The sequence below is a fragment of the Felis catus genome, chromosome D1 (genome assembly GCF_018350175.1).
Source record: "Felis catus isolate Fca126 chromosome D1, F.catus_Fca126_mat1.0, whole genome shotgun sequence".
Lineage (NCBI taxonomy): Eukaryota > Metazoa > Chordata > Mammalia > Carnivora > Felidae > Felis > Felis catus.
This window is the reverse complement of record NC_058377.1, coordinates 61,402,685-61,519,830: the sequence shown is the minus strand read 5'-3', so window position 1 is coordinate 61,519,830 and position 117,146 is coordinate 61,402,685. Positions and strand designations below refer to the sequence as shown.

Here is a 117,146-nt window from a genome sequence, read left to right as displayed (position 1 = left end):
ACAACTAATTTCCAGGATTTCAGTTGTTAATAATACAGACAAAACATAATGCAGTCTTATTAGAAATGTAAAACTTGCATGGAACTTTGACCCAGAACTCACCAAAGTACATTGAATTAGATCATCTTTTCCAAAGCTCTTCCTTCACATCCTTTTGAAAGGACATGCACTCTTACATAGACACAGAAACTATAGACAGATATAGATATCTATATATATTTCACACTAGGATTTCAGCTGTTCCTCTCTGTTCTTTAATAGGGAGCTTTAATATGAATGTACTGGTCAGAGATTTTCTGGTTCACACTGACAGTTACAGACCTAGAGACAACAGAAAATAATAGTACTTTGAGTAGCTGGGACACGGAATAGGGAGAGATTCATCAAACTCTGATTGAAATGCCATTTATAAGCAAATTAAACAGGTATAATTCTTTTGTCCACAGGCCCAGAAGGAAATAACAAACAGATCAGCAGTCAATTCCCTTATGCAGACGATCTGAGGGATCTAATGCAGTTGGCTTGCCTTCTACATAACTTCTTATTGTGCTACACTACTCGTGGATGTCCTTCCTGAACGCAGTAATGTGTATCTATGGATCTATCTTTCCCCTTCAATAATGTAAATGAGATGGATGATATGATCTTAAGGTTTTCTGCCAAAATCAGAGATACTTGCTATGATGACAGGATAAAAACAGGAGTAGAAGAGAAGAGTGCCACTGACTGAAAACCTTCTTTCATTTTCATCTGGAGGCCGGAGGACATTATGTCCGTTTCCAACATCACAGTCTTCATGCCTTCTGTGTTGACACTGATAGGGATCCCAGGCTTAGAGACAGTGCAGTGCTGGATTGGGATTCCATTCTGTGTCATGTATCTCATTGCTATCATTGGAAATTTCTTGCTTCTGATCATCATCAGGTCAGAGCGCAGCCTCCATGAGCCCATGTACATTTTTCTAGGCATGCTGGGAGTCACAGATATTGTACTTGGCACGAGCATTGTGCCCAAGATGCTTGGAATCTTCTGGTTTCATGTGGCAGACATTTATTTTGATTCCTGTTTGCTTCAAATGGGGCTCATCCACACATTTCAAGGCATAGAGTCAGGCATCCTGTTGGCCATGGCTCTGGACCGTTATGTGGCCATCTGTTATCCACTAAGACATGCTGCCATCTTCACCCACCACCTAGTCACCCAAATAGCAGCTGTGGTAACACTCAGGGCTGCCCTTCTTGTAGCCCCATCTTTAGTACTGATAAAGTTCCGGTTTCAGTTTTACCATACAACCATCATCTCCCACTGCTACTGTGAGCATATGGCCATTGTGAAACTGGCTGCATCAGATGTGCGGGTCAACAAAATCTATGGCTTGTTTGTGGCATTCACTGTTGCAGGGTTCGACCTCACATTCATCACTTTGTCTTATGCACAGATCTTTTTCACAGTTTTTCGTTTGCCCCAGAAGGAGGCTCGGTTGAAAGCATTCAATACGTGCATCGCTCACATCTGTGTCTTCCTCCAGTTCTACCTCCTTGCCTTCTTCTCCTTCTTCACACATAGGTTTGGTGCTCATGTTCCCCCTTATATCCACATCCTCTTTTCTAGCCTCTACTTGCTGGTCCCCCCATTTCTCAATCCACTTGTCTATGGTGCCAAGACCAAGCAGATCCGCATTCATGTGGTAAAGATGTTCTCTTCATAAAATGCACTGTGATTAACATCTTCAGCCTTCCCCATTATGCAATAGTAACAATCTCTCAAAATTAAATATAATAGTTAAAAGGCCACATTATCTGCAATGCTTCAGTTTCACATATTTATTTTGTTAAATTTGTCGGCATTTTATGGGTTTCACCTCATCATACCCCATGACAAATATCAGTCAGTGTGCTTTTGGATGCTACTGGGTAATGAGAACAAGGAACATAAGAACAAATTAGTGAACATACATTGTTTTCATCATTTCATTCATTCATTCATTCATTCATTCATTCATAAAGCTTACTTATTCCTTTTGAGAGAAAGAGAGAGAGTGGAAGAGGGTCACAGAGACAGAGGGAGAGACAGAGTCCCAAGTAGGCTCTTTGCTGTCAGTGAAGAGCCCAATGTGGGGCTCAAACTCACAAACCATTGGATTGTTACATGAGCAGAAACCAAGAGTAGGGCGCTCAACTGACTGAGCCCCTCAGGCACCCTTCTGTTTTATTTTTTAGTCCCTGGTTGAGCCTCCTCCTCTAAGAATTATTTTCCAGAGATTCACATATATGCATCAATCACTGAATTTAAATGCATCCAAAACCATTTGTCTATAGTGTCCAGGTACTCAGTGAAAACAAGTTGTTGATCTGTCTTGAAACTTCTTAGTCAACTAAAAAATGTTTTTTGAGAAACTGTGTTGAAACCATGCTGTGTCAAAACAAACAAACAAACATGTAAATAATAAAAACCAAACACTTATGGATGCAATGAGATAATAATACAAAAATTTCAGTCCATCTCCAGAGTCATTCAGGAATTTACAGGTAAAAAAATCATGAGAAGTGAAGTGTTCCATTTTACACATCAAGACATTTCTTTCTTTCTTATTTAATTAAATGTTATTTATTTATTTTTAGAGAGAGAAAGCGAGATGGAGAGAGAGGGAGAGAGAGTATCTTAAGTTGGTGCCACACTGACAGTACTGAGGTAGGGTTCGATTCCAAGAACCCATGCGATCACAACCTGAGCTGACAAGGGTCAGACTCAACCAACTGAGCCACTGAGGAACCCCCACATCAGTACAGCTCTGTTGCTTATTTATTGATTCAGCAATTTAAAATCAAACTACAGGGGCTCTTTTGTGGCTCAATCGGTTAATCTTCTGACCCTTCATTTCAACTCAGGTCATGATCTCACAGTTCATGACTTTGAACCCTGCATCAGGTTCTGTGCTGACAGCACAGAGCCTGCTTGGATTCTCTCTCCCTTTCTCTCACTCTCAAAATAAACACATAGACAACTAAAAAACAAATCTTAGAGTAAAATAAAATCACAAAATTGTAATTATTACACTAGGCAATATTGACAGACTGGGAATTTGACACATTGCTTAACATATCCTTATATTTCTGGAAGAGAAACAGAGAGAAAGAAAGAGAAGGGCAAGTGAGAGAGAAGTTGTGGTGGTTTTCAGGGACACTGTCCATTAGCAGAGAGAATGAAATACCTAAGTCCAACAGAAAGTAGTAAGCAGGAGAGTGAAAATTGTGCTTCTCAGTATTTAGTTAGGAAATCTGATTCTTAAGGAATCATGAATGATTGACCAAGTAGGGACACACCACGTCAGGTAGATGAAAATGAGACTTATAGTACAAACGATGGGCATGTAAATGCACAGGGTTTGTTTGTTTTAATGTAAGATACAATTTGCAGAGACAAAGGCAATGTGAATATCAAGAATGGCCCCACAGGGAAAAATAGGTGAAAGGCGAGCAGGAGATACAGCTTCCAGTTATGGAATGAACAAGTTAGGCAGATAAAAGGTCCAGCATCGGGAGTATAGTCGGGGGTACAGTAATAGGCTCGTATGGTGACAGATGGTAGATACACTTGTGAGCATAGCATTAGGTATAGACGTGCTAAATCACCAGGTTGTACACCCGTGACTAATGTCACATTTTGTGTCAGTTATACTTGAAAGGAACAAAAAAGGAATAGCCATAGACACTCTGCAAAGATGTTGAACTTTATTATGAAAGCTATGTGTTATTATAAATTTTTCTCCGTAAAAAGGGCACATGGTTTTTTTGTGTGCTTGTGACAGCATACTTCTCAGTGAATATAAGACAACACACTTTTTAATCAGTAAAGGCTACTAAATTAGTGAAGAGATGGAGATTTTACCTAAGATTAAAGACTTGAACACTTAAGGATAGCAGACTATTCCTGAAAATTTCAGCTCATGGATCATTTAATGAATGGTCACGGAAAATATGCACAGGTGTGCAAATGCCCATAATTTGATTTATGACATTAAAATCAATGCATCTATAAAATATTCTAGATTGCATGTCACATAAATGAGGAAAACTCTGGCTTGTTTCATGGAATCAGCCTCATCACATATCGATGACTGCTGAGGATGGTTACTTATAAATCTAAAGGCCATCTTGGGGAATGTTTTGAAAATATTTTCAATATCAATATCTATTGCCTATGATTAGAACAGGTTGCCAGTAGGGATTGTTGTTCTTAGGTAACATAATTTATTTAGGAACAAAGCTGAAATAACATCGGAAGTAATTTCCTCGTGCTTTAGCCAGGGTTCAACAACCTTTATGGAAAGGGACAAATACATAGCTCAGGCTTTGTGGACAAAGAGACAGTTGAAGATTATTAAGTAGGTATTTAGGTAGCAAGATAGAAAATATATTTCCACAAAAATTTTGATGACATTCAAAATCTAATATTAGCAATAGTCATAATTACTTAGTTTTTCTTTTGCTAAGTTCTACTAAGTAGAAGAGTGGAATTCATTTTTTCTGGGGGATAATATTCTGCTGAACCTTACATTTCCCTATCACCACACTGCCTGAAAGAATTCTGTAAAAACTGTTCTTAGCTACTGAACTATACAAAAACAGGCAGCAGGCAGCTTGTGGTGGTCCACTAGAATTCCAAACTTATCTGGAGAAGTTCGAAATATATCTAACAATGACTAGTCCTGACAGTTATCCTAAAAATACAGGAATATGAAAATGACAGGAAGATAGAATGTGAAACTGGAACCTAGTTGCACCATCCTCAAGTGTCACTATTCAATACAAAATCAGGCCTAGAGTCCAGATTAGCCATTATTATGGCCTCCAAATTTTCAAGACCAGCTCCAACCTGACACCTAAAAATGGAAGAGAAAAAACAAATGGGTTATTGCAAGGACATAAGGTAACCAGGACTCTCTATCCTCCCACACACTTGGCCAGGACAATTATAGGATACATTCTTTGTTTAAATATGTATTTATTTTTGAGAAAGAGAGTGAGAGAGAGCGAGCAGGGGAGGGTCCAAGAGAAAGGGAGAGAGAGAATCCCAAGCAGGTTCCATGCTGACAGATCAGAGCTCAACATGGGGCTCAGTCTCACGAACTGTGAGATTGTGATCTGAGCCAAAATCAAGAATCAAATGCTTAACCAACTGAGCCACTGGCCAAAATACATTCCTGAACATAAAGCTGACTGAAAAAGAAAAATATATATACATTTAAAGAGTAATTTTAATGATTTCTAGAAACTTCAAAATGATGCTACAGAGAGATTGCATCATTTACAACGACTAATAGCACTTTCATGTCTGAATTTTCGAAAACACTGGTTATGACTGAGATTTTTAAGCTTTGACAGGCTGATTGATGGAAGATGCTTGTCTTCATAATTAACATTTATAAGACTGCATCAGTCCTTTGCTTCTTTTTTCCACTTGTATATCCTTACTTTGAAGTACTTTCTTGTTTCGTTTAATCATTTTCTGATTTGGGTCCAGTATTTTCTTTGTGTGATTAAAATATGATAAATAAATATCGAATGAATATTTTCAAGGGTTGTATTCCTCAAGACTTCATGAGAGAGCTTCCAAAAGGCCATGGATTTTTCCTAGGAGGAGTGATTGCAGATGAAGAAAGAGGTCTTAATGATGGTGAGTTTCGACCCACGGGGTGCAGGAGTTGACTTTCCTCACTCCTGATGTTGGCTTTCAGGTGAGGGAGCAATAATGCATTGACCCTTGTGGCAAAAACCCAAGTTTGGCTACCTGTCTGGAAAAGCCAATACTCAAGAGAGGAGTGTTGATTGGAAAGGTTTATGAGCTTTATTCAGGAAGCTGGATCCCTGGGGAGAAGGTAGACTCTTGTCCCAAAGCCAAATACAAGGTTTCTGCCTGACCCAGATGCTTTTAGGGGAGGGGGGGTTAGGGTACTGAATCAATAAAGGGAGTGCCATGGTCTGTAACATTTCTTGATTATGTGCAGACTCGATGGTGCCAACTACAGAAGTTATCTCAGTGCTCAGAGGTTGTGCAAGGGGGATCTGGTTCCCGAGTGCCTGGAGGTTGTACAGGGGGGTCTGGTCTCTGCTTTGTGACATGCAAGAGTGCTCTGTTTTTTCAAGGAAGAATGCATGATATATACAAGTACAAAGAAAGATTAATCAATTACACAGGCTAAGAGCATTTGCTAATGTTTAAAGGCTACTAGACTTGACAGAGGGGCTGAGATGCCTGCACCTTCTGGGGTTTTGCACGTCCTTATCTAAATGTCCAACTTGGAAAGAATAACTTGCAACAATTGGCTTCTTTCCCCCCTTCCTCTTCTTAGTATAAAAGTGCCCATGGGTTGCCATGAAATTCACCCTTTTATAAAGTATACAAGTCACTGTTTTTTAGTATATTTAAAAAGTTGTGAGACTGTCTGTACTCTCTAATTCCAGAACATTTTCATAACCCCAATAAGGTTACCCCATTCTATTAACAGGCATTTGCCACTCATCTTTTCCCCGGTTTATGGAAACCGTACATCTACTTTCTTTCTCTATGAATTTGACTAGTCTGGACATTTCAAGGAAGTAGATCATACAATCCATGGCTTTTTATGTCTGGCTTCTTGCACTTAGCATGAGTTTTTTTTTTTTAATTTTAATTATTTGTTTTTGAGACAGAGAGAGAGAGAGAGAGAGAGCATGAGCAGGGGAGGGGCAGAGAGAGAGGAAGACAGAGAATCCCAAGCAGGCTCTCACTGTTAGAGTGGAGCCTGATGTACAGCTGGAACTCATGAACTGTGAGATCATGATCTGAGTGAATCAGGAGTTGGACACTTAACCAACTAAGCCACAAAGGCACACCTAGCATAAAGTTTTTTGAGGTTCATCTATGACATAACATGAACAGAACTTTTATTTTATTTTACTATTTCAGCTATGTCATAACATGAACAGAATTTTTATTTTACTATTTAATCTATGTCAGAACATGAACAGAAGTTTTATTTTATTTACGATTTTATTTTATTTTATTTTATTTTATTGTTGACACAATATCACAGTTTCAGGTGTACAGCATAGTGATTTGACATCATGCTATGTTCATCACAAATATAAAAACCATCTGTTCCATATACCACTATTACAATATAATTACCTAGAACTTCATTCTTTTTATGTCTGAATGAAATGTCACCGTGTGGATATACTGAAGTCTACTTTTGAAACTGGCAGTCAATACTTTGGCCACATAAACTTTTCCATGATCCTTCTCCTCTCTGTGTCGTAAGCACCCCCATTTTAATTCAGACAGTTTCACAAATAGTACAGGCATGGCCAGGCCCTTCTGTTTTGTATTTCTCATAATTCATTTAAATTTATACTTTCACAACTGATGAATTTTATCACACATTGCAGTGAATGGTATTCAACTCCATTTGTAACACTGTTGTATTTAAAAATTACACTTTTGTTTTTTGGGTTTCTCTAGAACACATGCAGAATAAAGAGCCATTGCTCAAAAATTGCATTCTATATTCCCTATTATATTTCTCAGAGGTAATTTTCTCTGTTAAATAAAATTCTTAGGGACTCTAAGGGACTACATCTGTCACCAAATAAGGAGCCACATGGTTTCTCAAACATCTTGTCACCCTTTAGCTCTAAAGGGTTTTAATTAAACAGTATCCAAGAGTAATTTTGTCTCTATCATTCAATAGCATTACGGTCTGTGAAGTTCAAATACATTTTGCATTTCCCAAAAGTATCTTGTGAGTCATTCCATATGTTCATAATATTATTCTCTATACAAAGAGTAGTGTACAAATTTCAGAACCTACCGATCTCACCTCAGCCTATTTCATATTCTCTCCAAAAGTATTTTATTTTAATTGAGCTCATGTGTTGTTATCCTGCTGGGTGATTGATACTCTGATGTACTTTGCTCCTTTTTTTTCTGGTGTGACTGTCCTGGGGATGGCTGATTACAGCTGGGCAACGTGATATCACTGGGGGCAGAACTGGAAGAGACGAACACTACATGCTCTCCTAAGCCACCGTGAGCTCACCTGGCACACAACACAGCCAATCCTACACCACTGATTTTTTTTCTACGATGAATGTAATTTTATGGCAGTTTAATGACAAGAGGGGAGTCAGAGTCTTTCCAATGCAACAAGAACCGTTCTACTGAATAGGCCCAGACCCAATATCACAGGACCAACACAGTGTGACTCCAAGTAAGGCCATCAGGTCTCTCAGGCAGATGCGTGTAATGCCGTCTTGTTAGACTTTTTCTTGTATCACACAAAGAACGGGAGTCTTTTCCTTTCTTCTTCATGATACCAAAGATTAAAATCTCTTTTGAGGTTCAAACCCTTTTTTCAGCTAAGTAAATATCAGGCGTGAATGATCTTTCACAGCTGGAAAGCTGATACAGATATTGTGACTGGCACTAAAATTTTTGAAAATGCACGTTATCATGTAAAAATGCACATGTATCATATGACTGGGACATATGAACATGACTGGGACAATTTCTATATTACATAGATATATTGCATTTCTTCCCCTGTCAGCATGTCTATACTGATCAGCCTGAATACCTTCAGATGTTTTTATTCCCCTTCTCTGGCTCACTATTTGGTAAATAAGTGTCATTGATTGTTTGTGTTGTCTTGGGGCACTGTTTTGTGTTATAGGTTTTAAAAGGAAGTCATTTTGGCTCCCAGTCCCCAAGGACACCACAATTTGTGAGTTTTTATTACATGCAGATCTGCTTTTAGACAAGTTCTTCCAGGTTTTGAACCATATTGCCCCTCCTTTTCACATTTGTCCCAGGTTAATTTAAAGCTCACCAGCCATTGGTGAAAAAGAATTCCCCAGGTGGCTCTTACAGTACAAAAGAGCCATCCTCATGATCTGAAACACCAAAAGATTTTCACTCTGTGGCTTCTACATATGATATCACAGATGATTCCTGGTAAGTCTTGGGGCTTATGTGTGGGCTTAAGTGTGGGAAAATGGAGCATTGGTTTCAAAGAGAACACGTAATACTATGATCCACTAAGATGCTGCGGTGATTAAAAAACAATAGACCCTTACAGTAGTTGACTGTTTAAACATGAAGAAGATTTTGTCTCATGCTTCTATTTAGAATATTTTTGTGTCAGTTATATTATCACACAGTGGATGACAAATTTTAAAGTGAGCCCGACAGATAGGAGGACAGTAGAGAAGGATCTGTATAAAAATCTAATTGGTTAAAAGGTAAGAAAATTATACATATTGGTCTGGAAAAGATTCAGTAGAAATTATGCCCTTAAGGAATTCAGGGGAAACCTCATCTGGTTAAATGTTCATCAAACATCTGAAGTTATTCATGGGAAAGAGAGTCACGTATATGAAAGAAATCACTGCATTTAGACAGAATAATATATTGTATGTTTCTTCCTGAAAATTTTAAATGAATCACATCACTTAATCCTCACAGTCACTCTGCAGAGTGTTTCATCCATTCACTTTCTCTCAGCAAGAAAGAATTGAGACAATTATAAGTTTTACAACTGCCTGAAGAACATGCAAAGCTAAACAGCGTCCTAAGGATTTAAACTGTGTGGCTGACTTTAGATCCATGCCGTAACCACCGTGTTCCACGGCTGATGTATATCTTTAGAAGGCGGGTTGAGGACTTTTATGAGAAATGAAGAGGGAAGCAGTCTGGGAATCACTAGAAAGAAGCCAAATCTGACATTTGCAGCTGTCTTGCGATGGACAAGCTATCTCCGAAACAAAGAGAGTCTATCCCTGGGGGCTTGAGGCAGAGAACAAAGGGTGGATGTCAGTGACTTTGCAGGGGGAAAGCTTTCCTGAGATTGTAGGGTGTGTGGTTTAGACCTAAATCCTTTGATTCTTTTAGGTTCCGCGAGTCAGCCCGAGTCAGAATTGGAGTTGTCAGTAACATTAATGGTTGACGATTCATGCTGTAAATGAGACCCGTGATTGTTTTCCTGGCCCATGAATTTCAAGGACTTATGATATGTCTCCTCCATCTTCTAAACTTGCACATATGTGTGCACACACGGCTGTTTCCAGCTTGTCCTTGTCACCCCGTGCTTTTACTCTCAACCCAAGACCATCTTAGCCTGTCCTCCCACCGTTCGCCTCCATCAAGTCAGCGAGCAGCACAGATATTGTTCCCTTGTGACTCCTCCGATGTGGCCAGGCCACTTCATCATGTCCCATCCGGACTATCACACGTGTCCTTCTAACTTCGTCTCCCTACGCCAGCTCTCATCCTTTTAAGACATTCATCCACCTGCCGGCAGAGCAGAGTTTTAAAGGCAAAAGATCTGTTATTCTACCTAAGGCTTAAATTATTTCGTTTAAACCTGTAACTTTACATTGGTTATTCTTCCCCTTTCCTTAGCCTTAACAACCATCATCTCTGCTTATTAAAAAATCCATATGTGAAAATCACTTACTGAATTGCAATCCCACTGTACGTTTCATGCTACTTTCATTTTGTCCAAAGTATTTCCTCTTGAAATGCCCTTCCATCTCTTTCAAAAATTATTTTTTAATGTTTATTTAGTTTTGAGAGACAGAGAGAGTGCATGAGCAGGGGAGGAACAGAGAGAGAGATAGAGAGTCACAAATTCGAAGCAGGCGCCAGGCTCTGAGCTGTCAGCACACAGCCAAACACCGGGCTCGAACTCACAAACTGTGAGATCATGACCTGAGTGGAAGTCGGATGCTTAACCGACAGAGCCACCCAGGGGCCCCGAATGCCTTTCCATCTCTTTTATCTGGCTAATACCAGTGGAGGAATGATTCTTCTTGATATTCAGATTTATTCTGCCCATTTTGATTAAGCCTACAAAACATTGTTATTTAATTAAAGACTATTTTTCTCCAAAGTAAAACTCTAGAACAATGGCTAGCAACCACATGTGATGTGTCCATCTTCCCACATGCAGGTTATTTGGCAATGCAGAGGACAGTGTTGATTTTCATGATAAGAGAGAACAACTGGCACCTACTGGGTTGGGGTCGCAGTTGCTGCTAAGCATCCTACAATATAGAGAATTGCCCAGGTATCTAGTTTTGTGAAAAGAGAAAATTTGAAAGGAGTAGTTAAAGTGAAACAAAAAGATGGATAAAATGTTATTGCACATCTATGCCACATCTTCGGTATCCGTTCATAGGTTGATGGGGACTAAAGTTGTTTCCATATATTGGCTATTGTGAATAATGCTGCGATAAACATGGGATCAGGTATTTCTCTTTGATATTTTGTTTTCCTCTCCTTTGAATATATATCCACAGGTGGAATTGCTGGATTATATGTAGACCTTTTTAAAATTTTTGATGTACTTCCATATTGCTTTCCATAGTGGCTGACAAATTTACATTCCTACCAACTATTTACAATGTCTCCCTTTTCTCCACATCCTCTGCAACATTTGTTACCTCCTGTCTTATTCATGACAGCCATTCTAACTGGAGTGAGGTGATATCTCAGTGGTTTCTAGTTGCGTTTCTCTAATGATTAGTTTACTTAACAGTGAGAGAAGCAAATCTTGCCATTTGTGACTAGAGTGATGGACTTTGAGTGCATTGTGCCATGTGAGATCTTCTAGAGAGAGACCCATACTGTATGATATCACTTATAAGTGGAATCTTGAAAAAACTCAACTCATAAAAACAGATACAATTGTGAGTACAAGGGGCTGTGAATTAGCAAAATGGAGGAGATATTTCTTAGTAGATAAATACCTTCTGAAGATCTCATGCACAAGGTAGTGATCATAAACAAAAATATTGTATTCAAAACATCAAACTTGTTAAGAGATTGGTCCTTAATATTCCCAAAAAGAAAATATAATCATGTGACATAAGAGAGCGTTAGCTACCACTACAAGATATTACAATATGTGAGTGTATGAAGTCAACATGTTGTGTACCTTAAGCTTAGAAAACATTAAATATCAACTATATTTGAATAGTAAAGGAGAATGCATACTCTGGTATTAACTTTACCTAACTAAATATACTTTGCTAAAACAAACATAATTTCCTCTCATTTTTAATTCATGTCGTCTCGACAGGGTATAGAAGATGAAACAGCAAAAACACTACTTGATTCTGCTGACCAAATCATCATGCTCCTCCTCAATGGCTCAGTCTTTATGCCCTCTGTACTAACACTCATTGGGATTCCTGGACTACAGTCAGTCCAGTGCTGGATTGGGATTCCATTCTGTGTCATGTATGTCATCGCTGTGACTGGGAATTCCCTAATCTTGGGTATCATCAGATATGAACGCAGCCTCCATAAGCCCATGTACATATTTTTGGCCATGCTGGGGGCCACAGACATTGCACTTAGCACCTGTATTCTTCCCAAAATGTTAGGCATCTTCTGGTTTCATTTGCCAGAGATTTCCTTTGCAGCCTGCCTGCTACAAATGTGGCTTATCCATTCGTTCCAGGCAATCGAATCAGGCATCCTACTGGCAATGGCCCTAGATCGCTATGTGGCCATCTGTGACCCCTTGAGACACACCACCATCTTCTCCCAGCAACTCTTGACTCACATTGGAGTTGGGGTGACACTCCGGGCTGCCATTCTTATAGGACCATCCATTATGCTCATCAAATGTCGTCTGAAACTCTACCGAACTACGGTCATCTCTCACTCTTACTGTGAGCACATGGCTGTTGTGAAGCTAGCTATTGAAGATGTCCAGATCAACAAGATATATGGTCTATTTGTTGCCTTCAGTATCTTAGGTTTTGACATAATCTTCATCACCTTGTCTTATGTTCAAATCTTTCTCACTGTGTTTCAATTGCCCCAGAAGGAGGCACGATTCAAGGCCTTTAATACCTGCATTGCCCACATCTGTGTCTTCCTCCAGTTCTACCTCCTTGCTTTCTTCTCTTTCTTCACACATCGGTTTGGTTCTCACATACCACCATATGTTCATATCCTCCTATCAAACCTTTACCTGTTAGTCCCACCTTTTCTCAACCCCATTGTCTATGGTGTGAAGACCAAACAAATTCGTGACCATGTCCTGAAAATGTTTTTCTCCAAAAAACGTCTGGATCATTAGTTGCTCTTTCTACAGATATTTTAGTTTGATTCAAAGTAGCAATATCAGTATAGTAAACATTTATATCTTCTAGAAATATCTATGTTCAAAAAGTATTTAAATGCTCCAAAATATGAGGTGTTCGGCAACCATATTATACTTAATAAAAATGATTTGCAATTCATGTTAGAACCAACTTATCTTATGATGAGATTTCAAATTTTTTCTCTTATTCCTGTGGGGTTTTTTTCCCTGTTGTTTACTCCTAGAGCTTCCCTTCTGGCAACACTTAGACCTACATAAAAACAAATTGCAGAAAATAGCACAATTCCAGGTAACTTCCAAGACCGTGTCTCATATCAATATTCTAAAACTGGTAACCCAACCCATAACTATAGTTTTAGATATATATCATTTTGTAATATTTTTTTGCATCCATATCTTGACAAATTTGGAATCACCCCCTATGTTTGTCTACACTCTCTGCAATACTGGTAAATAAAGAAATAATGTAAAAGAGTGATAATAATATGAGCAACTCCAAGACTATATGGACATAGAATACAAACAGTGATGAATTTGTATAGGAAAAAAATACACTAAAACGATTTATAGAAAAGCACATTCACCACTGTGTTTTTGTTTGTTTTTAAAAACAGTTTATTGAAGTATGATCCACATATAATAAACTTTCACATACATAAAGTATAAAACTTGGTAAATTTTGGCATACACACATATATGAATCCATCACTACAATTAAGAAAATGAACTTAACCATCATTCCCAAAATTTTCCTTATGCTCCCCTGTGACCAATCCCTCCTGACACTCCTCACACCCCTGGCAGACCCCTAGGAACCATTGCTGTATTTTTTGTCACTATGGAGTAGTTTGTATTCCCAAGAAGTTTAAAAAGTTGACTCATACAGTGCATAACCCTTTTTGGTCTGTCTTCTTTAACTCACTAATACCCTATTTTCAGAAATGAAACTGTGATCAATACCTACATAGAATCAATTCTTCTAGAGGCACACATCTTAACAATTTTACCCAATTAGAGTTTCACCCAAATTGAAAAATCATTCAAAGACTGCATGTAGTAATTGCCTACTGCAAGTATCTTGAGTAGAAGACCTGTATCTTCTTTATATCTGTATCAACAATACATAGGGCAATCAATGCCTGAGACTTCTTAGAACCTCGGTAAATTGAATAATGAACAATTTAAACATTTTCCGGGTGTGGATCAATGGTTCAAAAGGACCCAATCTAGAGGCTTAATATAATATGCAAAATCATTGTACGGAATATCTGCACAGAAGTGAGTTTATTTTGATATTCATAAGATAAACTAATAAGATAAACTTGAATGGATCATTATGTAATGCTGAAACAAAGTATGAGCCAAACACAAAACTGGCATATGAGAAACTGACTCCCAAAATAGTGACTTCATATCTTTACTCTTTGGTGCTCCTGTGTCTACACACTTTCAACCTCTTTCAGGATGCTTCATCAACACGTTATCTGGTTTAATTTTCTTCATTCTACCTTAAAGACGGAACCAATAAGATGATTATTAAAAAGAAATGAGTTGGGGGGGTGCTTGGGTGGCTCAGTTGGTTAAGCATTCAACTCTCAATTTCAGCTCAGGTCATGATCTCAGAATCGTGACATTGAGCCCACGTCAGACTCCATGCCAGCATGGAGCTTGCTTAAGATTCTATCTCTCCCTCTCCCTCTGTGCTTCCCCCTGCTTGTACACTCTCTCTCTCTCTCTCAAAAAAAAAAAAAAAAAAAGCAGGCAAGAAAAGAAAAGAAAACAAAAGAAATGAGTAGAGAGAGAGAACTTCTCAATCTCCAATTACAGACTTATACAAAGTCAAATGAAGAAATAACTCAAAAAACATACAATTACAAAAACTGGATGGTACATTAGCATTCAACAGGCAAAGGTAGAGGATATTCTTGGAAATTCATGTTGAATCAAATAAGTGTGAGTCATTATATTCTTAATGTTTAATAAAATTTATGTAAACATGAAATATATAAAATAAGAAATGGCAAATACCATGACAGAAGGAATAAAACACACTTGTTCACATCAGACAGGCAAAAAGAGATGCTTAATGCCATAATAAACACTTAAGTAACTCATTTTAATCCTGTATTAGAGCATTAGGTATTTCAGGAAATTGCATCCTATTATGGCATTATTGTGGAATTATTGTGGAATAATTGATGAGGACGTTATCCCTCAAAGAGGATAAAATGACAAATATATGAATTTTTGAGAGATTATATACAAAAAGGATAAAGAAAGAGGATAACTATGTGATATTTCTGAAAAAGAAATAAAAACTAATAGAATACGATGATAATATCGTTATGATTAGGACTTTGTGTACAATGCTGAATAAAGCTATTGACAGTGGGCACCCTGGCATGTGTCTCAATCTAATGGAGAAATTTTAGTTTAACGGTCTTCAATACAGTATGAACTATAGGTATTTCATGGATACATTTAAGTTTAATGAGTTCTCTATTATTCCTATTTTGAGGAGGGTTTTATTTTGCATGCATATTCACTATTTTAATGTGCTTTTTCTGCAGCTATTGAAATGATATCATGACTTCTTTATTTTGTTTACATGGGGAGTTATACTGACTGATTTTCCTTTTTGTTGTTTATCTAATATTTAATTGACACATACAATTATAACAACAAACATAACATGTGCATATTTTGATTTAGAGGAAAACAGCTGACTGCTGACCAGCTCCAAATTCATCTGGGGAGGGAAGGAGAGAAAGGCTGAGGGGAGACCAGCTCAGCTCCCTGGAGCATCAGGTGGTGTGTGCCTGGCAGGGCAAGGGTGGTGCCAAGTTCCATAGTTCACACCCGAAGTCACTTAAGAGCTGTGATTCTATTCTTATTTTGCAGATGATGGAAATGAGGCTCAGAAGAGTTAAAGTAAGTGTCCAGAAGCACAAATAGGCCGAATTTGGGTCCTGGCTAAGAAGGGGCAAAGCTGTTTCCTTCCCAAAGTTGGCTCACCACATGCTGCTCAAATGACCTGCCAGGATTATGTCATGTACATTTTGCCTCTGGCATTTCATTTCTAGTTGGAAATGAATTTCATTTCATTTCTAATTGGAATTGGTGCAGGAATGTCTGCACCAGTTAGCACATGGTTCAGACTCCAAGCAAAGGTAATAATGATATGTATCTGATCCTCTCAGGACATGAGAGCCCTATATTTTAGTGGTATCTAAATCTCCTTTTGCTATCCCTAGAGATGGTTTTTCAGAGCACAATGCTATCCCTCCTGCCCTCTTTGTTGAACGAACCCCAGTCCATTTATTGGGAGAACTTCCATGTGAAGCACAGTAGCCTGGTCCAACTGATTTCAGGTATGCTCCCAGTCCTCACATGGATCTGTTTGGTATTTTGGGTGCCTTTTAGTCCTGTTCCCAGACCACACTTGTCCCATGCTGCACGTTTGGGAATATATCACCTTCTGAAGTTAGGATAAAGAAGATGTGACCCCAAAGTGGTGCTGCATGCAGTCACTGAGGAGCTGCTTCACTCCAAAGTTTGAGATTCCCTTTAACTGAGGGTTCCAGATAATTAGATGCAGATGCCAGGGTAACAGGTGACCACATGTACCAGCGCATGGGTTGAGATATATGTCACACTGACATATGACTGATCTATGATGCAAGGAATGAGGGACTTACTCCAAAAGGCTTGAAATGAGAGCAAGAAGGGATTGCTTTCAGTTAGAGATGAACACAAAAATGGCACAGCCCAGGAATCAGACAGATGAACAAGAGAGTTTACTATACAATAAGCTCCTTACAGCTTCCAAACTTCCTCGCTGCAAATTCCAAACACTATCCTCCCTGGGATCACTGAACTGAGTCTGGAAATCCTTTGAATCTCCATGGGATGGCCAAGAGTAAATAAGTGAAATAAATAAGAGGAGGCTATACTTTCTTTTGTTTCCAATTTCCTTTCCTCAAAAACCATGGGTAAAGCTGGCCACTCCGCTCAGGCAAGAAGTGGAGTCCTGTGCTAAGCAGTCCCCATTTTGTGTTCCATTTATCTGCCATCCAGGTGAGCACAAGGAATCCCAATCTCTGGTAGTTTGAAACACAAGTGCACTGTTTGTTTGACCAAAAGAAGATACTTCAACATTGCCCTCTCCTGGCTGCACTAAATAGATCCATCTCCTGGGACTTGACTAAGAAGTTAGTCTTGAGAAATGGCAGCTGTTCTCCTCCTCCTTTACCATGGGGAGTAAAAAATATCTTAGTATTTGCAAGAAGCTTATGAAGTTTGGTCATCAGGGAAAATTATGGTAGAAAACACAAATATTCCACTGCTGGGACCAGCAAAGAGCAACTTCTCTTGCTCCAGTCACTTCCCACTGCTGCTTCTGGATACTGAGTAAGTGGGTAGTTAGGAATGAGTACGAGCTTAACTGGGGATGAAATTACACGTCTTGAAGTATGAGTACAAGTACAGTCAATGAATCTAGACTCCACTTGCAACACTACAAACCATGAAAGTAGAGAGTGCAAATATGTTTTTGATAGAGAATGACTTTGAAGTTTTAGGAACCACAATACAAGAACAGTCATGATAAAAATGAGAATCTGCTCGAGGAAATTGGGAGGTGGAGGAAGTTAGCATCATGCTACCAGACAAGATGGCTAGACCAACAGATGTTTTACTAGAAGGAGAGCGGGTCATGAGTTATTTGAATGTTGTACTGTCTGAAGATATAATGGGGGACAGTGGTCATAGGGAATGAGTTTCTCCCATATGAGGAGGTCTTTCTGAAAGTGAGCGTTGCACAGTAGATAGACGGGCATGAAAAGGCCTCAGCACACATATCGTCAGCTGCCAGGACCCCCCTGGTTTTCAGGGGGTGATGTAGTAGAATAATCTCTAAATCATTCCAAGTTTAAAATTTCTGAGGAGAAATTAGGGTTGTTGGGGACCAGGGAAGAACTCAGATTATGTGTGGAGGCGACAATTTATGCAAGTCATTGTCTAAGTCAGGCAATTAGTTGCCTGATTTAGATTGAGGAAACTAATCGCTGAAGCAACCTTTCTGCTCACACTTTAAAACAATAAAATTCATCCACACATAATCCTGTCAGCCCCACAACTGAGCTATGGGTCGTTGCTGGTATACAGTCACTGGGAAGTGTGAAGTGTTCCCAGCAACAGTCTTTCTTTCTTTTTTTTTTTTTTCAAAAATGAAATTTATTGTCAAATTGGTTTCCATACAACGCCCAGTGCTCATCCCAAAAGGTGCCCTCCTCAATGCCCATCACCCACCCTCCCCTCCCTCCCACCCCCCATCAACCCTCAGTTTGTTCTCAGTTTTTAACAGTCTCTTATGATTTGGCTCTCTCCCACTCTAACCTCTTTTTTTTTCCTTCCCCTCCCCCATGGGTTTCTGTTAAGTTTCTCAGGATCCACATAAGAGTGAAAATATATGGTATCTGTCTTTCTCTGTATGGCTTATTTCACTTAGCATCACACTCTCCAGTTCCATCCACGTTGCTACAAAGGGCCATATTCCAGCAACAGTCTTTCTACTGCAATGAGAATTCTGTTTTGGAGGCTTCTCTTTCTGTCTCTGCTGCCTCTCAAGGCACTGCCACCTGAATGTACCTATGTGTTTGTCAATCATTTCCCTTGGAATCTCTGGGATAATTCTCAAAGAGCCCCACCCCCCTCATATTTGTCTTGTGTCAGCTTCTGTGGAAGGTAAAATATTAGAACTTTCTCTTCCCTTCAATGGTAAGCAGCCCCAATTTATATACAAGGATTGTGTCTGCCAACATTGCCTCCATATGGACACCTGGGCTCCCAAACTTGTTCGCTCAACCTTACCTCACATCACCTCAGCATCTTGCACATTGCTGTCATGGTGAGACAGCCAAGGTTTCTCTTTTACAGCAGGTAATCTTTAACCCTTTTAATTTTATTTATATAGTGAAACTGTTCTTCCTCTCTAATATGTGGAAGGAAGAGTGTGAAGAGCTGTGGGTGCTTATCTAACTACAGGGTTCATATTTAACACTTGTGTCCTGAATCAGAATTGCCACTGAAAGTTATGCAGCTGCCAATGTCTGTCTGGATGGAGTCTGAGTTCCACAGCAATGTCATATTGACAAATTCTTCAGTGACAAGGAAGCTTAAGGTGAGGAGAGGTCATTTTATTAACGGAGTCACAGCCTTAGAAACAGACCTGCAATCAAAGAAGTGCTGGTATGTTCTGCAGAAATACCCAGCTTTGCTAGTCTAAAGTGAATGAAGGAATGAGAGGAGAGAGAAAACAAGAGAAAAGTCAGGCTCAAGGCACACGTATTTTGATGTTTCTCTGTCTCAAGTTATCATTTCAATTTTTTTTTCTAATTTCCGCGACAAGGTTAGAAGGAATCGAAGATGGAGTGGGGGAGGAAGGAGAACACCACTAAGCAGCCTGATCACGTTGACCCCATCATAGGCATGGTGTGCAAATACTCAGTTTTCACATTGTGGATATCACTGCTCATGGGTGGATGATGTTGCTGAGTGAACCTTTCCTTCGAAATTTTCTCATTCATTTAAAAATGATAAATAAGCTGATGTAGTTGTTTCTCCTATTTTTGTCATTCAGTAATTCTGTGACTGGATGCAAACAACATATCAGAGAACACAGCATCATAGTTTGGCAAACTTTTCCCCTTTGCTAAGGAGACCTCTGAATAACCATGCCTATTGCAAATGGCACCATGTTCATACCCTCTGTGCTGACTTTCATTGGGATCCCTGGTCTGGAAACTATTCAGTGTTGGATTGGGATTCCATTCTGTGTTATGTACATCATTGCTTTGGTGGGAAATTCTCTGCTTTTGATCATCATCAAATCTGAACCCAGTCTCCATGAACCTATGTATTTCTTTCTGGCCATGTTGGGAGCCACAGACATTGTACTTAGCACCAGCATTGTCCCCAAGATGCTTGGAATTTTTTGGTTCCACTTGCCAGAGATCTATTTTGATGCTTGCCTCTTTCAGATGTGGCTTATCCACACATTTCAAGGTATTGAATCGGGAGTCCTTTTGGCTATGGCTCTGGACCGCTATGTAGCAATCTGTTATCCACTGAGGCATGCTATCATATTCACTCGACAACTGGTCACACATATTGGAATTGGGGTGACTTTGCGGCCTGCCTTTTTGGTAATCCCATGCCTCTTGCTCATAAAGTGTCGTCTGAAACTTTACCGAACCAAGTTAATATCCCACACTTACTGTGAACACATGGCCCTTGTGAAGCTTGCCACTGAAGACGTTTCCATCAGTAAATTCTATGGTCTCCTTGGAGCTTTTATTGTTGGTGGCCTGGACTTCCTTTTAATCACCCTCTCCTATGTACAAATATGTATCACTGTCTTTCACCTGTCCCAGAAAGGGGCACGTCTTAAGGCCCTTAACACATGTATTCCCCACATATGTATCTTCTTCCAATTCTATCTCCTTGCCTTTTTTTCCTTTTTCACTCACAGATCTGGATCTTCTATTCCATCATATGTACATATCACCTTGTCTAACCTTTACCTACTGGTTCCACCTTTCCTCAATCCCTTTGTATATGGGGTGAAGACCAAACACATTCGAGATAAGGCGGTAAAGATGTTGTGTTCCAAAGACCAGGCATGACGTTTGATGGAAATATTTCCTCCTATGGATTTAATGGCTCACCTAATGGGCCCATATGATCTGAAAGTCCAGTCAATAGTTTGGAGTATCATCATGTTTTATGAATAAATTAATAAGCATATAAATGATTGTGTTAAAAATCCCATAGGATATTGACTTGGAGTTACAAGGAAATTAGAAGAAATTGAGGCAAATAGAAGATCAGATGAGATACTGGAAAACTAAATGCTTGGCTATAGGAAAAGTCAGAATGCATGATTTTCCTTACCACCTGAAGTTGGTCTGTGTGGAATAGACAAATCAAAGATCCTTCTGCAGGTTGTAGTGGAACATACTGATTCTTTTGTACTTAGAGCTCCAAGATCAGATTCTTTTATATAATATACAAGTCCCACTACATTCTTTCTCCAACTATTCTAAAATCTTCTTTAGTGTTTACTTTGTCCAGTAAAAATTTATCCCTTGAATATCTCTTCCTTATATATAACCTGAACTTTGTTTGAAATAAGTATCTATAAATATCTCCTTCTTCACAAAGCCTATCCTCATCAAGTAATTCATGCTATAATCAACTTGGTGCTTCTCATGACATCAAATATGTTTGCTCCAACAAATCTAGGACTAAAGCCATGCTTACACCTTGGCTTATTTTTATTGTTTTTAAGTGTTCATTTAATTTCTCACTTGAATAAAAGCAACGTGAGATATGCTCTGGCATTTGGTGATTTATTTTTTCAGTAACGTGAAGACAAGTTTTAGATTTAGATTACAGACAACGTTATTCTAAACCTCTTTTCAATTATTTTCCCGATTCAATCAACAGTAACCCTTTGGCCTAAAAAACCTGGACAGAAATTCTGGAGGCTAGGATTCTCACGATATTTGTTTTCCAAAGTATGTTTTTCTTTTTATAAAGCAAAGTACATTTTATTCTGCATTAAGATGCTCATATACTAATAGTATTTCATAGAGAAACTGCATTTTGCAAGTCCATCATAAATGAGGGCAGGTAGTCAAATATTTGTCAAGAATATCTTATACAAAAAGCAGATTTCAATTTGGTAGAGAAACAATTGCTGAAGAAGTTGGTTACGTGACTGAGTTCTGGAGTCAAAATGACCTTGTTCGAAACTCTTATTTTGCCAGTTCCTAACTACAGGCGTTGGAGTACAATTTACTTTCACACATTCAGCTGCCTAAAGTATAAATAAGGAAGAATAACATACATTTATTGGGAACTAGAGACATGATTGTCACTGTAATTTAATGGATACGTTTACGTAAGTCCCTTCACATGGGGTTTGGGAACTGGTAGGTACTCAGTAGAGATTATGCTGGTTATCATGCTTATCTTCATTTTCCTTGTGAGAATCTGCATCATTCTTCTTGCGCTTGAGCTGAAATACTGAGCCACTGTTTTCAAACAGTTGTTAATATAACACTAAAATTAATGTAAACATACAAATTAAAACTTTATGTATGACCCAATCTGTCACTTTTTGTTCACCTGTACCTGTTGATCGAAGTGTTACTTGTACCTATATCTATTCCCATATTTATGGATCTATATCTATCCATATATCTGTATTTATATATGTGTGTGTGATCAAGTTTATTAATTTTATGTGATTCTATCCTCAGATTTATTGCTTGTGTTTTCAGTGTTTGATAGAAGAGCATTAAAATGTTCCATTATGAATGTGGATTAGTCTCTTTCCCTTGTTACAGCTGCTGATGTCTTTGATTTGTGTACTTTTAAGCTATGGGTAGGTAGGCACTTCCATTTATTGATGCATGAAGATTTTAAAGAGATCTTCCTTGTTGATTGACCTTTTTATCACCGTGAAACACTTCCTTTCCCTAATAAGGCACTAAAGTCTCATGTTTGTTATTTTCTACTAACCTCTCATATAGCTCAGTAATCCTGTCTTCTGCTCTCTGATTCAGCTTTCCTGAATTATCAGGTTTAACTCCTGTGCTTTAGCATTTTCTAATGTGCATCTGATTCATTCTCTCTCTCTCTTTATTTTAATTTAAATTTCTGGTATATTCTAATTTTCTGGTAAAATTCTTCAACTCTTCATTTTTAAGGATTAATAAATTATTTATCATTGGTTCTTCTATTTCCTTGCACATATTAAGCATTGTTACCTTAAAAATCCTTGACTGCTATTTACAATAAATACAGCTGTGGAGGGGTCCGTTTCTACTGTTTTTCTCCTTGTTCAAGAACTCATGTTCTTGTCTCTTGCCATGTCTACCAGTTTCTCACTGGGTGTTTGACATTATATATAAAAATCATGAAAGCCAGGTAAAGTGATATTTTCTTCCAGGGATAATGCACATCTTGCTCTGTGGTAAGCCCCATATAGGATCTTTACCTTGACCTAATCAAAATTTGGACTGAGTGGAAGCTGGTTGTACCACTGTATTAGCTGGTTTCACTTTTGCACCTAAGGCTTGACCTGTTCAGGCTTTCAACTGTGAGCTAGGGTGCAATCCACACCTTGCACTGTAATCTTTGTGCGCCAAGGAAGACAAGAGTACCGAAAACAACTCTGTCTTGTTCAAGTGTTCCCCGCCCACTCTTTTGGCTTTCCAGGCCCATGCAGTTTCCGAGTTTAGCAAATATCTTGTCTGAAACCTAACACATTGCCAGTCTCAGGTCTCTGTTCCTCCACTGTCACCTGGAGAGAGACCCTTTGGTTTTCTACTTTTTTCTTTTAGGCTCTGCCAGAATTGCAAAAATTTGTTTTCTGACCCTCAAAACTGGCTGTATGCCAGGAGAATCGTCCTTTTTGACCAGACATAGCAGATGGCTCTTGGCAGATGTGGCTTCAGAAAGAGCTCTCTCTGTCCTCGGAAAGGCTCCTCTCTGAAATTCTATTTCTTCAGGATGTCTCTGATGCATTTTAATTTCTTTTTACGTACTTTATTTACTTGTTCATCGAGTGAAATGTTGCCTTTAGATTCTCCTTCTTGCTCCTCTTGAGCTGAATAATAATTTAGATTTTATTTTACACAAAATATGTTTTACTTACCTTATTTTTCCCTTTTTAATACCTTTTTTGGTATGCTTAGAAAACTTTGCCAATCACAAAATTTATGTATGGCTTTTAATATAAACAAAATTGTTTGTGATGCCTACGTGTATGAAAATTTAGTGGACAAGTTAAAATTATGCCATGCCCCATGAAAAATCCCTATAGTTCTCTCCTTGGATAAACATATATGTTTTAAATTGAAACAATACCATTAATTGTATAAAACTCAAACAATTTAAAATGTTTTTTTTCGTCCTTTATCCCTACTCTCTCATTAGAGTTAGTTAGTAAGTATGATATTCAGGCTTTTTTATACTAGAATATATGTAGAATTATTTTAAATAAAAATTAGGTTATATCAAGAATATTTTTCTGCATAGTTTTTCAGCTACTTATGAATAACACAGATAACTTTTAAAATCACAACTTTTGGGCTTTTTCTATTTTTAAAATGCCAATGACGTTGAATGTTATAGAAGTACTACAATTCAATTAATATTTCTCTCTAAATGAATATTTTTGAAGCATATTAATGATGTAATGAACCTTTGCATGCATGTATGTATTTTCATAGCTGTGTAAGCAATTTTGGTGTATATATTAATAAACATAGAATTACAGTATAAATATATATACGGTCTATTTTTATTATTTGCTGCAGTTATGTTCTGTAAAGTCACTGAGTTCTGAACCATTTCTCTTTAGGACAAACACAAGCATCAAGTTGCTTTGAGCTCTGATCACATTTTCAATAACCATTTAATACGTAATCTGTGTGTGTGTTTCAATTTAAAGACACATTTTAATATATATCAAACACATTCAATACACATTTCTTACAAATAATACATTTCATGTGGCATTTCCCTGTAATAAACATTAACCAAGAAGGATTTCACCCTTTCTGACCTTGGATAACGGATCTGTAGATTCCTTTGGATTTCACACTTGCAACAGTGCCATCCACTACATTTTATTTAATTGATCATGATACCATGAATTCACAAACTTAGTCAACTTTCCATTCTCTCCATAGTTTCATCACACACTCTAGACGTTGCCCTAGAAATTGGAGGAGCAACCTCATGCACAGGTTGGTAAAACTCCTCTTCCTTTTTCTGGATGTTCAGTATTTTTGATTCATTAACATTGAGCTCACAGGCAACTATAACTTCTGCCTACAGGGAGCTTACCTGACACACTGTCACCTCCGTAAAATGGATCACAGCCTTGGGTTTAGGAACACTGGATGCACTTCAGTAGGATGCTTGAGGGCCATTTTCACCATCACCACCACCAACAAAAAGGAGTAAAATAGAGCATTAAATAGACCACAAAAATGTATACTCATTTATTCGTACTAGAGATGAAACAAGAAGGCAGAGCTTAAGCCTGTTCAACCTCAGCTGAGGACATGTGTGTTAGGCAACTCAAATTTTTTGCTGCCTGGCATATGTCCACTAATGGTGACAACACTGGGGGCATTGATTCTGGGGTTTCAAATATATTTGAACAAGTAGATGAATTCCCAAATACAGAATCTGTAAATACTAAGTATCACCTGAATATACACACACACACATATATATATATAAATGCAAACATACATATGTTGATATATATCCACATACACAAATATAATGCATTAATAGCTAACTTCTAATTCTGTTATCATTTTAGGTACAACTTAATAAAATACAGTATAAATATGTAAGCACGGAATTTTAACTCTGACCTTATGAAACACTTATTGAAACTTTTTCCTTTTCACTATTATTCACTTGGGGTAATTATAGTCTATCATATTTCTGCTCAGTTTTTAGAGTTAAGACACTGAAATTTTATAGAAGACTATAGGAAAACTTCTTTTCTTAGACATATTCATAGGGAAAAATAAAAGCTCAACTTACGCAAAATGTAAAGTTCACCAAACCCATTTTATTGTCATGTTAAGGGGGATAATATTATTGCCCTTGGACAACTCAAATTATTCTTACTCCAAAATCTGACTTTTAATATGCATAAAAATTAAAAAAATTATTTTTGTTTTTTTTTGTGGGGGGGAGGGACAGAGAGAAGACAGAAAATCCAAAGTGAGCTCTGAGCTGACAGCAGAGACCCTGATATGGGGCTCGAACTCTTGAACCAGGGGCTCATAACCTGAGTCAAAGTTGGATGCTTAACCAACTAGGTCACCTATGTGCCCCCCAAAATTTTGTTTAATGTAAACCTTAATGCATATATACTGGGGATCACTTATATTTTCATCATCAATCAATATTATAATATTGATTATATTTAATATAATAATGTGAAGTTTCCTCTCCATCCTTTTTCTCAAATTCCCCCTAACAAAGAGGAGAAATAAGGTCTGTTATTTCCCACTATAACTAGAACAGATCAATTACCAATGTTTGGCCAGAAGTTTCTTTCAGAAATGAGCTACACATAGAGAAATAGGACTGATAGGAGAGGCAGGCATTCTGAAATAAAGTACCGTTACAGAGAGCCTAACAGAAAGGAGCCATCAGGGTAAAGTAATCTGACATGGACAGAGATGTTTAGATAGACTGAGATATAGAGATGTGTGGGCTTTACGCAGTGACAGTTCTCAAAGGCAAGAGTAACAAACATAAATGTGATATCTTTTAATCTAAAAAGCATATCACTTTTTTAATAAAACACTAAAAGATAAATTAAAGGTAACAAACCAAACGTTAGTTTTCAAAATTGATTTTTTCTCTGTTTGTGAGAATATCGATGATGGAACTTCATACACCTGAAGGTGTATGTGCAACAATATGCTTCCTCCCATCTCTGTAGCCTAACTGTAATTAGTCTCTGCTAATAACTCTGCTGTCCCAGTCATGGCTTGATATAGCTGTGATGAGGTGACAATATTTAAAGAAATTTAAAAAAAAATCTTGAGACTGATACTATGGGATTCTTTTTTTTTTTTTTTTGATTTTTAATTTGGGAGGAGGCCAAGGTTTTTTAAAAAGCAAGAAACAACAAAAAATAACAATATCTGCATTTTGTTATTGACTTGAATTTCCTAATTTTATCCATGAAGAGGGTGAGACATAGAAATGGAATATACAGGAGTACCTGGGTGGCTCAGTTGGATGAGCATCTGACTTCGGCTCAGGTCATGATCTCATGGTTGAGAGTTTGAGCCCCGCGTCAGGCTCTGTGCTGACAGCTTTGAGCCTGGAGCCTGTTTTGGATTCTGTGTCTCCCTCTCTCTCTCTGCCCTTCCCCCACTCAATGCTATCTCTCACTCTATCTCAAAAATAAATACAAACATTATTTAAAAAATGGGATATACATTAAAAAGATTCTCACAACCATAATTCTATCCCCAGTTTAGGTGCAGATGTTTACTTAATATATATGTGCCTTCGCATCCTACCTTAAAGATAAAGAGGTTGATCTGTCTTTAAAATTTCATGTACACTGACACCAAGATTAAAGTCAATTGGCAATTCTCATGAGTATTGTAAACTATATAGAATTGGGGGTACATCATAGGCTATGTAGAGATATGATAGCTGATTCAGTCACTGTTCACCAAATCTTTTACATTAAACTGTGTAATCTATTCTACCAATCCTGCATTCTATTAGGTGAGACAGAACAGGCTTTCTAGGCACTTTTGCTTAAACATATGTAGAAGAGGTGTGAATGACCTTGTAGGGACCTAGGGAAAGCTGCCCCAAAGTATGCCACAATACCATAAAGATTATGCTGAATTAAACTTATTTAAGAAACAGCCAGTGCAAGACTACTGACTCTTTGTCTCCAGAAAGCAGGAAGCACATCTCCCATGTGAAAGGTACCTTCTCTGCACCAAGAGGTAAGGAGACATCCTTATCATCAGAGATAGGGAATTCAGGGCCAAAGTAGCCTATGTAAATAAATCTTGATATTTTTACAGATTTATTACCCCAGCCCAAATTCTAGTCCACATTTAGAATTCTTTACTAATGGAAGCTCCTGAGCATAAGTTTTCTTTGTCCCGTCAATTCCTCACAGATGGATGTTTCTTTGTCTAAAATGTATAAAAACTTCATGTCTTGGTCATTTCCTTTGGTCTTAATTTTACTATGGACCTCTGTGTGCATTAATTAAATTTTGTTTTTTTCTCCTGTTAATCTGTCTCATGCCAATGTAGACAGATTCTAAATTAGACTAATTTAGAAGAACCTTGAAGGGTAGAGTAAAATTTTCCTTCTCAACAAACTCAACAGAGTCAACTTGTGACACATGGGAATAATATGTAAAGGCTACTTGTCCTATACAAGTAAACGTACCGATATACCAGTTCTATGAAAAATAAAATCACATGCTGAACTAGAATTCAAAAAGCATGGATGGTACCGTAAACTTAGTAACTACCCAGGCAAGTGCTCACTGATACACTGGGGAACACAAGTCGGTGTAGTTAACCTATACTTAATTTTAAAATTAGGAAATGAGATCAGTAACACTTTCTCTGCTTATTTCTCCGGCTCTGGAAAACTAAATTAAGAAATGACTATAAATATGCCTTTAATCTGTTAAACATTACATATACATTTATTATTTCTGCTACAAATCATTATCAGTCGTTCCTCTTGCAAGTACGACCTTCCCTTCCTTAGAACACACTAACTTCTAGTACTCAGTTTTGTTTAGCGAACCATCTCTGGATCCTGCTACGTATTTGTTGGGTTTTGACACTGTAGATGATAGGGTTCATCAAGGGTGGGAAAAGGATATAGATATTGCCCATGAGGACATGGACCACAGGAGAGAGGTGCTTTCCAAAGCGGTGCACCATAGTCAACCCAATAATTGGGATATAGAAAACCAGAACAGCACAGATGTGGGAGACACAGGTCTTCAAGGACTTGAGCCGCTCGTCCCGGGATGCAATAGTCAAGACTGAATGCAGGATCGCGATGTAGGAGATGAGAATGAGCACCGAATCCAAAAAGAGTGTGCAGATCACCAGGGCTAACGCATAGAAGCTGTTGAAGCGGATGTCGGAGCAGGCGAGCCGAAGTAAGTCTTGGTGCAGGCAGAAGGAATGGGAGAGGATATGAGGATGGCAGTAATCGAAGAACTTTAGGCGGACAATGGGAGCGGTAATGAACAGGAAACTCCTCCCTAAAATGGCCACACCAATGGTGATGATTCTCATATTGGTGAGGATGGATGTATATCTCAGAGGATTGCAGATGGCAGTAAAGCGATCAAAGGCCATGGCAAGAAGGACTCCAGACTCCATGCATGATAGACCATGAACAAAGAAGGTTTGAGCAATGCAGGCATCGAGACCAATCTCTTGGCTGATCCCCCACAGGATCCCGAGCACCGTGTGCACTGTGGACAGCCCCATGCACAGGTCAGTGAGGGCCAACATGGCCAGGAAGTAGAACATGGGCTCATGTAGGCTGGGCTCCGTCCGGATCACATGCAACACCAGGCAATTCCCTAAGAGTACCATAGCATAGATACAGGAGAAAGGAATGGAGAGCCAAGGATATTCCCGTTCCAGGCCAGGGAAACCCGTAAGGAGAAAGGTGGAGTTACTGATTTTGGAATCAGGTTGAACAGACATGGATCTCTAAAGATGGATACCTCTCGGAAAAAAATATACTAAACAGCTTATTAAGAATCATATGTGTTCTCCACTGCCTTAATATAAAGTTTGCAGTAACAGCTGTAAAAGGAATGATTGCACTTAGCACAAGAACTCATTACACGTAATACCAATGCTTGTATTTTATAAGAAGCTTCATTTGCTCTGAAACAGAGACTATGCCTCCATATGAAACCTTCTTATTCGTTCACTGACCCCATCAGAGGAATTGTGTCCATATCCATAATCTCACTGTCACTTTCTACCTCAGTGCTTCACACATTACAAATAACAGAGAAAATACCCGGCTTGTGAAGGTATTATAATGAAGTTTAAGTATACCAAGTAGAAAAGGAAAACACATTCGAGTGTTTGCCTTTAAAACTTCATGAAATGAATTGCAACTCACTGCCGTAGGGTGTTAAGATTCACCTCTGCTTATTACATAAGACACTCAGTCATTGATAGAAGTCATCTCTCAGTCATGTTGTCCCCTTGTGCTTGTACATTTCATGGACTTAATAAAGAATAACTGTCGCTCACAGCAGAGATGGTCTTGCCAATCTTGAAAATGGATCTGGTTCTTTTCTCTTTGTCACGGTGGCATGGATATTCCAGAAGAAGCAAGATTTATGTAGGTCTAGGAGTCACTGGAGTAAATCCCCAAACCCTGGGAGGTTCTGAGAGTGGATGATGCAACATATAGGGGCTGTGCTTCTTTGGGAGAGTGAGAGAAAACCCATGGGAAGTATCTGTAGAGCAGATGTTCCACTCCACTAAATTTTGAATATTCTTACAAGTGCAAGTTTATAAAAATAATTCCTTCATTCAGGGAGATTTTGAAATGGGTACTGGACAGTTCCAGAAACGTGTAGTAGTTTGCTTCCTCCCTCACTGGTCTTTACATGTTTTTTTGACGGACGGCAGATGCATCCTATATAAGACAGGTTATTCTTATTGACATAAAATTTCATTTTATTTCCCTTCATTTCAGTATAACTTTTCTCTCTTTATTTGAACTCATGCCATCAGTATTCAAAGAGTTTGTGTGCTGGCAAATGAAACGTTGTTTTGTAAGTCATAACAGAATTGTATACGGTTGATAATCTTTTTAAACTGCTTGAATTAGAGTCTCTATTTTCATAACAGTAATGTTACCGAGCATTTTTTTTTGCATTTACTGTGTACTAGGAATCTTAGCATTATTTAACTCTCAGAATTAGAGTACTTCTGTTATTAATTTAATTTCTAGAATTACTTAAGGATTATATCTTTTCATAGGCAGTAGACCACAGAGATAAATAATGTGCTTACAAAGCCAGACTTTCTGGGTTGAAAACCCTTCTCCAACTCCTGTGAGTACTGTGTCCTTGGGCAACATACTTAACCTTATGTCAATTTTCTCATCTAAAATGGGGACAATTGGGATGCCTGGGTGGCTCAGTCAGTTAAGCATCTGACTTTGGCTCAGGTCATGATCTCATGGCTCTTGGGATCAAGCCCTGTGTTAGCCTCTGTGCTGACAGCTCAGAGCCTGGAGCCTATTTATTCTGTGTCTCCTTCTCTCTCTCTGTCCCTATCCACTTGTGCTTTTTCTCTCTCCCTTTCAAAAATAAACATTTAAAAATTAAAAGTAAAATTAAATGGGACAATAAAGGGCATCTGTGTGGCTCATTTGGTTGAGCCACCAACTTTTGATTTCAGCTCAGGTCATGATCTTGAGGTTCATGGAATGGAGCCCTGCATCTGGCTCTGCGCTGACAGTGCTAGACCTGCTTGGGATTCTCTTTCTCCTTCTCTCTCTCTGCTCCTCCACTTGTGCTGATGCTCTCTTGCTCTCTCTCTTTCTCTGTCAAAATAAATAAATAAACATAAAAAACCCATATGCAATGATTCAATAGCAGTTTTAAAAGGAAGTCTATAGCCATAAATGCCAACATTAAGAAACAAGAAATATTTCAAATAAAAACCCTCACTCTTCTGGGGTGCTGGGGGCTCAGTCAGTTAACCATCTGACTTTGGCTCAGGCCATGATCAGAGCTTGTGAGTTCAAGCCCTGTGTCTGGCTCTGTTCTGACAGCTCAGAGCCTGGAGCCCGCTTCCAATTCTGTGTCTCCCTCTCTCTCTCTGCCCCTCCCCAGCTCCCACTCTGTCTCTCTCTGTCTCTTCTTCAAAAATAAATAATAAAAAATTTTTAAAAACCTCACTTTTCATCTCAAGGAATTAGAAACAGAACAAACTAAGCCCAAAGATGGCAAAGAGAAAGAAAGAACCAAGGCCATACTAGAAATAAATGAAATGGAGATTTAAAAATGTAGAAATTGTCAATAAAACTAAGAGCTGTTTTTTTTAAAAAAAAGATAAAATACATAAATGTATAAATTGATAGCTGTTAAATTTCAGTCTTTCAGAAAATGTATAGAGATGGAAGAATTGGCGAAAATCTCTACCTAGGGAAAATGTATGTTTGTTAGTAATTCCTTTGAAGTCCTTACTTCTATTTTGGAAACTCAAGATTTGAACAAATCATTAATGACATAGTGGACTGATAATAAAAATAACTGTCAATCTTCCAGGGTAATAGGACATCAGGTTTACATATCATATTGGCCTTTGTCCCTACTTCCAACTAACATGCATTTACATGTATATCAAAAGGTAAAAGTTCACAACAACTTGAAAATAAGAAAAAAATAGTAAAATGACTGAAAACATGGAAGTTATTTTTATAATGTAAATGAGGCTATACTCTAAAGCAATCTGGTTCAAAACATGCCTCTTGACTTTATAAACATGAACAGAATCACCAATCCAAATAGAATAGGGAATACATTTTTTCCTTTCAACTACTAATCAAAGAGAGAGAGTTTAAAACAACAATGTGTATAAAACAGATTTTTCATAGATTACGTCACAATTTTCTTTAAAGTATGGAAAAAATAAAGAATTTTCACTATAGGATGATAATTTAATTGTATTCCTTTATTAGCCAAAGAAATGAATTCAGACATTAATTTAAATGTTCATGTGAGGGGCGCCTGGGTGGCGCAGTGGGTTAAGCGTCCGACTTCAGCCAGGTCACGATCTCGCGGTCCGTGAGTTTGAGCCCCACGTCAGGCTCTGGGCTGATGGCTGGGAGCCTGGAGCCTGTTTCCGATTCTGTGTCTCCCTCTCTCTCTGCCCCTCCCCCATTCATGCGCTGTGTCTCTCTGTCCCAAAAATAAATAAAAAACGTTGAAAAAAAAATTTAATGTTCATATGAAATGGAAGAAGGCAATGTTCTTATTTACTTCAAACTTATTCTAAATGTGATATTCAATAATTTTTTTCTAACAATTTGTTGAAATTATAAGCATTTAGCAAATAACACACCCTAAAAATAAGCCTTCCATTTATTTATATTCAAAAATACAATAGAAAGCAAACTAGAATGACAAATCCCATTCACAAATGCAGCACCTGTAGATATAAATGTACATAAACACATGTAGAAATCATTAACACTCCGATGGGGCTTGTAACGGCATACACCTGAAATAGAAATATATTCTTTATCTAACTGTATCTATTCTCCTAAAACATTTCCATAGTTTCACTGTGACTAAACAAATGGCAATGTTTTTAACTTAACAAATATTTTAAAGCTTCTTAGGGAAGATTAAAAATCAGAGAGATAAAAGAATTAAGGGGCCCCTGGGTGGCTCAGTAGGATGAGTATCCCATTCGTGATTTTGTCTCAGGTCATGATCTTAAGGTTCCTTGGGATTGAGCCTTGCATGGGGCTCTGCACTGAGCGTGTTTCCTGTTTGGGATTCTCTCTCTTTCTCTGTCTGTCCCTACTCTATTCACATATACACACTCTCTCCCTCAAAAAAAAAAATAAATAAAAACAAAAAAAAACACTTCAAGTAATGCTTGGGAGTAGTTTCTATAATTAATAAAATACATATAAAGCAACAAATTTTATACAATAAGAAATATGAGGGAGGAGCCAAGATGTCAGAACAGCATGGAAGCTTTTTGTGTCTTGCGTCCATAAAATACAGCCAGACCAACACTGAACCATCCTACACACCCAGAAAATTGATTGGAGGATTAACACAACAATCTGCACAACCTGAACCACAGAATTCAGCAGGTACATGGAGTGGAGAGCTGAACTTGAGCAAGAAACCCCGAAAGGTAGGGAACCTCTTTTTTGGGCAGAGAGAGGACAGAGGCTGGGGAGGGGGAAAGAATATGGGAAAATCACCCCTCCCCAAAAGCAGTTGGAGAGAAAGCAGAAAATTGGAAACAGCTGCAGGGACTAACCTAAAAAGGGAGAAAGGAGAAAGGAGAGGGTTTAAACTCTATTAAGACTGTAAACTAGGGAAGCACAAGGCTGCAACTCCACAGCTCAATACCTGGCGGTGCTCTGGTGGGAAGGGCGAATCCCCAGGAACAGAGTGGGAGCTGGGAGGTTCTGGGGCCACACAGGGAAAAGTGGTTCCACTGCTGGAAGGACATTTGGTAGAGACTGTTGAAGTCACCTGGTCTCAGCAAACCCCAGAAAATGGCCACATTCGCTGGTGCTGTAACAAGGTCATTAAGGTAGAAACCTGGTGCCAGATGCGTGTTGTGATTTTCCATAATCCCTGAAGTGCTGCTGCTACACTGTCTCGCGAACATTTTCTGGGGCAGGCTGGCACCTGGCCACAGTCTTGGGGCACCAGCAACAACAGCATCCAGCAGGCATTCCTGGGTGCAGCGGATATTCGGCCATTGCTGGGTGAGACCCTCCCGTAGAGGGGCGGAGTGGGTCAAAGCCGCAGTCCTTAGGAAGTAAGGGGCCGGGGAAAATAGCCGCATCTGAGACAAAACTTGGGAGAGAGGTACTGCTTTGGGCCTGGTCACAGAGAGTGGAAAAGCAGGGAGTGGACAAGAGCTGAAGACAGAGGACTGGTGTGCGATTGCTGATCTGGGAGAACAGACTGTGAGGCTGGGTGGCGCCATTTTTCAACGCTCCTGCATATGCACATGCGCACCAAAGAGCACCACAACAACCCACACCAGCAGGCTTGCAGCGCCACCAAGTGGAGAGCGGGGCCATTACACTGAGCCCTGCCCAACTAGGCCAACATTGCTCTTCAAGAACACAAGACTCACCACCAGCTTAATTTATGGACTATAAAGCGCTACATGGACTGACTTCTAGGGGAAAACGAATCACTTTCAGTCCTACTCAATCTGTTAACAGGTTCATCTATTCAATTTTCTTTCTTTTTCCTTTTTCTCTTTTACAATTCTTTTCTTTTCCTTGAATAGAGAAAGAAAAAATTCATTTTTATTTTCATATTTATTAAAAATATATTTCTTTAATTTTTATTACTATACATTTTACTTTTGTGTAATTTTTTTCAAATTCTACTTTACTTCCATCATTTTATTTTAGTCTACTTCCGTGTACTCACCTTTTCAAATTCTCAAACAATTTACTTATTTTTTCTTTGTTTCTCTTTTTCATTTCTTTTCTTTTTCTTGACTGCAGAGAGAGAAAAAATTCATTTTTACTTTAAATTTCTATTAAGAATGTTTTTCTTTAATTTTTTACTATATTTTTTGCTGCTATGTGAATTTTTTCAAATTCGATTTTACTTCCTTCATTTTATTTTACTCTACTACAGTGTATTCACTTTTTCAAATCTTCAATTTTTTCTTTTCTTTTTTAATCTTTTTTTCTCTTTTCGTTTCTTTTCTTTTTTTTAATACAGAAAATAAAAAAATCATACTTATTTTTAATTTTTATCAAAAATATTTTTATTTATTTTTTTTCAACTACATTCTTTACTTTTGTGTATATTTTTTCAAATTCTATTTTACCCCATCTTCTCATTTTAGTCTATGTCAGTGTATTCATTTTTTCAAATTCTCAAACGATTTTCTTCCCCCCACCCTTTTTTTTTCTCTAATCTGTCATACCACTTTCAACACCCACACCAAAACACACCTAGGATCTAGCATCATCTATTCAATTTTTGTGTGTGTGTGTTTTTAATTTTTAATTTCAGTACTTTTTAATTTTACTTTTTTTATTTCAATTTTTCTACCTCATTAATTCCTTTTCTCCCTTCAAAATGACAAAACGAAGGAATTCACCCCAAAAGAAAGAGCACGAAGAAATGAGAGCCAGGGATTTAACCAACACAGATACAAGCAAGATGTCTGAACCAGAATTTAGAATCATGAAAGAAGAATACTAGCTGGAGTCGAAAATAGATTAGAATCCCTTTCTGCAGAGATAAAAGAAGTAAAAATAGCCAGAATGAAATTAAAAATGCTGTACCTGAGCTGCAATTATGGATGGATGCAGCAGCAGGAAGGATGGATGAAGCAGAACAGAGAATCAGAGATATAGAGGACAAACTTGTAGAGAATAGTGAAGCAGAAAAAAAGAGGGAGATTAAGGCAAAGAGCACGATTTAAGAATTAGAGAAATCAGTGACTCATTCAAAAGGAACAACATCAGAATCATAGGGGTCCCAGAAGAGGAAGAGAGAGAAATAGGGGTAGAAGGGTTATGTGAGAAAATCATAGCAGAAAACTTTCCTAACCTGGGAAAAGACACAGACATCAAAATCCAGGAAGCACAGAGGACCCCCATGAGACTCAACAAAAACCAACCATCAACAAGGCATATCGTAGTCAAATTCACAAAATACTCAGGCAAGGAGAGAATCATAAAAGCAACAAGGGGGGAAAAAAGTCCTTAACCTACAAGGGAAGACAGATCAGGTTTACAGCAGCCCTATCCACAGAAACTTGGCAGGCCAAGAAGGAGTTGCAGGATATATTCAGTGTGCTGAATCACAAAAATATGCAGCCAAGAATTCTTTATCCAGCAAGCTGTGATTCAAAATGGAAGGAGATAAAAAGTTCACAAACAAAAATTAAAGGAGTTCGTGACCAGTAGATGAGCCCTGCAAGAAATTTTAAGGGGGGGACTCTCTGAGGGGAGAAAAGATGAAAAATATATATATATATATATATATATATATATATATATATATATTTATATACCAAAAGCAACAAATATTAGAGACCAGAGAACACCACCAGAAACTCCAACTCTACAAGGATCATAATGGCAATAAATTCATATCTTTCAGTACTCACTCTAAATGTCAGTGGACTCAATGCTCCAATCAAAAGACATAGGGTGGCAGAATAGATAAGAAAACAAGACCCATCTATATGCTGTTTACAAGAGACCCACTTTAGACCTAAAGACACCTTCAGATTTAAAATAAGGGGACAGAGAACCATCTATCATGCTAATGGCCAGCAAAAGAAAGCCAGAGTAGCCATACTTATATCAGACAATCTAGACTTTAAAATAAAGATTGCATCAAGGGATGCAGAAGGGCATTATATCATAATCAAGGGGTCTATAGACCAAGAAGACCTAACAATTGTAAACATTTATGTGCCAAATGTGAGAACACCCAAATGTATAAATCAATTAATCACAAACATAAAGAAACTCATCAGTAGTAATACTTTAATAGTAAGAGACTTCAACATCCCACTCACTGCAATGGACAGATCACCTAATCAAAAAATCAACAAGGAAACAATGGCTTTGAATGACACACTAGACCAGATGGACTTAACAGATATATTCAGAACACTTCATCCTAAAGCAGCAGAATATACATTCTTCTCCAGTGCACATGGAACATTCTCCAGAATAGACCATATCCTGGGACACAAATCAACCCTAAGTAAGTACAAAAAGATTGAGATCATACCATGCATATTTTCAGACTACAGCACTATGAACCTCGAAATCAACCACAAGAAAGCATTTGAAAAGGTAACAAATACTTGGAGACTGAAGAACATCCTACTAAAGAATGAATGGGCTAAGCAAGCAGTTAAAGAGGAAATTAAAAAGTATAAGGAAGTCAATGAAAACGATAGCACCACAACCCAAAACCTCTGGGACGCAGCAAAGGCAGTCATAAGAGGAAAGTATATAGCAATCCAGGCCTTCCTAAAGAAGGAAGAAAGATCTCAAATACACAACGTAACCTTACGCCTTAAGGAGCTAGAAAAAGAACAGCAAATAAAACCCAAAACCAGCAGAAGACAGGAAATAATAGATTGGAGCAGAAATTAATGCTATTGAAACCAAAAAAAACAGTAGAACAAATTAATGAAACCAGAAGCTGGTTGTTTGAAAGAATTAACAAAATTGATAAACCATTAGCCAGTTTGATCAAGAAGAAAAAGGAAAGAACTCAAATAAATAAAATCAGGAATGAAAGAGGAGAGTTCACAACCAACACAACAGAAATAAAAACAATAATAAGAGAACATTATGAGCAATTATATGCCAATAAAATGGGTAATCTGGAAGAAATGGACAAATTCCTAGAAACATATATATTACCAAAACTGAAACAGGAAGAAATAGAAAATTTGAACAGACCCATAACCAGTAAGGAAATCGAATTAGTAATCAAAAATCTGCCAAAAAACAAGAGTCCAGGCCACATGGCTTTCCAGGGGAATTCTACCAAACGTTTAATGAAAAGTTAACACCTATTCTCTTGAAGCTGTTCCAAAACATAGAAATGGAAGGAAAACCTCCAAACTCGTTGTCTGAGGGCAGCATTACCTGGGTTCCAAAACCAGACAGAGACCCCACTAAAAAGGAGAACAATAGACCAATTTCTCTGATGAACATGGATGCAAAAATCCTTAACAAGATATTAGCCAACTGGCTCCAACAATACATTAAAAAAATTATTCACCACGACCAAGTGGGATTTATACCTGGGATTCAGAGCTGGTTCAATATCTGCAAAACAATTAGCGTGATTCATCACATCAATAAAAGAAAGGACAAGAACCATATTATCCTCTCAATAGATGCAGAGAAAGCATCTCTGCAAAATACAGCATACTTTCTTCATAAAAACCCTCAAGAAAGTAGGGATAGAAGGAGCATACCTCCAGATCATAAAAGCCATATATGAACGACCCAACACCAATATCATCCTCAATGGAAAAAACTGAGAGCTTTCTCCCTAAGGTCAGGAACGAGACAGGGATGTCCACGCTCACCACTGTTATTCAACATAGTATTGGAAGTCTTAGCCTCTGCAATCAGACAACACAAAGAAATAAAAGGCATCCAAATTGGCCAGGAGGAGGTCAAACTTTCACTCTTCACAGATGACATGATACTCTATATGGAAAACCCAAAAGATTCCACCAAAAAACTTCCGGAATTGATTCATGAATTCAGCAAAGTTGAAGGATATAAAATCAATGCACAGAAATTGGTTGCATTCCTATATACCCACAACGAAGCGACAGAAAGAGAAATCAAGGAATCAATCCCATTTACAGTTGCACAAAAAAACTTAAAATACCTAGGAATAAATCTAACCAAAGAGGTGAAATATCTATACACTGAAAACTATAGAAAGATTATGAAAGAGATTGAAGAAGACACAAAAAAATGGAAAAAGATTCCATGCTCCTGGATAGGAAGAACAAATATTGTTAAACTGTTGATACTACCCAAAGCAATCTACATATTCAATGCAATCCCTACCAAAGTAACACCAGCATTCTTCACAGAGCTAGAACAAATAATCCTAAAATTTGTATGGAACCAGAAAAGACCCCGAATAGCCAAAGCGATCTTGAAAAAGAAAACCAAAGCAGGAGGCATCACAATCCCGGACTTCAAGCTATACTACCAAGCTGTAATCAACAAGACAGTATGGTACTGGCACAAGAGCAGACACTCAGATCACTGGAACAGAATAGAGAACTCAGAAATGGACCCACAAATGTATGGCCAACTAATCTTTGACAAAGCTGGAAAGAATATCCAGTGGAATAAAGACAGTCTCTCCAGCAAGTGGTGCTGGGAAAACTGGACAGCAACATGCAGAAGAATGAACCTGGACCACTTTCTTACCCCATTCACAAAAATAAACTAAAAATGGATGAAAGACCTAAATGTAAGACAGGAAGCCATCAAAATTCTCAAGGAGAAAGCAGGCAGAAACCTCTTTGATCTTGCCCACAGCAACTTCTTACTCAACACGTCTCCGGAGGCAAGGGAAACAAATGCCAAAATGAACTACTGGGACCTCATCAAAATAAAAAGCTTCCGCACAGCGAAGGAAACAATCAGTAAAACTAAAAGACAACTAACAGAATGGGAGAAGATATTTGCACATGACATATCAGTTAAAGTGTTAGTATCCAAAATCTATAAAGCACTTATGAAACTCAACACCCAAAAACAAATAATCCAGTGAAGAAATGGGCAAAAGACATGAATAGACACTTCTCCAAGGAAGACATCCAGATGGCCAACCAACACATGAAAAAATGCTCAACATCACTCATCATCAAGGAAATACAAATCAAAACCACAATGAGATATCACCTCACACCTGTCAGAATGGCTCACATTAACAACTCAGGCAACAACAGATGTTGGCGAGGATGCAGAGAACAATGATCTCTTTTGCATTGTTGGTGGGAATGCAAGCTGGTGCAGCCTCTCCGGAAAACAGTATGAAGGTTCCTCAAAAAACTAAAAATAGAACCACCCTACCACCCAGAAATTGCACTACTAAGCATTTATCCAAGGGATACAGATGTGCTGTTTCAAAGGGAGACCCCCATGTTTATAGCAGCACTATCAACAATAGCCAAAGTATGGAAAGAACCCCAATGTCCATCGATGGATGAATGGATTAAGAAAATGTGATATGATATATATATATATATATATATATATATATATATATGCATATATATATATATATATATATATATATACACTCACACACACAATAGGGTATTACTCGGCAATCCAAAAGAATGAAATCTTGCCATTTGCAACTTCGTGGATAGAACTGGAGGGTATTATGCTAAGTGAAATTTCAGTCAGACAAAAGACAAAAATCATATGACTTCTCTCATATGAGGACATTAAGAGACAAAACAGATGAACATCAGGGAAGGGAAACAAAAATAATATAAAAACAGGGAGGGGGACAAAACAGAAGAGACTCATAAATATGGAGAACAAACAGGGTTGCTGGAAGGGTTGTGGGAGGGGGGATGGGCTAAATGGGTAAGGGGCATTAAGGAATCTACTCCTGAAATCATTGTTTTGCTATATGCTAACTAATTTGGATGTAAATTTTAAAAAATAAAAAATAAAATTAAATACAAATAAATAAATTAAATTAAATGACTACAACATTTAAAATAATAAGTTAAATACAATTTAATATTTGATACACTACTGGAAAAATAAATTACGGTTATCAGGATCTAGTGTTGCTGAACTTGTTAAGATACAGAAGCTCGTTTATGCTTTTAATATGAGTGTAAGTCAGCAAAAGGTTTTTGGAGATAAATATCACATATTTGAACACCAAAATCTCTTATTTAGGGTAGATGGGGAGCTGTTAAAATAAATGCTATTCTATAACTTGTATACCTTTGTGTTTCAGTAGCTAATATTTATTAATTTTATGACAATAAAATTGTCAAGATATACTCTTTATTTTAATGTATTGAAGAGCCATTCCATGTTATTTCCCAAAATGTTAACAAAAAGTTTTAATTAAATGAACTCTAAAATTCACTATTCTTGTTCTAAATATATTCTATATTTCCATGATGACAAAATGGAACAACAGAAAGAAATCAGAATAAGGCTTTAGTTTGTTACAGAAACAGTTCCACACATCACTAAATCTTGGCTGAATAAATTTAAGGTTAATCATTGTCAATAAGATTTCTCAAGAAACTTAGCTTATATTTAATTTTAGTAAATAATTTATGGACTAATTTTTCGGAGTAAATTTACCTCTGGGCTCTAAGACATCCAACACTTTATATTTTTATTTTTTATTAAAAAGTTTTTTTGAATATTTATTTACTTTTGAGAGAGAAAGAGACAGAGAAAGAGAGAGAAAGAGAGAGAGAGGGATTCCTAGGCAGGCTCCACATTTTCAGCGTAGAACTTGACCTAAGGCTCAAACTCACCAACTGTGAGATCATGACCTGAGTGGAAATCAAGAGTTGGACATTTGACCGACTGAGTCACCCAGGTGCCCCTGGTATAGTCAACATTTTATTTGTGGCAAGTGAACGCTGGTCACAGAATAGCTTTAAAAATTGAGACAAAATTTTCTGTCATGGTAAACACCACAGGGTATTTAGATATGATTAGCTCATATGTCTTTGGATGCAAACGTGAGTCTCCATTTTCATTAAAGTTATGTCCATGTGAGCTAAATGGAAGAAGCTGATTTTGGTCTAAATGTCTGTCAAGAAATATACTAGCTCCTTGTGGCTAGCAACATAACCTAGTAGAGTTATATGGTAACTTATGTAAAACCAAACTCAGATGTAATTATAATCAAGACCAATTTCTTTCATTTAGAGCAATAATTGTCACAGAACATCTTGATTCCTCTCAAACCCTAAGACCACGTATCACTTATTCAAAATGGTTTTGGTTCTATGGGCATAAAATTAGGCTATCACATCTATTTTGCTATAATATTTATTTATTTATTTATTTATTTATTTATTTATTTATTTAATACAGTGCCAAAATGGATTTATTGATAATTAAGTAGAAGGAGGAAAATAAAATTTGGGGGGTGATGAAAGGCAGAGATCAAGAAGACAAAAAAAAATCCATTATAACAGTGGTTCCCAACCTACGGACTCCTGAGGCCTAGAGAGCAATAAACTCACTGCAAATGATGCATAAGTCCAAGCATTTATCAAGCATCTTTTGCAGATTGTTTGAATACAATTTTACATGCATATAAGTGTTTTTCAAGGTATATAAATGCTATGATTGATAATATGCAGCTCATTCATTATTACATTGTTACCACTATATTTTTCATAATGTGTTTTTTCAATATACAATTACTGAAAGCAAAATTATTCCTTATGTGAGTCGATAAAAAAAACTTACCCAAAGCATGTCTTTATATTTAAATAGACTAGAAACTACATCTTTATGCAACTGAAGTACATATGTTTTCTTTTTTTTCTTAAAGTTTTTATTAAAATTCTACTTAGCATATAGTGTAAAATTGGTTTCAGGAGTAAAATTTAGTGACTCATCACTTACAGATAACACCCAGCGCTCATCACAAGTGCCCTCCTTAATACCCATCACCCATCTATCTCATCCCCTGCCTACCTCTCCTCCAAGCAACCCTCAGTTTTTTCTCTATAGTTAAGAGTCACTTATGGTTTGCCTCCCTCTCCTTTTTCTCCTTCCTCTGTGTTCATCTGTTTTGTTTCTTAAATTCTACATATGAGAGAAATCATATGACATTTGCCTTTCTCTGACTGACTTGTTTTGCTTAGCATAATACACTCTACCTCCATCCATGTGGTTGTAGATGTCAAAGATTTCATTTTTATGGCTAATATTCCATTATATATATATATTATATATATATAATATATGTATATATATAATTATAATAATATATTGTAATAATCATATATATATATCTATCTCTATATCTATACCTATATCTATATATATCTCACATCTTCTTTACCCATTCAGCTGATGGACATTTGGGCTATTTCCATAATTTGGCTATTGTTGATAGCGCTGCTATAAACATTGGGGTGCATGTGCCCTTTTGAATCAGTACTTTTGTATCCTTTGGGTAAATACCTGGTAGTGCATTTGCTGGGTCGTAGAGTAGTTCTATTATTAACTTTTTGAGAAACGTCTGTACTGTTTTCCAGAGTGGCTGCACCAGTTTGCATTCCTACCAACAGTGTAAGAGGGTTCACCTTTTTTCCACATCCTGACCAACATCTGTTGTTTCTTTTGTTGTTAATTTTAGCCATTCTGACAGGTGTGAGGTAGTATCTTACCAGTTTTGATTTCTATATCCCTAATGATCAGTGATATTGAGCATCTTTTCATGTGTCTGTTAGCTATCTGTCTGTCTTCTTTGGGAAAATGTCTATCATGTCTTCTGCCCATTTCTTCACTGGATTATTTGTTTTTTGAGTGTTAAGTTTCATAAGTTCTTTATGGATTTTATCAGATGCCATTTGCAAATATCTGCTCCCACTCCAAGGGTTGTCTTTTAGTTTTGTTGATTGTTTTCTTGCAATAAAATTTATTAACATTGCCCAGAGACCTGTTACTTTCATTTCAGAGAACATTCATATTATTCACAGGAGGGATAACCACACCGGGATAGATGGACAAGATGATATGAATGTTGTGGAGAATATGAAAGATAATTACTTTTATGCACTTTCAAGGTTATTTTGAAGTTAATGGCACTGGCTCACAAATAGAAAAGAACAAGAACAAGAAATGGAAAGAAAGAATGAATTGTGGTGAATTTTTAAGGAAAATGATAAAACTAGTGTTCAGAGGGTGAAATCTGCCAGGCTGAAAAAAGCCAGGAGTGAGACACCATTCAGAATCCAAGTGGGGAAAGAAGGAGGGTGAGCAGCCAACACTTAGGTATAGGGTCATTATTCTAGATTTTCAGAGATTAAGCATGAAATGAGTTCAAAAATAGACCTTAGGGGTTAAAGTCCAAGGGAAAAGGTGGGGAAAATGTTAAAATCAGGGTGAACTATTTAAAAAATAGGCAAAATTTGGATGACTTTACATTGAAGTGAAGGATTTTCTTTTTCACCTAAAGGCATTATGGACAATGTTAACACATAAATACCCAATTAGAAGTCATTGGCAGAATTCATCACTAGTTTTAGGTTAGAATATGTAAGAAGAACCTGAAAATCAACAAGAAAAACTCAAAAGGGACGATAAAATTAGTCAATAAGTGAAAACAACTACTTAACATGAGAAAAAAAACACAAATGACATTACGGTGACCCTCCAGCATATGCAAGGATGCTCAGCTGCATTAGGAATAGAAGAAATGCAGTGTCTGAAATCTATGAATATTTGAAGTATCATTTTTTACCATATTAAACCAGAAAATATCAGAGGCTTAAAATCCTGAGCAACGAAAATATAATTTGTGAAAAACTGATAAGAGAACAGAGAATACACCTGAGTCTGTGAGTGTGTATGAGGACCCATGAACATGGTGAGAAGAATTACAAAGTAACCACACATATGGATATCATGTCACAGTAAATGGAACAAGAGAAAAGAATAATAAAATGGGGATCTTGAAATAGCCTGGATCATAATCAATTCAGACCTTATTATTTCCCGAGTCAATAGGAATTGTCAGACTGTCTGTCTACACTAAGGTCATTTTTATTTCTTGGTCTTCTTACAACATTCTATATGGACTAATCATTTGATTAACAGTCCAGGGACACTGGGCATTTTAGGCCTGTCTCTGTAGAGACAAAATAGAAACATATGAGCTTTATCCACACATGAACTCTGGGGAGTCCCAGTGTTCTATGTCTGCCCTAGTGTTAATATGTCTGTGCATAGTGCTGGCCTGTCTTATTTTCCCTCCATCTTGATGTCTCCTGTGTATACAATCAGAGGACTTCTTGGCTTTCCAAAACCTTATGAGATCCTTGAACATCGTAATAACCCATTGCAAGGCAGCCATGGATACCATCTTGCCCGCAGAGGCCTCAGTGCCCCTGAAGTCACCACTGTCATACCTTTTAACCATTCCTAGGTAAGTGGTTTTGTCTGGACATGGCAATGGCAAATCATCATTTGAAGATTTGCAGAGAACAAGAATTCATGTCATTATATGTGGTATTATTTTAGATCAAGCAGGTGGCAGTCAAACGGGAAAAGAAGATATTTAGCTGCCTAAATATCATAATACATGTTTGCAAGAGACAGGAGGAGTAATGTGATCTGGTACTAGAGAATAAGGAGGGAATATTCTCCAATGTTAAAAAAAAGTACTAATTCTTTTTTCTTTTTACGCAAGAGTCTAAGAACTTCCTATTACATACTGGTTTCTGGTTGTGTAACTCATGGTGGTCACATGTTAAAGGATTATATTTACAGAAAGCAGTTGAAGAAAGTGAAGAGCAGAAGTAGTAGATGACCATGGAGCTATTGGCCGTCCCTAGTGGGTCAGAGGCAGGAATTACAGGATAAAAATATGGGAACTACTTAAGACTGCTGAGGAGGTACGAAAACATACTGTTTGCACTCAGAATTTATTAGCAGTTTACTGGGTTTCAGTATCTTTATTTGTATGATGCTCACAGTCTCATGAAAGAGATGAACATGAAAATAAGGAGTCACAAACAAGTCAGGGATAGTCTCATTCATTTTTAAGCGATTGTTAACCAACTTTGCAAAAGCAGTTTTCTTATCTGTAGGGGGCACCACACTAATGTTAAGAAATAAGGAATTTTCAATTTTCTTCCAAGAAATGTGTCAGAAATCAGCTGAAGTAAATGGAGAACAGCAAAACATTAGTGAGTTTTAAAGTTAATGCAATGAACTAAGAGGACACAGTGGTGAGGAAGTTCAAATTTAAGAGGACACAGGTTATCGGTTTAGTGAATCTGTCTAAGAGCAGATTACTGGTTTGGAGGATAGATGAGTGGATCATTAACCAAGGACATGGAGAAGGATTCCTTCTCTCATGTCTTTGATGTCTTTGGATGGGAGTGGTGGAAGTGAATATAATTTAAGAGTGTTTGCAAGTCGAATAGGAATTCTCAGGAAATTTATAATCCTTAACACTTTTCCCTTCTAAGCAGCAAGTATCCAATCTGGTACAAGGACAACACAGTAAGTGTAAGTCAATTAAATTTATTAATAGGTAACATTTGTGAGTGTTGACTATGTTCCAGCCACTTTTCTAAATGCCAGTTTTTAATTATGTTAATATGGTCTTATTTATGTGAATAGTCTTGTTCAATTCTTGTAGAAACCAGTTGAATGAGTGCTTCCTATTGTTATTCTGTCACACTGTTAAAGAAACAAAGGCATAGTTTTTATCAGGTGGAAATCAAATACCTATTAAGTGTCATAGTCAGAGTTTCTACCTGTGGAATGCTATTCTTTGAATAGCATTTCTCATAACATTAGCTAGCACTTGTTAGGTGATTACTATGCGCCAGGTGGCTGACTAAACATTTCCTATAATTAGGTTATATACTCCTCAAAACAACACAATAAAATGAAATATATTTTTACTACCCACATTTTAGAGTTTAGAAAACTGAGATACAGTTTAAGTAATACTAATCCCTACAGCTATAATTTCCCCCAGTAGTGCTCCATATCTCAGGCACAGAAGCAAAAGAGTTGGAAACAAAGTGGAAGAACTGCAAAATGGATGAGAAGGAAAGTGTCCGGGAGGAAGGATTCCTGTCCCCTTCAAGAGTCCTTCTAGCTGGAATAAGTATCAAATTGACATGAGACAGATTAACAGGAGAAAACCAAATATAATAGTGTGCATACAGGGAATCCATACAGACATGGAAATTCCAGAGACAGTCAGGTACAATGAGGTCTAAAAGCTACCCTGAACTAAAGAGAAGGTCTTAGGGGTCTGGGACTTCAGAGGGAAGAATGCAGTTCATAGGACAATAAGAAGAAGAACAGATGTTTGGTAATTAGATATTTGCCCTGCCATACAGATAGCTCAGATAAAATCCTTCTCTGTTAATAACCCATATTCTGGAAGAGGCTCCCAGTTTAGATTGTTGTAGGTACTTAATGGAGGGACAGAAGGCTCTCTTGAGCCTGTAGGGTCTTGATAATCTTCAGCTCAGGGTAGTCTTCATGCCAAAGTGGCCCATCTTGGGGCAGCCTGTTCTTGGTCCCTGAAAAAGCAAATGGAATGAGATATTTGGGTATGCTGATGAATAAAAGTTTGAAGTGATGTGTCACAAAATCTTTTTATCTAGAGAGCAAGAATTAATGCTGTGTGCTAGAGTATGAGAGAGGAATAGATGCAGTTTTTTTGGAATTTAAGTTTTCAGGAGGTCCAGTTGTAGATGATGATAAATGCATGTGGGATGACGTATAGTGTAGTGAGTTTGTCTTTGGAGGAAGGAAACTGGTAATGATGAATGGCCAGTGGGTGAGAAAGGGTCTATGCATATATATTTCAAATTCATCTATTAATATAGCAGCAATGCAAGTAGTAACATAAAACACAAGCCATATGGCAAAGTCAGCGAATATGGGTGAGATCCAGTTAGACATCAGTTCTGATGATGAACTTTGTTTGGAGTAGGAGGTATGAAAGTGCATGAAATGAAATACAGCAGTGCAAGGGTGAGTCTCGTGAACACTCCAGATCACGACAATTTAAGAGAATCACCTACGTAAGAAAAACACCTTTTTATTTTTCCCCACTTCTTTGTCTTTTTTTTTTAAGATAGAAAACGGGATAGAATTTTATGGGATGAAGACTTGAGTTTCATTCTTTTCTTTGGCTTTTGCTGCTGGAAAAGATAAATTGGTTTTGTTATCTTCCAAAATACACGTAAGTCTTTTCCTCAAGCCCTTACCCCCATTTAAGGTGCTGAAAATATAGATTTGGCACATATATGTTGCTCTCAACTATTTTAATACATTTGTTCCTTGAATGGTCGCAAATTTTGAATAACAGTAGTTTCTGGAAAGAATGAAAGCAAAATGCAGATTATATACATATATATATATATATACATATACATATATATACACATATTATGTGTGTGTGTATATATATATATATATACACACATAATACATGTAATACACATAATACACTCTCTATATATGTATATATATATATTCCTTTATGAAGAGAAAAAAAAGTAGGTTGTGAATTTATGTCTGTCACTAAAAACAATTATGAAATGCTATTCTCCATGTCTCAAAATAATTCCTTCTGTACCCATTTAAGATTTAACACATAGGGGTCCTTTGGACGTGATGTTACACTTCCACTCTATGCTGCTTTTTGAAAGGAAGCACAGTATTGATGAAAACTAAAAGAATGTACTATCTTTGATTAGGCTGGAGGAGGACTGTATTTGTTGATGAAGGGATATTTAGAAAATCTAGAACCACCAGTTTTCCCATTTGCCAACATAGAACATAAGGTGCTCCCATGATTCAAAACCACCTTTACGCTATTATAATGTGACATTATCTTGTAGAAAGAATATCTCAGTTAATGTCAAATCACTGACAGTCTAGTTGCTTCCACTGTGTCAGGAAGTGAGCAAAACACTGGGGACACCAAGTCCTTAATATGTGGTCCTTTTATTCCGTGTCTCATGTGATAGTGGAGTACTTAGAACAGGTATGTAAATGAATAGCTACCAAAAGATGTAGCACTTGTGCTCATCAATGTGTGTGAAAGATATAGGAGTATTGCATAGGAGAAGTCATTAACTGTTTGAAGTAGATAGCAAACACTTCAGAAAATCAGAGAATGTTCAGCAGGAATTAAAAAGATAGATAAAAGCTTATCAGGCTAATAAGGGAAAAATTAGTCAAATCCAAGGGTAGGGTCAGTTTAAAGTCATAAAAAAGTAAAAACTGTATAGTATGATCCCAGAACTACTAGAAGTTCTGGAACACATTGAAGCGAAGCAGTGGCAAGATTGGGGGCTTGAAAAAGGTAAACACAAGTGACAAACTGAGTTAACATTTTTTAAAATAAGATGATGCTTTCAAAGATGACATTTGGAGCAAACTAATCATATCTAACTTTTGAAAGATAGCTGATCATGTGAGAAGATGGACTAAGGAAAAACCTGAAATAGGAAGAATAATTAGAAGGCCAGGTCACAGACTACATGGAAGTTAATGAATGTCACAGCTAAAGGAGATGGAGATGATGGCACATGCCGTATTTGATAGGTATCAAATAATTAAATTCGTCAAGATGTAATAGCTGCTTGATTGTACTATTAAGGTTGCAAATGGCAAAGGGTCAAGGATAACTCTGAGATTTTTGGCTTCAACGACTGTGTGGTTGCTGTTACCAGCAAATGAGATACAGACAGATGGTAGGGGAGCTTTCAGGAAAATAGTGAATGTTGTGTGGGACATATTTATATATATGACAGATCATACAGAAAGCATTACATGGCCACTACCACTATCCTCTCTGGAATGGCAGATGAAAGGCAAAGGATTCTGCTAACTAACCCAGATGCAGGTAAAATGCCAGAACCCGGCTGGCAGAAGGAACATTGTATCTGTATGTTTCAGAAACTGATACAAAAACAGAACTAACAGGAAACTAGGAGGGTGTGGGGACTTTCTGACCTCCGTGGCAATCTGCTAAATATAAGGTAATGAACAACCTTGCTGAGTTCATTCAGAATAGGCTGACATGTACTTGGAGTTTGTTCTCTGTGGTTCCCTATGTTACACATTCTAGTGCCCTGAAGGGAGCCTGGCTGTCTATAAATTGAAACAACTTAACATCTTTCTCTTAGCATTGTCTTATAAGTAAATTTACTGATGCCTATAGACCTACTCTGGTTAGTAAGTATGTACGTATCACAAAGCAATTAAGCTTATTTTTTATTTTATGTAATTTTTTCTGGCTAGAAATCATGTCTATATCTCTAGGTGTATTATTTTGATTGCTGCATACTTAGTTCTCTGCCAACCGTCCTTTTGAATTTTTGGTTCTACACTAAGGAGGAAAAATCATGGAACATGGACAAACCTGTAAAGGTATTAAGTACTCTTTTTATTAAACTTACTTTTTATAGTTTAAATGTTCGATACTCACAGTTTCTTGCCCCAGGGTATCTTATCTCTACCTGAAGTTGTGGGCCTCACATCCGATGTGGCAATCCACTAAATCTGGGTGTTTGTATAATGTTTAAATTCTAAATTCTTCTAAGATGTTTACAATAATTAACTAAAATTTGAATTCTCACTTCCTTACAAAGAAACACCTCAGATACTTACTCAGGTCCAGAGTAGCATGCGCTTGCTAGGAGAATGTGCGTATTATAACCAGAAAGTTTTTCCCTCACAGATATTAGGTGGAAATTCAAACATAGAGGCATTGTCAATAGGAATATTTATTAATATTTATTGACCTTTCATATCGGTTGAGTTCAGGAGCAGCCATTGAGGACAATTACAAATTTCAAAAGGTATGTTATGAAGACTGGGAAGTGCATCCAAAATTATGATATTGGGAGGAAATTAGATCGTCAGAAGAAGGTTAAGGGCAGTTATCTGAATGAAAAGACAAGATCAGGAAAGGATCATGAAAAGATGCTTGTGGCGCTGACACCAGGAGGACTGGATTGATGTTGATTTGCTATTCATTGCCATTAGGCAGGTTGCAAACCCAAGGTCAAGGCTAGGAGTCAGAGGGGGCAGAACACCAAATGGACTTACATTATTCCTATTAACTGAAGATGTGTGTTGATAGCAATATTTACATTATCTGAAAGAGTGAAGAAATAAATCCCCCCCAAAAAAATTGGAGGGCACATAACTGATTTACAGCTTTTCTCCCCTAATCACTTAAAATGTTAAATTAATTTCCTTGTAAATCTTTTTAAAACTTAAGTATGGTACTTTATAAGATGTTGAATAAAGTTAACTTTTCTTGGATGGCTCAGTAAAAACAGTTTTTCCTTAATAATATAGAGTTAATATAGAATTAACATATTCATTAAAATATGAATAAATTTGGATGGGCTGATAAATGCAATCATATAAGTTCTTGTTTTTGAATTATATAGAATATTGTGGAATATAGCCATTGCAAAAAACAAAAGCAAAAACCAAAAAACACTGATATCTGGAGAATATGCAGTGAAAACCCTAATGGCAGATTTGTGTTTTCCTACTGTATTCAGCTGATAGTCCTCACTTTCAAGACATGCTTCTAATATCCTGTCCTTCTGATTATCTTCAAGATCTTTTCTGAAATAAGAAAGCATTAACCAGGGGTGAGAATAAGAGTTTATTACTTTTTAATGTTCCCAAGAATTCTGGTTATATTTAAACTGCTTGAATTTCTCATTATGCATTCCTGATTATTTGATTAAGTTGTCTGTGGACTACCATATCATTAAAATTACAATTGCCTTTTACATAACCTGCAAATGACTGCAAATATGGACACATGTGTGTGTGTGCTTATGTATTCCCGCGTGCATTTTCACACATCATTGAAAATTCCCCAAGATCAGTGGTCTTTGCCTTTCTTAAAGCTGTTTATATCACAAACACAGAAAACTACTAGGCACAAAGAAGCAGAAATTTTGTCACTACCTGTATACTTAGTAGATAATAAAAATGAAAGAGTAGAATAGAATAAAATTGGACATAGAAGAGAAAATTTAAAAAGAACTTAACTAGATCTTATTTGCAAATGAAGATAATGGTGAAGTGATTTACCCAACAGCTTACAGAAGTTTCAGGGAAAAGTCAGCCCTTCAGATGCACTATTTTAGTATGCGTGGAATCTCCATACACAGAACCAATCATTCTGTCAACCTGCTTTCTGTGCATAGGAGATTAGTCTGGCTACTTTGTATCTGAGCATGCAAGGTCTCCAGTTCTAACATGGCAGACAATGCTACACATCGCTACATCTCATCTTTTTTCCTGGTTGGTATTCCTGGTTTGCAAGATTTTCACTGCTGGATTGGCATCCCAGTCTGCCTCCTGTTTGCCCTGGCGCTGCTAGGGAACAGTGTAATCATCATCACCATCAAACTAGAACCAAGCCTCCACCAGCCTATGTATTTCTTCCTTTGTATGCTGGCAGTGAATGACATGGCTCTTGCCTCTTCCACGGCCCCCAAGATGCTTGGTATCTTCTGGATGGATGCACATTGGATTGACTTTGACACCTGCCTGACACAGTTGTATTTCATTCACACATTCTGCATAATTGAATCATCCCTCTTGGTTGCCATGGCCTTTGACCGCTATGTAGCTATTTGTATCCCATTGCGTTATACAACCATCCTGACAACACCAACGGTCATTAAAATGGGTCTAGCTGGTATGACCCGAGCTATCCTTATGGTTTTTCCAGGTCCTCTTCTTATTAAAAGGCTACCATATTATACTAAATATGTCATCAGTCATGCCTACTGTGAGCACATGGCTGTGGTGAAGTTGGCCAGTGCCAACACCCTCATTAACAGAGTGTACGGAATCTCTGTGGCCCTTTCAGTGATGGTGTGGGACCTAGGGCTCATAGCCACATCCTATACCAAAATCCTCCAGGCAGTCTTCCGGCTGTCTTCCCAGAATGCCCGCTCGAAAGCGCTGGGCACCTGTGCTGCCCATGTGTGCACTATACTTGTCTCCTACACCCCTGCACTGTTTAGTTTCCTAACTCACCGCATTGGCAAGAAGGTACCTCCAAGCATTCATATAATTTTTGCGAGTTTGTATCTTTTGGTGCCTCCTGCAGTCAATCCCCTGGTGTATGGCGTCAAGACCAAGCAGATTCGTGACCGAGTGGTTGGTCTCTTCTTCCCAAGCAAGAAGATTTCTGGAAACTAAAATATGTAAATACCAGTCCTAATTGGTGTAACATGATTATCAAAAGTTACGGCTACCATAATGAATAACTGAAAGTAGTCCAACTGTTCCTTCTGGGCTCCCCTGTGCCTTGCAGCGGGCATAGTTGTTGCTGTACATTTACTTAAAAAATTACCTTATATAAACTTATGTTTTCAGTGTACAAGCTATTTGACATGAAACCAAATCGGAATATTATCAAAGAGTGACACATGGAAAACATTTAATATATGTTACCAATTTTGTTATTTTCTATGTATTTTCAGATTAAATTGTTCCTATAGTATTTATGTTACATCTCCAAATGTGAGATAATTAAATAAGTATTATCAGAATATAAAAACTCTCAAATCATGTGGTCACATTGATTTTTTTAAGGTCTTTCTTTGAGTATGGTTGACACACAATGTCACAGTAGTTTTAGGTCTACAAATAGTGATTCAACTTCTCTATACGTTATACTATGCTTACCACAAGTGTAGGTACCATCTGTCACCATACAGTGCTCTTACAATATAATTGACCATATTCCCTATGCTGAAGCTTTTATTCCCATTACTTATATGTTCCACACCTGGAAGCCTGTATCTTCTGCTCCCCTTCACCCATTTTGCTCAACCCCTCATCCACTTTCCCACTGGCAACCACCAGTGTGTTCTTTGTATTTATAGGTCTGATTCTACTTTTTGTTTGTTTATCCATTTGTTTTGTTTTTCAGATTCCACACATGAGTGAAATCATATGGTTTTTGTCTTTCTCAGCATGGTCAGGTTAATTTTCAAAAATACGCTTACCAATTCACAGTAACCACAAGCTCTTATTTTTATTAACTAATAAGTCTTTAAGCAAACTTTAATTCTAGTATTTATGACCTAAAATATGTGTATATGAGCCATAACAGCAGCAAGCTGCCTGCAGTCCAGACTTCTGATAAGGGGAATAATAATCTTTTGTGGCTCACAACGTATTTGGAATAATTACATGATAATTTATGTCATAATCATAACCAAAAGAAATTTCTTTCAATCAAGCCAATAATTAAACAAAACACTGTGATTCCGATGAATCCTTAATATGTCCACACAACATATCCAACTTAATATTAGCAAAATGGGCTTTAAAAGTACAAATTACATTCATTTTATACTCAGGTCATTAACAGGACTTGTGGCCTATATCTTTCATCACACAGGACATTTGCAATTATTCCCAGGGGGGATAACTTCACCTGGATTAAACAGCATCGCATTGTGGTGAAAAGTTCAGTCTTTCATCAGAATGCTTGGGTTTAAAATCTAGCACCACGAGTTTTTACCTGTGTGTCTTTGGGTATATTCTTAAATCAGTACTGGCCTCAGTTCTCTCATTTATAAAAGTAACATATTATGAGGATTTAATTCAGAGGGTAAAGAAAGAATTAAATGATTCAGCACAAAATGTGCTTAGACCAGTTTTTGGAAGTTAGTACACACTATAAAATAGGTAAGTGTTTATTTTTAATCACTGAAGAGATTTTTATTCAGATATGATTGTCCATCATTAAATATGAGGAAACCCCTAATACACATTAGTTTGTGTGTGTGTGTGTGTAAGATGAGGAGTACTTAAAACAGGTGAAATTAAAAAATGGCGAAAAGAAGCATGAAAAGCCTAAAAACAAAGTTACACATCCTGATAGAGTATACCGTGGGCATAGAACAATGAAAAGTAAAGGGTATTTGAAACAGCCTGTCCCTTCATTCTGTCCAGGGTCCTAACAGGAACTAAAAGCTGGAAATTGTTGAATATGAACATTTAATTTCAGTTAATATACCATTTTTTTTTCTGGATTTCTCACAAATCGTTCTCTGATTGCCTGCATATCCTTGGAATCTGTTTAATGGACACCATGGGTTTGAAACTGCTTTTTGAAAGGCTGGTTTTTCCAAAAGAGAAACAGATGAGCTCTGTTCACTGTGTCCCAGGAGGTGTCTCATACATACTGCAGCTGCTCTAGGAGTCACTGATGCAAATCTGGACATGTCCTTAACACAACCTTGTTTCATCTTGCCCTTGTGTCCCAAAAGTGAGCCATACACTTTGGTTTCTTCTGTAAGTTAGAAAACCTCTTTACGGGGGCGCCTGGGTGGCGCAGTTGGTTAAGCGTCCGACTTCAGCCAGGTCACGATTTCGCGGTCCGGGAGTTCGAGCCCCGCGTCGGGCTCTGGGCTGATGGCTCTGAGCCTGGAGCCTGTTTCCGATTCTGTGTCTCCCTCTCTCTCTGCCCCTCCCCCATTCATGGTCTGTCTCTCTCTGTCCCAAAAATAAATAAACGTTGGAAAAAAAAAAGAAAAAAAAAAAGAAAGCCTCTTTATGAAGCATTCTTCCACATCAGCTTTATCTATAGACAGTTTACAGCTTTATGTACAGCAACCTCATATATGCTGATGGAAAGTGCCTGAAATCAGACACTGGCTATGATAAAGCGATGGTGGATTTGTAGACTTCATCATAAGGTAAAATGTATCAGCTAAAGAGATTAATAAAAAAATGATAAAATAACATTGGAATAAATATTTTATTAAGTTAAATTAGTTACTGTTAATAAATACTTATTCCATATCCTCTTTTAAAAAGGTATAACCTGAGAGAAACATACATTAATTCTACTCATAATCCATTGGTGATAATCATTCAGTGTTATAGCAAAATTCAAGAAGGGTAGGGCTGAGACGTATTGCTTATAGCATCCCATCCACTTTTCAGTGACAAATACACATTCAATTGTATTAAATTCTCCCCTATGTAGATGTGTGATTCAACAAATTCTAATACGTACTTATAAGGGAATAGAGTACTAAAGGGCAAAGAGGAGGAAACAACTAAATTAAAGAATAAAATACATGTTGGAGATCACACTCTTAAATTTCATGCAAAAGATGATTTTAAAATGGCATATTATAACATTTGAAGAGATTAATACTTTGCAAGTGTTGGGTGAGGATACACTGCCTGTTTCTGAAGATAAGGTAAGTTTGAGGAATAGAATGGGAATCTGAAAAGTTCTTCTCCTAAGGACTAAAGAAGGCCAACATTCATTCAAAATGTAAGGGTATATTTTCATAATCAATTTATTAATTTGAGAGCTCATAACCTAAAGGAATAAACTGATATACAAATAGATAAATGATTACAAAGCAATATTAGGTAAGAGGTATTTTTTTTTTCAAGTACAAGGGAAAGTCTTTCTAATTCAGCAGGTATTACTCCCTTTGTAGGAGCAATTTCACAGCAGTTGTAGTAAATAGTATGTTAGACTAGGCAGGTCAAGGAACTAATGAGAGATGAGAAAAGAGGATGAGACAAGATTGTTGGATGACATGAAGACAGTGTGATCACAAAAATGTAGTGAGAATAGTAATAGGAGCAAGTGAGTAGAAAAACTGAAAGGCTAGCATGATGGGGAAAAAAATCTATGCAAACTTTGAAGTCACCAAAAAAACCCAGTAAGAATTCAAATGGAATTACCAGTTGTTGAGACACGTGACAAAGGCTTAACAAACTTATGAGTGAAATCTAGTGGGTGTGACATGCCACTATTAAGAAGAATTAGGAAGGTAGGCATCACAGGATAATGAGTAAAAGCACAAAGAATACCAATGGGAGTAGCAACACAGTGACAAACATCAGGAACCACCAGATTAAAGAAATATATGCAAAAGATAACAAAACCGTGGAGTGACTTTGGGGGTGACTTCTTTGAGGAGAAGGTGAATGCATACTAGCAGTAGCAGTAAGAGCGGTAGTAGTTGTGACAAGTACTTGGGAGGTACAGAAGAAAGTCATTATTTGTGAATGTTCTATATTTGTTAAGTATGTTAAGTATGCATACGAATAGTTCTTATTTAATATACACATATACTATAGATAAAATTTTCCTTTTCTTTTGATTGCCAAAACATCACATATCTTAGCTAGTTTGAAATCAAATATAAAAGGTAGTTTAACTCTCTTCATCATTATTGAATAGCTATATTCTCCACGAGTTGCAGAAAACAAGAGCCTGGCCAAAACCTCACAGGGGGACTTGAAAAATGGAATGTCTACAAGACATTTTGAAAAGCTCTGACATATTGCGACTCTACAAGACCATGAGCATGTGCAGGGCTGTGCATGTAGCCAAGAAAGATCTGTGAGGGCTTCAGTCTCTCATGTCTGGGTTATCTTGAGTCCCTGTACAAGCAGGACATGAAGTGTAATATAGAATTATAAACTGCTTAGATGTTGAATAAGAACCCCAACCCATACACAGATCCTTTTGGCAGAGAATATAAAAATTATTGGTTCAAAGAATTTAAGTAAATCTCTGAACAATCAGTAGTGGATCACTAAGCTACCAAATCACTGATGTTGTGTGGCCACACATTACGGCGAATAAACACTTTATAGTATTAAACCAGTAAGGTCACTAACAACAACAACAACACAACTAAATTATTTCTGGGAAGAGAAAGGGATGCAATTTCCACAAATTCCATGTTTTATTATATAAAATGTTGAGTTTTCAACAAAAAAATACAAGCCCCACAAAGAAATAAGCAACTATAACCCATATTAGAGGGAGAGCCCAGTGATCAACACAAGGGCCCTCCTTAGTGCCCATCACCTTTTTAGCCCATCCCCCACATTTATGTCAAAAGAATAAAGGGAAACATGATTCTGAAATTAAAAAAAATATTTTTAAATTTATTTACTTATTTTGGGAGAAAAGAGGGTGTGAGTAGGGACAGAGAAAGAGGGAGAAAGAGAATTCCAAGCAGGCTCTCTGCCATCAGTGCAGAGTCTGACGTGGGGTTCACAATCATGAACTGTGAGATCATGACCTGAGCTGAGATCAAGAGTCAGATGCTTTACTGGCTGAGCCACCCAGATGTCCTCATGATTTTAGAATTTTAAAAAAGTATGGTAACAATGTTTAACAAGTGGAGAATATCAATAAAGAAAATAAAATTATAAAAAAAAATTAAAAATCTGTGGTTGCAAAGAATAACTGAAAGTTATTCTGCTAGGTAGGCAGCAGGACTGAGCTAGCAGAAGTAACATGAAGAGAGGTCAACTGAGATTATTTTTTATGAGAAAAGAAAGAGAAAAGAATGAAGAAAATTCACAGAGCCTTAGGGACATAAAGGATACCAAAAAGTATACCAACATATACGAATGGCATTCCCAAGAGGAAAGGAGAGAGAGAAAGGAGGGAAACTATTTGAAAAAATGACAGAAAATAACCCCAAATTTAATAGAAAACATAAATCTACATATTCAAGACCTCAATAAACATCATGAAGTATAAAAACAAGCACTAACAAGCAAGATAAACTCAAAGATATCCATATCTAGACACATCATGGTTAAATTTTCAAGGATAGAGATAGAATCTTTCATGAGGAGCACCGGGTATTATATGTAAGTGATTAATCACTAAACTCTAAACCTGAAATTAATATTAAAATGTATGTTGACCAACTGGAATTTAAATAAAAACTTGGAGAAAAAAGTATCTTGAAGCAGAAAGAGAAAAAAAATGACTCATTACATTCAAGGGATTTCCAATAAAATTTATAGCTGGTTTCTCAGAAAGATAATGGGCACCAGAAGTCATGGGCATATCATATGAATTTCTCTCAAGAACTCATTCTTGACATATGTGTTTAATTTCCAAATACTTTGGAGATTTTCTAGTTATCTTTCTATTGTTGATAGCAAGGTTAATTCCATTATTGTCTGAGAACATACTTTGTATGATTTTGATTATTTTAAATTAAAGTGAGTCTTATGTCCCAGAATGATTGATTTTGTTGAATAGAACACAGTGATTTGTATTTACATTCAGGTCTTACTTGATTTTCTGCTTGCCTGGTCTATCAATTACTGAAAGAGGAGTGTTGAAGTTTCCAATTCTAATAATGAGTAACACTGGAAAAAATTTTAAAAATGTTCATTCAAAAGCTGCACGCGGATGAATATAGTATGTATAAGCATAATTGCCCAGAAATAGAAATAACCCACATGTTCTTCAACAGGTGACTAGATAAACACATTGTACTAAATCTATACAATGGAATTCACTTTACATTACAGAAAATGTTGATTTAGAAAACAATTTGGATAAATCTCAAAGGCACTAAATTAAGTAAAATAATCCAACATCAAAAATTAGATAGTGTAGGCTTTCATATTTATATGCCATTTTGAAAATCCAGTATTAGTGGTGCAGAACGGGCCAGTGTCTACCAGTGCTTATGGGTCAGGGTAGATGTGACTATAAAGGGAGAGCATCGAGAAGATTTTTGGGATAAAGGGATGCTTTCTGGCATCATGATTATGATGAAGATTAGATGACTCTCTATATATGTTAAATCCTATCATATTGTATGCTGAAAGAAAAAAAAGCGAATATCTTTATGATAATTTTTAAATAAAAAATTTATAGGTCGGTTAAAAGTAAAAAAGTGGAAAAAAAAATAAAACACGACAGGTAAGAGACCGACTGGGAGAAGTTGTTTGCAATGTTTCTGGTAAGACTTAGGTGGGAAATCTGCAAGAAAAATCGAGTCTCCAATAGAAAACTGAAGAGTAACAACAGTTACAGTAGAGAAAAAAGGGCAAAACGCACTCTAACATGTGAGTCCATGTTCTTACTCTCTGGTAATGGGGGAAGTAGAAATTAAAAGGAACCCTCTTTAAGCCCTACATTAAATCAGGAGAACATAGAACGCTTAACATTGCCAGAAATGTGAGGAAATAAAAATGATCCCTTACTGCACAGTGGGAGGGATGATAGATGAGTTTGGCCATAGTGGAGAGCAGTCCTGACTCACCAACCCTGAAGGACTGAATTACACAAACCTGTGCATGTATATGAGCACATATTGATAGGGAGGGGAAACATAAGGTGACTGGATGTATGAGAATCATGTCAGTAAAATCATACAAGAGAGAAAGAAAAACCAACTGGAGATCATGCAATACCCTGAGCTACCTTTATACTTTCAGACCACCTTAATCTTTTCCTGAGACATAAATGAGAATTCAGTCATACTGGAACTAAGGGCAGAAATTTCCTTCTTTCAATTTTCAGATATTTTGCCCACACTCAACTGATTTTCTCTTAGTCTTCTCACAGGTTTTTTCAGTGAACTATATTTGATTGGCATCTCAGGCATCTCATTTGATGGGATATCATGAGAGAGTCTCTTAAGACTATATCCTCCAAAGGAGAAACACATGAGTACTACCCATGTACAAGCTCTGGGGAGAGTGTAACGTTCACATAGCTGTTCTAGAGAGACACTGTTACTGTTTTGTGCTCAGTCCTGGCCCAGTCCTCTTTTCCCTTTGACCTCATCTCTCCTCAGGGACCCATCAGTCTTCCAAACAGAGGGGTCTCCTGAGCATCACAATAGCCCGTTACAAAGCAACCACAATGACAACTTAACTACAGAGTCCTCAATGCTCCAATGGCAATGACAGTCATACTTTTTAAATACCCCACATAGCATATTGGCCTATATGCTACAATGGAAAATGAACATTTGAGGATTTTCAGAGAGTATTTTTGTTATTTTTTAATATCATCTGCAATGTATCATGGGTTGATGTTACATGTTTATGAGACATAATGAATAGTGAGTAATATGATTTGGTAGTGGAGAACAGGAGCTGAATAGAATCCTGCACACACACACACACACACACACACACACACACACCGCTGGGTCACTATCTGTTAATGGAAGAATCTTGGAAATATCTGCTACAGGGAATTTTCTGGTTATGCAACCCATCTCTAGTGGGTCAGAAGCCTTGGAAGCAAGATAAAAATCTGTGAAATTCTTTTCTGCCTTTTTAAAAGTTTTATTTGTTTATTTAGAGAGAGAGAAAGCATAGGCAGGGGAGGAGCAGAGAGAAGGAAAGACAGAATCCTAAGCAGGCTCAGCACCAATCAGTGCAGAGCCTGATGTGAGACTCAAACTCACGAACTGTGAGATCATGACCTGAGCTGAGATCAAGAGTCAGGCGCTTAACCAGCCGTGCCACCCAGGTGCCCCAAAATCTGTGAAATTCTTAAGAGACTTGTCGAGAAAGTACGAAAACATCCCATCTTCTCTCAGAATCTATTGAGAGTTAAGGTTCAGTGACTTCCTTTGGGAGTTCACACTCTTGATGAAGGAGGATCACCTGAAAATGAACGCTTACAAAGCACATAGTAAGAGCTCGAACAGAAACAAAGACTTTATGGTTGCTTGCCTGAAGGATTGGATATAAACAGATTGAGGAGGTAAGGAATATGGTGAGATTTCCTAATTTAATTTCTGGGTGGCTGCCAGCAAGTGAGATACAATCCCATGGGGGAAGAATTGGTAGAACTTACTTATTTTCATGTGGGATCTATTTATGTGTTATTCTTCTAATACATAAGTAGATAATGCATTCAGAAGCACTGTGAAAATATTAGAAAATACTGTGGTATTCGGATAAGGTCCCCCACTCTGAAGCGGCAGGTTCCAGGCAAGGGCTATGTGGACTGACCCAGAAACAGGCAAAATGGCAAAGGCCAGGCTGTCAGAAGGTATATGGTATGTACGTGGTTCAGAAACAGATGGGATGGTTGTGCCAACAGACATTCTGGCTGTCCTAGCAGACTGTCTGCTGAAGATAATGTAAAGAATGACCTTATGGAAACAAATGGGTGTCTCCAATATTTCTTTCATACTAAGCCTGAGAGAAGATAGACAGGACTTTCTAGGTGGAAGTGGAGAATGCCATTTGGGGGCCATTATCTGTAACTCCCTGTGTGCCCTTTTCTAGGGATGGCACAGGAAACTCCTTTTGTTTAAGGGGAAGTGACTTTAATTTTCTCTCGGTATAGATTAGATGTGTTACTATTCTTACAAGTTAATTTATTGAAAACTAAAAGATGATTGTAAAATATTTACATATACCAGCAGGATTCCTAAAAGTAATTATGCTCACTCCTTTGCAATCATAAATAATGTGTCCTAGCTAAAACGTATTCCTATATTTCTGCCTAGGTTAATCTCTTGTGTTTGATTCTGTCAGAAGCAGATACAAGGATGAAACCTGGCAAAACAAGTTTCCACGTAGAAAACTATTATGTGAGAATTCACAAGAGCAGAAATTTAACATGCTTTGAAACCTTTCACACTTGGAATTTTTGATTACTGTAGGTTTTGTCTCAAGTTTTTCTCTCTGCCTGGAGTTACAGGCTTCATCCATATATAGTAATTTCTACAATTCTGGGTTTCTACATTGTGGCTAAAGTTTAAGCACTGATTTTTTTTATGAAATATTTTATGACTCGTTTGACATTTTTCAATTCCTTACGAGGCAGTATCTCAGATACTTACTCGTATAGTACCAGTATACCATGTTTCACAGCTACCCTAACCAGAAAGTTTTTTCCGTACACAGATATTATTTAGACCTCCGTGAAAGGAAGGAAGCATTGCCATTTGGAATATTTCTCAATATATCTTTAAAATTTTTTTTAATGTTTATTTAGTTTTGAGAGAGAGACAGAGCATGAGCAGGGGAGGGGTAGAGAGAGAAGGAGACACAGAATTCAAAGCAGGCTCCAGGCTCTGAGCTTTCAGCACAGAGCCCAACGCAGGGCTCCAACCGGTGAACCGTGATATCATGACCTGAGTTGAAGTTGGACGCTTAACTGACTGCACCACCCAGGCACCCCAGTTTCTCAATATATCTTGAGCCTTCACATCAGTGGAGTTCCTGAACAGAAACTGAGATGCTATGAGCAATTATAAATTTAAAAAACGGTGGCACGTGGGTGGATCAGTCGGTTAAACCTTGACTTTGGCTCAGGTCATGATCCCGCGGTTTGTGGGTTTGAGCCCCTCTGTGCTGACAGCTCAGAGCCTGGAGCCTGCTTCACATTCTGTGTCTCCCTGTCTCTCTCCCTCCCTCTGTCTCCCTCCCCTGCTCAACTCTTTCTCAGAAATAAACATTTAAAAAAATAAATTTAAGAAGCAGATTAAAAAGAGTAGAGTGCATGTTCCAGAACTACAATATTGGGTAGAAACTGGACGGCAGGAAGAAAAAGAGAGGTGAGAGCAAGAATCATAAGAAAATCCTTTTGCTGCTGAGTCTAAAGGGCTGAATTGTACATGATTTGCTCGTCACTGTCATTAGGCAGGTCTGGGATGCCAACCAGAAGTAGGGCTGAGTTTATAGATGGCAGTAATGGCTTTGCAGAAAATAGACTGGGCTGACTAACCAACTCATATGCTTATTTGCACCAACTTTAAATCATATGACAGCACAAATAAATAAAATCTTCTCTTTTTTCCTGTTTATATGCTTATGTTATGCTGTCCACCTTCAGATCATCTTAAGGAGTTCATCTAAAATAGGAATAAATTGCTTTGGATGATAAAGCCCATATTGTTGTGTTTTTTTTTAAATTTTTTTTTCAACATTTATTTATTTTTGGGACAGAGAGAGAGAGAGCATGAACGGGCGAGGGGCAGAGAGAGAGGGAGACACAGAATAGGAAACAGGCTCCAGGCTCTGAGCCATCAGCCCAGAGCCCGACGCGGGGCTCGAACTCACAGACCGGAGATCGTGACCTGGCTGAAGTCAGATGCTTAACCGACTGCGCCACCCAGGCGCCCCTAAAGCCCTTATTGTTTTTAACTTTATAAGCTTTGTTCTTATATATTAGGATTAGGAGATATTACTCTGAACTGATTATTAAGTTATGCTCTCTGAGAAGAAGAATATCATTAAAATAATGACTGCATTTTGAAGTATTTGTTAATTATTGTGTGTATGTTTATTCACTTGTATCCACACTTGATCTCAATGTTCCTGAAAATGATTGTATCACAGAATGCAACACTAGCTTTGACACAATGATGAGACCATTATTTTACTATCTGATCATCTATTAAGAAATAAAAATTACAGAATAAATTAAATAAAATTCAAAAACTGGGAAAAAATTTCTGAAATATGAACACAATTTTCTCATTTGCAGATGAAGATACTGAGATTCAGAATGGCGAAGTGGTTTACCTGAAGATTTAGAGCCTTAACCCTTCTACTGTGTCTGGATTCCCCACATGCAGGACCATGGTGGAGTTAGTTGCCATCCTTCATTCTGCGCATAGGAGATTAGTCTGGCTACTTTGTATCTGAGCATGCAAGGTCTCCAGTTCTAACATGGCAGACAATGCTACACATCGCTACATCTCATCTTTTTTCCTGGTTGGTATTCCTGGTTTGCAAGATTTTCACTGCTGGATTGGCATCCCGGTCTGCCTCCTGTTTGCCCTGGCCCTGCTGGGGAACAGTGTAATCATCATCACCATCAAACTAGAACCAAGCCTCCACCAGCCTATGTATTTCTTCCTTTGTATGCTGGCAGTGAATGACATGGCTCTTGCCTCTTCCATGGCCCCCAAGATGCTTGGTATCTTCTGGATGGATGCACATTGGATTGACTTTGACACCTGCCTGACACAGTTGTATTTCATTCACACATTCTGCATAATTGAATCATCCCTCTTGGTTGCCATGGCCTTTGACCGCTATGTAGCTATTTGTATCCCATTGCGTTATACAACCATCCTGACAACACCAATGGTCATTAAAATGGGTCTAGTTGGTATGACCCGAGCTATCCTTATGGTTTTGCCCTGTCCTCTTCTTATTAAAAGGCTACCATGTTATACTAAATATGTCATCAATCATGCCTACTGTGAGCACATGGCTGTGGTGAAGTTGGCCAGTGCCAACACCCTCATTAACAGAGTGTACGGAATCTCTGTGGCCCTTTCAGTGATGGTGTGGGACCTAGGGCTCATAGCCGCATCCTATACCAAAATCCTCCAGGCAGTCTTCCGGCTGTCTTCCCAGAATGCCCGCTCGAAAGCGCTGGGCACCTGTGCTGCCCATGTGTGCACTATACTTGTCTCCTACACCCCTGCACTGTTTAGTTTCCTAACTCACCGCATTGGCAAGAAGGTACCTCCAAGCATTCATATAATTTTTGCGAGTTTGTATCTTTTGGTGCCTCCCGCAGTCAATCCCCTGGTGTATGGCGTCAAGACCAAGCAGATTCGTGACCGAGTGGCTGGTCTCTTCTTCCCAAGCAAGAAGATTTCTGGAAACTAAAATATGTAAATACAAACCCATATTGGCAGAATCTGTTTTATGAAGTCATGGTATGTTAACAGTAGTTGCAACTTTGTCCCCAAAATGCTATTTTTCAATTCAGTTATACCTTTTAGCGGGGACATTTGATGTTGTGTATTTTTCTCTTATTTTTATTTTGTAATATTTCCTTGTCTTTCTCTTGTTTAATTCACCACTCATCCTGGCTGACTGAGGACCATGCCAACCTCCATGACTAAGTTTCTTTCTGTCATTAATTCTCATTATTATTTCCCGATTCCCTTGGAAAGGTCCTTAGTGCCACGTCAGTATTCTTTGTTTACTATTATTACATCTTCAGTTGTGCAAGGTCACCTTTGGGTAATACCATCCATGTCAGTCACCTTCCACCCCTCAGTGCTTAAGACTTATCTATCCTGTATTTTCATTGGTCAATACAGTCCTTAAATTGTTTTCTCTCCATCCACTCATTCTTTAAACATTTCGTTTCCTTTAGATCTGTACCTGTGTATCAGCCAATAAATTTTTTTAGAATTTTTCTGCCTTTATGGGAAGCTTTCAGTAAATATTTGCAATAATTGTTATTTAGTATTGACATTATTCCATATTCTATATTTATGGATACTATTTTATAATGTTCACAGATGTGAAACAACTAGGCTAATTATTGTAATAATTTTAAAATTCTCAGTACATTGAACATTGCATTTTATAAAAACAAATTCTTTTTTCCAATTTTCACTGTTACATGCACTAATTAAAAATTCCTGGGGCGCCTGGGTGGCGCAGTCGGTTAAGCGTCCGACTTCAGCCAGGTCACGATCTCGCAGTCCGTGAGTTCGAGCCCCGCGTGGGGCTCTGGGCTGATGGCTCAGAGCCTGGAGCCTGTTTCCGATTCTGTGTCTCCCTCTCTCTCTGCCCCTCCCCCATTCATGCTCTGTCTTTCTCTGTCCCAAAAATAAATAAACGTTGAAAAAAAATTTTTTTTTAAATTCCTGAGTAGGGGCACTTAGGTGGCTCAGTAGGGTAAGTGTCCTACTCTTGATTTCGGCTCAGGTCATGATTTCACAGTTCATGGGCCCAAGCCCTGCTTCAGGCTCTGCACTAACAGTGCAGAGTCTGCTTGGGATTCTCTCTCTCCCTCTATTTCCCCCTCCCTCAGTTGCTCCTGTATGTGTGTGCTCTCTCTCTTCCAAAATAAATAAATAAATTATAAAAAAAAATTTTAAAAATCCCGAGTAAAAATCATCATTGTCAAGTTTCATCCTACTTATTACAATAGTTATAATAATGGTTTGATACTCAAATAATGATCACTGTGAGTTTGGCTGTTTACTAAGCCCTTTACATGTATTTACTCCTTTAGTCCACAAAACTATACTGTGATGTAGATGTTATTGTTGTTCTCATTGTACCAAATAGGAGACTGAGGCAGAGAAATGTTAAGTAAATTGCATAACGGTGACTCACCTAGGACGTGGCAATGTAGAATTGAACCCAGGGACTCTGGCTTTCAAAATACATGCTCCTTATCATGCAACATTGTCCACCATGACAGAAATCTTATATTTAGTTGCTTTATGAATATGGAAGCCTATTCCTGTAAACATTTTATTTTTTTATCATTCTACATCTACTCTTCTTTTAAATATTGTGGTAGATCTCTTAAGTTTCCTTCAAACCACTTATAAGTGCTAAATATATTCCAATATTTTGGCAAGACCCCAAGCACATATTTTTTCTGTTTTACTAGAGAAAGGTCCAATTAGTGTAGCCTGGTACCATTAGTACTATGCCTTCCAAGCTTGAATAAAACTCCAAGACTCTGAAAATAGTACTTACCCACATGGCATTCCCTCTCTGCCTCCCCCCTCTTTTATGGATTCAGTGAATCTCAATTTGTTTTGGTCATATTCATTCAGTGTTGAAATTGAAAACAATTCACTTCTTAATTTAAGATGTTAATTTTATTATACATGGAACACAAAGAACACTACTTTGGGCATATCTATAAAATGCTCTGTTCAAAACATTCTTTTACTTTAGATCATCATGGGCTGAAGCATTCATTGAATTGGAAATTATTTGTTTTTGACCAAGGTTGGTATATATTCTGTGGCCATTTCATGAACAATTTTGTGTTCTCAAATGAATTAGTTCCTCAAAACTTTATCTTTTCAGGCGTTTCATCTGCAGCCATATTCTTGTTTGTTGCTGACTATATATGTATCTCATCAACTTTTGTGTGTTTTAGATTGCAGAGAGCTATGTTTTCTTATAATAACCATATAGTTTTTCCATTTATTCATTTAATATATTCAGAGTGGCTTTTCAGATATTTTAAAGCTGGGTTTTGGGGGAAAAATCAAGTTTAAACACTGATTCCATCACTAATTGCTGGATGAGTGTCATTTTTAACTTTATAAATCCTAAGCTTCATCATTGGTAAATGTGGAAAATAGTTGTTATACTTTATAGTGTTAAAGTAAGAATCAAATGAGACAATTTATGAAACATAATTATCATGATAGTCAACACACATTCAAAATGCCCCAAGGAGGAGATTTTGCACTTATTCCCCCACCTAAGCCATATTAAAAAAATTTCTTATTTCAGTGAATAACATGTCAAGTCACTGAAATCAGTAATAGAAAATCAGTTAATGTTATAGAGTGTTGATTAAATGTGAAATATAGGCCAAAGGAAGATACATGAGAAAATAAATGGTAAAAAAAAAAAATTAAGTGAAGAGAAAATAAAATCCAACAGCCATCCCAGGTAATTTAGAAAAAAATATATAATACATTTAAAAATGTGTAGATGATTATCAAACACCAAAAATAACACTGAGTCTGAGAAAAAATTCTAATTGAGGCGTATTGGAGGAGGTTCCAAGAAAAGGATGGTTGAGCCTTGAAGAGTGATGATAATATCACCAGGTAACTGGGTGAGGGTTTCAAAGTAGAGGTAATACCCCAACAGAACTGAATAGATGTAGTAAGAAACATGAAAATGCACCCAGAGGACAGTGGTGTCATAAAAACGAAAGGAGGATAAACCTTCAAGGAAAAACATACAATTAGAAAATCAGTTGGGACATCCAATAAGAAAAGATCTGGTGTGTGTCGCTATGAAAATCATTGGTCACCTTGGGAAACAAAAGACAATGCAACAGTGATGGTGAAAGGTCCATACAATCTTATGTACAGTGGAAGACACTGGATCCAGGTAATAAATCTAGTCCAAACCCTGAACTTAAAAATTAAATGGCTACACTATAGTTTGCACTTACATAGCCTAAAACTGCTCTTGATCAATCACACAGAATATAGATATGTCCAGCATATGGGACAAAGCATCACACAGAGACGAAATGCAGCTTGCTGCTTCTTTCTGTAAATAAAGTCTTATTGGAGAATCACCATATCCATTAATTAATGCATTGTCTATGGAAGCTTTTGCCCTATGGTGGCAAAGCTAAATAATTAAGACAGAGATCACATGACCCCAAACCCTCAAATTATTTACTATCTGTCCTTCTACATAAATATATAATTTAGAACAATTCATCCCATTATAATGTCTTATATTCCTGTCCACTTGTCTTTATTGACCTGCCCTTAAGCTTTAAACCTTCTATCAAAATTTTATATATAAGAACCACATTATAAAAGCCACAAAAAATTTTACAGATAAACTCTTGAAAATACGTAGGTCTACTTTACCATTCAGTATTTCCTATATATACACATCAATGTGGGAAATTTATTCTATAGTTTAGTTCCAAGAACACCAAAAATTCCAGTGGCCAAAATGGACATACATAATACAGAAACAAAGTATCTCCTTTGAAGAATTAATGGTTTTTCTTTTTAAGTAATAGCTATAGCTAGGACAATTTATTTTAAAATTCATTATATTTGGGTGTCAGTTCAAAGTAAATATACACACCACTAATGGGAATAAATTCAATGTTCAAATATCAATTAATGTTATCCACTTCATCAACAAGCTAAAGAGAAAAAATCATGTTATCATATCAATTGATGCACTAAAAACCTTGACAAAATCTAACACTTGTTTCTTAGGGAGAAAACTCTCATCAACCTAAGACTAGAGGGTAACTCTTCAAGTCAGTGAAGAACATCTCCAAAAACTTTACATCAAACATCATATTGAACAGTGAGAAACCTCTAGAATCAAGAACAAGGCAAATATACCACCACTCAGTATTCCCATTCAGCATCATATTGTCAGTCTTAGCTAGAGAAATAATGCAATACAAAAAAAAAATAAAAGGTATACGGATTTAGAAGGAAGGAATAAAACCACTTGTCCACAAATAAATAGGTGAGGTACATGTGATTTTTTGGTAGATCAAATTCTTTTGTATGATACTGTGATGGTGAATACATGATATTATGTACCTTTTAAAAAAACAATAGAAATTTACAGCACAGAGTAGACATTAGCACATAGAAATTAAAACTAATTATTTAGAAATTTGGAGGATTCCCAGAATCCCAGATCCCAGAAGCAATGCAGATTGTAAGAACATAATGTACTTGTAGGCAAATGTACAAAATATCTTCACAGAGGGGGATGATGGGAAAAGGTACTGACTAAGGCACCTTTGGGAATGAGTGGAGTGTAAGAATAAAAGCAAAGGTACTGTCCATAAACGCCGTAGTTTAGTTGCTAGAGTTGTTTCCCACAGGGGCAAGGATTTACAACTCTGACATGATCTTAGAAGCATACTGGAAATTAACAGTTGGTGACAGATGGTTGAAGACAGATTTTTCACTGTTGGAGTGGTAATTTACTGATAAGCAAGGGAAAGTTGTTAGAAAGATCCATCAGGGGTGGGGAAGGGGCACCTGGGGGGCTCAGTCAGTTAAGCATCTGACTTCAGCTCAGGTCATGATCACACAGCTCATGGGATTCTGTGTCTCCCTCTCTCTCTACCTCTCTCCCACTCATGCTCTGTCTCTTGAATTAATGTTGCAGATATTAGTAAGAACCCTATATTAACTTAATTTAGATACAGTGTTTGCATATGGAAATATTTATATATATGTGTACGTACATAGGCTAGCATACACACAAAGTTCATTGCTGTGTCAGCTGAAAGAACCCAAAGAAAGATACCCAGGCAGCAACAAGCATACTTGGGGCCCAGTTACTGGTTTCTAACGTTATTCACCAGTAAAAGGAATGAAACTTCCTAGAAAAATGGCTAATTCTAGGACTGGGGAGGAAATGCCCAAGATGAGCCTAGAGCACCTTTCAATGCCATAAAGCAAGAATTGCTATACACACATACACACACACTCACACACTAACACACACACACACACACACACACACACACACACACACACAAAATGAGGGGTTAGTCAAAATGGAGTGAAAACCAAATGAAAGTGCACCCAATGGTCAAACTGGGACAACGTGAGCAATAAAATAAAGTAACATTGGATTATAACCCAAATTATAACAAAAATACCCGTAAATCTATACTGATCTAAATAAATGATTGAATAAATTAATAAGTAGGGAGAATAAATCAATCTGCCATGTAAAAGAATTCTAAATAATTCAACAAATTGTGCACCTATTCCATCCTAAAAGAAGGAACATAAATCCCCACTCCTTAAGTATAGGCTATATATAGCGATTTTTCTTCCAAAAATGCAGTATAAAATGGGAATTAAAATTGAGAAATCTGACAAACACTAGTTCGGACAAGTAATTAAAGTCAATACACACAGTGGATAAATTGTTGATAATATGTACTCCTGATATGCGATCAAAATGGGCCTTTAATTTCTATGACTTTCTTCCCCAGCATATACAATTCCAATCTACTCATTATAATAACATCAGATTAATTCCAATGGAAGGGATTCCTATGAAATACCTGAATAGTACTCTTCAATATTGTCCAAGTCATTGAAAAGAAGGAAAGTATAGCCAAAAGAAGCTTAAGGACTCTTGACACCTAAATGCAATGGGGCATCCAGGATGGGACCCAGTGGTGGTGGTGGTGGTGGGGGTGATGAGGAAGAAATTAGGTAAAATTTTTAAAAATGAATAAAATATGAACTTTAGTAAATTATAATGTACCCATATTGATTCACTGATCATAACAATTCCAATATAGAATTAAACATCTGAACCTTCATAGTGCTCAGATGAAAGTAAGTCAGAAAATAAGTTAAAAGATTTTCATGGTGATAAAATGATGATGAAGATGAGATGGAGGAGAAAGATTACTGAAATCAAAATTAGATGACAAAGAAGCAGTTAGTTCATGATCATTGAACTTATCAACTTTAGAATGAATTTATTGTTTTTAAAGAACTGCATGATCTTAAAATTTTCAATCAGAGGGTAACCACTTAAATTTACTTGTTTTTGTGAAACTTCCTCACTGAAAGATTGAAGAAAATTCTTCACTGACTAAACCAGAAACAAGTCTTCATGTTTTCTGCCTTTTATGTCATCTATTGATTAATTAATTCTGTATCCATAAAAAGTGAACTTGTTTAAATAGGAATCAGAGCCTGTCTTCTATGTAAAACCTAAAACTTTATATGTCAGCAGCACAAACAAACTGGAGACAGCACAGAATGTGACTCAAACTAGTATTTCTCTAAAGAAATTTTTATTATTTGACAAAAGATAAATGAGATATCAAGATGAATCTTTAATTTTAAAAAATTTTTAATGTTTTTATTTATTTTTCAGAGAGAGAGAGAGAGAGAGAGAGAGAGAGAATGAGCGGAGGAGGGGCAGAGAGAGAGGGAGACACAGAATTTGAAGCAGATTCCAGGCTCTGAGCTGTCAGCACAGAGCCCCATGCGGGGCTCAAATTCACGAGCTGTGAGATCATGACCTGAGCCGAAGTCATCTGCTTAACTGATTGAGTCACTCAGGCACCCCTTAAGATGGATCTTTAAAGTGGAAAATCTTAGACACTCGATCTCGAATCTGTTTGGTTTTCACCCCATACACAATAGGATTGAGCAAAGGAGGGACAAGCAGATAAAGATTGGACAGAAGAATATGAATGTAGGGTGGAATGTGGAACCCAAACCTGTGTGTAAAGAAGGAGAAGAAACCTAGGAGATAAAACTCAAGGAAGACACAAATATGGGCAATGCAGGTGTTAAAGGCTTTGAGCCTAGATTCTCTCTGAGGCAGATTGAAGACAGTTATAAATATTCGGATGTAGGAGAGTGTGATGAAGATTATGTCAAATCCAAGTATAGTGAAAGCCACAAACAGACCATAGATCTTGTTGATTCGAGTATCTTCTGCTGCCAACTTCACGACGGCCATGTGCTCACAGTATGAATGGGAGACCACAGTGGTCCGGAAGTGTTTCAGCCGACATTTGATGAGGATGAGACATGGAGCTACAAGGAGGGCTGCTCTGAGTGTCACTGCTACCCCAATCTGAGTGACTAGTTGGTGGGTAAAGATGATTGCATGTCTCAGGGGATCACAGATGGCCACATAGCGGTCCAGGGCCATGGCCAGCAGAATTCCTGATTCGATACACTGGAAGGTGTGGATGAGCCACATCTGAAAGAGACAGGCATCGAAATATATGTCTGGTAAATGGAACCAGAATATTCCTAGCATTTTGGGTAGGATGCAGGTACTGAGAGCAATGTCTGTTGCTCCAAGCATTGCCAGGAAGAGGTACATGGGTTCATGGAGGCTGTGTTCCGATTTGATGATGACCAGGAGCAGGGAATTCCCAAACAGAGCAGTGATGTACATGGCACAGAAAGGAATTCCAATCCAGAACTGCACAGATTCCAAGCCAGGGATCCCGACCAGTGTCAACACTGAGGGCATGAAGACTGTGCCATTGAGCTTGAACATGTGGCTTTAGAGTTGCCTGATTTATGCTTCAAGTTTTGTTTTGTGTTTCTCTCTTCTTTATTTGTTCTCATGTAGACATTCCTAGAAACAAAAATTGAATGTGTCTTTAAAGGGCATTTTTTCAAGTATACATGTTTATTGATGCTGTAAGTCTAGGGATGCATATACAGGATCCCTAAATTCTGTCTTTTTCTCTTTCTCTTTCTCTCTCTCTCTCCCTCCCCACAAAGGCACACAAATATACACAAGAATTCAATATGCAAAGCAGACCCACTCATAACTGGTGATGTATGTGCATTTGTGTGCATTTATAAGTTAAGGATATTAGTTTAGTTTTATAATAGGTTCAGGAACTTACGATGTTACATATATCAATTTGGTTTTACCCAAGAGAAATTCATAGATAGTCATTTAGTGTGCAGTGAACACAAAGACAAAGGAAAAAAGAGGAACATTCACCATTTCAAGCAGTATGCTGTACCATGGGAAAATAGGAAGTTATAAAGTAGTGATTTTGACCTTAGAGATAACAATATTTGCATCATTGTAATAAAAAGTTAAATATCTCTGTGCCTAGGAAAGGAAAACTTAATATTATAAATCCCAGCAGGTTATTTTGTGTATACATACATCTCTGCCTCAGTTAATATGGAAAGGCAAAAGGCTCAGAATAGCAACACACACTGAAGAAGAGCACGTTTGGAGCACTGACACTACTGGACTTTGAACTTAAAGATGCAGTGATCAAAACAGTATGATCATGCAGAAGAATAGACAAATTGATGAGGGGAACAAAACTGAAGCCCACCCATAGGCACACACGTACTTGTAGTCAACTGATCTTTGACACAGGAACAAAGGCAATTTAATGGAGAAAAATAGTCTTTTCAAATAATCATGCTGAAGGCATTGCACATTTCACACGCAAAAATAAAGGAATGTAGACACAGACTTTACACCTTTCACAAAAATTAACTCAGAGTGGATCACAGTATTTTTATTGATTTATTTATTTTGGGGCGTCCCCAGATGGCTCAGTTGGTTAAGCGTAGGACTCCTGGTTTCAGCTCAGGTCATGATCTTATAGTTTATGGGTTTGAGCCCTGCATGGGGCTTTGCACTGACAGTGTGGAGCCTGCTTGGGATCCTCTCCATTGCCCTCTGCCCTTCTCCCATTCACATTCTCTCTCTCAAAAAACCTTAATTGATTAATTGATTGATCGATTGATTGCTTTTTTTTAAAGAGAGTGAGAGAGAGTGCATGTGAGTGGGGGAGAGGCAGAGGAAGAGGGAGAGAAAATCTGAAGGACACCATGCCCAGTGCAGAGCCCCATGAGGGGCTTGATCTGAGGACAGTGAGATCATGACCTGATTCAAAATCAAGAGTTAGCCATTTAAGCAACTGCGCCACCCAGGCACTCCAGGTCATAATACTTTTAGATTGAGAATACAAAACTATACAAAATTTAAAAGAGACAATAGGATAAAATCTAGGAGATCTTGGCTTTGAAAGTCACCTTTTAGTTAACATTAAAGGTATGATCCGTGAAAAAAGCAATTAATAAGCTGATCTTCATTAAATTTGGAAATCATCTGCTCTGTGAAAGACATTGTTAAGTGAATAAAATGACAAAGCATAGGCAGGGAGAATATATTTGCAAAGCACATATTTGAAATAAGGACTTTTACTCCAAAATATCCAAAGAACTCTTAAAACTCAACAATAAGAAAATAACCAAATTTAAAATGGGCAAAAATCTGAACAGAAACCTCACTGAAGAGGATATATAGATGACAGATAAGCATAGAAAAAATGCTCACCCTAGTTCATTGGGGAATTTCAAATTAAAATAACAATATAATACTACCACACACCTATTAGAATGGCTAAAATTCAAGAGTCTGATATATTAAATGCTGGTGAGGAGGTGGAGAAACAAGAATTCTCATTAATTAATGGTGAAGATGCAAAATGGTACAGCTACTTTGAAAGACAGCATACAAAGCTAAGCCTAGGCTTATCACGAAGTCCAATAAGTATTAACCCAAGCGAATTGAAAATTTATGTAAGCACAAAACTTGTGCATGAATATTAATAGCATCTGTATTCACAATTGCCAAAACTTGGAAGCAACCATATCTCTACCAGTAGGTGAATGTGTAAACAAGCCATGATACACCCCTATGATGAAATAGTAATAAAAAGAAATGAACTGTCAAGTTACAAAAGGTATGTAGAAACTTTAAATCCATATTGCTAAGTCAATGAGGCAGTTCCTAAAAAAGCTAATACATGTGATCCCTGCTATATCATATTCTGGAAAAATAAAACTACAGAGACGATAACAAGATCAGCAGTCACCAGGGTTTGAGAGAGAAAAGAGAAGGATGAATAGATGGAACCCAGGGCCTTTTTAGACAGAAGAATATTCTACATGATACTGTAATTATGGATATGATACACATTTATCCAAACACAAAGAAATGTACAATACAAAGAATGAGCCCTAATGTAAACTATGCACTTTATTTAATAATAATTATCTACGTGCTCAACTTTTGTAACAAATGTATCACACTAATGCAATATGTTAATTACCAGAGAAAATGTAGGATGGCAGAGGAAGACAGGGTATATAGAAACTCTATACTTCCTGTACAGTGTTTCTGTAAACCTGAAACTAATCTAAAAATAAAGCCTATTAAAATTAAAGTTAAATATATACATATAGGGGTCTATAGCAGAGCTTACATTATAGTATTTTAAACAAATCTTAACCCCAGAAATGGACCCTAGTGAAATATTCTCCAGTATCCCAGATAAAATTAGATGTTTTAGAAATAAACAGCACAAATAAAATTGATGACATCAAATGACAAGCTAGACAGATTTTGAAATAAGTCTCGATGCAGGGATAAAATTTTTTATCAAAATTCAGATATACACATTTTGTACAGAAAATTGTAATTGAAATAATAATGGCTTAAAATGAAAAGATAATGTATCGTATTTCTGTTGGAAAACTTCCTCATATTAATATCTGATCGATAAATAATGTTCTTTCAAAGAATAGATGGTAATTACTGATTCTAAACAAGATAATTTTTGTAAGATAAATCTGAAAATATCAAATGACATAAGTACTTAAAATATAACAGAAAATACTGAAAATGTATTTGTTCAATGAAATTCAATTACTATGATTTATTGATGAAAAATACTTTTCTTATATTTCTTATTAAAGTGATTGTATTCTTTACATAGAATCTAATTTTTCTTTGGTTTCATGAGTAGGATAAAATTCCTAGAACACACAAAAGCATCTAATAAAGCCAGAAATAAAGGCTAAAATTGTCCCAAACTAGGTAACGCTCAACAAGAAAATTAAAATTTTGTGGAACTGTCTTCTTTAATCAAAGTGCGGTATTTCCCCACTTCCCTCACCCACCCCTTTCCCATTTCTATTAAATACCTGCTCCTAAAACCCAACCTTGGAAATTAATGCACAGTTGAGTGGCCTGTTTACTGTCATTCATTCTGCTGTGAGAGTGTTAGTATTTGTTCCAATTTAAACATTTGCTTGCAAATCACGTAACTATGACATTATCACATTCAGTTGGATGTTTTCCTTCTCTTGGGTACACTATTGCGATAGAATTCAGTTAAGTTCAATATCCCTTTACTGAGTACTTCCTGTATAAAAGACAACGTGCCGGAGGCTGAGTAAACACATTACTACTGCAGAATTTGCCTGCAGCAGACAATGAGGCTGCACCCCTGTTGACCCCTTTATGTTGCAGCTCTATTTTCCCAATGGAACATCCGGCCCTGTGCTTAGACTATACCATGCATTCAGACCCCACGTCTTCAACATAAGAAGGTTGTTGATCTTTAACATAGATGTCAAACATTAGTTTTATTGTTATCATTTGTAATGACAAAGTTTGGTAGAAATGACTCAATTAATTTCTGCTTCTTTGGGCCCTTCCCCTGGCAAAGCTAACCTTCCCCAAGAAGCTGCAGGTAGGATGTAGATATATGAGGCATTCTACACAAATTGCCCCCTTGTTTGTTTCATTTCAACACATGCAAAATACTAAGTCTAAATGCATTCTCCTTTGAAAGGATGTAAATTGTGCATATATACAAACTTTAGGTGGTTTCTACCAAGATAATCTCTGTATTGAAGGATCAATTAATTGAAAACTTCAACCTTCCTGATTCTCTAAGAATTTGCCTCAGTGATTACTGGGTAATCGAGGACTCAGATGAATCTGAAATCACTGATATGCAGCCATTCTTTTAGTCTAGCTCTCAGAATCCATGGTCAGGAACCTTGTGTTGATTCTCTGGATCGATCTAATTGTTCTGTTCCTGGCTCTTCATATTCCTCTCACACATCCTTACATCCCTAAACACATCTACTCTACTCTGTTACTACCCTATCTCTCTGTGTGTCTCTCAATCTCCCTCCCTCTCTCTCAATCTCTCTCTCTTTCTCTCTCTCTCTCTCTCTCTCTCTCTCTCTCACACACACACACACACACACACTTTAAAAATTTGTCGAAGCAAGTCCATTTCAGTTATTGATAATGTGTATAGTTCCTTTTCTCTTTCTAGCGTAGGAAGGGAGATGATTAATCTCCAGAGAAACTTTCTTTCCCACCTTCATCATCTCGTTTTTCACACTTGCTAATCACTTTCTTTGGTATTCTCTATTAGTTCTAAGGGAGCCAGTGTTCATCTGTGACCACACCACACTACACCCACAACCACCCGAAGGAAGCTTTATTCTAAGGATGACTTAATATCTAAGGGAAAGCTAATTTCTATTCACATGAGGATTTATTGGATCCTAAAATCAAACAATCTTATATGTACATGGAAAAGACTCAACCCCCTGGCATTCCTTACATGATTCATCATAAAAACCTTCAGCTTTGACCTCTCTGCTACCTTGTATGCTATTAATTCATTAGCAGGTAAACATCTATTGAGTCGGTTTAAATTTTTACAAAATAATACAGAGAGATAGATGTATGAAATGAATGCTTTTCAAATCGACGTTAAAACTCTAATTCCAGGGCACCTGGGTGGCTTAGTCAGTTAAGTGCCCAACTCTTGATATCAGCTCAGATTGTTATCTCAAAGTTGTGATCTCTTGAGATCGGGCCCCGTGTCAGGCTCTGCACTGACAGTGCAAAGCCTCCTTGGGATTCTCTCTCTCCTCCCTTCCCACATGCGCTTGTGCATGCTCTCTCTCTCTCTCTCTCTCTCTCTCTCTCTCTCTCTCAAAATAAATACAGAAACTAAAATCCAAAATAACTCTAATTCTACTCAAGGTGGACTTCTACTTCTTACTTTTGTTGGATGATAATAGATTTTCTTCTTTTAGTTGGTTGTATAAACTTCATTTCAGAGGTATGAAGTTCTGATTGTAAATGAGCCAAAAAAAAAAAAAATCTGCAGTTTAAATCCCTTAGTCTTTAAAGGGCTTTTAAAATCCAAAGATTTTGTTTGTTGGGTTTCTTTGTCTGATTTGTTGTTTAAATCAAACTCATCATGGCTGACTAAAGAACATGCCAACATCCCTGACTAAGTATCTCCCTGTCGTTAATTCTCATGATTAACTAACTCCCCATACCTTCACAAAGGTCCTTAGTGGGAGGTCAGTATTCTTAGTTTGCTACCATTACATCTTCAATCACCTTCAATCAAGGTCTCCTTTGGGTAATACCACCCATGTACATCACCTTCCATCCCTCAGTGCTTAAGACCAATCTATCCTGTATTCTCATTGGTCAGTACAGTCCTAAAATTGTTGTCTACCCACCTCATTCTTTTATCTGTGCCTATGTATCAGCCAACAAATTCTTTTAGAATTTTTCTGTCTTGGTAATATATAGAATATAACTTGTTGAGTGAGATTATTGGCTTCAAATTACATTCATCTAAATTTTCCAAATTAAAAAAAGGTAAATGACTAAAAGGCACAGAATTTTTATATGTAGAGTACAGAAATAAAAGGTGAAAGGGGACAAGTATTCCTGTATCTGGATTTTATTTTTCTGTCCTGGCAGAAACAATAATATACTTATTATGTGTTAACGATCAGGAATGAGGAAAATAAGGTCTTTTACTTTGTTTTGCTACTTTTTAAATCCCCATGTATAAAAGCTTTCACTCATGTTTCACATTCATAGAACTTCATAAAACTATCACATAAACTTGCACATCATCTGGAAACGTATACAAAAGACATTATTCATACACAAGTTACTCATCATAACTTTGTTTTCTGATAAATATCTCATTTTTATTTCCAGCATGTTGTGGTCACATGTTTATTTTTCTCTCTTATTCAGGGCCACTATCTCTTCCTAATTCACATTCTTCTCTTACTTTTTATTCATGATATGATACATTAGCTACTCCTCGGTCAAGTGACAAAATAACCTTTGCCTCTTTAATTACCATCAGTCTGTGTCTGAAAATCTCAAAATGTGATCATACTTTGTTTCCATCATAACCTATCCTGATTTTTCTTCTGTCTCAACATACCCTTCCTTTGTTCTTTTGTCTGACTCTGTTTACACTGTTGGTACCATGAATTCCACTGACAGCTATATTCATGGCTCTCCTTATTATTCTAGGTGTCTTCTTCTGGCAATATTACCCAGCCCCACAGCTATGCTGATCACTGAAAAAGCAGAAATACATATTGCTTTTCCATAAATTTAACTTGACAATAGAAATCAAACATCAAACTGCCTTTTAAACAGTTCTACCATGGTGAAAAAGAAATAGAACAGATTTAAAGATTTTTTTGAATTGAATTCACTTTTCTTAATGCTGCTGACAGGACTTTCTTCCATATACTCCTTCTTCTTGTTAACTTATCAAGTAGACAATACCTACCTTAAAATGTTTGGGAAGACAATTCCTACCCTTAATTCCAGTTCATCATTCACCTTGCCAACAAAGTGAAGATGAAAAGTGACTCATAAGATTGTTGAGATTGGGAAAAGTATTAGTTATAGGAGAGTCTTTTTTTTTTTTTTACCTTTGGTGGGATCTCTCTGCGTCTCTTTTTCTAAGACTCTGTATCTCTCTTTCTATCATTTTTATTTGTCTGTCTCCAATATAGTCAAGAGCAGTATTTATCTTTGTATTTCTGATGCCACATCGTGGTTAACCTCATTGCTGACTGGCTGAGGTTGGATGGAAAAGTCCCTCTACTTCAGTGAGAAATAGGAAAAAAAAAAACACTTATTTTTTTTGCCTGATATTCTAGTATTCTCATTTAATCTAGCTTCACCAACCATGAAGCTAATATATCTCATTAGACCAAGAGAGCTATAAAGAGTTCTATTACTGTGCATAATTGTATATGCAATAAAAAATCTCATTTTCTCCAGAAAAAAATAGATAACCTACCATTTCTTCAAACTCATTTATACATTTAGTGACTAAATGTATAGTTAGCATACAGGACGTGAACTTTAGTATATACTATTAACCGTGTTGTTTTTGTTACACTTAATTTAACCCTGCTATAAACTTACTGCCATAAGAAAACATATATTAGAATTTTAAAAACCATTTTAGATTCTACAATTTTATTATACTTCCCTTTCCTTATAATACATTTTTCTTTAGATTTCCTCCTGTATCCAATACCTTTATTACATGACAAGTAATTATTATTCAACTCTCAGCTCAAGAATCATCCCCTCTATGAAGTATCTCATTATGTTCTTTTTTTAAAGTTTATATATATATATATATATATATATATATAGAGAGAGAGAGAGAGAGAGAGAGAGAGAGAGAGAACATGCAGGAAGGAGGGGCAAGCCTGACACTAGGCTTGACCCCATGAACTTCAAGATCATGATGTGAGCTGAAATCAAGAGTCAGAAGCTTAGCTGACTGAGCCACCCAGGCACCCCTCATCTCCTGATGTTCTTAAGCAGAAATCCAAATTCTTCCTTTATGCTCTCCAATGCAAGACAATGACTAGTTACTGAGTGCACCCTAGTAGGAATTAATTAATTTAGCAGTTTAATTTCCCTGGATATGTTTAATATCAAAAACACATCAAATTTAATGTGGAAGCAAAGCCATTTGTTCTATTTCCAGGAGTATATCTGCATAGAGAAGGATTAGAAAACACAAAGGACCAGTTTAAGAAAAATGTTAGGAATTTTATTTTATGTGTAAGCTTTCTTTGTTCCCACTTCTGCATTATCTTTATAGATTCACCTGAGTCAGAATGCATACCTGCTTTAACGAAAGATCTACAGACATTACGTATGGATGAGAGAAGAAAAGAAAGGTGAAAAATGTTCTTCCAAGAATATTCTTCCAAGAACATTTTTCTGGGTCAAAATATATCTTGGGTCAGATCTGATAAGTGAATTACTTATTTCCCTTCAAGGATTCTGCTCGGAGTGACTTCTTATGCACAATTATAAGGTGCAATTACCCCACACTTCCTTTGGATCCTTTCTAAATATTTATCTAGATCTCAGAGCCACTTATGAGAACATGTACTCACAAGTTTAATTCTTCTGCTTTCTTCTGTGCACTTACCTACTCATATGGTGTAGTTATAAACTATTTTAGATAAAAAAAAACCACAGAGTTTTTAATGTAAAAAATTATTTCCACTGAGAGAAATATAGTGTTAGCAGCTAGGCAAGACTGTGATGCAATTCTCCCGAGTAATAAAGAAGTGATCAGTTATGTTCCCTGTGGTCAGCACAATTAGATTTATTTGCTTCTTAATTTTTTTTGGCATAAAGATATATTTAAAAAATCCAAAACGTGTTTGCCTCTATTCCCTGAATCTTAGCTGTTTCTGTTCCTATCCCACAAAGTTTTTACAGAAGAGATCTCAGTCTTTGTCTGACACTGAGGTTAGTAACAAACGGGGCAAATAATGCCATCATATAACATATAGGCTTTCAATGGACTCTGAAGTTGAATATATCAGGGCACCTTGGTGACTCAGTAAATTAAACATCTGACTCTTCGTTTTGACTCAGGTTATGATCTCACAGTTCATAAGTTCAAGGTCTGAATCTGGGCACTGCTGGCAGTGTGGAAACTGCTTGGGATTCTCTCTTTCTCCCCGTCTCTCTGCCCTTCTTTTGCTTGTTCTCTCTCTCTCTCTCTCTCTCTCTCTCTCTCTCTCTCTCTCTCTGTCTCTCTCTCAAAATAAATAAATAAATAAACTTTAAAGTTGAATATATCATGAAGTTGAAAAAGAGAGGTAGAAATAGTCTTTCCAACAATAGCTGATTGTGTTGAACTATCTATTTGAACCCATGGATTTTTTTCCACATAGCACTGTTCTTTAATTTGAGACACCACGCTGGTGGCAGTCAATTTTAATGAACTAATGGTAGGCAACTCCAAATATCCAGAATCTGCTACTCAGACTTTCATTTGGGTTGGCTCATAGAAGCATCTTACTTTTATTATATCAGAAAACTGTAATTTTATTTGTTTTTTATTTTTTTAAGCTTTTTTTTTTGAGAGAGACAGAGGCAGTGCAAATTGGGGAGAGGCAGAGAGAGAGAGAGAGAGAGAGGGAGAGAGAGAATCCCAAGTAGGCTCTGTGCTGCCAGCTGCACAGAGCCTGATGTGGGGCTCAAACTCACAAAACTGTGAGATCAAGACCTGAGTCAAAGCCAAGAGTCAGATGCTTAACCAACTGAGCCACCCAGGTGCCCAGAAACTGTTATTTTAGACAAAAATGAACTAAGCTGGTTCCTGATTCCTGCGCTGTCTCTAGTACATGTATTTACTATTTTACCTAGAATATCTTGTGGTATTAAAGTGTGGCTAGTATAGACTTTGCTGTTTTAAATAGAAAAAGAGTTGTTGACAGGGAGAGAGTACTTTGTGGTTTCTGAGGGAAGCAAGATTTTCTCATAAATGTATAATTATTATTGTTATTTCTGTCATTGTTGTTTTTATCATTACAAAATCAACCAAACCAGAAAGTTAGGAACTCTGCAGTTATAACTTTCTGAATAGAAATAATCTTATTAAACAAAAAAATGCATTTACACTTCCCTTTGGGCTTCCCAGTCTGAGAGGGGATAGAACATTTTGAACATTCAGAGATATTTCTAGTACAGTCTTAGATAACTATACTTCCTATTACTCATGACCATTTTTTGTGATTTCTTTGGGCCTTCTCATATTTGTGAAGCAATGGCATAGGCCTTAATCTTGAAACCCTTAGCCTGCCCTGCCTTAACTTTCCACAACTATGTGAGCTCACTAAAAAACTTCACATACACACGGAGAACCCAAAGAACATTCAGGTCAGGAAATGTGATGGAAGGCTTCATGAGAGGGTCTTGATCTTTCCTGTAGAAGCCCGATTGAAGAGAATAGGTTATAAGTACATAAAACACATATGTATATACTTGGGGCACCTGTGTGGCTCAGTTGGTTAAGCATCGACTTTAATTTAGGCTCAGGTCATAGTCACAGTGTTGAGATCTAGCCCCACATCTGTGCTCATAGAGTTGAACCTGCTTGGAGTTCTCTCTCTCCCTCTCTTTCTATGCCTCCCTCGCTCACACTTTCTCTTTCAAAGTAAATAAACATTAAAAATATGTATATACTTTATGAATTGTCATTTATATGTATATATCATTTATGACTATATATAAAATATAGTATACGTATATATACTTCATGTAGTTTATAAATATCTTATTACTTTTTCCCAGTGTCCATAGACATTAATGTAAACTGAGGACAGTTCTCCAAATGCCATGGATCATACATTTACATTCAATTATTTGAATGAGGTGTGAGGTGTGAAGTGTGAGGTGTGATGGGATTGGAAGAAGAGGAAGAACAGCTTTGGAATTAAATAATGAATGCAAAGAGAATAGTCTAAGACTTGAATTGCTCCCCTAGTGATGTAAACATAATCTATTTTATCTGTTAAAGGGAAGATATGATAAAATAAAGGGAAACTTATAAATTGTTAGTCAAACTGGTAGGACATTAAACATATTATTTTGTAAGACATTAAACATATTATTTAAATCTGTGCTATTTCTCTCCTTTATAGAAACAATACATTTTAGAATTATCAAAACAACACCATGTACAAAACGACAGAACACATTATATAGGACTAAATAAGTGATAGCTAATATGTGTACGGAATTCAAAATTTTTAATCATTGGACACGTCTCACCTTTCTGCTATATAATACTCTGATTTAACATTTCTCCATAGGTTTCAGCAATTTCTACAATATGATAAACTTTTATAAATCTAAGGAATCATTGAAAAGTCATATATGGAACTTATAAAATTTATTTTAATTTGAGACAGAATTATAATAATTTGCCATTGTTTTTAATTTTTTTTAATTTTTATTTATTTTTGAGAGAGAGAGAGAGAGCATGAGCGGGGGAGGGGCAGAGAGAGAGGGAGACACAGAATCCGAAGCAGGCTCCAGGCTCTGAGCTGTCAGCACACAGCCAAGGCGGGGCTTGAAGCCACAAACCGCGAGATCCTGACCTGAGCCGAAGCCGGACGCTTAACCGACTGAGCCACCCAGGGGCCCCAATGCCATTGTTTTTTAATATAAGACCAGTGGATACCTACTCCTAAAATGTTTTTATATTTCTAGGTGTGTTTTTCTTTCATTAACAATACCAAAAAAAAAAAAAAAGCACTTCCCAAAACTTTTTGTCTCACCTTCCTTATAATTCAATAAGAAATTAAAAACATTGTGAAGGAGAATCCTTTCAGACCATAATAAATTCTCCCCAGTCACATTAATATATTATAAGCAAATTCAATTGAAAGTATTTAAAAAATTGTTATGCTGTACTTATACCTTTTAAAATATTGAATATATTTTCATATGTATATAATATTCAAAATAATGAATATTTATGTTTTCATAGGAATTTTTATAATGCTATTACATTTATTTTTACATATTTCAACACTATACATCCTATTTACCTAAAAGATATGTTAAACAAGAATTAATTCATAAATTACTCAAAGTATATATTATATAATTCTTGATGAGCATAGAATTAACCAAAGGAAATAAAATATGTTGGTGTAGCAGAAAACCGACTAAAAGCCATATGTCATTAGTGTTACATGGACATTTAGGAATCTGCTTTTTCTATTAAATGGATATTAGTTAAAAGAGTATCTTTGTACTAATTTTCCCCCAAAGTTAACATACTGTGAAATGCTTCCCAGGATGGTTTATCTTTTACCCAGGATGGTTTATCTAACTAAAATGACAGTCTTCAGAGTGCCAGGGTGGCTCAGTCAGTTGAGTTGCTGACTCTTGATTTCGGCTTAGGTCATTATCCCAGGGTCATGGAATCGATCCCCACATCGGGCTCTGCACGGGGTGTGGCGTCTGTTTGAGGCAATCTCTCTCTCTCTCTCTCTTTCTCTCTCTCTCTCTCTCTCCCTCTCTCTCTCTCCCTCTGCCCCTCTCCACCACTCACTTTCTCTCTCTCCCTTAAAAAAAAGTAAAAAGTAAAATGACATTCCTCTATTTCATGAGTAACAATTACACTTCCCCTTAGACCTAACCTTGCAACAGAATGCCCACTAATATCTTTGTTTCTTTCCCTTTGCCGTCATACTAAACTACCAATAAGTAAAATGTGAAAAATTCAGCCCATTAAATGATGCATCTTACAGGTAACCAGTGTCATCCCAAATCCACCAATGTGTTACTTAGTAAATACCTGTTGATCCTACAATCAGTAACTCTCTGAGTACTATGCTAGAGATTTGAGAAAGTGAAACTTTAGGCCATGTTTTCAGTTACTCATTATATTCAGACAGAATCTTGTGTGACCAGAAAATAATAGAAAACTAAAGCTTTGTAGTAATATTTAGATGGTATAGTACTAACAATGCATAAATAAAAGCATTCTAAACATAACCCAGAATTTGCAAAGTGATGTTTTCCTAAAGCCTTCAGAGAAAGGTGTAAAATAATAGTTGAAGAACGGCATGCAATTTTCAGGGCTAGAAAGATTAGTTCTAGAGGAATTGGGATATTGTTTGAAAATACTGTGAGGTTTGGGGAGCGAGAGTATGCAGCAAACTCTAGCGATATGCAGCATCGACAGAACTCATGCTAAGAGGTGGGGAGTTTCAGTGAAACCTATACCATCAGGTTCTACAGCTTTGGTGAGCCAGGGATTAATCAGATCTTTCCCTACCTTCAGAGCAGTTTATATCTACTTACAGAAGAAAGATCTAGACCCAAAGAAAGGCTTTCAGTCTAAAAAAGGGTTAGTTCATATGATAAACTCAAGGTCACCAGAAGGGAATTTCACAACCCCATAAACTGAGTGTTCTACCTTGTGATGAAGGCATCTTTTAGGCTCATTGATACTGATGAGTTACTGCTCAAAGGCCATCTCAGAGGACAAAGTGCTAGAGAGTACAAACACGTACACTCCTGCACACATACACACTCACACCCATGTTACGTAAATTATACCTGTATTTACTTTTCTATATATCAACCCAGATTGGAAACCTTGAGGTTCACTGATGTCTTCAGTAGAAATCCAAAACTACAGATTTCATCCTACTTTTCTCTTTTTTGGTACTTATAATTTCCACCCAAGCTGAAGAAATACATGCTCATCATCTTTAACATGCATGAAATATTTTATACGGTTCATATAAGAATGAAAGTAGATATTGAATGAAATTTTATTCTTACATTTATTCAGTAAAATTGTATTTCTTATATACAAGGGTCAGAACCATATGAGGCATCGGAAATATGAAGATGAATTACTCAACATTTTTCTATATCATATTTATAGCCACCAAGTAGATACCTGTACTAGGGAGTTTTAGTTCATAAATTAAACATTAGAATAAACGGATTTTATGGCTGTTTTTTTCCACCTAGACCATCCTTCAAAATTCCTTATGCCAGTGAATGCAACACTAAGTCAATGAAACCAGTAAAAGATAGTGCAAGTCACTATTTAGTGTCATATATATATATATATATATATATATATATATATATATATATGACAAAAAGTTAAGTGACACTAAGTGGTAAATATTAAGTTATTAGACATCCAGTGTAATCCCCCAAACTATAGATACATTTTAAAATGATATGGTTTGAACTGTACACACTGCTATGGATTGCAAAGAATAACACAGAGCCCAAAAGGAAACCTCAATTAAGTCACCCTGGGGAAGATACCAAGAAATTTCTGAGCCTAATCCTATAGAATGAAGATTCCACCCATAAAGGAATCAGAGACAGAGGCTCCAGGTAGAGGGCATATCACAATGAGTATGAGACATAAAAGTAACAGAGATGGAGATATCTCTTGAAGAGATTAATGTCTTAAAAGCAAGAAAAAATGTCCAATTGGATAAATCCTGACTTCTGGCACATACAGATTATCGATCATCTTTGAAATTAATGGGCAGTGCAACGTTAATAGTGAAAACCCCACACAATTTTGTGTGTTACAGATGACCAAGTCTCCATGTGAAAATTTATTCCAAAATCTGAACACATTAATATAATGAAGTTGCTACTTTTTGCCCTCATAAATTCTGACACTATACTTCATCAACCAAACACAATGTGAACATATCAGGTTTATATGAAAGCATGATGTGAACACGCACTACCAAAGAGTCAGGATATAGAATGAGACATAGGGTCGAAATCTACATCTCATACTGTTATATCATTAGGCCATCGTCATGCATCTCCCTTGCATAGTTGTCGTGACCAGCCTGATGACTTTTACATTTAAATTTTTTATTTATTTTATTATTATGATTGCTATAATAAAGTTATAAAACTTGCTATTTAAAATATTATTTTGCTTATTTATAAGGTCTTACCACAAAACAAGCAAGTAAGCTCACTGCTAATCATTCCACATTTACTTCATTTGTCTTCAGTTCAAATTTCTCTACTGGAATGTAATTTATTTAATAAATATATTACATATGCCCCCATGGAAGGCTGTGTGAAATACTATTGGGGGAAAGAAGAAATTATGATTACATTTTGATACATAAATTAAAAATCTCAATCTGCACTTAATGCTTAATTCATGATCACTCAGTAAAGAACTTTAGGATGACAAAGTGTGATCATAAATGATAGTAAATAAACGATAGATTTAGTTTCATATACATTAGTATGATAATATATTAGACTGAATTTCTTATGTAGTAGCAAAAAGGCCATTTGATGTTTGTAAACAGAGGCCAAATATTAATATTTAATTTGATTTTAAGAAATGTCTGTCTTAGTGACTGAGGGCTGATTGAGCTTCAAAAATGTATTCATAACTTTGTCTGTCATGTGTGGACTAGATATGATTATCTCTGTGTGTTTCAATTAATTTTGTATCTAAAACAAGTGAAAATTTTGAAATAGGAGTTAGAGCCTTACTTTCTTGAATGCAAAACTATAATTTTATATTCCTGTGCACAATGAACTTGAGAAAACATAGACTTTCATCAATGTTTTTTTCACTGTTTTGTGGTTGTTTTTGTTTGAAATAAAGATAGTGAGAAATCAAAATGGATCCTTAGAGTGAAAAAATCTTGGACAACCGATCTCGAATCTGTTTGGTTTTCACCCCATACACAATAGGATTGAGCAAAGGAGGGACAAGCAGATAAAGATTGGACAGAAGAATATGAATGTAGGGTGGAATGTGGAACCCGAACCTGTGTGTAAAGAAGGAGAAGAAACCTAGGAGATAAAACTCAAGGAAGACACAAATATGGGCAATGCAGGTGTTAAAGGCTTTGAGCCTAGATTCTCTCTGAGGCAGATTGAAGACAGTTATAAATATTCGGATGTAGGAGAGTATGATAACGATTATGTCAAATCCAAGTATAATGAAAGCCACAAACAGACCATAGATCTTGTTGATTTGAATATCTTCTGCTGCCAACTTCACGACGGCCATGTGCTCACAGTATGAATGGGAGACCACAGTGGTCCAGAAGTGTTTCAGCCGACATTTGATGAGGATGAGACATGGAGCTGAAAAGATGACTGCTCTGAGTGTCACTGCTACCCCAATCTGAGTGACTAGTTGGTGGGTAAAGATGATTGCATGTCTCAGGGGATCACAGATGGCCACATAGCGGTCCAGGGCCATGGCCAGCAGAATTCCTGATTCGATACACTGGAAGGTGTGGATGAGCCACATCTGAAAGAGACAGGCATTGAAATATATGTCTGGTAAATGGAACCAGAATATTCCTAGCATTTTGGGTAGGATGCAGGTACTGAGAGCAATGTCTGTTGCTCCAAGCATTGCCAGGAAGAGGTACATGGGCTCATGGAGGCTGCGTTCCGATTTGATGATGACCAGGAGCAGGGAATTCCCAAACAGAGCAGTGATGTACATGGCACAGAAAGGAATTCCAATCCAGAACTGCACAGATTCCAAGCCAGGGATCCCAACCAGTGTCAGCACTGAGGGCATGAAGACTGTGCCATTGAGCTTGAGCATGTTGGTTTTAGAGACTCTTGGTTTAGAGCTTCTGACTCAAAGTGCCAGTATGCATTGAGTGTCTGTCTGCTGTTTTCTCTTCTCACTTGCATTCATACAATCAGAGGCTGAGTGTGGTTTCAATGGCAGTTTGTCAGACATACTCATTTCTTGATGGGACAATTAAATGCATCCAGGAACACAGACACAGGCTCCCTAGATGACTTATCTTGGATAGGATTGGGGAATTTAACTGATGTTCTATGTTAAACTTCTTTCTTGTTTTTTTAACCGAATAAGTTTAAAATCTTTCAGTCAGGCAGTCAGGAGTAAAATAACAACAATAACAACAATAATAATAATGGAACACTCACTCTTGAGGAGCTATTCTCTCTCTTAGGCAAACAAGAAGTCATGAAGTGGGGACTTTGACCTCAGGAAGCAATGATCTGCCTGTGGCAATGCCACATGACAAGCTGTAGTGTAAAATTATGCATATGGAGCATGTAAAAAAGATTACAGTGGTGTATTTAGAATCTGCCTTTATCCCAAAGTTGGAATCTAAGGAAATATTCTGAAAAAAATGTAGATAAAATTTGATATTTGATAAATAATTCAAATAAAAATAAAATTTACCGTGACAAAGCATAAATAAGACAAACTTAAGTTAGACTAAAGTGTTTTACAAGATTTGCTCATTGGAAAATTTATTTCTCATTTGAAAATTGAACTAGGGATATTTTTTTCTGATTGAATAAGAGCCCCAAATCAAATATTTCTCTGATTATTTCATCAAGAAGTTTTTCTATTATTAAAATAATATTTCCATTTTCATATGTATATAGGAAAAACTGATCTTAATATTATTTTATTAAAATAAATCAGAAAGTATCAAAACCATTGAACATCTATACTTCAAATATATATACTATGCAATAGTAAATAAGTAATTATATTTTTTCAGTGGGATTCAGGTTATGATATTATTTCTAATAAAAAATAACCAATTTTGGCACCTGGATGGCTCAGTCAGTTAAGTGTCTGACTTGGCTCAGGTCATGATCTCACAGTTCATGGGTTCTAGTTCGTGTCAGAGCCTGGAAACTGCTTCGGATTCTGTGTCTCCCACTCTCTGTGCACCCCCCCCCCCACTCACGCTCTGTCTCTCTGTGTCTCAAAAATAAATAAACATCAAAAAAAATTTAAAAATAACCACTTTTAGCATATTTCTAATGAGCCACCTTTGGGAACTATTACCCAGCTAGGCTCCCTGTACTCTGCCATCATTGTGCTCTGAAAGTGGCAGAACATGTTTTAAATTTCACGTGTGCTGGCAATTCCCCTATTTAAGCATTAGTGTAATTTTTTTAAAGTTTATTTGCCTCTCACATACTGAAAGTAGGCACAATATTAATTTGGAATTAAGTTAATTTCAACATCTTTTTATTGAATGCCTTTTACAAAGATGAAGTTCTGTGCCAAGATCAGGACAGCCAAACAACAAAGGTACAGAACTCACTTGTATCAGAACATGAGACTGAACTTGTTTGACTACCTTGGGGTTCCGTTTTCACACTGGGATATTTGGCCCTATGGTTCAACTATACCCTGCATCCAGTTCCTGGGTTTCTAACCTCTTGCTTAATGATAAAAAATCACTTTATAGATATTTGCAATAGCTATTCCTGGCCATTCCTCTAAATAATTTAATTCTTCTCTAAGAGCCTCTACTCCAAGGGGACCAGAGGCAAGATGTAGCTATATGGACATTTTGACAAAATTTATTCTCTCATTTGCTGAATTTCAATGAAAATACAATGCTAAGTCTGAATTTATATCCCTTTGGAAGGTACAAAAAATGTGTATATATATGCAAAAGCTAGGTGGTCTCCTTCAAGATTATCTCTGTATTGAAAAATCAATTTAATTGAAAACCCCACTTGTGTGCTGCTCTAAGCATTTGCTTAGGTGATTAGTAGGTAATCCAGGATTGAGAGAACTCCTTAGTCACTGATATGTGGTCATTCAATCAGTTTAGATCTCAGATATGTCCAGAATCTATAGACAGGAACCACTTGTAAACTCTCTGGGTTGATCTAATTATTCTGTTCCTGACATTTGTTATTGCTCTTATTCGCCCTTACTTTCCTAATCCTGACTATTCAATTCCCACCTCATCACACACACACATACACACACACACACACACACACACACACACACACACACACACCATTATCTAGAATATTTGTTCAGTCAGGCACATTTTAATTATAAGTATATGATGTACTGATTTTTTTTTTCCCTCTCTGAAGTGAGAAGAAGAACTTAGTTTCCAAGGAAACTGTCTTCTCACCAGTCCATCTTTACTTTTTCACACTTACTGAGCCTTTTGGTGTCTCCGTCAGCTGTGACAGAGCACAGTAGGGCTATGACCACAACATACAAGAGTCAACAGTACCTGAAGGAGGCTTTGCTCTGAGAATGACTTAATGCCAAAGGGAAAGCTGATTTCTCCTCTGATGGGGATTTATTGCACCCAGAATCTTATGTTTGGGAAGTATTCTATAAAGCTTCACAATTGATTATATGATTCCTTATGGAACATTTGTTTTTGACCACTTGGCCTCTTAGTGCACTATTAATTCTACCAAAAGGTGAATGTCTAAGGAGTCAGTTTATATTTTTATAAAATTACTTAGAGAGATAGATATATTAAATGACTATTTCTCCAACTATCTTCTTGAAGCCTGCAATCCCACCCAGTGTGATGTTTACTTTTTACTCAATTTGGGTGAACAGAGATTTTCTTCCTTCAACAGGCTTGTGCAAAATTATTTTGGGGGCATCATGGAAACCCTATTGTAAATGAAACCAAAATTCCATCCACCACAGTACTCCCTCAGTCCTTTAAGGGCTATAAATTCAAAAGCTTTATGTATTTGTTTGCTTAAAATCACCACTCCTCTTTACCGACTAAGGAATACACCAATCTCTCTGACCATATAGCTCTCCTTCATTAATTCTCATTTTCAAGCCCCAGAACCTCACAGAAATCCTTAATGTGAAACCCATATTCTCACTGGTTACCGTTGCTGCCATTACCACCTCTTTCTGATTCACATTTCTCTCACGTTTTACTCATGCTGTAATGCATTAGCTGCTCCTTTGCCACCTGACACCACATCCTTGCTCCTTTCACTGTCTACCCCCCTGTGCCTGAATATCTCACATTATAATCTATATATTCTGTTTTTCCAACAGAGAAGCTTAATGATATTGGAGAAAAAATCACGATTCTGGAAGGATTCCCATGAAAATCCTGTAGCTTTTTATTCCCTGGCTGATTTCCAGCCATTTCTATTCATAAATTTCACCCCACCTCAACTCTATAAATAGCTCCTCTCTCTTGATGGTAAGATGTTGGTTACAATGTTACAAACTCTCACTTCTTTTCCTCTGGCATCCTTTACCCCAGCAGAAAGAGAAGCTCTTCTCTGGCAGCTACTATTCCTAATTAATATTCTATTCTAAACAATTAGCTTTTTTGTTTGTTCATTAGCTTTCTCCCCAAACCCTGTATTTTCTTTTCCTTCCGACATATGGGTTTTTTTTTATGTCACAGGTTTAAACACATTTTGTTATAATATGTGTCATGGTTTTTAATTGCCACTGTAATCCTTCCATGAATCACTATGACGAGCTGTATTTCTGAAATCAATAAGTGATTTTCCACACCATTCTCATAAACCTTTGTATCCATAACTCTTTGAAGTCCATTTTTTTTCCAGAAAAAAATTAAATGGCACTTCAATGAAATTATGATAAATTTTCAGAAGACTCTGTTGATATTTGTTCAGTAGTCATTATATTTTCTCTTTGAAATGCATTTTTCATTTCTGTGTCACATTCTAACCTATTTTTCTTTCTGTCTCAAAATACCTTCTCCTTGTTGCTTTGTTTGACTCCCTTTATATTGTTGATGCCACAACTTCCATTAATAACTGTATTCCTCTCCATGGATCTCTTTCTACTCATTCTATATATCCCTCTTGTCCAGAAATATTACCGAATCCATAGTTTCAATAACCACGGATTAAGAGTACATAACTATCACCTCTCCATAAATCTAACCTAAAGACAAGACATACTCATTAAATCCCCTGTGTAACAGTCCCAGCTGTGGTGAAGGTCCTCTGTTTCAGGGAGCAGGGAGGATTAGTGAAAAATCTGATCTGGGTTTTAGATTTATGTATCTTTATTTAATCCAGACTTGCCAGTCACCTAGCCAATATACCTCACTAGGTTCAGGACTCTTGTAACTAGAGCTTTTATTGTGCATAGCTGGAGATGGTGGGGGGAGATCCTAAATTCCTGTAGAAGAAAATAGAATAACTAGCCCTCTTTCAAATCCAGGGGTATATTCAGTGATGAAATGCTTAGGAATAGGCAATTTCCTAATTTCCTAATTTCACTATTTCCATATGTGCTATTAATATTATGGCTAACTCTCACTGAATCACCCTTGCAAACTTATCAGTCACGTTGAAACGTATGCTAGAATTCTGCAAAGTAATTCATTCTTGTGCTTCTATCATTTCCTTCAGGTTTCCTCCTACCCTTCCTGGTCTTTCTTGTCTGCCAAATACTTATTATTAAACTCTCAACTCAAACATCACCTCCTCTGTGAAGAATTGTGTGATGTTATAAACAAAATTCAAAATTCTTCTTTTATGCCCCCAACATATGACTATTTATTAAATACATCACAGTAGGAACTAATTAGTATTAGTTCCTACTCCCCCAATCTATTTAACATCAATTATTCCCCCTCCCCCAATCTATTTAACATCAGAAATGCATGAAACTTAATGGAGATGCAAATTCACTGACACTATTTCCAGATGTATATCTGCATGGAGAAGACAGGGTAGAGATTAGGAAAAGTGAAGAATCAGTGTACGAAAAGTGTTAAGAATCTTATCTAGAAAGAATATGTTTCCACTGTTTTTATTTCAGTATTCTCTTCAAACACTCACATAAGTCAGGATGTATATTTGCTTTGGTTAAAGATATGAAGAGATTTACCATGGAAGAGAGGGGGAAATACTGGTAAAAAATGCTAACAAGACCAGGATGAACTCAGTATCCCTTCTTTATGCTCCTCATGTCCCACATGAAATTCTGACAATTGTTCTGCTCCTTTTAGAATTTTGTAATTCCTCATACATAATTACAAGTGGCACTTTCCCACTGCCTTTTTAGACCCTTTCTGACATTTCTCTGTGTACTCACAATCCCAGTTCTCCAGTCTTCTCATGTGCACACACTGGTGTGCTAATGTAGCCAAACACACAGTTATAAAAAAAATTGTTCCCAATGAGACTAATACAGGACAAATACAATATCAGAGGTGGGAAAGGCTATGTGATGCCATTCTCTTGAGGAATGTAGTTAGTGACATATTGCCTTCATATACTATAGAATATTTTTTCCAGCTTTCAAATAGCCTCTAAAATTGAATTCATGAATATCAGAAAGAAGTAAGCACTGAAACCAGGACTCCATTGCAAGTAGACTCAGGGACTCATAATTTAACTTCATGAAGCTGAAAGGGAGAAGTGGAAACTGAGGGGTCTTCCCAGGAAGCGCTAATCTCAACACATGGAAGATGCTTTTACACTTGTGAGACAAAACCTTAGGGACTTTTTTTTTTCACTTAGATTGATCTCTTACTTCTAGAAATCACCTTGGTGGTTAATTTTAACTGATTGGTGCTAACCAAATGACCAAATATAGGATCAACTACCTGGTCTTTCATAATAAGCTGGATCATAGAGGCATTTTCACCTTGGTTACACAAAAAAAGTGCACATTTACACAAAATGAGTTACACTGATTCATAATCCTAATACTGCCTCAGTAGAACTATTTTACCTATGATATCCCGAAACATTAATGAGTGGTTAATATAGCTTTTGTTGTTTTACATAACAAAGAGCTGTTGACCTCAGGAAGGCACCTTCTGGTTTCTGAAGGAAGGAAAACTTCCTCATAAGTGTATTATCATTATTGTTGTTATTACCATCATTACAAAATCAATCACAGCATGAAGTTGGGAACTCTGATTCTACCATAATTCTTACTCTATAGGAACATTCCTAATGAATATATAATTAATTTTTACTTATGTTTCTTGCTTCTTGGTTGGTTGAGGGGCACTAATCTAGTCTGTGGATTCAGAACAGTTTCTAGTAAAATCCTGGATAAATATACTTCTCATTATTTATGGCCATTATTTATGACATCTTCGGGGCTTACTTCCCTTATCTATAGAGTGTAGGATTTGGACTTTTTGATCATGAAACTCATCACCTGCTTTGGCATAACTTTCCACAACTATGTGCGTTGCTCATGAATGCTTCGTGCGCACACACACACACGCACATGCACACACACATACAAACACACACACACACACATGCACACATACACACAGAACCTGAGTAAGAGCCTTCTATCAGCAAATGGGTGGAAGTCTTCAGGCAAAGTTCCTTATTTTCATTGTTGAAGGCAGGACTGGCTGAACTAAACAGCTTTGGAATTAAATGAAAATACAGAAGAAAACTCTAAACTATAATAGTATTTGATTTCTAAAGGAGAAAATGTGGTAAAATAAAAGAATATTACAGTTTTAATCAGTTGAAACTGGTTTATAAGAGGTCTCCTCTGTTTTGTGTGATACCAAAATATGTTATTTTGTTCTGTAACAATATTTCTCTCCTTTATGAAAATAATTCTTAAAATTATTTAAGCTATGAGGAATACTGTAGAAAGGTGCAGGAAATATAAGATCAAACAAATAGTAGCAAATATGTGTATTGAATTCAAAATCTTTCATTTTGTGCACACTTCTTGTCTTTCAAATATTATCCTCTGATCTTGGTTTTCTAAAAATGTCAACTACAAAATCAACAATTTGTAATTTTTTAAGTTTTAATTAATATAGTGAGTTATTTGAAAACTTACATGTAACACATGAATTTTATTGTCCCTAGAAATAAAAATTACATCCATTTTTTTCACTTAAGGCCAGTGACCACTAATTCTTGAAATATGTACCTATTTTCAAGTATGACCTTTCTTTCCAATATATGCTAAAAGACACTGTTCAAATTTTCTGTCTCCAATATTTTATAATGTCATAAAAATAAAAAGCATCGTGAAGCAGAGTGAAGTGTATTCTCAGAGTTTATTCATGATTTTCCCAATCCATCTGAGTAATGTATTTGAAGTAAATTCAACTGCAAAGTTTAAACCAAATTAATGTTATGTTATATTAGAGTTCTTCTAGAATATTCAACTTAATTTTATGCAGTCCATTTTTCGTATATTTTAACAATTTGCGTATTATTTAACTGAATAATCCATACTCTCTTTTTTTTTGAAATTTATTTGTTTTAGGGAAAGAGCGAGCAGGGGAGGGACAGAGAGAGGGAGAGAGAGAGAGAATCCCAAGCAGGTTACACATTGCCAATGTGCAATGTGGAATGCAGGGCTCGAACTCACAAACCATGAGATCATGACCTGAGCTGAAATCAAGAGTTGACGCTTAACCGACTAAGCTACCCAGGCACCACTGAATAATCCGTACTCTCTTAGAATGCCAAGGAGATACCTTGTTGGACATATGAGAAGATGGAAACTTAGGCTATGTTTTGGGTAGATCATTACAGTTAAGCAGATTTTGTGTAAGTGAAAAATAAAATATAATAAGTCATAATACTTAAGTGAGATCATATTTAAAGATGGTTGAGTAAAACTAAGAACACCAAATGACAATTTAATCCATAATTTTCTAATTGATATTATCTTAAAGTCCCTCACGATACATATGGAAACCCAGATGATGCAGTAGGCACATTTGCAAGGCTGGCAAGATTTTCCTGGTAGGATTTGTGCTATCAGCAAAGACACTGTCAACTTTAGATGGTCTAGTGCCCTTAAGACCTTAAGACTTTGCAGTGACTATTGATGGTGTGCAGCAGCATTCATTAGAGCACACTGTAGCTGAGGCTGGGGGGCTTTTCTGCGAGACCTCCATCATTTTTTTCCTACATCATTTGTTTTCTGTCTCTATTTTTAAGGTGGTTTCTATTGACTTGGAGAAGAGTGATATAAACACAAAGAAGGTACATGACATCAGGGCCCTAAATCTAATGAAAGTAGTTGACATAAACTCATATCGCCAGAATGGGATTTCAAAACCCTATAGGCTTGTAGAATCAGATTTTGATTAAGCCAAAGTCTTTCCTACTTTGTGTTGATTAGGATTCACTTGGCAGAGAGACAGTGAAGGCATCATTTAGGCACATTGCTACTGGGGAATCACTACTCAAAGCACCACTCGGAGGACAAGGAATGAGGGGATATACACCCACATCCACACATCCACACCTATCCACTTAGATCACACTCATTACATACATTGTATATTTACTTCTCTATCAACATGAGGCAGTATAGGGAAAACAAGAGGAACATAATTCCTGTAAAGCCTCTGATCTGTGGCAAGTGTTAAAAGTTTCCATAGGCTTAGAGACAGATACCTCCTTCCAGGAAAGAGAACAAACAAGAGATAAGAGCATTAGGGAGTAACAGTTGTTTAAACAAAAACAGAAGAAAAAGTTTAAACAGAAATGACTATTTTAAGCCTGCCTGCATAAGTATTTCTGTTTTTCAGACCCCCTAAAAAATCTGGGCTGTGAAGAAGGGCATCCTGATTGCCTCGTGGCCATTAGAGTAATGTGTATAAGCTAATGATCGTGGGACTGAAGGACACTTCCCTACTCCAACCAAGGCTTTCAAACCTTGGAAAAGTGCCTTTATAAGCTGTACACACTACCCTGTTGAGAGCGACATTCCTCTTTCTTGTTGGTTCCCTTGTATACAAGCTTTCTCTAATAAACTCTACCTATTTTTTTCTCTCCCTTTCAGTGTTCATTTCTATGACACTGAGACTCACGAACCAGGTTTTAGGGGTCCAGTAATAAACAAATATTGAAAACCTGAAGTGTTCTTTTAAAATGTTTATTTATTTATTTTGAGAGAGAGCAAGAGAGGGGCAGAGAGAGATAGAGAGAGAGAATGCCACCAGGCTCTGTGCTTGGTGTGGAGCCTGAGGTGGGGCTCGACATCCGTGAGATGTGAGATTGTGACCTGAGCTGATATCAAGAGTCAAACGCCTAACTGAGTGAGCCACTCCGGTGTCTCGAAAACCTGAAATGTGTTAAGTCAACCTCCAGCAATGGGTTTCATTCTACTTTTGTCCGCTTTTTTTTAAATCTATGTTGATGCTTTATTTGAAGCAGTTCTGAGTTTGAAGGTTCTTTCCTGCATCAAATGAAATGAGACTCAAAGCAGGGAGAAAAAAAGCAAAAGGTACTTGTCAGTTTGAAAGTCACAGTTTATCTTTCTATAATTAGACTAGGAGAAAAAAAAATGAAGAACTCACTGGTAGCAGGAAGAAGCAAGAGTCTTCCAGGATCTGGCATTTGATGAGATAGATATTCAGTTACTGTGCATTCCCATTGTTTTTCCATGGCAGAACATATGGCAGAGACTTGGGAACACTCATGCCTGAAAACAGGTTATTCTTATGTTCCGTAACTATGTTGCTTGCATGGCCATTGTTGCCACCGTAGTTGGTTGTACCCCAGACAAATGGGGTGCTTACTGGTCTGTTCCCACAGATCTTTATCCCAGTCTTCATCACAAGGAGGGTACTGCCAGGTGCTCTCAGCCAGAGTCTCTTGACATTATATTTAGTGAAAAAATGAAGAATGAACATTTAATGTGGAATGAAGTCACATCTTTATAGCATGGAAAGAAGTAAGCATAAAGTCTTTGGAATAGAGGGATGGGATATCTTTTTATTTCAAAATTCCTGTAATAGACTTGCATTACCACTAATGGGGAAAAAGTAATAAAAGTGGGGGAAGGCTTAGCATAGTAGATTCGTATGTTCCGCACTTCACCTTTAGGAATAAAACAAGTCCAATTACACAATATTATATATTTTGATAGTAGTCCCAATTAATTGAATAATCTAAATAGGCATGTTTCCAAAATTTTAGACAGTGGTGTGTCTAAGTGGAATGAAAATATTGTTGAACTGAGGGTCACAATTTTCATATGGCAAACACGCTTCAAGAACATGTCAACAAAATGCAAAGACACTTATAATTACATCTATAATGGCCATGATTATCCTATAGCAGACATTCAGAAATCTTTTCTGGAATGTGTATTGGAAAAAGTTAGTTCTATTTCCTCTCTTGAATTAGAACATCTCTTAAGTTCCTTAATATCCAAGACCTCATAAAAGAACAAACCCTCCAATAAGTTATTCAAATTGTAAGTTGTTGCACACATGGGAAGTAGCATTACTCTTCTGACCTTAAAATATTCTTGCTGATCAAACCCAAGGGTTTTACTACATTTTCAGGGAACACCACTTCTTCATCCTGCTTCGGATCTGCTGGGTCTTTACACTGTAGATGATTGGATTCATCAGGGGTGGAAAGAGAATATAGATGTTGCCCATGAGGACATGAACGGAAGGGGAGAGATGCTTTCCAAAGCGATGCACCATGGTGAGGCCAATGATGGGGATGTAAAAGACCAGGACAGCACAGATGTGGGACACACAGGTCTGCAAGGACTTGAGCCTCTCCTCGCGGGATGCAATTGCCAGCACTGTGTGCAAGATGAAAACGTAGGAGATGAGAATCAGCACAGCGTCTAACAACAAGGTACAGATCACCAGAGCCAAGGCATAGAGGCTGTTGAAGCGGATGTCAGAGCAGGCGAGCCGGAGCAGGTCCTGGTGCAGGCAGAAAGAGTGGGAGAGGATGTGAGGGCGGCAGTAATGGAAGAGCTTCAGGCGAATGATGACAGGGAGAATGGACAAAGCTGCCCTCATCAAAATGGCCACCATGAAGTGAATGACTCTACTGTTAGTCAGGAGGGATGTGTATCTCAGAGGATTGCAGATTGCAGTGAAGCGATCAAAGGCCATGGCAAGAAGGACCCCAGACTCTATGAAGGACAGACCATGGATAAAGTAAGTTTGGGCAATGCAAGCATCTCGACTAACTTCTTGGTTGAGTCCCCACAGGACCCCCAGCACCGTGTGCACTGTGGACAGCCCCATGCACAGGTCAGTGAGAGCCAGCATGGCCAGGAAGTAGAACATGGGCTGGTGCAGACTGGGCTCTGTCCGGATCACATGCAGCACCATGCAGTTTCCCAGAAAAACCAAGGCATAGATGGAGGAGAAGGGAATGGAAAACCAGGGATAGTAGTGGTCCAGGCCAGGGAACCCCGTGAGAATGAATATTGAGGTATTGATAATGGAAGCAGAAGAAGCAGGCATGATTATTTGAAGGTAATGTTCAAGATGAGATCAATATTTACTGACAGTTTTGTCAAAGTGTCTGCTGTGTGGGAGCAGTTGAGTCTAATACAGGTCCTCACACTGTAGCACAGGTCCTCTACAGTACAGGACGGTCTCACAGGGAAGCTCCTTGGTATCAGGTCTCAGGTTATGGGAACAAATCAATGTCCTGACCGTTGTGGGCAAATCAGATCATGCCCTTCATTTGCTTTTAGTCCCTCTGAGCCGCTTGCAGGACACACAGCAAGTGACAGTGGCAAAGCCATTGAGAGCATAGGGCTGCTCCTGCTCTGCTGTCCCGAGGAAGCCTCTGCACGCTGTCCTGTGGCCAGTGCTTGTGGCACAAGGAGTCAGAAGGCTCCGGTTTACGAGGAAGGAATGAGAGGATTGTGTGGGCCGGGTGGACCCAGGCTCCTGGGAGGCACTCTTCCCTCTTGGTGGCTGATGCAAGTGGAAGATTCCACCTGGTCACTGCAGGTTAGCAGTTCCTTGGAATTGAGAGGAAAGGACAACTGGTAGTGTTTCCCGGAGTCCACAGATCTTTTCTATCTTGGAGGGAAGGGCACTCAGTGTGTCAACTGAAAATCTAATACCCACTCAGAAGGAGGCAAGAAGTAAACACCCAAGGGGAAAAGATCGTATCAGAATTCTGAGGAATTTTTAGTCTCAGTTTCAGTCTGAAATCAACTAAAATATTTCCATAAGGCTTACATTTGACTTATTCATTGTTTTTCCCTAAATGTCACTTTCACTGTTCACTAAATTCCTCGGTAAACATGTCTCCCTTTCTGAGCCCCTGAGCTACTTTTTGACAGGTATAATATAAAGAACCATATATAAAAATGTTAGGGAAAAGTGCTACAAAAATGACACAAAACATATTGCTAAAATATTTACTTATGTGTCAGTAATATAAGGTTAATTCTGCACTCATGTGTGAAATACTTAAAATATTTTCTCCTCCTCATATTTGTATCATTCACTGGTGCTGTATGTAAAATTATAGGTAACTACTTCATTCAAATTTCATTTTTTCTTTTGAGATATTTTCAATTTTTTTCCTTGGGGAAAAGTTTTGAGTAGAGCGTAAAGAGCATTTTTGCAAATGATTTAATGATAAATTTTCTACCCAAAGTCCATTGTTTTCTACAATGAAGGTCATTCTTCTACATAATCATAATGTAATCATCATCATGAAATTATGGCAATGCTGCCATATTGCTGTCATCAAATTATCAGACCCCGGATAAACTTTCTCAAATTGTACCATCAATGTAATTGATAGTAAAATAAAATGCAGTTCAGAATCATGTGTGTATTAGTATTCTTATATTTTTACTTTTATTCCCTGTGAAATTTCTTTAGATTTTCCTTGATTTGCATAACTCTTAAACTTTTGAAAGTTACAAGTCATTATAGAATGCTTCTCATCTGAGTGTGTTTGATTCATACTCATGGTTAGATTCAAATTATATAGGAATGTAATGAAGATGAGGTTTCATTCTTCTCATGCATATGTTCAGGCTGTGTGTGGTTTGAATTTGTCCAAACACTGATGATGATCAATTATTTTTTAAAGTAGGGTCTTCCAGGATTCATTACTATAAATTAATATATATTTCCTTTCCCCTTTATTTTTTAAGTTTATTTATTTATTTTGAAAGAGAAAGAGGGGGAGAGATAGAAAGAGAGAGAGAGAGAGAGAGAGAGAGAGCAAGTGAGAGCACAAGCAGAGAAGGGACAGAGAAAGGGCCAGAGAGAGCCTCAAGCAGGCTCTGCACTGTCAGTGTAGAGCCTGACCCAGGGCTTGAACTCACAAACCTTGAGGTCGTGAAAAGAAGAGCTGAAAAGAAGAGCTAGGCACTTAACTGACTGAGCCACCCAGGTGCTCCATTCCATTCACTTTTAATAAGTATTTTGTAGGAGAGTATTTGAGACTATATAATATCTTATAGTCATTGTTTTATATTTTATTCAATAGGTAATTATCAGTCACCATCATTTTTTAGTATTCAATTTATATTCCAGATTTAGTCAGTGAAAGCACCATAATTTGGTTTTTGTATCTTTTTTATACATATTTTAGCACTTCTTAATTTTTGGTACAATTATGTTTGGTACATTTGGTATATTCAGTGTACTTTCACTACCATGGCCCTATAAACATCCATTTTCACAGAAAGCTAAATCCTCTTTTCTTTCTCTTTTGTTTTTAATGTTTATTTTTGAGAGATAGAGTGCGAGTGGGGGACAGGCAGAGAGAGAGAGAGAGAGGGAGACACAGAATCCAAAGCAGGCTCTAGGTTCCTAGCTGTCAGCACAGAGCCCGATGTAGGGCTCAAACCCATGGATGACAAGATCGTAACCTGAGCCAAAGTCAGAAGCTTAACCAACTGAGCCACCCAGGTGCTCATGCCCATTTTCTTTCTTTCTTTTTTTTTTTTAACGTGTATTTGAGAGAGAGAGAGAGAGAGAGAGCAAGCAGGGGAGTGGAAGAGAGAGAGTAAGAGAAAGAAAATCCCAAGCAGTCTCTGCACTGTCAGCACAGAGCCCGATGTGGGCCTTGATCTCACCAACCATGAGATCATGAGTGGAGTCAAAATTAAGAGACGGATGCTTAACTGACTGAATCATCCAGGCACCCCCAGATCCCCTTTTCATACAGATTAGTACCTAAAAGTTTAAGAATTGCATGCTAGATGGGTCATATCTATTTTCTTTTTTAAAATGTTTATTTATTTATTTATTTATTTATTTATTTTTTTTTTTAAATGTTTATTTATTTTTGAGAGACAGAGAGAGATACAGCATGAATGGGGAGGAGCAGATAGAGAGAGAGAGACAGAGTCCGAAGCAGGCTCCAGGTTCTAAGCTGTCGGCACAGAGCCTGACGTGGGGCTCGAACTCACAAACTGTGAGATCATGACCTGAGCTGAAGTCAGACACTTACCCAACTGAGCCACCCAGTCTCCCCAAATGGGTCATATCTATTGAGGAATCACTGTTTCCAGGCTCTCTCAGAGAATTGAGTTGGGTTTTGCATCTATATGTATTTCTCTCTATATACATATTGAAATCCTTAATGCACACTTACAAGTTAATTCTTTTTTCATGGTAATAAAGTTGCCACAAACACTGAATTAATGAGTACTGAAGTATTGCTGCCAAGAAAAATAAAAGGTAAAGAAAAAGGTAACCCTTAGTCACAACGTTTTTTGAGTATAACAGCGTTTTGCATTTAATAGATTTAACAGAAACACTGTGGTATTATATAGGTTCACTTATTCTGTTCTCTTTTAAAAATTGTTCCCTTACCAGTGTCTCTGTGAAACAAGCCAGTCTCAACAGTGTTGAAAACCTGTTCAGGCACAAAACCCTTTACCTGCAGAACATTTATGAAATGTTTTAACTTTCTTCTACAGTTTCCTGAACTATTGTCTCTGCCCTGCCTGAAGTTGCACATTCTTCATGCCATGTTGCCATTTAAGTACACAAGCCAGCCAGCGCTAGCTGAGTAGGGTTAACATTTTCCTAAACCTAAATTTCTAAATCTCACAATGATCGCCGCTATGCAGTTTTTGTCGGCTGTCATCTCCTGAATCCACAAATGTGGCTGCTTTTTCATTGTTTCCCCTGTTTCACCATGCATTACACACATTACTTTAGCCCTTTCTCGATAATACAGACACACCAGGGAATTTCTTTTCTTTTTTCTGGAAGTACCATATTGTTGATTCATCAACATTGAACTCACGTACAACAGCATCTCAAATCATGTCTGAAAGAAGCTTATGTCGCGCATGTATTTTCTCTGCAAGATAGGTACATCACAGCCTTGCACTTAGGAACACAAGACCTTACTTCAGTACTATGCTTGGAGGCCATTTCAAAAAGTGAAATTGGCACCCAAAGCAACAAAAATGTTTAAAACACGGCACTAAATACCCCAGGAAAAGGACAGTTTTTTACAATATAAAATCTGAAACAAAAAGGAACCATACCCTTCAGTTTTCAGTTTGTTTTGTTTTCATTGTTGTTGCTGTAAAAATGGGAGTGATAACTTCCAAAGCCTTTACATGTCAGAAAAGAAAGCAGAAGTCTAACAATCTAACTTTGAAATAAAAAAAAATTAATGCCATTATAATTGTATCCCCCAAATCAAATATTTGGCATTAAATATGAAAAAAAAAATCACTCAAAATGTTAGAATTAAAACTTCATAATAGTAATGGGAAAAATAAAAAACATACACAAATTTAAATATATTTCATTTTCATGGATTGGAAGACATGACAAATTTCTCCAGTTTTATGTTTGGTTCAACATAATCTCAATCAATATCTCGGAGAGTTTTATGCATGTATTTACAAGTATATTGCAATATTTGTATGTATAGGTAAAGGAATTATATAGTAGCCGGAACAAATTTGGAGGACTTTGCTGGATTTTAAGACTTTTATAAAGCCATAATAATCACAGTAGTGTGGTGTTTAAAAGGATAAACACATAGATTAATACCGGAATAGAGAGGTCAGATAGACCACATATTCAAGTGACTTTCAGCAAACGTTCAAAGATAAACCAATCAAGAAAGGATAATCTTTTCCAAAGTGGAAGTACTGAAAGATAAAAATAAACTCGACACCATGTATAAAAATTAACTTAAAATGGAGTATAGAACCAAAGTTACATTTTGGTTTAAATTTTAACCAAATTTAAATGTAAAGTTTCTAGGGGAAAACATGAGAAAATCTCATTACCTGGATTTGACAGTTTGTAGATATAATAACAAGAGCATATTCCTTAAAGGAAAAAAACACATATAAATTAGAGTCTGTCAACACTAAAAAAAAAAAAAAGAATTCTGCTACTCTTGCAAAACTTTGTTTTGCAAAAGTCACTGTTAAGAGAAATAAAGGACAATTAACAACCTGAAAATAACTAGTTGCAAATCATGTATCTGTGAAGGATTTTGTAATTTAAATGTGTAGAGAACTCTCCAAACTCAATAAGAAGAGCAGAACTTGATCACAAAGGGAAAATTATTTGAAGAAGCACTTCACCAAGAAGTATATACAACAAATAATCATGAGAAAAGATGCAAAAAAAAAAAATATGATAAAGGAGGTGCGAATTTAAACCAAAATGATACATCACTACACATCTACTAATATAGCAAAACAAAAGAAAACAAATAAAAATCGTACGAAGTATTGGCCTAGATATAGAGGAAATATACTTCTCATACACTGCTGGTCCGAAAGTCAAATGGTACAGTTGCCTGGAAGACACACTGACAAATATTGTCAAAAGTTAAACAAATATGTACCATATGATTTAACTATTCTCTTCCAAGTTATTACCTGACAGAAAGTATTGGTTTGGTACTTTACAGTTTAAAATATCATTTATGTTATATAAAAAATAAGAGATAAAAACATTGTGAAGGTCAGAAAAAGGAGAAATCTCATACAGAATAATGAAATGCCTAAAAATAAAGAAAAATATAATGAAGTATGACTAAAAAGGGTAAATGATTTAGAGAGGGGTTAAACAATTTAGAATGTGCAAAAAAGTTCTGATTCCCCTTAGTTTGTTAGGCTTCTCTTGGCTAAATTGTAATGTTCCCGCAAAGTCAGATTACTTTACTCAGTCTACTTCCTCTGGGATCTTATGGCCCCTTGGGGGTAGAGAAAGAAATAGTTGTGGTAACCAAGAGAAAAATTTAGCAATGCATTTCACATTTTACTGAGGATAATGACAACCATGGTAACAGTACACACAGGTCACATGTTATCTTCCCTCAGGAATAAACAGAGAGTCCCACAAGCCCAGCCCAAATCCAAACCCCATGGACCCAGAAACATCATTGCTTCTGCATAAAACCCCCTAGTCTCTTGACACACCTAGTCACTAGTCCTGGAAAAGCTATGACTAGACAATGGATTTTTGCCTTATAGAATACAGAAATAGGTCTCTATTTTTCTGAGTTTACGACACTTAAGGAAATTGTATTATATTTTATTTTATTTTCTTCTCAAAGGCAGACAAACATTACTAGAAGTTAGGAGATCATAAACTAATCTAATTGTAACATCTCTGTAGAATTATTTTCAATCGTCTACTAATGTCTCCTATCTCTATCTTTAATGTTAATAGTTCCAGATTTATTCTCACTGGTTTTCCTGGCCTAGAAGTTCACTATCTCTGGATCTCCATCCCTTTCTCCTCCATCTATGCCACGGTTTTCCTGGGAAACTGCATGGTGCTGCATGTGATCCGGACAGAGCCCAGCCTGCACCAGCCCATGTTCTACTTCCTGGCCATGCTGGCCCTCACTGATCTGTGCATGGGGCTGTCTACCATGTACACGGTTCTGGGGATCCTGTGGGGATTCGTTCGTGAGATCAGCCTAGATTCCTGCATTGCCCAGTCCTACTTCATCCATGGTTTGTCCTTCATGGAATCCTCTGTCCTCCTTGCTATGGCTTTTGACCGTTACATTGCCATTTGCAACCCGCTACGCTATTCTTCCATCCTAACTAATGACAAAATCATGAAAATTGGGGTGACAATCTTATGTAGGAGTTCTTTACTCATACCTCCAGTCATCATTCGCCTAAAGTTCTTAAATTATTGCCGCCCCCACATCCTTTCTCACTCTTTCTGCCTGCACCAAGACTTAATTAGAATGGCCTGTTCAGACATCCGTTTCAACAGCATTTATGGTCTTGCCCTGGTAATTAGCAACCTGTTGTTGGATGCAGTGCTCATACTTATCTCCTATATTATGATCTTGCATGCAGTCTTAGCTATTGCATCACGGGAAGAGAGAATCAAGTCCTTGCAGACCTGTGTATCTCACATCTGTGCTGTTTCTGTTTTCTACATCCCAATCATTGGTCTGACTATGGTGCATCGCTTTGGGAAACACCTCTCACCATGGGTACATGTCCTCCTGGGCAACACCTATATCCTTTTCCCACCCTTGATGAACCCCATTATTTACAGTATCAAGACCCAACAAATACGAAGAAGAGTCCAGAGATTGTTTAATTTCAAAAAATTTTAAGTCTTGAGATCAAATGCGAATTTATTTAAAAGTCGACAAGTGGAGCTCAAAAGGGGAAGGGTGAGTAAATAATTATAAATATATTTAATGACTTCTATTTATATGTTTTCTGTGTTACTCCCTCTCCATTTTCCCCACAACCATCGTAAGTCAGTGAAACTGATATGGGTTATATTGTGATCAGTTTTATAAATTGGAAAGTATATATAAAATGGGCTGAGAATCATATTAATGAATAAGGCAGATTCACTATTAAAATGTGTATCTCACTATATCCAATTGAGTGAAGATGGTTTGGCATCCACTCATTACAGAAAACATAAATTTTACTTAAGTAGTTTAAGTAATTACTAAAAGATCAACAATGATCTTAGTCCACTTCCACTACTCTAGGCAACATTCTTGTTTATTATTTAGACATTCTACCTGCTATACAGTTTAGCCACTGTACAATATATGGTCATGTAATTGGATCATGTAGAAAAGTAGTGAGACAAACAGCAAAAAAACTAATCTTGGTGCCAGGTTATCTGCCAGCCAAACAGTCTTTCCCTACTCCCTTCCTACAATCAGTAACTGAACTAGGGATACTGACAAATAGTAAATACCAGGGTAGAAATAGACTTTTGTGATTAGTTTCTTTAATCATATAATATAAAACAAGTACCATTTGAAAATCATTTGAAAATGATTCCTATGAGTCCATATCTCATTTAAATTTCCTGTCCTAGTTAAAAAAAAAAAAGAGAGAAGGAAAGCATACAGTGTGACTATGGCCAAGTGATATAAATATGTTTCTAAGGTATCTCACCATCAAGAACCTATGGTAGACACTATTTTTGTTACATATATGAATAGTTTAAAACATTTTAAAAGTTAAATGATATGGAAGTAGTAGGTGATCGGATTTGGATATATTCTCTTGTTTTAGTTCAAATCACATGACATTTTTATTCTTATCTTCTTTCTGTACTTTTTAATATGAAGTTTACTAAATGGTTATGCAGCCAACATAAAAATATTTACCTCATAATAAAAGTAGAAAGATCACCAAAGTAAATCATGGATGCTAAATAAAGTGTACATATTTGGACTGTTGGTATGTGTACATTTCCCCAAAATATTGTTGCTACCATTGTGTTTATACAATCTACTTAATATATGTAAGGTAAGTTTTTTTGAGGTATACTTACAAACAGTAATTCGCTGTTTTGATGTGCATGTGCAGTTTGATGAGTTCTGAAAAACACTTCTAGTCATGTAACCACCACAATCAAGATGTGGAATATTACTGTCACTCACAAAAATTCCCTTTTATCTCTTTGTGTTCACTCTTTACCCACAACCCCAGGTTCTGGAAATCACTAAGTTGATCTGTCATTCAGTTTGTCTTTAAGAGAAGATCATGTAAATTAAATGATAAAGAATGTAATCTTTATGTCTAGATTCTTTCACTTGCAAAAATCCTCTTGACATTCCCTCTTGTTATCTGTATGCACAGTTTACTTTTATTGTTGATTCTTATTCCATTTTATCACAGATAATAAGCTGTTTATTCATTTATTTGCAGATGGACATTTTAGTGTTTTACAGATTTGATTTTGAATAAAGCTACTATGAACATGTATTTTCCCAAAGTTAGACTTTATTTTTGATGCTTGCATCTTTACGTTGAATAATACAACACTCATCACAGTAATAATAATTATCATGGTCATCACCATAAAAATAATATTTAGTTTATATTTACCAGATGCCTATTTTATGCTGGGCACCATGGACACACTACCTTCATAGTCATTCTCATTATTGATCCTCAGAGTCAATCTACAGGGTAGACCATAATTATTCAATTTTGCAGATAAGCAACTTAAATAAAGGCATTTTAACTTACTAGAAGATAACAGTGGGGAGAAATAGTTTCACACCACTTTTACCTCTATTATTTCGGATTTCATTTGACATCACACTTATTTTTTTTTAACTTGTTTTATTTTTTATTTTTTTTTAAATTTACATACAAATTAGTTAGCATATAGTGCAACAATGATTTCAGGAGTAGATTCCTTAGTGACCCTTACCCATTTAGCCCATCCTCCCTCCCCCAACCCCTCCTGTAACCCTCATTTTATTCTCCATATTTATGAGTCTCTTCTGTTTTGTCCTCTCCCTGTTTTTAATATTATTTTTGTTTCCCTTCCCTTATGTTCATCTATTTTGTTTCTTAAAGTACTCATATGAGTGAAATCATAAGATTTTTGTCTTTCTCTGACTAATTTCACTTAGCATAATACTCTCCAGTTCCATCCACATAGTTGCAAATGGCAAGATTTCATTCTTTTTGACTGCTGAGTAATACTCCATTGTGTGTGTGTGTGTGTATATATATATATATATATATATATATATATATATATATATACACATATATATGTGTATATATGTGTGTGTATATATATATATATATATATATATATATATATATATATATATCTCCAGTCATCCATCAATGGACATTTGGGCCCTTTCCATACTTTGACTATTGTTAATAGTGCTGCTATAAACATGGGGGTGAATGTGTCCCTTCGAAACAGCCCACTTGTATCCCGTGGATAAATGCCTAGTAGTGCGATTGCTGGGTCATAGGGTAGTTCTATTTTTAGGTTTTTGAGGAACCTTCATACTGTTTTCCAGAGAGGATGCACCAAATTTCATTCCCACCAACAATGCAAAAGAGATCTTCTTTCTCTGCATGCTCGCAAACATCTGTTGTTGCCTGAGTTGTTAATGTGAGCCATTCTGACAGATGTAAGGTGGTATCTCATTGTGGTTTTGATTTGTATTTCCCTGAAGATGAGTGATGTTGAGCATTTTTTCATGTGTCGGTTGGCCATCTAGATGTCTTCCTTAGAGAAATGTCTATTCATGTCTTTTGCCCATTTCTTCACTGGATTATTTGTTTTTTGGGTGTTGAGTTTGATAAGTTCTTTGTAGAATTTGGATAACCCTTTATCTGATATGTCACTTGCAAATATCTTCTCCCATTCTGTCAGTTGCCTTTTAGTTTTGCTGATTGTTTCCTTCACTGTGCAGAAGCTTTTTATTTTGATGAGGTCTCACTAGTTCATTTTTGCTTTTGTTTCCCTTGCCTCTGGAGACATGTTGAGTAAGAAGTTTCTATGGCCAAGATCAAAGAGGTTTTTGCCTGCTTTCTCCTCGAGGATTTTGATGGCTTCCTGACTCACATTAAGGTCTTTCATCCATTTTTAGTTTATTTTTGTGAATGGGGTAAGAAAGTGGTCCAGGTTCATTCATCTGCATATTGCTGTCCAGTTTCCCCAGCACCACTTGCTAAAGAGAGTGTCTTTACTCCACTGGATATTCTTTCCTGCTTTGTCAAAGATTAGATGGCCATACATTTGTGGGTCCATTTCTGAGTTCTCTCTTCTGTTCCATTGATCTGAGTGTCTGCTCTTGTGCCAGTACCATACTGTCTTGATGATTACAGCTTGGTAGTATAGCTTGAAGTCTGGAATTGTGGTGTCTCCTGCTTTGGTTTTCTTTTTCAAGATCACTTTGGCTATTCAAAGTCTTTTCTGTTTCTATACAAATTTTAGGATTATTTGTTCTAGCTCTGTGAAAAATTCTGGTGTTATTTAGATAAGGATAGCATTGAATATGTAGATTGCTTTGGGTAGTATTGACATTTTAACAATATTTGTTCTTCCTATCCAGGAGCATGAAATCTTTTTCCATTTTTTTGTGTCTTCTTCAATCTCTTTCATAAGCTTTCTATAGTTTTCAGTGTATAGATTTTTCACCTCTTTGGTTAGATTTATTCCTAGGTATTTTATGGTTTTGTGTACAAGTGTAAATGGGATCATTTCCTTGATTTCTCTTTCTTTCATTTCATTGTTGGTGTATAGGAATGCAACTGATTTCTGTGCATTGATTTTATAGCCTTCAACTTTGCTGAATTCATGAATCAATTCTAGAAGTTTTTTGTAGAATCTTTTGGGTTTTCCATATAGAGTATCATGTCATCTGCAAAGAGTGAAAGTTTGACCTCCTCCTGGCCGATTTGGATGCCTTTTATTTCTTTGTGTTGTCTGATTGCAGAGGCTAAGACTTCCAATACTATGTTGAATAACAGTGGTGAGAGTGGACATCCCTGTCTTGTTCCTGACTTTAGGGGGAAAGCTCTCAGTTTTTCTCCATTGAGGATGATATTATCATTGGGTCACTCGTTTATGGCTTTTATCATCTCGAGGTATGCCCCTTCTATCCCTACTTTCTTGAGGGTTTTTATGAAGAAACGATGCTGTATTTTGTCAAATGCTTTCTCTGCATCTATTGAGAGGATCATGTGGTTCTTGTCCTTTCTTTTATTGGTGTGATGAATCACATTAATTATTTTGCAGATATTGAACCAGCCCTTTATCCCAGGTATAAATCCCTCTTGGTTGTGGTGAATAATTTTTTTTAATGTATTGTTGGAGCCAGTTGGCTAATATCTTGTTAAGGATTTTTGCATCCATGTTCATCAGGGAAATTGGTCTATAGTTCTCCTTTTTAGTGGGGTCTCTCTCTGGTTTTGGAATCCAGGTAATGCTGGCCTCATAGAAAGAGTTTGGAAGTTTTCCTTCTATTTCTATTTTTTGGAACAGTTTCAAGAGAATAGGTGTTAACTCTTCCTTAAATGTTTGGTAGAATTCCCCTGGAAAGCCATCTGGCCCTGGACTCTTATTTCTTTGGCAGATTTTTGATTACTAATTTGATTTCCTTACTGGTTATGTGTCTGTTCAAATTTTCTATTTCTTCCTGTTTCCATTTTGGTAATGTATATGTTTCTAGGAATTTCTCCATTTCTTCCAGATTGCCCATTTTGATGACATATGGTTGCTCATAATATTCTCTTATTATTGTTTTTATTTCTGCTGTGTTCGTTGTGATCTCTCGTCTTTCATTCCTGATTTTAATTATTTGGGTCCTTTCCTTTTTCTTCTTGATCAAACTGGCTAGTGGTTTATCAATTCTGTTAATTCTTTCAAACAACCAGCTTCTGGTTTCATTAATCTGTTCTACTGTTTTTTTGGTTTCAATAGCATTAATTTCTGCTCTAATCTTTATTATTTCCTGTCTTCTGCTGGTTTTGGTTTTTTTTTGCCATTTTTTTTCCAGCTCCTTAAGGCATAAGTTTAGGTGGTGTATCTGAGATCTTTCTTCCTTCTTTAGGAAGGCCTGGATTGCTATATACTTTCCTCTTATGACTGCCTTTGCTGCGTCCCAGAGGTTTTGGGTTGTGGTGTTATTTTCAGTGACTTCCATATACTTTTTGATTTCCTCTTTCACTGCTTGGTTAGCCCATTCATTCTTTAGTAAGATGTTCTTTAGTCTCCAAGTATTTGTTACCTTTCCAAATTTTTCTTGTGGTTGATTTTGAGTTTCATAGCGCTGTGGTCTGAAAATATGCATGGTATGATCTCGATCTTTTTGTACTTACTTAGGGTTGATTTGTGTCCCAGTATATGTTCTATTCTGGAGAATGTTCCATGTGCACTGGAGAAGAATGTATATTCTGCTGCTTTAGGATGAAATGTTGTGAATATACCTGTTAAGTCCATCTGGTCCAGTATGTCATTCAAAGCCATTGTTTCCTTGTTGTTTTTTTGGTTAGATGATCTGTCCATTGCTGTGAGTGGGGTGTTGAAGTCTCCTACTATTATGGTATTATTATCAATGAGTTTCTTTATGTTTGTGATTAATTGATTTGTATATTTGGGTGCAGCCACATTTGGCACATAAATGTTTACAATTGTTAGGTCTTCTTGGTGGATAGACCCCTTGATTATGATATAATGAGCTTCTGCATTTCTTGATACAGTCTTTATTTTAAATTCTAGATTGTCTGATAGAAGTATGGCTACTCCATCTTTCTTTTGTTGACAATTATCCTGATAGATGGTTCTACATCCCCTTATTTTCAATCTGTAGCTGTCTTTAGGTCTAAAGTGGGTCTCTTGTAAACAGCATATAGATGGGTCTTGTTTTCTTATCTATTCTGTTACCCTATGTCTTTTGATTGGAGCATTGAGACCATTGACATTTAGAGTGAGTACTGAAAGATATGGATTTATTGCCTTTATGATGCTTGTGGGGTTGGAGTTTCTGGTGGTTTTCTCTTGTCCTTCCTAATCTTTGTTGCTCTTGGTCTTTATTCATTTTTTTTAATATTTTCATCTTTCTCCCCTCAGAGAGTCCCCCTTAAAATTTCTTGCAGGGTTGGTTTAGTGGTCACAAACTCTTTTAATTTTTTTTTTGTCTGGGAAACTTTTTATCTCTCTTCCTCTTTTGAATGACAGCTTTGCTGGATAAAGAATTCTTGGCTGCATATTTTTCTGATTCAGCACATTGAATATATCCTGCAACTCCTTCCTGGCCTGCCAAGTTTCTGTGGATAGGTCTGCTGTAAACCTGATCTGTCTTCCCTTGTAGGTTAAGGACTTTTTCCCCCCTTGTTGCTTTTATGATTCTCTCCTTGCCTGAGTATTTTGTGAATTTGACTATGATATATCTTGGTGATGGTCGGTTTTTGTTGAGTCTCATGGGGGTCCTCTGTGCTTCCTGGATTTTGATGTCTGTTTCTTTCCCCAGGTTAGGAAAGTTTTCTGCTATGATTTTCTCACATAACCCTTCTACCCTTATTTCTCTCTCTTCCTCTTCTAGGACCCCTATGATTCTGATGTTGTTCCTTTTGAATGAGTCACTGATTTCTCTAATTCTTAAATCGTGCTCTTTTGCCTTAATCTCCCTCTTTTTTTCTGCTTCATTATTCTCTATAACGTTGTCCTCTATATCTCTGATTCTCTGTTCTGCCTCATCCATCCTTGCTGCTGTTCCATCCATCCATAATTGCAGCTCAGGTACAGCATTTTTAATTTCATTCTGGCTATTTTTTACTTCTTTTATCTCTGCAGAAAGGGATTCTAATCTATTTTCAACTCCAGCTTGTATTCTTATTTTTGTTATTTTAATTCTGCTTCAGACATCTTGCATGTACCTGTGTTGGTTAAATCCCTGGCTCTCATTTCTTCGTGCTCTTTCTTTTGGGGTGAATTCCTTCGTTTTGTCATTTTGAAGGGAGAAAAGGAATTAATGAGGTAGAAAAATTAAAGTTAAAAAAATTAAAATTAAAAAATATTAAAATTAAAAAATTAAAATCACACACACACACACACACACAAATCTAATAAATGATGCTAGATCTTAGGTGTGTTTTGGTCTGCATGTTGAGAATGGTTTGACAGAGTAGAGGAATAAAAGGGGGGGGAATGAAATCATTTGAGAATTTGAAAAAATGAATACACTGAATTAGACTAAAATGAGATGATGGGAGTAAGATAGAATTTGAAAAAAAATTACACAAAAGTAAAGAATATAGTAGAAAAAATTAAAGAAAAATATTTTTAATAAAAATTAAAAATAAATGTATTTTTCTCATTCTGTATTCAAGAAAGAGAAAAGTTGTGTTAAAGGAAAAAAAAGATAGAAAATTGAATAGATGGACCTGCTAAGAGATTGAAATACAACTGAAATTACTGTTTTCTCCTAGAAGTCAGACTATGTAGCGCTTTATAGTTCATAAACGAAGTAGGCAGTGAGACCTGTGCTCTTCAAGAGCCAGGTTGGCTCAGTTGGGTGGGGCTCAGTGTAACGGCTGTTCTTCAGTAGATGGTGCTGCTAGCCTACTGGGGTGGATTGTTGCGGTGCTTGTAGGTGCATATGCGCAGGCCTGGGAGCGTTGAAAATGGTGTCACCCTGCTACCCTGTCTCTAGTATCGGAACTCAGTTCTCCCGGATCAGTAATCGCACACTGTCCTCTGTCTTCAGCTTTCGTCCACTCCACCTCTTCACTGTCCATGACCAAACCCCAGGCAGCACCTCTTTCCCCAGTTTTGTCTCAGATGTGGCTGCTTTCCTGGCCCCTTACTTCTGAGGGACTGCGGCTTTGACCCGTTCTGCAGGGTATCACCGAGCAATGGCTGAATGAGCAATGGCTGAATGTCAGCTACACCTGGGAATGCTTGCTGGACCCTGCTGCTGCTGGTGCCCCAGACTGCAGCCAGGTGCCAGCCCACCCCAGAAAAAGTTCACAAGTTAGCATACTAGCAGCTTTTCAGGGATTATGGAAAAATCACAACACACATCTGGCACCAGTCTTCAGCTTTAACCACCTTGTTCCAGCACTAGTGAATGTGGCCATTTTCTGTGGTCTGCTGGGACCAAGTGGCTTCAACAGTCTCCACCAAATGTCCTTCCAGCAGTGGAACCGCTTTTCCCCCTGTGGCCCGAGAACCTCCTGGACCCCACTCTGCTCCTGGGGTTCCACCCTTCTCACCAGAGCACCACCAGGTATCGAGCTGCAGGGTTTCAGACTCTGCCTGCCCCCTGTTTACAGTCTAAATGGAATTTAAACCCTCTCCTTTCTCCTTTATCCCTTTTTAGTTTAGTCCCTGTGGCTGTTTCCAATTTTCTGCTTTCTCTCCAGCTGCTTTTGGGAAGGGTGCTTTTCCCATATTCTGCCCCCTTTCCCCAGTCTCTGTCCTCTCTCTGCCTGCAAAAGCGGCTCCCTACCCACCACCGGCATTTCACTCCCCAAGTTCACCTCTCCCTGCCACATACCTGCTGAATTCTGTGGTTCAGGTTGTGCAGATTGTTGTGTTAATCTTCCAATCAGTTTTCTAGGTGTGTAGGATGGTTTAGTGTTGGCTGGCTGTATTTCATGGACGCGAGACACACACAAAACTTCCATGCTGTTCCACCATCTTGGCTCCTCTTCACATCACACTTATATCTCCATTGTTCAACTTGTTTTTGTTGGTGGTCATGTTCATGACATGGGTTAAGAATTTTAAATAGTACATCAATGTAAATTCAG

General features: G+C 37.1%; 10 protein-coding genes across 10 annotated transcripts; 6 read left to right on the top strand and 4 right to left on the bottom strand.

Annotated features, from left to right (window-relative positions):
* The first annotated feature begins 769 nt into the window (after positions 1 to 769).
* LOC101090547 (olfactory receptor 52A1-like) lies at positions 770 to 1,708 on the top strand. Its single transcript, XM_023238993.2, has one exon. It carries the CDS (start codon positions 770 to 772, stop codon positions 1,706 to 1,708), a length of 939 nt encoding a protein of 312 aa, XP_023094761.2.
* Positions 1,709 to 12,175: 10,467 nt separating this feature from the next.
* On the top strand, positions 12,176 to 13,132 carry LOC105260968 (olfactory receptor 52A5-like). The gene has a single exon (XM_023239715.2). It carries the CDS (start codon positions 12,176 to 12,178, stop codon positions 13,130 to 13,132), a length of 957 nt encoding a protein of 318 aa, XP_023095483.1.
* Positions 13,133 to 19,890: 6,758 nt separating this feature from the next.
* Positions 19,891 to 20,841, top strand: LOC101090798 (olfactory receptor 52A5-like). Its single transcript, XM_003992856.3, has one exon. The coding sequence runs from the start codon at positions 19,891 to 19,893 to the stop codon at positions 20,839 to 20,841; it is 951 nt and encodes a 316-aa protein (XP_003992905.2).
* Positions 20,842 to 28,477: 7,636 nt separating this feature from the next.
* LOC101097127 (olfactory receptor 51V1-like) lies at positions 28,478 to 29,607 on the bottom strand. Its single transcript, XM_023239714.2, has one exon. It carries the CDS (start codon positions 29,488 to 29,490, stop codon positions 28,549 to 28,551), a length of 942 nt encoding a protein of 313 aa, XP_023095482.2. The 5' UTR covers positions 29,491 to 29,607; the 3' UTR covers positions 28,478 to 28,548.
* Positions 29,608 to 49,894: 20,287 nt separating this feature from the next.
* On the top strand, positions 49,895 to 65,424 carry LOC101090290 (putative olfactory receptor 52P1). Its single transcript, XM_023238991.2, has 2 exons — positions 49,895 to 50,209; positions 64,098 to 65,424. Exon 2 carries the CDS (start codon positions 64,283 to 64,285, stop codon positions 65,234 to 65,236), a length of 954 nt encoding a protein of 317 aa, XP_023094759.2. The 5' UTR covers positions 49,895 to 50,209; positions 64,098 to 64,282; the 3' UTR covers positions 65,237 to 65,424.
* LOC111556281 (putative olfactory receptor 52P1) lies at positions 52,025 to 53,275 on the top strand. The gene has a single exon (XM_023238992.2). The coding sequence runs from the start codon at positions 52,070 to 52,072 to the stop codon at positions 53,021 to 53,023; it is 954 nt and encodes a 317-aa protein (XP_023094760.2). The 5' UTR covers positions 52,025 to 52,069; the 3' UTR covers positions 53,024 to 53,275.
* Positions 65,425 to 72,111: 6,687 nt separating the features above from the next.
* On the bottom strand, positions 72,112 to 73,321 carry LOC105260969 (olfactory receptor 52A5-like). Its single transcript, XM_011286661.3, has one exon. It carries the CDS (start codon positions 73,130 to 73,132, stop codon positions 72,182 to 72,184), a length of 951 nt encoding a protein of 316 aa, XP_011284963.1. The 5' UTR covers positions 73,133 to 73,321; the 3' UTR covers positions 72,112 to 72,181.
* Positions 73,322 to 88,730: 15,409 nt separating this feature from the next.
* Positions 88,731 to 89,959, bottom strand: LOC101089798 (olfactory receptor 52A5-like). Its single transcript, XM_006937030.3, has one exon. It carries the CDS (start codon positions 89,697 to 89,699, stop codon positions 88,761 to 88,763), a length of 939 nt encoding a protein of 312 aa, XP_006937092.2. The 5' UTR covers positions 89,700 to 89,959; the 3' UTR covers positions 88,731 to 88,760.
* An 8,891-nt stretch (positions 89,960 to 98,850) lies between these two features.
* Positions 98,851 to 102,239, bottom strand: LOC105260970 (olfactory receptor 51V1-like). The gene has a single exon (XM_045038117.1). The coding sequence runs from the start codon at positions 101,113 to 101,115 to the stop codon at positions 100,174 to 100,176; it is 942 nt and encodes a 313-aa protein (XP_044894052.1). The 5' UTR covers positions 101,116 to 102,239; the 3' UTR covers positions 98,851 to 100,173.
* A 5,024-nt stretch (positions 102,240 to 107,263) lies between these two features.
* Positions 107,264 to 108,208, top strand: LOC101094372 (olfactory receptor 51V1-like). Its single transcript, XM_003992807.2, has one exon. It carries the CDS (start codon positions 107,264 to 107,266, stop codon positions 108,206 to 108,208), a length of 945 nt encoding a protein of 314 aa, XP_003992856.1.
* The last annotated feature ends 8,938 nt before the right edge of the window (positions 108,209 to 117,146 follow it).

What these genes read in the sequence shown, in the direction of transcription:
- LOC101090798 (XM_003992856.3), top strand. Translation starts at nt 19,891, where the DNA reads ATGCCTATTGCAAATGGCACCATGTTCATACCCTCTGTGCTGACTTTC.
- LOC101090547 (XM_023238993.2), top strand. Translation starts at nt 770, where the DNA reads ATGTCCGTTTCCAACATCACAGTCTTCATGCCTTCTGTGTTGACACTG.
- LOC105260970 (XM_045038117.1), bottom strand. Translation starts at nt 101,115, where the DNA reads ATGCCTGCTTCTTCTGCTTCCATTATCAATACCTCAATATTCATTCTC.
- LOC101089798 (XM_006937030.3), bottom strand. Translation starts at nt 89,699, where the DNA reads ATGCTCAAGCTCAATGGCACAGTCTTCATGCCCTCAGTGCTGACACTG.
- LOC105260968 (XM_023239715.2), top strand. Translation starts at nt 12,176, where the DNA reads ATGCTCCTCCTCAATGGCTCAGTCTTTATGCCCTCTGTACTAACACTC.
- LOC111556281 (XM_023238992.2), top strand. Translation starts at nt 52,070, where the DNA reads ATGGCAGACAATGCTACACATCGCTACATCTCATCTTTTTTCCTGGTT.
- LOC101097127 (XM_023239714.2), bottom strand. Translation starts at nt 29,490, where the DNA reads ATGTCTGTTCAACCTGATTCCAAAATCAGTAACTCCACCTTTCTCCTT.
- LOC101094372 (XM_003992807.2), top strand. Translation starts at nt 107,264, where the DNA reads ATGTCTCCTATCTCTATCTTTAATGTTAATAGTTCCAGATTTATTCTC.
- LOC101090290 (XM_023238991.2), top strand. Translation starts at nt 64,283, where the DNA reads ATGGCAGACAATGCTACACATCGCTACATCTCATCTTTTTTCCTGGTT.
- LOC105260969 (XM_011286661.3), bottom strand. Translation starts at nt 73,132, where the DNA reads ATGTTCAAGCTCAATGGCACAGTCTTCATGCCCTCAGTGTTGACACTG.